This window comes from Pseudorasbora parva, chromosome 15, assembly GCF_024679245.1.
Source record: "Pseudorasbora parva isolate DD20220531a chromosome 15, ASM2467924v1, whole genome shotgun sequence".
Lineage (NCBI taxonomy): Eukaryota > Metazoa > Chordata > Actinopteri > Cypriniformes > Gobionidae > Pseudorasbora > Pseudorasbora parva.
Window position 1 is genome coordinate 24,957,172 of NC_090186.1, and position 144,179 is coordinate 25,101,350.

Consider the following 144,179-nt stretch of genomic DNA (forward strand, 5'->3'; position numbering starts at 1 on the left):
AAAACCGAGCGCCTGGTGGCGTATCGTGTGGGCAGAGCTAAAGAATGACGAGTGCGCACAAAGTGGTGACGTCCTCAAGCGTGGAGAAACCCATGGCTATCAATCAGATTCAGCTAATACAGATATGATCCAGAATTAGATTTCGGAGGCTGCAATAAATTGAACAGAAGAAGCAGTAACAGCAGGACGTCCGTCTCTGTGGTATGTACTGTATTTAGTGGCCTGTCAACATTTGCGTGTGTTTACTCGCAGTTTATGAGCACATGATTCGACTTCTGGACTATTGTATGCGACTAAACCTTAGCAGTAGCAAGCAAAACGGTTTTGCACGTCAGACAAGTGTAACGTTATACATAGAACAACAATGGAGTAACCGTTAGCGCATTTGAATGACGAAGCACGCGATCATGTCGTTTACTGATGTTTACTCATGCGACGATAGCTAACAGCATAGACATTTGAGTAGGGTTGGGCATCGTTTTGATTTGAACGATTCTGATTCCGATTCTCACTTTCGATTCTCGATTCTGATTCTTTGAGGGATTGAGTCAAAACATGTCACATCGATATTAAATGCTATTTTCAATACCACGGGGGAAAAACGCTGCATATACTGTGGGTAAATGTGTTGCAATAGCTTACACACAGCACAAGTAAGCTTGATTTCCAATGGTTAATTGAATTAAAAAAGACGACTACATAGTAATAAATAAGAACAAATAAACATTTTACAAAAAATAGCACAAATAAATATAATAGAATAAAAGATATAAATTAAACAGACTGCTTTATTTTTTCAGGTAGGTCTAACATTCAGGTAAGAAACTGAATGAAAAAACGCAAAGTGGCTAATTAAATTTAAAATAACATTGGATAATGTTTTTTGCAAAAAATTAAATAGTTTAATATAAAACCATTAAAGTTACACGAGTTGATCAGTCAAGAGCAGTGTGATTTTGTCTTTTTGTAGTTTAACTTTGAATAACTGCTGTCCTCTTAAGAACTGCCGCACTTATGGATCCTGAACACTGTTCCTGTTACTCATTCTTCATTTCTTCCTGAATTGTTTACGACTGTGTTTACATTAATACTCTTCAAAATGTGAGAATTTGTTTGAGTGTATTTGACCAATAATAAGCTGGAAAAAGAAGCAAATATTTGCACTTGTATGTCAGAGGGGGCTTTAGTACGGTTTGTGTGTGTGCGCTTCAGATGTGAGTGCGAAATCTGTGGGGATTCGTAGAATTATGTGCAATCCCGTGTTAAATTTAGACCTATCTCTCACACACTAACACTTACATGCTGTCGTAAGGAAAAGTCCAGCAGAACGAGCGTCTGTCGTGTTCAGAGGGTTAACCGGGCTGAATGAAAATATGCGGCTGGGATCGATACTGTAGAAACTGAGCAGGCTAGATATTTCAGTATTGATATTTTTGACAACACTAGTTGCAATGTGCCGACCCAAGCTTTTTAAAAGTGAAATAAATCCACACTTCGGAGCCGCTTACGGGGCTTTAATGGCTAAAAGAACAAGCGGGCCTGAAGCACCGGAAATCAGGTGGCCATGGAAACCAAAACTTGCATGTTTGGAACCGATGATCGGAACTGAAAACTAATTTTCTGAACGATTCCAATGGAATCGTTATTTTTAAAACGGTTCCAAGTTAGAACCGGTTCTCGATGCCCAACCATACATTTGAAGCAGTTTTACTCACCGCCTGCTTCCAAAGCAGGGCTGAACCTTTATCGCTGGGACTGCTCCGTCAAAAACACACTTCTTTAGTATGATTTGGTGAAGTCCTGTGACAGCAGTGACCGTGGAGATCCACTTTGCGACGTGACTGAAGCGATTTTGTGAAGCTTCCCGTCATTTCTGCGTTCAAATCGGTTCAAATGCAGCGCTGCCTTCCCGGAATGCTGTGCTGAAGTCGCTTGATGTCACCCATAGGAATGAAGTGGAGCGCTGCGCGGACTATAACGACATAAGTGTTCATGGACGAGTGGATCTGCAGCTGAGTGTTTATGGGCGTGCATTTCCTCTCTCGCTCTAGTCACGCGCGCACGCACCCTACCGGGAGAAGAGCCTGTAAGGCCCATACAAGGACCTTCTGCTCTATTGACGTCAAGCCGACCCATACTCGAAAAAAACTCTCCGAAACTTGTGAGAAACCGGAAGGAGTATTTTTAACACAGAAATACTCCATCAAACGTCCAACATTAGTTTTTGAAACTTTGTCTATGTTTTGGATGGGATTCCAAGTCTTTAACAGTGTAAAAAGCTCAGTATGCATTAAACAGCATTTCACCTCCCCTTTAATGAGCTTAAGCTTCCCTGTCAGTTCAATTCACATGAGAGAGTGAGGGAGAAGTGGCAACTGGAAAGATTTTCTCGATTACAGGGCTCGTAAACGTCTTTATCAAACACAATGATTTATTTTTCATCCACCCGCGATTGATTGGACTATTAATTTTATATTACATATAGCCCGCAAGAACGGACGAACCGCGCACGCACTTACACGTGTGCTGCCCTTCAGATGTCAACTTGAGAGAGAGAGAATAGCAGAAAAAGAACAGAATATAAAGAGATTCATCATCCTGCTGGGTAGACATGTGCCGATTTTCGATAATGCAATTTATTGCAATAATGAATATGCACAATATTGTTATCGTGGGGACTTTAAAATATCGTAAATAATAATTTATTAACAATTTATAATTTTTTTATAATGCACTCAAGAATACTTTGCCCATCAACCATATAAATGCTCAACACCGCTGTATTCTGCGTCAAAGGGACACGCGCTCCGATATAAACAAGCCCAACGTGCGTTTGCACATGACTGAACCGGTGAAGGAGACATGCTGCTGAAGTGCCGCTCAGTGACAGCAGAGGGCGCTGATGAACTGTAGAATGCTGCTGTTACCCTGGAAACCGGCAAACAAACTAAAAACGCATGTAGTTTTTAAAACAGCCATTCGTTTTTGTAATCTCAATGTTGTTCATCACAGCACCAAATACTTAATTCTTAAAGACTTAATAGCCTATTTATTTTCAAATTTAAACATTTTTATGTTTTAATCTGGACTACAACATACCCTAATAATTAGAACTGTTCTAATTATTTGTTATTGTTCAGTAAAACTTTGAGACATACGACTTCATTAGTTAACATGTTAATTCATTATTACCAAACTCACAATGAAAAATAATTATAAAGAATTAATCATTCTATGTTAATTTCTTAGTTACTTTTTAATAACATTAAAATCAAAATCAAAATAACTTTTTTAATGGACCTAAGTTAATACTAACAATGATCAGTATTTCTAAAATAACATTACCAAAAACATTATACTTTCTGTAACAAATGTAGCTATTGCTCAATCTTAGTTAATGCATTACCTAATGAGACCTTATTGTAATTTGTAAGCCTACCTGTTGTTCTTTATAGCATAATTATTTTGCACTTTAATCTGTTTGAAAATTGTACTTTTACAGCTCAGAAAAAAATCAAGTGACCACATAACATTGATTTCTCAATAAGGGGTCTCTTAATTTTTTTTTCCAGAGCTGTATATATTTTTGGTGCATTATTGTATTTAAACATTCAGTTATTTTTGTTCTTTCAAAAATAGTTCTTAAAGCTGTTATGCTATGGCAACACTTTTTTTTGCAACTTATTTTGATATCGTGATTATATCGTGATAAAACTTCATCAATTAATCGCAACATGAAAAATTGATATCGGCACACGCCTACTGCCGGGCTTTGCGAGCCCTGGCCCATATGTGTCCGAGTCCAGAGTACTAAAAGTATGTTTCTGTTAGACATGTACACATAATCAAAACGATCTATAACAATGCAATACTATTACATATAAAACACGTTTTACTCGCATAAGTGTGTTGCACCATTCAACAATGCTGACTCTTCCATGGATCCTATTGTCTTCACCCACTTTGGTTGTCTCCGTAGTTGTGCTTATTGTCTTTGAGCTGCCTTTGACTCTGTGTGCCACTCAAGCGCCAGCCTCTCATCCACCGCTGTTGCCATGGCAAGCAGACCACAGTGGCCAGTCTAACCATAGGTACCCAATTCAAATCATGTCTTGCTGCTTTAAAGCTGGGAGACTTTATAGAGACTAGGTCAAATTCCAAGTTATTCATTTTGCCTTCCTCTAAAGAAGCTTTATAAAGCAAATTTTAATGTTCAAAGATCAGTCATTATAACCTTTTTCTCAAGATGTAACACTTGTTTGATGTCATACGCATAAGCCATATGGACTAGGGCTGCACGATTCTTGCTAAAATGTGAAAATCACTATTTTTCTCCATGGGAATTGAGATCACGGTTCTCTGACACGGTTCTCTTTTTTTTCAACCAAAATGTATTGCACTCAAGTACAATAAAACAAAACTCGACATTCAGTATAATAAAGTGCAGGAGTAACAAAAAAATGTCTATCTTTTCTTTAGTTTAGACCCCTTATAATAATAATAATTTCAAAGCTTTATGTTGTTGAACATAAGAGAACATTAAAATATACAAAAATAAATTAAAATGACTAAATAGAACCTGTGCTTTTTGCTCCAATTGGCACATAACCTTAAAGGTTCTGGGACAAGAACACTAACCTATCAACATTTTGAGCAGTCAGGGAGGTACGCTGGTATGTTATGATGTTCCGCCTGTGCTAAAAACCCTTTCTGATGGGGACTTTTAGCAGTGATACAAAGGTATTTCCTTGCCAGCATAGACAGTATTGGATATTGTCCCTTTTGTTTTTTCCACTAGACTATGGGGTCTTCTTCACTGGCAGTTGGTGCGTTTACATGCACATTTAAGCCGATTATGCCTAATGAGACGACAATGAACATGGTCATGTAAACACGGTAACCCGTTTTCTTTTATCGGAGTACGGTCATAAACGGCGTAAGCATAAACCGGTTGGAACAGGTAGTTTTTTGCCTCTTACCCTGATTTCGCGCTGCATGTAAACGCATTAACCTGCTTTACGTCGGCTTATTCAAGTGTTATGGGTGACAAAAACGGAAACTTCGAGCAGATTTAAATGCATCCAGATGGAGCGAGCTAGCGGTTTGCATGAAATAAGGACATATATCACAAACGCAGACTCTTTAAAGACCCATAAAATTGTAAAGATGTGTTCAAGCAGCAGAAGTAGAAGAGGTTCAGTCAGAACGCTGTAACGGCTTATGAGGAATAATATGAGCTGTAAATCTCCCGCTGACACGGTGCACGCTTTAACATCACAACTGACGTAACATTTGAAAAACTCTGTCAGATAGGGACATAATTATTTTTGACATCACTACAAGGAAATAAATTAATAAAGTCATGTAAACGCGGTATACTTGCATTGTCAGTTTACTGGTTTTCATGTAAACGGGAAACTGTACGAACTGTCAGACTGTACGAGCATGATCGCCACTGTAAGCCATGTCACACTAAGATCTCACTTGTCATTAATGTCAGAATGTTCGATAGCCAAGGCGTGCTAAAGACGGATCACGCAAGAAAACTCGTCCAGAATTTTATATCAATGAATGACGCGTTCGGTGACGGTGAGCAGCATTAGGCTACACGCAGGACTGAAATGGTGGCTACAAAGAAATGTCTAGCTTTCGTCTTGGTCATAAGTTGTCTTGAAAAACCGAGATATTTGACTGTCGTTGTAGGAGAAGTCACACTGCAGGACTGTGCGGCAAATCTTCTGACACTGCCAGAATTTCGTATGAGGTAAAATGTGATTGCAGTGGTCATTAATCGGCTGCCGGTGAACATGTCAAACTAACAATCAAAGCTAACTCGTAATGTATTTTGTGTTGACGTTTGAGGTGTTTGTATTAGTGGTGTTAACTTGCGGTGTTGCGACGATGCAAAAGCAGTGTTTGCAAATTATAACTCTGCGCATCGTCTTCAGATTTAAACCCGAAAAAGCTCCACACGGTGGAATGTACTCCTTTTTTCTGTACTAATGTTGTTGTTACATCCTCACTCTCACCATCGCCACCGGGATGTTCCACACTGGGGTTCATTTTTACCTCTTGCCGCTATCTGACTCCATTTAGGTCTGCCGCCTTGTTACATGTCAGTAACAGCGGAACGTGGCCAATGAGGGTGTTATTCTGTGAGTGTGACAAGCTCTGGTGTGACCAATAACGCACGAACGCAGCACGATCTGAGGGAAATGCACGTAAGTGAATCGCCAACATTAAGAAATTAGATCGTATTTATGTTTGAATCGAGATCGTGATTTTTTTTGATTTTTTTCTCGATTAATCGTGCAGCCCTAATATTGACAATCCATTCTTCTACTTAATATTCTAATTGGTTTTGTTTTTGCGTAGTGGTGGTTTGCTCACTCGCATTTCATTCTGTTGCTGTTGAGAGCCCACAGACCCTCAGTGACTGCGTATGTGTGCTCCTGCTGGAATTCAGCTGTGAAATCTGCAAGAATACAAAATGTCCCTTTTGAAGCCTTGTGACTGCTTTGTGGGAAAGGCACCTATAGGGCTGAGCAGGAATCTAGCCCCAAGTGCTCTGCTAGCGTGGATGGTTATATAACTGCTAGCCCCAGCATGACACACTTAAGCGCTGCAGTCCATGCATGCATGCGCACACGCTCAGGCTGTTTCTGGGCATTAAAAGTGTTTAATCAAACTTGTTTTGACACAAATGGTGCAAGTTGTAATTTCAATTAAATATTTTCTTCCTTGCCTTTCCCTTCATGCTTCATTTACCGACTGGTAGCTGTATCTATTACCCTAAATTAAGACTTCAGACTGCACATTTATCTACATGATTGGGTGGAGACTACGCAATATAATGCATTGCATCCGTCTCACTTCTGAACACGAGGCTCTTCTTGGCTCTTCCAGCTTCCTGTGCACCCTGCGGTAGAGAAGAGCAGTCAGTGACCAGACCTGCGGGGGATGTCTGCCTTCGTTCAGAGTGATGGATGTAGGGAGGGGGCGCCTACACCACAGAGCGCAGAGGTGGATAGACAGTCTCTCACATTTACAGCCCGTTCCACTCAAACTCTAGCTCTCTAGATCCGAGGCAGCTATCTGACAGCAGTTATGGTCGGGATTCAAATAATGTGCCCACAAGCCACATTTCGCTCTTGTTTGTGCATAAATGTATGGCCTAAACAAATTATGGCTTGGAATAGTGGCTTTTAGTGTGAAATTGCATGTTTTAAATTACCTGAAAAATTGCTATACTTCAGCTATTTACAGTCCCTCCAGTTTTTTGCGATTCTTCGATCACTGAATACAACGCAAAATCAGCAAAATGGCTGAGGATTTCAGCGCTCTTGAGTATACAGATCTGTTGTACATAGGCTTCATGCCCTTGAACAATCAAAGTCAAATACATCCATGATTATGCCTAAATGTCTGTCTTGGTGTCTTGAGTGAATAGGTTTGGGACGTGTGACGATGTTGTGTCTATGTATTACTGTATTAAAGTGAAAGCAACCTAATATAGCCTATAGGCTACCCATCACATAACCACTGGAAAAAACATATTTATTTTTTACAAATTTAAAACAATGTTATTAAAGCTCATTGTACACCACTGGGCTAGCCTTTTTTGTAAGATACCAAAATAAACAAGATTTGTGCATTTTGTTTGTTCTATTGTTGTGTATGACTATTGTGCATCTAACATAATATATTATGGTAAATGTGGTATCCAAAAAATGTTTTTAAACATCGTAAAAAAATTCTCAAATTTCTGAAAATTGTTATCAGAAAATTCTGTCATTTAATCGCAAAAATCTCTTAAAGAGTTAGTTCCCCCAAAAATGAAACTGTTGCCATTAATTACTCCCCTTCACGTAGTCCCAAACGTGTAAGACCTTTGTTTATCTTCAGTACACAAATGAAGATATTTTGGATGAAATCTGAGAGCTCTCAGGCCCCTCCATAGACAGCTATTTAATTAACACTTTCTAGGCTCAGAAAGGTAGGGAAAACATTGTGACAAATGTCCATGTGACTCCAGTGGTTCAACCTTAAAGGGATAGGTCACCCAAAAATTATAATTAATTTTATGAAGCAACGAGTATACTTTTTGTGTGCAATAAAACAAACAAAAAAATAATGACTTCATTCAACAATTTCTTCTAGGCCGTGTCAGACTGTTACGCTGTTGCCCTAGTGTAAACACTTACTAGTTCTACGGCAGAATGACTAGTGCATATGAATATGCGTCGTAGGGCTCACGTGGAGGGTGTCGTCCTATGGTAAGCCGGCATTCTGGGGGGTATTTCAGAAAGCATATTATGTGACATACCTAGGTATCTTTAAGGGTAAGCAGATAACGTCAACTTTTGGTTCCAAAAACAGGTAACTCAGGGTATGCAAGTAGCCATAGCAACTTGAAAGCAGCTCATTATCCAGGGTTAGTTTGCTTAAGTTAATATAACTTACATTTGATATGAAGTTACATAATATACACTATTTTATATACATGCGTGCATGCATACATGCAAACATAAATGAGCGTGTTTTTCGACCCAACATACCTTGAGTAAGCAAGGTTTGGGTTAATCAACTGGGAGTTCATGGTAAATGTGATGGTAAGTTAACCTTGCTTTCTGGCATACCCCCTGGAAGTGCTGCACTGTTTACACTGTGTCAAAAGCAAAGAGTCTGACACAGGCTAGAAGAAATTGTTGAAACAAATCGTTATTATTGTTTTTCTTTTTTACATACAAAGTATAGTCTTCCCTTCATAAAGTTAAGGTTGAACCACTGGAGTCACATGGCCGATTTTAACAATGTTTTTACTGCCTTTTTCAGCCTTGAAAGTGTTAATTAAATGGCTGTCTATGGAGGGGTCAGAGAGCACTCAGATCTTATCAAAAATATCTTCATTTGTGTTGTAAAGATGAATGACGGTCTTGCATGTTTGGAACAAAATGAGAGCAAGTAATGACCAAATTTTAAATTTTGAATAAACTAACCCTTTAAAAATCAGTTCCATAGATAACATTTAAAATGCACAAAATATTGTTTATTGGGAGTTTTGGACAAAAGGTTTTTATATTATTAAAATGTTTCGGACACTTGGAGAGAGAGAATTTTTTTTAAAGAATTATTCACTCAAAGGTTCTTTAGTAGCACAAAAAAATGCCTCTTATATGGTGTCGCTTTGAGAAACCCGTTTTGGAACATTTATTTTTAAAACCGTACTAGACTTGAAGGAGGTATTAGCTTGCAAGTATCTCTCGCAGGGTAGAAGGCTTTGGAGAGCTGCAGCAGTAAGCATTGCGCTCCTGTGCTGCGTATCCTCCTCCGCTGTGTGAAGGGAGCGCTAATGAAGCATGAGCTTATTCTCAAGTGTGCTGCAGTCGCAGACAGGAGGAGCTTCAGCTAATGCATCCACCTCTCAGGAAAGAGCAGGAGGAGAAAGAGCTGTGTCAGGTCAAAGCTTTGTTATTAGTCATGTATCAGATAACAGTCAAATTTCAAGATGGAAGTGTCCGTCAAGAACAGAGTTCATGGCGCTGTTACATTCACAGTTGGTTTATTCCATGCAAAATTATGAACTGGAGCCAACCACAAAATGGACTCTGCTGGAAACAGTAGAACATGGTGGCATTTTTGTAAAGGTTCTAGATCAAATGTATTTGACAAAGATTTCAAAACTTTAAAATGTTTTATGGAGTTTTTGTCTATAAAAGTATTATTAGGGCTGCCCCAACTAAAGATTTGTCTTGTCAACTAGTAGTCATTCATTTAAACCAGTATTCGAGTAGTCACACATTTTATGATACTAATTTAATTACTTGGGTAATTTGGAGTCAATATTGGCTGCAAAGAGGAAGGTAATGACGTTATGTTAAACATGTCACGCAATAAGCAATGTACTCATTTAGCTTCTGCATGCCAATTCATGTGGAGGTTTTTTTTTCTGTAACTAACCGACTAACTTTTATTCCTCACAGCTCCACTTTCATTCATTCTTGTCAAAAAATTAAATATACTATTAACCGACTACCGTTAAAGGTCTATTCAATGTGCAAGGAAAATATTTGCTATGTTATGTTGTACTTCAAGCTTCATCCAATAATATATTTTGCAAGAGCACATCAGAGGGATGTTATGTAGCATTATGTATGTATCCACAATAAATAGGGGGGAAAACATTTTCAAAGCAAATGGGTCAAGTTCTTAAAGAACTCATGTGGATTAAGAAAGTGGTGTAATCAAGTAAAAATAAGTAATATTTATAAATAATTGTCATGTGCCATTATGCATTTTTTGACCACTAAAAGGTAGGTCAGCTAACAAAATATTCTTGTCCAATTTTTTTTTTTAACTTTCGTTTCTATTTCCGACTGTAGGTACATGTTGGGCAGGGGGGTGAAACGTAAACTGAGCTCATGTGAGGACCCTGCCCAGGACTTGCCATATCCTCAGCAGAGGCAGCTGGTGCTGGACTTGTGTCTGGACAAGCTACAAAGCTGCCAGCGGCGAGCTGAACCCAGCCTGCACCGCTCGGTCCTACTGGCCAACACCCTCCGCCAGATTCAGCAGGAGATGAGACAGGAGGGGGAAACCTGTTTGCCACCAGCCCTGCTCGGCCCCTCGCTCCCTCATGCCCCAACCCCACGCCACTTCCCCGACCTACCACCCGTGCCCTTAGATTGTCCTCAACCTCTAACCGGAACACTGTCCCCTTCGTTTCCCCTAGCAATGGCTGAGGATGAGGAGATCCAGTTGGGCGGTGCAGAAAATGAGACCCTTTTGCCATCCTTCGCTGGTGAGGTCGAGACAAGGTCGTCGGATTTGCTCTTTGGCTCATTCGAGATCACAAATTCCACCAGCTACTTGACAGACTTGGCACTAGACGACATATTTGAAGACATCGACACGTCAATGTACGACTCCTCTGAGATCTCTGTTCTGGCGTTTCCTGCACAGAGAAGCGGTGGGGTGGACGATGGCCTCAAGAGCCTTTCCAGCTGCACCTCCAACAGCAGTCTGCAGCTATGTCTCTCAGACCTCAACGACCTGGACCACATCATGGAGATCCTGGTGCGCTCCTGAACCACAGCTCGCACCACAGTGTCCTCATTCAGCCATCCCGATGTTTTCTATGGAAAATGAATACAGTGCGTTTTCTTTTCTTTTTTTTAAACAAACAAATATTTTATCTATTTTTATACAAAGGACTGCTATATTTATATATAATAAAAGGAAACTGCCTGACACACACTCACTGTAGGATAAATGCACATTTTAAGACTTTTCACATGGATGAGCTTACGCTGCCATCCTTCATATTTAAACAAACTAAGATATGAATATGCAGGGACTTCGGAAACAAATACAAAGTATTACCATTGACACTTATTTATTGAATAGTGATTTTAAGAGGAGGAGATGGAAGAAAAGTGAATTATAATGGACTAGCTACTTTTTTCCCCTTTTTTTGTGATCGCCACTGTTTTTGGAAGCATTACATTTACTGTCAGTAATTACAATTATCAGATCATGTCATGCACATGCAGCACTCACACTACCTCTCAAGATACCAAGAGCTCTTTCTCTATACAAAGACTGTCATTGTTACAACTGTATTTGAATGGTTTCTCTCCAATAACTTTTAAAGAACTGCTGATTGTTTTATATATGGATCTGTGTTCACAGGAAAGCCTCTCCTCAAATGTTAGGATTCAGTCCAAAGCTATAGCTGTTGAAGAAATGCTTGTCTCAATCTTTCTATTCAGAACCTTTTTTCCGAACCGGTTCTGACTTTTGGTTTCAGAATGAGCTGTTGCTTGTGTAAAAAGTGATATATATTTTCGAATCACTTGGAATTTAATGCTATTTCTACTTTTCACATACATGATTGTCAGACACATGGCCACCGTTGAAACCCTCGTATGAACATAGTGCCTACAATGGAGAATGAAGACTGCCGACGATGAACTGCACACTGTGGACCCACACATAGACTTGCCTGAGTTTCTTGCTCTACCCCTACGAACTTCCCAACATGGGTTGTTTGCCGCTTTTTTTTGAGCATTTAGCATGACCCTCTGTCCTCTAAAGAAGCCATTACCCGAATGTGGGTCCACATCTCCATACTGTTCTTCATTGTGATCTACACTGCAAAAAGCTGATCGTGGATATCTGTGGATGTCTCTTGTGCTGTGGTCTTGAAGACCGTTTCTGAATGTCCAAGCTTACTTGCGAGAAACAGAGATCAATCCGAACTGATGTCTCACCTGCTTACTTTATTTCTCTCACCACAAGTTTTAGGCCTGTTTGAGCTCATCCACAGTTATTAGTTAGACTAGAGCAAAAACACTTATTTTTGTGCTACATCAACATCCACTAAACATCAAGTTGCTGCAATCGAATGCGAAGAGCCACGAGCTGCAGTCTGCGTTAAGACAGGGCAGAAACAAGGGGGAGGGGAAGAACTAGAGAGAGGTTAAGGGGGAGGGGGTAGTTAAAGCAAACAGCTCCTGTCACGTGGAGAGCTGTGCTAGTGGTAAATGCTACATTGAGAGTTTGACAACAGCTGGTATGTGTACACTCGCATTGGTGCGCTCTCAATAAGCCCCGCCCCCAGCGAGGCCTCAAGGGGCTCCGGTCTCCTCCCAGCCAATCGTTTTTATTCAGGGGAGGAGCTTTATTCTTTATGTGGAATAGAATAACAAGTAGAAGCAGTTCACTTTGGTTGGAATGTGTTCCCTTGACTATGGATGGCTCTCTTAAAGCATTACTGGCTTTTGAGACATTTTACAGTCTTAATTTGGCTTAAATTTAGGCATTCCAACTAAATACATGATATTCATATAATAATAAACTAATTACTGAGTTCAAGGTGGCAGCAGAGAAGGGCTTCTTGGTTTTCGGTTAAAACAGGCTTGCTCATTGTCCTCTAAACTCGGGCTTGCAAACACCCCAGCCTGCCTTCCCCTTCACAACACACATGCAACCGCTGCAGAGAATACCCGACACTCACAAAGTTTACACTCAGATTTTTAGTAAACATGCTCGTTAGATGGCAACCTAAACCAGAGAGATTATGATGTGACCATTGGTGTTACATTAGCGACCTGTTTTTAATGTTGAGAGCTGTGGATCGAATGAGTGCGTAGCTTTTTAAGCTTTGTAAGCTTGATCAGTTTGTTTCTTTCTCTTTTTATTTGTGTTGTTTGTGTATATATATTTGTATTTATACATTTTCTTGTGTTTTGAATTTTTGTTTGTTGACAAGATCATGAGATAATATATTGCTTTTATTTAAGAGTGAATATGATCAGTAGACTTCGGTCTTTAGGAGGGTTTATTTGTTTTTTGAAGCGTGATTTGTACTTCACCTCCTCTTCTTAGTAATAATTAACATGTACATATATGATGCAGAATTATGAAGAGATGTTTATCATTGAAATATTTGTAAAGGTTTCGATCTGTGCTGACTCTGAACTGAATAATGATGGGATCTTCTTTGCTGTGTGTTCAATTCCCTTTGGACCAGGCAGTTTAGGCAGCTTTTTAACTGTTTTTATGCTAAAGTGTTTAAGTTAATCGAGGACGGCTTTCAGTTGTTGGCCTCATTTAAATGTAATGTCTCCTGCTGCTTAAATTTCAGTCTCTTGAAGGACATTGGTTGAGCCCCGGGAGCATCTGGTTTTAAGCTAATGTTCATTATGGTTTAGTCACAGCATGTATTGCAGTAATGCACAGAGCAGCAGTGAAAACTGGTTTACGCTGTGTTTTAAACTTGTGAATGGCTTACTCAAATAATGGACGGTACGTTTAATGTACCGGTTGCACAGAATACAAAAAGCAGCAAGAGTTTGTATTGTCTTTGTCCTTCTCAAATTTGCTTGGTTGTGGGGCACAAAACAGCAAGAATAGCCAGCTTTAAACATCACCTCATCTTGTTAATTTGGCCATTTATTTTTAAGCATAACTTTAAAAAAAAAAAATATCCTAATGAAATTGTAATATCAGAAACCTCAAAATGTCACTTTGTCCTAAGTGCAATATGAGTATAAAGCGCTGTTTTGCCTTGCTAATGATAATGTAGTGAGTCTACATTTTGAATGAATACATGGCTATATTATTGTTTTTCTTTAAAACAATGACTATACTCCCTGCAATTTATTCTTCCCCCAGAAACTGTCCTTTGATCTGTTGCTTTATCTGTTTTGACCACAAATTGTATGAGGTCTGTAAATAATAAAGCATTTTCTTTTGCAGTCATATTCTATGCAATACATTGTAGCAGGTCAGTATGTAAAATAAAAAATGGAAATGGAAACGTGTTTTGTGTATTTATCCAATGAACACATCCAAAACGATGTAGTGATTAAAAAAAAAACAACAATGTGGAGTAAACAATTAAAAACTTTAAAAGCATGTGCGTATGAATGGAATATTGAATGTAATATAAAAGGTACCACTTTAGTCTCATATGATAAAGAAGCTGAGGAATTTTGCACCATGATGCATTTTATAGATAGAAATGAATTAAAAACATTTGAACTGAAACTCTTAAGATGGTTTTCTGGAGGCCATCAGAATGAAAGATGCACAGATGCATTAATAATGCAACAACATGAAGAAATCTTCTGTTGGTCCAATAGAAAACCTTAACCATCGTTCTCTTATTTAATTTCTCCTTTAAACGGATGGCTAATTAAAAGTGTTTAAGCATTTCAAATGGTGGAGGGTGGTGTTTTTTATTTAAAGAAATTACAAAGGATTGGGGGTAGGGTTAGGGGGCTGTTATTTAAAGAAATTGCATATAAAGGATTAAAATGGATTCAATTGAACAAAGAAGAAATAAGAATGGTATATAACTAATTATAGTTGTGAAGTAATCCATTTAAACTGTACAAATAATATTTTATTTAAAAAATATGAACACATTCTTGTTAATATGTAATGTCAAAAGTTTTAAGATTTTTTTTTTGTCTCATGCTGATTTCAAAACACTTCTTCCTGAAACTTCTGAGCTTTATGAATCAGCGAATCGATTCATGATTCAGAACGCATGTCAAACCGGCAAACTGCTCAAATAATCATGTGAATTTGGCGATCCAAACCGCTGATTGGATACAATGATTCATAACGCTCCGAAGCTTTACTAAGCGGTGTTTTGAAATTGGCCATCACTATTAGTTGTTATTTATTTATTTTTTGCACACAAAAACTATTCTCTTCATAAAATTATTGTAGAACCACTGTAGTGAGATGGACTTTGTAACAATGTCTTTAGTTTCTTTTATGGGTCTTGAGAGAGGTTATTACATTGTGGCCAATGGAGGCCTTTCTGAGCCATTGGATTTTAACAAAAATATGTTCATTTGTGTTCGAAGATGAACAAAGGTTTTACGAGTGTCGATTGTCAAACGACATGAGGGTAATTAATTAATGACAGAATTTTCCTTTTTGGGTGAACTAACCCTTTAAATGTTTAGCTACCTATTTCTTACCACACACACTCTCAGTGTAAAAACTAAAAGCTTCACGTTGGAATTCACACTCATCTTTAGTGAATAATAAGTTAATAATAAATAATTTCCAATTATTGGAGGGGATTTGTCCCCCTATATGCCTATGACCCTGAAACACACAACTGTCTGGTTGTGAATGGTACAGAGACGCACCCTGCTGCACTCCACCTGGGATATCACTGCAGTTAGCTATGCTTGATAGCAACTGCCAGAAGAACAAAGTCAGCAAAAGGGGAAGACAAATCAGACTGAAAAAGGAAAACACCAATGTGGCTCTCCAAGTCATCCTTGCTGTGGCATGGTGACAGGACCGTGTATCTAAGATAAAAGTTATGTACATCTGACCATATTCTTCCTGGATTACATAGATTCTTGTATAATGCTGACTTTCCAAAAAAAAAAAAAAAAATAAGAATTTGTAATTTTTAATAATTATATCAGTTTTAACAATTATATTAACATGATTCATATACAAACTGTGTCAAGACCAAATTTATTGATGTATTAATTTTACATTTACTACACAATGCTTCATACAAAGCAGAGCTACTGAACACTGTTCAGCTAATCTGGTCAAGTGCAGGAGATGCTTACCTGTCAGTTTCCTCTGAATAATTCATTTGATTTCATATGTTGGCTTTTTACCTCCAGAAGGTTCGAAAGGAATCAAGGATATTCGTCTTCTGTTATATTCTTGTTCTTTTAATTTGCTCAATACATTTCCTGCCAAGAAAATACTTTAAAATATAGCAAATGCTTAAACAACATACACTATATTGCCAAAAATATTGGGACACCCCTCAAAATCATTGAATTCAGGTGTTCCAGTCACTTCCATGGCCATAAGTATATAAAATCAAGCACCTAGGCATGTAGACTGCTTCTACAATTTTTTTTTGAAAAAATGGGTCGCTCTCAGGAGCATGAATTCAAGCATGATAGTGTGATAGGTTGTCAATTTTGCAATAAGTCCATTCATGAAATTTCCTCACTACTAAATATTCCACAATCAACTATTAGTGGTATTATAACTAAAGTGGACAGTTTGGAACAACAGCAACTCAGCCACAAAGTGGTAGGCCACGTAAAATCACAGAGTGGGGTCAGTGCATGCTGAGGTGCACAGTGTGCAGAACTTTCGCCAACTTTCTTTCTGTCAATAGCTACAGACCTCCAAACTTCATATGGCATTCAGATTAGCTCAAAACAGGTGTGTAATGGGTTTCCATGGCTGTGCAGCTGCATCCAAGCCTTATATCACCAAGTGCAATGCAAAGAGCTGGATGCAGTAGAGTAAAGCACATCACCACCAGACTCTAGGGCAGAGGAGACTTGTTCTGAGATCTGCCAGCAGAACGGTACCTAACTCCATTGTGCGATGTGTAAAGTTTGGTGGAGGGGGATTATGGTTTGGGGTTGTTTTTTAGGATTTGGACTTGCCCCCTAAGTTCCAGTGAAAGGAACTCTTAATGCTTCACCAAGGCATTTTCATGGCCCCTTCCTGCTCCAAAATGACTGCTTAGTGCTCACCAGTGCACAAAGCAAGATCGATAAAGACATGGATGAGCATGTTTGGTATGGAGGAACTTGACTGGCCTGCACAGAGTCCTGTCCTCAACCCGATAGAACACCTTTGGGATGAATTAGAGTGCACACAGAAAAATAGGGTATCAAAATTGTATCTTTAGGGGTACAACAGCTTGTCGCTGGGGCAGTACCCTTAAAAGGACATCTTTGTACCTTTTTTACTCCTTAAAGGTGCATATTAGTACCTTTGAGTACAAATGCGTACCTTAAGGTACTACTGTGAACCTTTTTGTGGTAAAAATGGTACAAAGATGTCCTTTTAAGGGTACTGCCCCAGCGACAAGCTGTTGTACCCCTAAAGATACAATTTTGACACCCTATTTTTCTGTGTGTGGAGACTGCGAGCCATGCCTTCTCGTCCAGCATCAACTATTTGATTACTATACCATTACCATTACTATAGACACACTCCTAAACCCAGTGTAAGGGAAAGTTACTTTGAACAGTAACGCATTACAATATTGCGTTACTCCCTTTAAAATTAACTAATTGAGTTACTTAGTTACTTTTTAGAAAAGTAATGCGTTATATTACTTTTGCGATACTTTTTCTCACCTTTGATTTTTATAACAAAAAATTTATATTTTTGTGCAAATGAAAGACTTCTTCACACCAAAATTAAAATAATACACTTGAGGCTGAAGTAAAAATGCAAATTCACGCATGTACAGTAGAGGGCGCCGCTCAAACAAACCTTTCAGTTGTGCTGCCATTCTGGATAATGGAAGAATAGGACGCAGGAGAAAAAAGTTTAACACTCTTACTTCACCAATAAAACACATCGCAAGTTAGCAGCAAAACATTGGTCAATAAAGGTAGATTAAATGCATAAAAATATTTTGTTTTATTTAATATTTAATTTTTAAATATTAGGTTTACAGAGTATTGATTTTGCATTTGACTGATTTGATTCATTTTAAAGCTTAATCTTTTTTGTGATTTATTGTGTACTGCAAGTGAGACAAATAAATGCTCACATTTTTTCTAGAACAACAATAACCTGTTCTCTCTCTCTCTCTCACACACACACACACACACACACACACACACACACACACACATGCACGCACACACGCACGCACACACATAACAATTTGCACTTGCTCTCGATTTTTCTCAACGAGAGAAGAGAGCTGTCAGTGAAATGTGAAACAGTAACTCAGATATTTTGTTGTAAATTTTAAAAGTAATGCGTTACTTTACTAGTTACTTGAAAAAGTAATCTGATTACGTAACTCAAGTTACTTGTAATGCTTTACCTCCAACACTGCCTAAATCTTGTGGAAACCAGTTGAAACTGTTATAGCTGCAAAGGGTGGGCCAACTCCATATTAAACACTAGGAATAGGATAGAAGTTGTAAAAAATTTGAGCCTGCCAAAAAGGTTAAAAAAAATATCGAAACACAACGTCCAGTTTTAAAACGGTTTTCACAGGATGAATTTTGAGTGTTTTTGAATGATAATTTATGGGGATTACTAATACTAATGTGACAGGGCTTTCTGAACTAATGGGGGGAAAAAATCTGATATGATAAACTGATAGAATTTTTAATTCTGTTCATTTTTGTGGAAAGGCTATTTACATCAAAATATGATCAGGCAGATGAGAAACATAAGGAAAACCTCAAAACTAATTTAATTTAGATCTTACTGACAGTTGGAGTGAGTGTGAATGCCAATAACTGTAGAATCATTGCACTTTCTATCACAAAAGCATGTCTTATTTAAGCGAGAAAGAAGATCAGACTAATAATCAAAGATTTGTAGTGTTCTTTACTTGAGCTCCACCTGCTGGACACAGTACAGTACTAAAGGGTAAAAAATAATTGCAGTATCATATACTATGCTCTTCCCACTCATCTAATATTTACATTCGTTTTGGGATAATCTAATAAAATAAATAATCTAATAAAAAAAAGGAGTCATTTTATTGTTGGTTTACATATAGAGTTTCAGGTGTTTCAAAGGGACTTTCCTTCCCTTAGGAAATCTTACCATAGTTTTTGCATATAGCAACAGGTTTAAATGTCATATTTGCCATAGGTAAAATCATTGACAGCTCTTCATTACACTGATCAGCTTGTACCATGTTGCTTTACAAGCTACTTATGATATACAGCCTAATTTGGAAATTAGAACTGGTGCATTTAGTAAAAATCTCTTTCTTTCACTCTCCTAAATACTGTTTAGAGTACTTAGTAAAATTGTGTAAGATTGTTTAGAATTGTCAATTCATTTCATTGTTTGATATGAAAGCTTTTTTTTTCTTCTTTTTTTAAATGTAAGATTTAATGTCATTTAGACGAGCTACATTTAGATTTTTCTCACAAATTTTCTCATCTTGCGTCCCTTGTAAAAAAAGAAAACTTATTTCAGAAATAATAGGTCTGCTTTTAAAGAAAATCCTTTTCTAACACTTAAGTGCATGTTATTTAAAATTGAATGAAAATGTATTCTAGTTTAAATTTATATCAAATGCAATTACTTTTTGTCCCACATGTACTTAAATCTTATTATCTTAAATAATATTATTTCTGTTGTCTGTTGAAATTTGTTTAAAATGCACCGGCGACTGCATTTAACTAAAATATATGTTATATTTTCCTCAGGTCTTTACACTGGCTTCAAGTTACATCTAGGATCGATTTTAAAGTTCTACTACTTGTTTATAAATCACTCAATGACCTAGGACCTCAATACATCGCAGATATGCTGATTAAATACAAACCTAACAGATCACTCAGATCAGCAGGATCAAGTCAGTTAGAAATACCAAGAGTTCACTCAAAGCAAGGAGAGTCTGCCTTTAGCTATTATGCCAGCCGTAGTTGGAACCGGCTTCCTGAACAGATCAGATGTGCTCCAACAGTAGCCACATTCAAATCCAGACTCAAAACACATCTGTTTAGCTGTGCAGTTACTGAATGAGCACTGAGCCACTGTACGTCCGACTGATTGCACCTTATCTATGCATCATTTTTTTAAATATTTGTTTTATAACTGTTTTAGTTTACCTGTCCTTTTCTTTGGTTATCATAATTTTATTATTTTTAATTCTCTTTACATTGTATTCTTTTTCCTATGCATTTTTTAGCCCTATTTTAATTCCTTTCTATGTAAAGCACTTTGAATTGCCATTGTGTATGAAATGTGCTATATAAATAAACTTGCCTTGCCTGCCTTGCCTTGCCTATTGAAACTTGTAAATATAAATGTATTAATTTTATATGTAAATATTAAATGTATTTTTATATGTACATATTCATTTTAAATGTAAAATACAGTTACAGTATCAATTTCCTTACTATAGTCATAAGATCAAAATAAGTGTAGGCTACTTCTATACCGCTCGAAAAAAAGGTTACTTAAACATGATTCAAAAAGCACTTTAAAGTTAAAAAATATTTATTTTACATTATTAAAAGAGCACTTTCTTACCTAAGCATTTAAACTAATTTTTCATTAAAGTAGCTACCTTAAGTGAATATTTTTTTTCATTTCTATTATATTATCAGCATTGCAGGGGTGGTAAGTAGTCAAATAAAAATACTTTAATACTTTACTGTATTAAAAGTATATGAAGTATGAAGTATTTTTTTCAGGGATCTGTACTTTACTTGAGTATATTTTATTTGCATCTACTTTTACTCTTACTCCACTACAATATTAAAGGCAAAGTTTACTTTTTTACTCCAATACATTTCCCCATGCCCGTATTTATGCCAAGTATTTATTACACTTGCTTTCCAAACCAGTCTGGTCGGTCATGGATGATCCAGTCGGGTATAAACTTGGAGAAGCTGACAAGTCAGGTTTGCCACACTAATGTTAGCTCAGTGCTTCCCAAACTTTTTTTTTGTTTTTTTTTTTGTTTTTTTTCGGAACACTATTTAAACACCGGTAACACTTTACAATACAGGTGTACTAATATTCATTAATTCATGCCTAACTAATGCACAGATAGTTGATGTATTACTAATTAAGAACTAAACCATTTATTAATGATTTACTGCATCAGCAACTACTGAACGTTCTATGTGATAAATAGATTAAGTAATATATGAATTGCTATTAATAAAATATGACATCAATAATTCCATAATAACACATTACATTAACTAATAATGTAAATTCATGTATTCAAAGCCATGCATTCCAACTCTCAGTTGTGTTTAATTAATCATTAATCATAACAATTTGCAAATTATATTATGAATTTACTTGTTGAGGCACATGACTATTAACTAATTGTTACGTAATATGTTATTGTGGTTATTGCTTTATTATGGCTTTTGAATTAATTTTGAATTAGTTAATAGTATATCTTGCTCATCATCTGTTTGATGGAGCTATGTACAGTCTATGTATGGAACGGAACTATTTTAAGTTGAACCCCTATACTGCCTTAAGGTGCTTCATTGTCTCTTATTAATTGCAAATCTAACAAATTCTTAGTTGCAGTATCTAATCTTATCATTTTGTGCAATTAAAGAATTGCATACCAGCCCCAAAATAATTTATCTGCTTAATTATTGATATTTACAGTTAATTTGAATATTTACTTTTTACTTTCGGTACTTGAGTACGTTTTAAATCTGATACTTTTGTACTTTTACTTAAGTGATGTTTGAATGGAGGACTTTCTACTTTTACTGGAGTATTTTTTATTTATTCAGGTATATATACTTTCACTCGAGTATAACTTTTGACTAGCCTATTTTTACCACCTCTGCAGCATTGTTATATTGTATTATTAGCTAGGCTAATGGACATCCAGGTGGCTACAGTTCTTTTTTATTATTATTATTCAGCACAGGAGGTCCAGTTAAGAGATGAGATATTTAGGAAGGGTGAGATTTAGAAGGTTGTGCTGAGGTAATGAGGATCAATTGCCAAGACGGTTTCTCGGTTCTAGAGGAAGCTTCTTCACCCAGTTCCGGTTCTGGTACTTTCTAAGGGTCTTAATAAAGGTCTTGGGGGACAGCTGGCGACTAGTTAAGCTGGCAACTTACCTTTCGACTACTCCTTACTTACATTTTTTTAAAATCTTTTTTCTTCCGTAAATCCGTGCCTCCTTAGGATTTCCCACTCTTAACCGTTTTGTTTTGTGTAGCCTACTTAATTGTTCCGTCCTTCACTGATCCTGAATAATGTCATGAATATTTAAACCCTTATTGACGCAGCAAATCAGCTGAGCTCCTGCTGCATACGTTTATGCACGAATTTACATGTGTCAATCTGAGTTTCTAACCGCATCCGCAGTTTATCGGAACATCTCAGTTCTATTAAATCATCTAATTCCGTCATGGCCAAATGGGGAGAGGGAGACCCGCGCTGGATTGTGGAAGAAAGAGCAGATGCGACAAATGTCAATAACTGGCATTGGTAGGTAGCACGTGCATGTCCTCCAGTTGGTCTAAGTTTTGTTGCTCTTTTCAATACAGCATGGTTATGACATGCCTCTAATGCTATAAGACTGCTATGACGTGGCTTAATACAGGAAATTCCATTGAATTTCATATTAATCTAGATTTTAAGTTAATATGCATAAAATGTAGGCTATAGCGGGAAGTATGTAACTTCTGTTATTGATTACAGATTCAACACTGTCAATCTCCGGACAGAAAATGTATAAAGTCGAGAAAAAATCGAGTAGCCTGTTGCATGTCACATCATTGATATTTATTATGTCTATATCTAATTTCTAATAGATTTCACAGAGACCTTAGGTTAGTTTTTCCAGTGTTTTTAGAAGCCTCTGGAATGTCCTGTAGTCGAATGTGAGGGGTTGGCACTTGGCATGAGCTATTTTTGGAAGTACAAGAATGTGAGACAGAATTAGACAGGGTGTTCTGATGAAAAGCAAATGGAGTAAGACTTTTGAACTGTCCCACTTGAAATGTATTAGTATTAGATATTATATTATTCAATGTATATATTAGTTACTTGGTGTGTCTTTTTATCTTGCATCTTTAGCCCTATGATTATTCAGGTAGGTTAAGGATATAGTCACATCTAGCCTAATCCATACTCACCCGCCTGCAGATTCTTCGAGAATGATGTTGAGTTAACTTCTGTGTGGTTGTTCTTTTTGTGGTTGTGGCTCAGTTTGTAGTTATAAGTAAAGTCCCACAGGAGGAAATTGTAACAATAAAACACTTTTTTTTTTTTGTTGATTACAATACAAAACAGTTTTTTTAAAAAAAAAATTATAAATAAAACCTAAGAGCTCTATCAAACTTTAAACAGCAATATTGGAGATGTTGTTAAGTGTCCCTCGATTAGGTGTCTAGGTTCACACTTTAATGCAGGCCACATCTAAGCAGTGCATTACTCCTCAGTGTTTTATATGTCTTTTTGGGGTATTCCAATTCAGTATGACTTATGTCCAATAGTCACATGTCCTTCCTCCTTCTCCTACGCTAGTTGTCTTTTTTCATATTGTACAGTCTCAGAAAAAAAGGTACAGTGCTGTACCCGAAGGTACAAAAGTAAAAAGGTACATATTTGTGGTAAATGATACATAGTAGTACATTTTTGGTTTTGTACCTTAGGGCACCGCCCCAGTGACATCAATGCACTTTTTATTTTGACAGTGTAGCATCTGACCAATCAGACACACAATTATTAATTATTTTTAATGAAGGATCCAACAGACCATAACAAGTAAATGTCCAAGTAGGCCCAAGCAGGCGCCGAGATGTCTGCTCTTCACTGATCATTATCAGTTTTTATTCCCCCTAGCTGAAAGTGGTCCATCAGCTATTGGACCTCAGAGACATTCCAGATGTGGGATTCCACTTCATTTACTCATTGGAAAGACACATAAGGCCCATAAAAAAAGGATTTTCTCCATTAATAAATAGGCAGACCTTCTGTGAATGAACATGCATATCTCCAAGATATTGTGTATATGGATATTACTGTCTTGAATAGTGTCTTTTGTGATGTATACAATTTTTATGCATACTTTATGACAGAACCACAATTACTGTAACCTCATCTATACCATTTTTAGGATCTATGAATTTGTATTTAGATTATCTAAATGATTGTGCCTTTTATATGTTGATACCCATTTACTCAATCCAGTTACATATGCAAAATAACATGCTAGAAGAAAAAGGATTGTAAACTTTCCCTCCAAAAGTTTAAGTTCCTATATTGGCTCACTGGCCCCAATAGATCCACAGAAGTTAAAGGCCACTTTCCCAGTCCCCCTTTTTCTCTTCTCTCCTCTTCTGTGCGGCTTCTGGTTGCTGTTCATGAAAGGACTGGAAACTTCCAGTCCAACCATGAGGTTGCAGGCTTGCAGGCCTCAACTACAGCCAGCTATGTTTTAACTTTCCACCCAGGAGTAACAGTCAGACTAATATCGCAAGTTTTTTATTCTTTCATTCAAACTGGAATAAGAATTGCAACTTCACCACGATTGAACTGTTGACCCATTGAGACTTTCTTCTTAGACAACACCTAGATGCCTGTTCAATGGCTAAGGCATTGCAAGTATTGTACATTTAAATAACTAAACAGATGTTTTTAGTATAAGCTGTTTGTTAACAACTTGTTAGCAAGGTGCTTTAAACTAAGAAACTGATGGTTCGGTTCGGTTAAATGATTTTCCACAGCTTCAATCCCCTTTTCTGTTTCCGGCTTCATTCACTTTCACTTTCCATTTTCCCCGTGTGTGTGTGTGTGTGTTTGCTTGTGTGTGTGTGTTTAGATTAGTTATGTGTTTGTGATTTAGTTAAACATTTTGTGCACATTTCACACAAGTTTTGACTCTGGTCCCTGCCTTTAAAGGAACTGTATGTAAGAAATGTATTTCAATTAATCATAAAATGGCCCTCATATGTCACTAGACAATAAGAAATCATGTTCATTTCAAATACTTATATCACTGACAACAGAAGTCCGGCCAGGATATTGTCATTTAAAAGTTGCTGTTGCAGCCCTCAACTGATGTTGATGTTGACGTGTTGTGTTTTGGCCTGAAGCTCCACACTCCAACTATCTACAATCATGAAGTCAGTAGTGTTTCGACATCCGGGTTGCCAGATCTACTCTAGTTACCTCAGCTGCAGCTACAAACGTTCCTGCTGGATCCTGCAGCCTATCTGGCAACCTCAAGTCAGGGGGGAGGGGGGATAGGGATTGAAGTACCAGTTTTGGCCACAATCTTATACACTTCCTTTAAATCAATTTCCCTTTAATGATGTAATCACAGCTACATGCTAAAAAAGAAAAAGAAAAAAAGAGTTATTTTTATGCGGCAACATTAAATATTCTTTCTGAGAGTTGACAGACAATCAATACCGACTGAGTGTTCACTGGACAAACAGATTAATTGGTTGTAATATTAATTAAGCTACATCAAGTTAATTCAATTATCTGATACAAATAGTTATAATTTATTATAACAAGTACTCACTTATTCATATTTCTCCTTCTTTACTGCAGTCTTCATCAATCTTATTGATTGTGGTTTTAAGTAACACCTTCTTTTCACCCCTGTGTGGCCTCTTGTTAACTTTTGTGGTTAGTTAAGTTCATGAATGTACTTTTCACACCTTTCATCCTGTTCTACTTCATAAACAAAAGAAGTCAAGTACATTTTGTTTATACTCTGCATGAAATATAATTTTAAGTATTGCAGGTACTTTCCAAACATATGGCATTCAAGCATCTTTATATTCTAGGATCTATAGCATTAACTTAAAAAATTGAAAGAAGTAAATAGCAATAGCAATATTAAAACCATATATACAAATAAACACATATAACACACACGCAAACGCGTGTGTGTGTGTGTCTGCGTGCGTGTGTGCGTGCGTGTGTGTGTGTATGGTCCAGGTAAACCCGTTATGAGGACAATTATTAGAATAACTGAAATCCTTATTCGTGTGGCAACATTTTTTGGTCCCTGTGAGGAAAACAGCCTATAAATCAGACTAAATTATATATATTTTTAAAATGTAGGCATACAGATTTTTTTCTGTGATGGGTAGGTTTAGGGTTAGGGTTATGGGATAGAATATACTGTAGTTTGTACAGTATAAAAATTGTATTGTCTATGGAAAGTCCCCATAAAACATGAAATCACAACATGTGTGTGTTTGTGTGTGTGTGCCCGATGTATGCCACACATCCCATTGTAAAGATACTTAAAAATACTTAAATCTGTCAGTCTGATTAACTTCCCAAAATGTTTATAATTATTTGATTTTCTAACAGGACAGAGAGAGATGTTTCAAGCTGGTCTCAAGATGTAATAAATAGCCTCCTTCTTGGGATTCGTGTAGAGGGTGAAGAAGGCTCATGCGAAATCACAGATGTAAGCAATATAGATGGCGAGGCCTCCATCAACAACCGCAAAGGGAAGCTCATCTTCTTCTATGAGTGGATTGTTAAAGCCTCATGGACAGGTGAGTGAAAGTTCTGTTTGCATACACAACATAATATTTGAGTGCAATGGTAAATCCTCAAGATCTGTTTGCTTCACTTTAGGAACAAATAAAATTGGAATCAAATATAAAGGCACTGTGGAAATACCAAATCTCTCTGATGAAAATGACATGGATGACTTAGATGTAAGTGAACCTCTCTCCCAATAAAAGGTTCTTTCTATACAAGAGAATGCTGCATGACAATCTTCCTTGTATTTGTTTGTACAGATCTGTGTTACACTGTGTAAAGACCAGCCAAGCACACCGCTGACTGATCTCATGAGGAGGGAGGGAGTCAAGAAAATCAGAATGCAACTGGGGAACTATGTAAAACATCTAAAAACAGGTGATGGACCTAAAACATAATTTATTAGTTATATCTGCTTTGTTTTATTTTGAATAGCTAGTCATGTTTTCGTGACTTGTTTTTACAGAGTTCTCTCAGGGTATGATTTTACCAACAGACAATGCCCTCAACAAACAGAATCAGGGGCCACAAGCCAAGGTCAAACTGGACAAAACTCAAGTAAGTTTTCATAAACATTTCTGCTAACAAAAATATATGCTAGATATATAGTCATCCATCCTCTTTATTTCTGTCTGAAATGGGTGTCTCTCACGTACTGTGTAAAGCAGCACAAAACGTATGCTGTGTATTCATAGAGTATACCATTATATATGTATTTCTTTTGGTTAATGTTCCAGTTATTTATTTATTTTTGTGCTTATTATTTGAATCTGATGATATGTGTGCACCTCAATGTTTAAGCTCTGTTTATGTATTATTGATTCCTCAACCCAACAGATTGAGACCTCCACTACAGGAAACTCTTCCAACTCTGGAGTGAAAATTCCAACAGTGTCTTTCAGTCTGAAAGACACATTCCTTACCTCACCAGAAGAGTTGTACAGGGTTTTCCTAAACCAAGGGGTCAGAATCAGAATCTCCTATTGTCCTGTTAGTCTATACAAATGCATAGATTATTTGATGTTGGAACTCACTTGCTCCTTGTCCTCTCATGGTGTAGATGGTACAGGCATTTACACACCTTGCTGCTTTGGTGGAGGGGTGCTCAGGTGGCAAATTCCGACTACTGGAAGGAAATGTTCACGGACAATTTGCAGAACTGGTAAGAATAATTATTTCATGATTTTAAAATGTTAAATAAATTAATTTAAATAATATGGTGAGAATTTCATTTCTCTAATAAAGCATCATTTTTAAAATGTGTTTTTAAAATGATGCCCTTTCCCTTTAGATTCCGGACCAGAAAATTGTCATGAGATGGAGGTTTTCAAGTTGGCCAGCTGGTATTTATTTCTTTGTTTATTTCTTTATGTATTTATTTTATTATTATATTTTAATAGGCCTATATTAATGTAGTTGTATAATATATTTGATGAATCCACATATCACTTTTAATATTAGTAATAATAATATATTTTTCTAAATAATTTGTTTTGTATAATATATTAAGGCATATCATTGAAGTCTGAGAAATGTGTTGCTCATTGTGGATTGTTTGTAGCCAGTGTTCATCACTATTGTTGGGTCTGTTTGCTTTAATCAGAATTATGATTTATTTTTTTAAATCAACTTTCAGGACATGCAGCCACTGTCATTTTAAACTTTGTGAATCGAGGCAGTGAGACAGAGCTGATTTTGGAGGCCAGAGGAGTTCCCAGCAATGAGGAGGAAAGGATGAGAGAGGGCTGGCAGAGATACTACTTTGATGCCATTAAACAGACGTTTGGATATGGAGCACGACTCTGCTAAGCTACAGCTCAGGTTCCACAGACAAGGCTTAGATCGGACCTTAGTTCAATTAAGACATTTAAGTAGCTTTTATAAACATGCACTTGATTAAAAACATTACTGGTGGTATGCATCTTGAGACAAAACAATGTCAGTGACATATTTTTAAGATACCGTATGTCAGTGCAAGTTACTTTCCGTTAAAACAGCTCAAACATACATTTAAGTTTGGGACTAGCTTAAACCTTGTCTGTGAAACAGGGGGTTGGGTTAAAGAAATGATATCTGTGTAGTGTGAATATGAAACACTGTGTATATCCTGCCTGCACCATTTAGTTGGATGTCCACAAACACCTGTGCCTTCTCAGTGAAAAAATAGTTGCCTAGATTCTTTTTGCATTTGTTATTGCATTGCATTAGAGTTTATATCATGTTTGAATGTTATGTCTGGGAATTCCAGATAAAGTGTTTTATAATTTAAATTATGTTTGCCTGTGATGAAGTGAAAGTCTAATTAATTGAGTGATATGTCTTTAAATACAGGTCCTTCTAAAAAAATTAGCATATTGTGATAAAGTTCATTATTTTCCATAATGTAATAATAAAAAATAAACTTTCATATATTTTAGATTCATTGCACTCCAACTGAAATATTTCAGGTCTTTTATTGTTTTAATACTGATGATTTCAGTCTCAGAAAATTAGCATATCATGAAAAGGTTCTCTAAACGAGCTATTAACCTAATCATCTGAATCAACTAATTAACTCTAAACACCTGCAAACGATTCCTGAGGCTTTTAAAAACTCCTAGCCTGGTTCATTACTCAAAACCGCCATCATGGGTAAGACTGCCGACCTGACTGCTGTCCAGAAGGCCATCATTGACACCCTCAAGCGGTTCGAACTATACCGTGGCCTTTGGGGGAGCCCACTTTTCGGGGGGTGTGGGTGTGTGGGGGGGGGGGGGGTGCGCGTGGAAGAGAGGACGTGTATATTCCTTCACACACAGACAAACGGGTCAATCTATTGCTTAATGCATTGCGGAGACTCTTAATATACAATTTACAATTATTGAAGAACATCTTTGATTTTAATGAAGGAAGAAAAAAACCAAGAATTGATAGGTCAAAAAGCCCACAAATAGTCTATAAACAAAGCATCCGGCTGTCTTTGAGTTCACATGAACGGTTGAAGTTACTCGTCAGGCTACAGAAGAAAACCATAATTCCTCCATTTAACTAACGCTAGTCTTACTAGGACATTGATAGTCGCGCAGACCTATATCAACCCAGCCGCTACACATAATTGGGGATAACATGCCTTATCGCAGAATCGACCACAGAGGCTTGAGGTCAGCCTCTTTTTCTGTTCTTCCAGAAATCCAAGATCAAGAAGTGGATATTCGTTTTTGTTTTTTCTGCGAATCTTTGCGTTGACATGCACTTAACATGAGTGGAATTAGCACCGCAGTGCCACCACACCTTGATGGTCATGACAAGAACAGCATGCATAGTTATCTTTATTGAAGTCAATTAGATTTAAATTGCCGTCATGCATGAATTAATTATATATTTTTAGAAATTTTACATATAATAATCCACGATGATCACATTACAGAAAACTGAAATTGCACCTCAAAATAACACTGTGTCAATATTTTTGAGACCCCCCAAAATTTCACAAATCACGTTTTCAGGGGAGCCCATGTCTTATTTAGGGGAGCCGAGCTCCCCCTAGCTCCCCCGTAGTTCGCACCCTGCACAGAAAGAAATTTCTGAAGAGTAGGCTGTTCCCAGAGTGCTGTATCAAGGCACCTCAGTGGGAAGTCTGTGGGAAGGAAAAAGTGTGGCAAAAAACGCTGCACAACGAGAAGAGGTGACCGGACCCTGAGGAAGATTGTGGAGAAGGACTGATTCCAGACCTTGGGGGACCTGCGGAAGCAGTGGACTGAGTCTGGAGTAGAAACATCCAGAGCCACCGTGCACAGGCGTGTGCAGGAAATGGGTTAAGGGTGCCGCATTCCCCAGGTCAAGCCACTTTGAGCTACAGAGAAGCAGCACTGGACTGTTGCTCAGTGGTCCAAAGTACTTTTTTCGGATGAAAGCAAATTTTGCATGTCATTCGGAAATCAAGGTGCCATAGTCTGGAGGAAGACTGGGGAGAAGGAAATGCCAAAATGCCTGAAGTCCAGTGTCAAGTACCCACAGTCAGTGATGGTCTGGGGTGCCATGTCAGCTGCTGGTGTTGGTCCACTGTATTTTATCAAGGGCAGGGTCAATGCAGCTAGCTATCAGGAGATTTTGGAGCACTTCATGCTTCCATCTGCTGAAAAGCTTTATGGAGATGAAGATTTGGTTTTTCAACACGACCTGGCACCTGCTCACAGTGCCAAAACCACTGGTAAATGGTTTGCTGACCATAGTATTACTGTGCTCAATTGGCCTGCCAACTCTCCTGACCTGAACCCCATAAAGAATCTGTGGGATATTGTGAAAAGAAAGTTGAGAGACGCAAGACCCAACACTCTGGATGAGCTTAAGGCCGCTATCGAAGCATCCTGGGCCTCCATAACACCTCAGCAGTGCCTCAGGCTGATCGCCTCCATGCCATGCAGCATTGAAGCAGTCATTTCTGCAAAAGGATTCCCGACCAAGTATTGAGTGCATAACTAAACATAATTATTTGAAGATTGACTTTTTTTGTATTAAAAACTTCTTTTATTGGTCGGATGAAATATGCAAAAAAAAAAATTGAGATTGGAATTTTGGGGTTTCATGAGCTGTATGCCAAAATCATCAGTATTAAAACAATAAAAGACCTGAAATATTTCAGTTGGTGTGCAATGAATCTAAAATATATGAAAGTTTAATTTTTTCATTACATTATGGAAAATTATGAACTTTATCACAATATGCTAATTTTTTGAGAAGGACCTGTATGTTGTCAGATTTTGTGGAAACTGTTGTAATAAAACAGGAAGTTCACAAATAAGAGCCTTTAAACCTGTTTATTACTAGAAACATTACTTACTATAGAATATTTGTAGACTATATTTATTTCAAAAATGTATAGTGGTAAAAATTATTTTATATATCCAATAATGTTTACTTCACACGCGGCTGAGAGAGTCAGCTGTTCACAGGCGTTCCCACATCCTGCAAACTGTCGTGTACACTTCTGCACCATTCACGTATCTCAGCAGCCATAATACTCTTGTGTGTGCACAACTGATTGGCCAACTGACTCTTGAAGCGCAACGATTGGCTATCACCAACGGTCCGGTATTCTGATTGGTGAAACCGCAGCGGATTAGGAAATAGGGGGTCGATCAGTGAACAGAAATATGCTGAAACACGAGAAACCCTAAAGACGGCTGAACTGTTACGGTCTTGTGTTGTTGAATTTAATAGACATTGCAGTTGCCTTGGAAACATTATTCCGGAAATCGTCCTGGAAATAATTGAATGGTCCGCAACCGCCACAGCATTAGTCTCTGGGAAGTGCTGTTTGTTTAGCTCTGCTAGCTGTGTTGATAAGGCTGTCACTGAGTTAGTTACATTGAGCTGCTAGCTGCAAATGCGTTGGTTATTGTGTTCATGTTAAATTTCTGCGAATGGATTGCTTTGCTATAATCCATTTTGGCTTTTGGGAAAAGTTTCTGGTTGATTGGCTTGCTGGTCAAGGTCTAACGTTATAGCTCGTGGGTTATGCAGTCAGGTGCAGTTCACTGACAGATTTATATAGCTAGATGGCTAGTTAGGATAACATAGCTGATGTGCTGATTTAGTTATTTAAGTCAGATTTTTAATCTTTCACTGCGTTTTGCACACACTCATGTAACATGAATCCCATCAAGAAATCTTGTCTGGTCCTTATTGTGGCTTTAGCTGTGACTCTGGATGTGACAGCTGGTGGTGAGTAAAATACCAGACACTTCTTAAACCATTTGATGCTTGGTCTTGTATTAGACAAAAATGACATTTTTATTTGGATTTTAAACTGAAGTCTAAAGGTATTTAATAATTCAAATATATTAACCAATATTGTATGTAAAATTGCAGAAGTACTTCCGGATGATGAAGGAGATGCGCAGATCAGTGCACCTCAGGTAATACAGCATTAAAACATAACAACTTGATTTATTTCATAAAACATGAGTCATTATATACACACAATTAATTTGTGTGTGTGTGTGTGTGTATGTATGTAAGATTTTACATCATCTAAAAGCTGAATAAATAAGCTTTCCATTGATGTATGGTTTGTTAGGATCGGATAATATTTGGCCGAGATGCAACTATTTGAAAATCTGGAATCTGAGGGTGCAAAAAATCTAAATATTGAGACAGTCACCTTTAACGTTGTCTAAATGAAGTCCTTAGCAAGGCTTATTACTAATAATAATAACTTTGATATATTTACAATAGGACATTTACAAATTATTGTCATGGAACATGATCTTTACTTAATATCCTAATGATTTATGGCATTAAAGAAAAATGTCTAATTTTGACCCATACTGTGTGTGGGTGTGGGTGTGTGTGTGAGTGTGTGAACAATGCAAGGTTAGGGCCCGAGCACCGATGGTGTGAGGACCCTATTGCAATTGCTATGTTTATTATCTTTGGATCTCATTGCATCAATGGTTTTGTCCAAATCAGAGCACAGATGATAATGATGGCTCCAGAATTTTAGTGGGACATGCATATGTTCCTAAAGATGCCCATCCTGACAGCAGCACAACAGACACTGGTGTGGAACGCGAGATTGAGGGGATTGAAAAGGAAGACCTTCCAAGTCAGCCTCCTCCACCAGAGGAACGTCAAAAAGAAGGTGAGCCGGAGCCAGATGGGGTCTGCAGGTGCTTCCTGATTAAGATCTCGGTAGTTAGATTTGTCTGAACATTTAGAATAATCTGCCTCTCTCTACTTTGCAGCCATTATGTTGCTCTCACTATGTAGGTTTTGATACTATTTGTGTCTCATGTAGCTTAAGTTTAGGTTTTCACTGCACAAAATCCTAATTTTCTGTTCACTGCTTGCAGCTTGCAGTGTCTGTTGAGAAAAGAAACGTACTCACCCATGCGTTCACCTGTGTGTAGTTGGTTTCCTGTGAAAGTGTCTGGTTGTGCTATTTTCTAATTGTTGTTTATCTTGTGACAGTTCCGGTGGTGAATGGTGGAACGGCCTCTGGAGAGCCCTGCGTCTTTCCTTTTCTTTTCCAAGGGAAAGAGTTCTCGGAGTGCACTACTGAAGGCAGAGGAGATGGGAGACTGTGGTGTGCAACAACGTACGACTACAGCACTGATAAAAGATGGGGCTTCTGTGAAAGTGAGAGTACTACTCGTACTCTTTTGCATAATTAGCTTTGATATAAGAAGAAATGCTGGCCTTTATAAATCAAGTCTTGATACCAATTGCATGTGTGCTGTGTCTATTCATCCTCACAGCGGAGGAGCAGGCAGAGCAGAGGAGGTTGGTGGAAGAGGCTGAGGAACAGTACCAGGCCACACTTAGGATGATTAATGGCACCAACCGGAGGAGCCAGAAGAAAGAGTGAGTTCTGTGCTATGTGTTATTTTTAGGTCCTCAAGCTACACTTTCTATAAAAAAAACTGTACTAAAACTGTGCTTGTAGCTTGTATAGTACCCTCAAAGATGCACCTTTGTACCTTACCTACCCCTAAAGGATGCATATTTGTATCTTCATGCACAATGTTTGCAAAAAAAAAATCCTGAATAGCGTAGAATAGTTTTGATTTCTCAGTTGAGCCTCTTTCACACTGCACGTTGGACCCACAATATTCCCGGAACATTGCATGTGTGAAAGCAACCACGTCCCGGCATTGATTACCGAATTCGACCGGCGTCGGGGACCTAGTAATATTGCGGGATTCGACCTGGGACGAGCGCTGTGTGAACAAAAGCTGAAACTAATGCCGCAACGTGTACGTAGTTATCGTGCGACTCCTAGAGCTTGTTTTTTCAATAATACAACCCTGCAGTGCCAGAAGAGCTAGTCGGTGTTTTAAACGCAGAGAGTGTTTGTATACAAAAGAAACTAAAATTAAACAAGACCGTTGTGTGTGAAAGTGCACATATTACGGTATTTCGCTGGCAGTGTGAATGGGCCAAATCTAGCGGCCCGGGAACAAATGCCGGGTCGCATTATCCGTGTATTTGCCAGAAACGCAGTGTGAAAGGGGCTCTAGTGTCAAAAGTATCCAATGTATTTATCTGTTAATACATTTTTTTAATTTAATTTTTTAATGAAATTAATTATTTTATCCAGCAAGGATGCAATAAATTGATCAAAAGTGATGGTAAAAAATGTTTGTAAAAAAAATCAATTTTAAATAAATGCTGTTCTTATGAACATTTTATTCATCAAAGAATCCTGAAAAAAAAATCATGGTTTCCATAAAACTATTAAGCAGCACAACTGTTTTCTACAGTGGCTGAAAGAGCTCAACACTACTGCAGAAAACATGCGCAAATATAAAAAAACACAATTCAGGAAATGTCTGCCTCTGTTTGATAAATGCTCACAACACCCAAATACTGAAACGTGCTGCAAACACTCGCAACGCACATACGATCAAGTTCATGATCAATGTTAAAAAAAAAAAAAAAAAAAAAATCACTTTTCAGGTCATCGACAACTCCACTTACAAGTAGGCTTTGAACAATAAGCATGTCCCAGCCAGGTTTGTCACTTGTTTGGCTCCCCTTGAAACATTGTGGTCTGTGCTTTTACAGTGCGTTTCTGTATTTGGTTGTGTTTTGAGCATTTGCAGCACGTGTTGTCAAATTGATGATGTTTTCTTAAATTGCTGTTGGTGTTTCTATTTGCATGTGTTTTCTTTAGTCCCTCAGCCACCGTAGTTTTCAACAATAACAAATAATAACAAATGTTTCTCGAAGCACTGAATTTGAATGATTTGATGTCTGATGGAAAAAGATTCGAATGATTTCTCATGTGACACTGAAGATTAGAGCAACGGCTGCAGAAAATTCCACTTTGCCATCATATAAATAAATTAAAATGTATAAATATTTTAAATTGTTAGAAAATTTCACAATATTACTGTTTGTGTTGTATTCTTCATCAAGGAAATGTAGCGTGCTGATCTCTTTCAAAAACAATTAAAAAAAAATCGTATTTGTATACGCTAGTATATTCATAATTCTATTAATTTGTGTATTACAGTTTATATGAAAAACTCCTAAAAGTTGCAGAGATGGGTCATGCCAAGGCAATGGAGAAGGTGGCATATGCCATGCTATTTGGAGACTACTTACCCCAGAACGTCCCTCAGGCGAAGGACATCTTTGAGAAACTGGCACTGGAGGGCTCCCCTAAAGCCCAGACTGTAATAGCAACTGTTTTTTAACGAAATGTCATCATTCGAAGCTGTTTGTTAAAAATAGCAGCTGTGTACTGGGTTATTTTATCGGTAATGTTCTATTGCATCAGGAAAACTTTATTCCTTTTTACAAAAAATTAAATTTGTGTTTACACAGGCACTTGGTTTCCTATATGCTGCGGGACTAGGAGTGAACTCTAGTCAAGCAAAGGTATCCCCTGATGACATTTATCGAGCACAACATGCTTATATTAAATGTGAATGTTTAATGCAAATACTGTTTTTCACCTAATTGCAGGCATTGGTTTACTACACCTTTGGAGCTTTGGGTGGAAACCTAGTAGCACATATGATTCTGGTAAGAAGATGTTTTCTCTGTTTAAACAATGAAGTATTTTGGTCCAGCCAGGAAACCAGGCTTGATTACTTGCTTATCTTATGTGTCAAGTTTTATTTGACTTTGCTTATATCAAGCTGAGCCTCTGTCTAGACAAGCCTTTGGAACTACTGAAATTCTGACCGCCCCGTTGGCTCAGTTACATGAAACAAAGTTGAAACCTCAGACTTTGGGGCATCATTTATCCATGACTACTTTCTCAATGCATTAGTAGGTTCGTGTTATCCTGTAGTTCATGATAATTTTCATGCTTTCTTTTCAGGGCTACAGATATTGGGGAGGTGTTGGGGTTCCTCAGAGCTGTGAATCTGCTCTCACTCACTACAGACTTGTGGCCAATCATGGTAAATTGGTTACATGTCTGTGCTTTATCAGATGCAATCCTCATACACATCTAAATATATCTAATTTTAACACAACATGATTTAAAAAGTGTTATCTACATCCCTGGTTGTCACATGTAAAGAGGATGTATATATTGATACTTACTATGATCTTGGTCAGGCCATTTAAAAGGTTTAGTGACTTCTTACATAATACATGTGAAATTATTGTTTTCTGAGCAGTGTGAACATAAAACTATAGAAATTCTGTAATGTATGAATATGTAATATTCAATTTACTCATGCTGTAGTGATAGATTTCAATTATAACCTGTAATAACAATTGCTATAATAATAACCACTTAGTTTTCCTCACTTAATTTAGATCAAGTGATGATTAAAGGAACACTCAACCGTTTTTAGAAATAGGGCTTATTCAACTTTTTTTTCAAAAAATGCATTTTTGTCTCAGTGCATGCATTGTTTTAGTTTGGCAGGGTCGCCGCTAGCTTAGCTTAGCATAATGAATGGAATCCAATGTTGCCAGCTAGCATGTCCTGAGTAAAAGTGATCCAAAAAAAACCCCACCTAATCATTTATTTTGGCTTGTGTATTCACAACAAGTACAAATAGGGATACAGATTAAGACAATTTCCTAGGCAGATATTGACTTGGGACTATATTATGTGGAAGTATAGGCGAAGCACCGCTTCCGCGAACATCACTGTTTTCTCCAGTACGACTGTACAGCGAAATCTAATTTTGTTATAATATTATCCTGTTTAACAATGTGAAGCTGCTTTGACACAATCGTAATTGTAAAAGCGCTATATAAATAAAGTTGATTGATTGATTGATTCCTTTAAGTCTTGAAGTATCATAGTAGCTTTTTTTTGTGTGTGTTAGTGGCCAGCGACGTGTCCCTGACAGGGGGCAGTGCAGTACAGCGGATCAGGCTCTTAGATGAAGTGGAAAATCCTGGTTCTAGCAGTGGAATGCTAGAGGAGGATTTGATCCAGTACTACCAGTTCTTGGCTGAGAAAGGAGATGTGCAGGCACAGGTATAGTAAGACCGTGTTGTTTTGTCTGTGGCATTATCTGAAATTGAGAATAGACTGTTACTCCAGCTATTTTATACATGTCATATTTTGGTGTTATAGGGTACATAACACAGTTTCTGCCAATCTCATGTTAATCTTGAGTACCTATAGAGCAGTATTGCATCCTTCATATCTCTGAAGTGTTTTTAGTTTTATCACATTTATAAAAGGCTAAAGACACACACATCCACAGTTGTTTTTGTGAATTATGTTGACATTTCATAGGTGTAATGGTTTTTATACCGTACAAACCATATTTTCTATCCCCCTACACTACCACTACCCCTAAACCTGCCCTGGAAGACGCTTGTCTGGGAGAAGTGCCCATACATGGAATTCTGCCCTTTATGATGTAATACAGGGCCATACTCTAAACAAATTTTTTTCAGAAACTTGTTTGAATCCTGAAGGAGAGTATTTGGCAGAGAAACACTGTCATACGACAATTCACCATGACGTCACAACAGTAATAAACGTTCTTCCGGGTGGCAAAAGCCGAAGCGTTCCTATGGCAACGCTAGTATTCAGACATAGTTAACATGATTATTGAGGGACCGATTAATTAATTCAGGAGATAGCAATACATGAAATGCCTAACCTTGGTCTAGTAGATGTAGTGCTAGTCTAATACCAAAATTTTTAAATGAGCTTCAGCCTACCATTGAGTAGTTATTTTAGTGACTGTTGCTGTTTGAATTACAATATGTTAGGCTATCGTAGATAGTCTATTTCCCTGTTCTCTGCTTTTCAACAAATCCTTTGCACACATTTTTTCTTTATTTTTTGTATCTGAAGCTATAGCAGCAACATTGAAAGTGTCCGGTGTCTGTCTTTAACACGAAACCTTGTGTGATTGCGGCCGGCTCGCGGTGCAGTCATGCTGTTGCCCAGCTGATTTGATGCAATGATCCACTTTAATGACTCGTGGCATCTGCAATATCTCACAAACTCCCGATGTTAAAATGTTATATTTATAATTTTATATGGAACTAATCACTACACCTGTTAGCAGTCATGTAAACATCCATTATTGATATAAAATAGCCGAAATCACATGAACAATCACACAAAAACCTTATTCCATAGTTATCGTGTGTTTATTAGCTTCTAGTTCACGCGTAGAAATTTAGAATAGGCCCGTTCGAGCCAGAATGAGGAAATGTCCGAGACGATAGGAGAGAGGTCTTTAATCTTTCTGATGATACTGAGTTTGTCCAGATAATGTGTGATGAGCAGTGAATGTTGAACAATAGTAATCTGAGGCCGTATGATCTTTGAATCGTAAGGGGTTAAAAGCGATCTAAAGTTTACTAATATTAGTCTCGAAATTCCCCAGCTGAAGATAATTATGCTCTGCTATGGTTTTGTAGATGGACCATTTTGAGAATACTTCTCTGTAGTGCCACTTTTGACGACGTCCACTCGCTTTAGCCTCCTCACCCACAGGTTTTGCTGCATATATTTACTTCTTTCTGAATGAAATCGATAAAATCCTACACCTTTTCCTGTATATCTGATGGCGCAACCCCAAACACAACACGTTTTCGTCATAGTTTCAACTTTAAACAACAGCAATGTTCTTAACTATGTTACTATTTACAGTAGCCGGCTGATCTCTTCAGTTTGTCAGTAGAAGCCGCTCGCGTTCTGCCACCCGGAAGTATCTTGAGGCGATTGTTTACAAACATTCTGAAATGGTCTATACATCCAACTTGTTTTTTAAATGTTTCTAATGTTTAGCATTAAAATTAGTGGTGGGCCGTTATCGGTGTTAACTTGACTCTTATCGGGCGATTAAAACAAATGTATATCGCCGTTAATCCATTCTCAAAGTTGATTTGGGAGCTGGGTCTATACTATGCAAGCTATGATGACTTTTACCTTGATCGTTTAGCCATAGATGTATACCTAGCCGAGTTGCACTGTAGGGAGCGAGAACGAGTCTTCCAACCTGTGTGTATGCCTATTGTGAAATTATAACATCAAATGTGAAGTGCTAACATGGATGCAGCTATGAAGCCGCCGGGTTTACTTCAGGGAAAATTTATTTTAAAGCAGCTTCCCAATGGAAACCTCGAAAAGACTAGGTTTGTTTGCACCTTGTGTAATGCGAAATTAGTTTACTGTAGGAGTTCTTTCAGTCTCGAGGACCACCTCAACACACACTTTTTTGTCATTCCGATTAAAACCATTCCAAATGAAAGAGTCAGTGTACTGTTTACATGAGACATTATCTGAACCGATCTGGGGTTTACATGTGCTGGCTTTCAATCGCAATAATTTTGTGACATACGCACGCAGTTTGTCTGCCACTTCAGAAATATTGACGCTGTCCTCTCAAGCAGCTGGAATGTGTTCACTGCCAAAGCAACTCTCAATGGCCACCAGGACTTCTACGGTTTTATAAAAGCTATTTATTTGTTGTAAAGTGTAATAATCATCTCAGAAATTTTTTTTTCGGTCAGGTGCAGTTGAAGTAATAAGTGCCTTAGACAAAGGCTGTCAAGATGAGAGGGTGTAGCCAGGCTCTGCCTGTCATTATTCCAACATTATCTTCATAGCTTCTTACGAAAATACCCCTTAGAAAGATGTACTTTCCTTTCTTGTCAACATTATAGCCTGGTGTGAGAAATAGAAATGTTTATCCCACCCCTTTCGAACCGATTACAATTTCATTTGGTTTGGGCATTTTTATCCCGATTGAGGTTTTTTACTGTTTATATGGAGCATTTCATTCGGATTGGACTTTTAAACCATTTACAGTTCTCCATGTAAACACACCTATTTTTTGGAGTAGCACACACATTCTGAATGCCTTTGGCAGAAATCAAATGAAGCAATTTAATCTAGATTAATTCCAAGATTACAGTGAGATTAATCAGGATTAAAAAATGAATCTATGCCCACCACTAATTAAAATCCAACTCTGTAACATTGTAAATAAATCAGAATGCATGTAATAGCATTGTTAATTGTTTTATCTGAGTGCACATTTTATTTTTTATTTTTATTCCTTTGACATTTTTTGCTCAATTCAAAATGATAATATCTTCTGACATGTTTACTGGTGCGAGGGCAGACAACCGGTCACTCACATGAGAACACAGCAATAATAAACCACAACAATCCAATCAACTCCAGTGGACGAAATTAAGTCCTGTCCTACGTTATTTTTTATTTTATTTTTTTCTCATTCTAGAAGCCGCTTCACTCGTGTATATACATCACAGTTAGGGAAGAAATGACAAACGCAACTTCTGTTTCATGTCATCTTCAATTGCATTTTGATCTACCTGTATTTAGGATGATTACCCTCACATTTAAATTTGTCATCTAGGTGGGTCTGGGCCAGTTACACTTACATGGAGGACGAGGTGTAGAACAAAATCATCAGGTAATTTCTGTTCAGGCATCATTTTAATAATTTCCTTAAATTATAGGATATGAGGATTTTATACCTTCATTTTGTCATTTATTTTTTAGCGAGCATATGAGTACTTTAACCAAGCAGCAAATGCAGGGAACACGCATGCAATGGCATTCCTTGGAAAGGTATTGACTCCTAACGAGTCCTTTTTATACATTTTGTAGTTTTCTTGGACCGTAATGAAATGTTATTCTTCTCCTGTTGCTTAATCTTTCAACCTTCATGTGTTCTCAGATGTACTCTGAAGGCAGCGAGTATGTGCCTCAGAACAATGAGACAGCCCTTCATTATTTCAAAAAGGCTGCAGACTTGGTGAGAATTTTACAGCCATCAAAATTTAGAAATGGTTTGTCTTCAGTGTTCTCCTCTAATCCTTAATTTTGCTTTTCATTTTAGGGTAACCCAGTTGGCCAGAGTGGCCTTGGTATGGCTTATCTGTATGGAAGGGGCGTTCCTGTGGTGAGTTTTCTGGATGAGCCAAACTAACTTCATTAAATTGACCTTTTCAGTTATAGTTTCTTCTCGGTCCTGCAGAACTATGACCTGGCACTGAAGTATTTTCAGAAAGCTGCAGAGCAAGGCTGGGTGGATGGACAACTACAGCTTGGAACCATGTACTACAGTAAGTGCGTACTGGAAAGACCGAGAGATTATATGCAAATTGTGACTGTTTTTCTCACTTCTGTTTCTTTACATTTCCTGCTGTTACTGCAAGAGGAAAAATGAGCAGTAATTTATTATAAATGGAAACATTTACTGGCCATAGTTATATAAGGCATATAAGGCCATAAAATGTATGCCCCTTAGGGTTCCACTAACTTCAAACACTCAAACATGGTTTTACATTCATGTTCACATTACCTTCATCACAAATGTTACATTTTTATGTAAATATTGTGATTTAATAATATTGTGTCTGGTAAAATTGATTTGATTTAATATTGTTGTTATATCATAAAATTCCTTCAGGTATTCTAAAATTCTGAGAATTTAAAATTTATTGTTACACGTGTACAATAAAATAAAATAAGCCATGGAAATGTACATTTTTCCATGGTTTGCTCTGGTATAAAATCTTGCTTTAGGACCTGAACATAAACCTATTTGTTTGTTTTTTTTCTCTTATATTTCTACCCCAGTTCCACCACTTCAATTGTGATTTTTATCTTTTTTTTCTTTCTTTTTTTAAATCTTAAATTGCAGTAGACACTTTTGGTTTGGTTGCCTAGGTGATTGTTGCCATGACAAACTCCCACCTGCATTCTGCTTTGACATGATCTTGACAAATATTGAGGACTGAGAAGTGTCTTAGTCATTTCAGCTGGTGGGTGTTTGAAGAGTGTGAAAAGTGCATTTGTAACTCTCTCTTTCTTCATATAGATGGCATCGGGGTAAAACGTGATTATAAGCAGGCCCTTAAATTCTTTAACCTGGCATCTCAAGCGGGTCACATCCTGGCCTTCTATAATCTAGCCCAGATGCATGCCACAGGGACTGGGGTCATGCGCTCTTGCCACACTGCAGTGGAGGTGAGGCATTATTATTTAATGATGCATATCCATGTTAAAAAAAGAAGCTTTTCTGATAGTCAAGATAATCTATGTGTATTTGTGAGAACAGCTCTTCAAGAATGTGTGTGAGCGCGGCCGCTGGTCTGAGAGACTCATGGCGGCATATGGAAGTTTTAAGGAGGGAGATTTGGACTCTTCTCTTGTACAGTATCTACTGCTGGCCGAACAAGGCTATGAGGTTGCCCAGAGCAATGTGGCCTTCATCCTCGATCAAAGTGAGTTAGTGCTCTACCACCAGAGGGCTCCATAACCCCCAACACCTACATGCATGTTAATTATGGTTCTGAGAAAGCAAACCTGGATTTCTCTGACCCTTTAAATCTGTCCTTAATTTTTTACATCAGCCAGCATCTGCATCATCTGAATGTTGTTTTTAAACCGTATATTTATTGCAAAAATATGAAAGAAGATTGAGTTTGCTAGATAATTTACAAATTTCTTAACATATAGCTGATTAAATATAATTTTAATATATTAATAAAAAAATTGCCTGGCAATCTCTAAATTTCCACCAAAAAAAAGTTGCACAAAAAAATTGTAATCAAGAATGACTGGGGGGAAAGTCCATATGTCTAAATATGTAGGATTGCACAAAGAAGGTCACAGAATCTTTCGTGAAGGTAAAGCAGTCTGCACAGAGCCTGAGAGGGCACTTATGTAGATCCTTCATCCTTTCCTTTCATGTTTACGGTCTCTTGGTAAATTAAAACCCAGCTAAATTAAGCCACTATACATTTGTAAAGGTAAATCTGACTCTGTCTGTGTATGTGTCTTTCAGAGGGATCTGAGATCTTCAATGAGAATGAAACATACCCACGGGCTTTGCTCCACTGGACCAGAGCAGCCGCTCAAGGTTAGACTGTTCTCTTCAACTTATATAGTCACTCTAACAAAATGCCAAAGTGCTTTGATGGCCTTACAACCATTATAGTGAGACAAATATAACCACATATTACACGGCTCTCTCAGATACTTGATTCTGATTTGTCATTTGCAACATTCTGTGGTCAGATATTTCGGTATAATTAATGCTAAACTGTATTTGACCATAGCAAACAGTCTTTTGCACTGATAGGTTTGCATATCCATATTACTCTGCATTTATTTGCTAAACATCCACGTGATAAAATGGATTATTTATAGTCAGACAGTCATTATCACTAAATAAACCCCTTCAGGCTCATACAGGATTCCTCTGCTTCTGTTTTTATAACATCATTTTAATTTCAATGAGGCTGTTGAACATCCAGGACGTCTGTAACATTAGCTGTTTTGTCACAGGATACACAGTGGCCAGAATCAAGCTGGGTGACTATCATTTCTATGGGTTTGGCACTGATGTGGACTATGAGACCGCTGTCATTCATTATCGTCTGGCCTCTGAGCAACAGCATAGTGCACAGGCCATGTTCAATCTGGGATATATGCATGAGAAGGGCCTCGGTATCAAACAGGTGAAAAAAAAAGTTACATTATTATAAACAATGTATTGAATTGATATTGCGGATTACCATGAATATAGTCATTGCTGATTATATGGCATCATAAATAAATCAAACAGGTGAAATTTACTTATAACAATGTAGAATACTTTTGAAAAGTTTGGGGTTGGTAAGAATTTGTAGTTTTTGAAAATAAATTTCTTATGCTCACCAAGGCTGTATTTTATTTTATTAAAATCCAGTAAAAAAAAAAAACATAATGTGACAATAATACAGTTTTGTTTAAATACCGTTTTGTAGTTTTACATATTTCAAAGTGTACTTTTTCTGTATTTTCAGCATTATTACTTCAGTGTAACCTTATAATAATCCTTGAGAAATCATTCTAATATGCTGATTTGATACTCATAAAACATTTCTTATCCATGTTGAGAACAGTTGTGCTGCTTAATCATTTTGTAGAAACCATGATAACTTTACCCCTGAATTGTTCGCTGAATAGAAATAAAAAAAATAGCATTATTTGAAATGGAAATCTTTTGTAATATTATAAATGTCTTGTGAGTTTATAATAAATCCTTGTTGAATAAAATTATTAATTTCTTTCCCCCCAAAAAAACCTTACTGACACTGTAGTGCATACAATTAAAAGTGCACTAATGTTTTTTTGGTTGTTCCTCCACAGGACATTCATCTGGCTAAACGTTTCTATGACATGGCTGCAGAGGCCAGTCCTGATGCCCAAGTTCCTGTGTTCCTAGCCCTGTGCAAGCTGGGTCTCATTTATGCACTACAGTACCTGCAGGATCTCAATGTAAGTCAAATCTGTCCCTGAGGATCCACCTCAAAGTGATGGTTAACCCAAAAATGTAAATTACCCCATGATTTACTCATCCTCAATCCATTTTAGGTGTCTTTGACCATCTTCTTTAAGACAAATACAACCAAGATAACATTAAACAAAGTTCCTGGTTCTTCCAAGCTTTATAAGGACAGTGAATGGCAGCCCAAAATCTGAAGCCCAAAAAAAGTGTATCCATCCATTTATACAAGTAATCCACACAGCCATGGGGGTTAACCCCTAGAAGTCTGCACAGTTTTGGGTCCCTTTAGAAGGAGCTAAGAACAGGACAAAGGAAATAATTTTTGTTATAGTTTTAGAATATAGTTAACAAAGACATATTTAATTATCAAAAGATTAGACGACTATTTTTAATGTTTTGAGAGAAGTCTCATGCTAAAAAAACATTTAAAACAACATAATGCAATGCAATTATGATTTCAAAGAGTATAGGGGGAATTCAGGTTGTTTGGGATACTTTTCCCCCAGTTATTTCAATTGCAAACATTTTCTTGATTTTGTGAACTATCCAATACACACAATACTCAAATATAAAAACGAGCTTCGGTTCATTTATGAGACGTGCTGTGCAATGTCATGATTAAAGGCTACTATCTGCTATATTTGCTTCTTATGTATTAAATCCAGCCAATTGGTTTATGAAACTTAAAATTAAGGTAGGCCTACAATTTATACAAAAAGCAATTCACTTCAAAGATGGTTATTTTATAACTCGTACTGGTCACTTTGCACAATCAACATAAATTAAATTTAAAAAAAAATAACTTTAGGCTATAATATTTAAACATCAATATGAAAAAAAAGTGTTTTAATGGCTACAACAATACAACAAGCCTATTGAACGCACACACAAAACGTTTGACTGGTATTTATAGCATCCGAACAGAAATTTGCATACAAAAGCTTTATTGATGTGACACTAGGCTGTTTTACAATAAACAATTCATAATCTGTCCAAAACCAAAGAAATCTGGTTTAAACGGTCTTACATCTGACATTTTAGGCTGCAGCAGGATTCATATTTAAACAGTCTTTTTGCGGTTTAATATTCACAAACACTAACAGAATAAACTTACCTCAATCCTCAGCCAGATCAGTTACTGAAAAACAGCTTTACTTCTGAGGTAAATGATTCCAGGGTTATTCCTCAAAGCATCTTAAAACGATTTAAAGTACATGCACAAATCTTGATGTGTTTATTCAAGTTGATGTGGACGTTGACTCTTTAAACATGTCTCTGTTTCTGACAAGCAGACTTCTGAAGACTATCTGAATGAACTACATGAGAGAGAGACTAGATTGCGCATCATGTTTGTTTTCTTTATTTAGCCAAAAGCACATTTTGTTTACACAAATAAAAGTAGATGCATAATAAATTATAATGATGTTTAACAGTTGCCTGAATGCTAAAAATCGACAGTTATTTGATTCTCTTCGACACTGATAAGAAAGACCTCTAGGGGTTAATAAAGGCCTTCTGTGAATCGATGTGTTTTTGTAGGAAAAATATCTATATTTAACAAGTTATAAAGTAATTTTTTGCTTCAGGAGGACCATTTTCCACTTGCACTTTCTGTGTAAGTTGAATAAAGAAGGTGGACCGCCGAAAGCTAGACATTTTAATTTAGAAAGTTTTAAATATGGATATTTTTCTTACAAACCAACACCCCCCACCCCCCGATGTGAACTATTTTATAATGGATGAATGCACAATGGCTTCAAATTTGTGGGTTGCATAGAAGACCCTGGAATTTTTTTAAATATACCGTAACTCAGATTGTATTTGTCTGAATGAAGAGGGTGATTTATTAAATGTATGGGATAATTTCCATTGTTGGGTGAACTATCCCTTTAAATCTGATATGTCTCAAGTCAAGGAATAACCAATAATCAATGCTTCTCCTTTTTTTCCTTCAGCTTAAGGAGCTTCTATCTCAGGTGGACCTTGACCAGTTATTGGGTCCAGAGTGGGATCTTTACCTCATGACTGTCATTGCTCTGCTCTTGGGCACAGTGATTGCATATCGGCAGAGACAACACCAAGCCGTACCCAGAGCCCCTCCAGCACCCCCTAGACCTCCAGCTCAGCCGGAGCAGCCTGCCGGAGAGCCTGAGGAACAATGAGAGAGCAGGGATCAGGATCGAGGTGAACGAATGGGACTAGGGTCACGGGAGAGCGAATTGAGCCCCATTGGTGTCTCTCTCCCCACGACAGCCGCTGACATCTACACCCTGCTGTGGTCTTTAATTCTGTAAACCCCCAAAGAGCCTTCAGGACTCTGGTTGCCTTGTCCAGTCCATCTTGAGTCTTTTTTTACTGTGGCTTGGGAAAAACTAGATGAACTTCTACGATATCTTAAAGGTGTGCCTCAGGGTTTTGCCAGGTAAAATAACATTTGTGCAAATCAACGCTCACTATGTGGGGGAAAAAAGTATATTGCTGAATGAACTATGATAGTTGTTTCTGAATTTTGATTGCCACTGTGCTAAAAGTCAAGGATCGAAACCTTTTTTGTGTAACCCATTATTTTTTTTTTTTTTTTTTTTTTTTTAATTTAGTATTAAGTTTGGCACAATTTTGGACTCCGACACCATGCCTCATTGGGCTGCAGAGTGTGAGGAGGGCGTGCTCGGAATTTGATATGTAAAAATTCATACTCTAAGCATGTGTTCCTTTTGCTTGCTTGCAGATATATATTTTTTTTATTTGTTCACATCCAGAAATTATATAATTTATATAATAAGTATTTGGACAAAAGTTGTTTTCACCAGCACCTAGATGTAGATTTCGCTTGATTAAAAAATGCACAGTTGCAGATGAATAAACTACATAGTAAGTAATTTAAGGTTAGAAGTGTGTCAAAAGGCTTTTAATTGCCATAAATGCTCACCCTGCCAAATGTTGAATCATTAAGACGGCCCTTGACCTCATTTTGTTGTTTCAAAAGTGTGTCTGTAGTATATTTATGGTAAAGATTCAGTGCAATTTTGGCTGGTGTCCAGTATGTTTTAGATGTAACCTCATTCTTCAGCAGTCATTCAACCTTTTCCAAAAATAGGATATAAGTTACACTGCATGTATGAAAAGCATTTTAATTGTTGAATAGGTTTCTATTTGGCTATAATGCTCCGTTTTTGGGATTACAAGACTCCTTTTTTCCTTTTCTCTCAGATCAAACCATCGAATGCTTTCAAAGCTATTTTTGATGATTATCATATAAGGTCTGTTATTCTGTAACATCGGCTTCCTGAAGCTGATTCATTTGCTTCAGTATGTGGCTTTGTGTGCTGAATCTTAGTTTTAGGTTCTTTTTTCAGAGAAATATTTTTTCAGATAATTTAAATTGTGAGCATGTCTAGAATATTTGATCGTTTGGCGATGGAAAGTGTCTGTCATTTCAGGTAATATAGCAATACCACAACGTTTGGTGTAAAAAAACAAAAACAAACCAATTGTAATGTAAGCATACTTATGTGAATAGAATGTAAAGGATTGTTTTTCATGCAAGGATGCACCGGAGCACTACTGTTTTTTGTGGAGTTCTCAATTCAGCAATGGTTTAAAACTATAAAAATCATATAACAGATTCTTCTATAGAAAAAAAGCCGCTCATAATACTGAGATGACAACGGATGATTCTAAAAAAAGCAAATGTTCAACTGGCAATGTTTCTAAATAACTAATAAAAATCTATGGGTTCACAGCGACTGTACTTTTCCTGTCTTATCAAATACTATTCAGTCCAAACAAACATCCATTGTGCACAACATCAAACACCACCATATTTTTTTATCTCTGAAAGGATTCCTGGTCCTGATCTGCATTGCGCTGCAGGTCTGTTTCTCCCAGGCCCCAGTGCGACACAGTTTCTAGTAAAGCTCTCTAAAGTTGTGAATGGTCACCAGTCCCCTGGCAGTTGCATGTGCGTCTGGATCATGCTTTATGTCGGTGGGCCTGAACTTCGTCACTCAGCTGTTTTGGGTGGGGGAGATAAAGGGGCAGTGATATAATGGCCCCGTTCTCTCTGCACGCACATCCATTGTGCTAACCAGCTTGGAAACGCTCCACCATGGAGTGGCTTTTCATTGCCGTGGCAACCTGCTTGCTAGCCCTCTGCCCTGTCAAAGGTAAGTGCTGGAAGCATCCAGAGCTGGGAAGATAAGCTGGAGCACAGGGCCCATGATACATGTGAGATTGACCTAGGATGACAGGACTCCAAGTTGGTGGAGCGAAATGTTTGTGAACCTGTGTTCAAGGCCTTTATGCTTGTTCTGTACCAATGGAGGCCGATCTGTATCATATTTTGTTAAAGCTCGAGTGCTCATGGATCGTAATGTTTATCTCAAGGTGATGAGTGGAGGCTGGAGTATGAAGAAGGACTCAGTCACTACAGCGAGGAGGCGCTTAAAAGGGTATGTTTGTGTATTTGTGATGGGATTTTTTGCTTTGTCATATGGTTGAGGAGGTTTTTCAGTCACACAAGGCCATAAATACAATTGTATCTTTGATAAATCATAATGTAAACATCATTTCAGTTATCCAGGTGGTCTATGGTGTGGTCCTTGGCCTGAATGATGTTTTGGTTGTGATGTCACAAAGTGCCTGTTTAGCATGTTATTTTGTTTCAGGAGTTTCCTGAGAAGACCAGGCCAATCAGTTTCAAACATCCACTGTTCACGTGTCCTGATATGAGCCCCTCCTCTTCTGTGCCAACCTCAGGTAGGCTGGTCTAGGGTCTGTGTTTTAGACTCTTTTTTTTTTTTTTTTTCCTCATTGTGACAACATTTGCCAATTATGAATACAGACCACTGTCAGTACGTCAGTACGATCAAGCCTGATTATACAAGCCACCAATGCTGAGCACAGGACAAATTATTAATTTTTCACTTTTTTATTTTATTTTATTTTTTAAACCTCAACACTGATGTTTATCATTGATTTTGAACGTTGGCTCTTGTTGTACCACAGACAATTGTGTTGGTACCTGATCTTATGATTCACTGTATCTCTTGTAGTTGAGCTGGTGAGGCCAGCAGATATTAAAGTGATCGCAGCCCTTGGAGATTCACTGACAGTGAGTGTGATATATTTACTCTGTCCTTTTTTTAGTTTAGTGGACTAGTTAGCTGACAACAGAATTAATTCTACTCTATTTTACTCATGATCATTGAGGTTCACACAAACATTTAAATTGACCTTTAATCACCCTAAAGTTTTGAATGATTTTTATTTTTTTTCAATGCAGTGATATAATGGAGAATGTCTGTAACCATACAGTTGATGTACCCCTTTGACTTCCATAGTATTTTTTTCCTACTATATAAGTCAATGCACTGTAACAAATTATATTAAAAATTAGTTACCTGGTTGCCTAAAAATTGAGTTCATTTAAATAAAAATTAATTAATTTAATAATTAAAATATTTAATATTAAGTTAATACAATGAACATTTTTGAGATTGACAACCTTTATTCAAATGTTGTTAAACGAGTTTGTAAGCATTTTAGGTAATTGTGTGTGTTTTATTTGTTAAGATGCAGTGAAACATGCCAAATTGTGCTATTTGCATGATTTATCTTTTTTTTTTTAATTATTATTGTGGTTCAGATACAATACTTTTTTGAGTTTATATTTATTAATATTAAATTTGAAGGCAACCAGGTAACTTACTTTTTAAAGTTAAACCAACAATATTTTTTTACAGTGTAGAATCCATCAACTGTTAAGTTCCTCATATTCTTCAAAATACCTTCTTTTGTGTTCAGCAGAAGAAAGAAATTCATACAGGACAACTGAGTGTGAACATGAATATGTCCTATTCATACAGGACATACCTAAGTGAATTATTTATTTCGGGGTGACTATAGCTTTAAGCTGTACAAATACATAAATAGTCATTGATGCAGTGCTAATAAGGGTTATACTAATACTATAAGGGTTTAGGGAAAAAACAATAATGATTTCTAATACTATGTGTCTCGCTTGTAGACAGCCATTGGTGCAAATGCAACCACAGTTCTTGGCATTCCTATTGAATTTCGTCATGTGTCTTGGAGGTAAATGTATTACTACTTATACTAATATAAAATGCTTTTTTCTTTTCTTTTTTCTGAAAACTACTTTTAGAATTAAAACGACTTTATATCCAGTATGTCCATATTTCTCATACTTTGTGAAGTTCTATTAACTTGGCCACAATTTTTTCCCTGAAAATGTGTAATTGTATTGTAATTGTTATATGTAATTATTCCATATTTTAAAAGCATTGGCGGCTATGGATCCTTTCAAGATGTCATTACACTGGCAAGTATGTCCTTTTGCCTTAATATCAGTCATATGAAAAGTGTAAATTGGTGAATTGAACTGATTTGGTAACCTGGGCTCTTCTGTGCTTTTGATTTAGACATCATTCGACTCTTCAACCCCCATTTAGTGGGACCTGCCCCGACCAAGACGGTCCATGGTACCCCAGCTCCCCTCTGCGAGACTGGTTTTAACCTGGCTGTAACCGGACACAACACCTTGTAAATGCTAGTACATCCCTAGTCATTCTTCATAAATGGTTGTTAAAGAACAAACACTTGAAAATATGCTGATTAACTGTATTTTGCAACCTTTAATTTTGCTAATGTGGTATTGTATAAGTTGATGATATGAATTTTGTTTTCTTCCCAGTAACCTTCCAGAACAAGTCAGACATTTGATTGATACATTGAAAACATATGAGGTAAAAGCATTATTTGCTGTTTCCAAAACTGTATGTATTGTTTTTGCATCTCTTGCTTATTATAAATACCGAGGGTGAAATCTTGGCATTATTGTGATTCCATCTTTTGCTACAGGCTATTAACTTTGATGAAGACTGGAAACTGTTGACCATTCTAATTGGGATGAATGACATCTGTGATTACTGCAAAGACAAGGCATTGCTTACAAAGCTGTTTCTTTGGCAAACTACAGACAGAAGATTCTTCTACAGTATTGACAGATTTTGTTCACAATGTCAAAGCGGGAACTAGAGGAGGTTTAAAACAAATGTTAAATTGATTGTGAACACATTATAGAGATGACCGTCAACAGCTTGTTTAATCTTTCTCTTGAGCAATTTCGCCTTGAAATGTGTTTTGATCTTAGAAACAGCAATTAGTAAATGTGACCTTTAAAGAGTCTGTATTCTTTATTCAGACATATTGTCCTTTAGGAGTGTCTTTTATAGCGCCTCTAAATATATGTCCTCTATTTATGCACACAGTCCCTGTTTTCGGTGGAGAACTTTGTCCATTACATGACTGTGTCCTTGGAAATGCTGATGAATGAGGTAATGAGAATTTTTTTTAATTATTTTTTTTTTTTATTATTTTATTTTTACATCAAATGCTTGGGTTTTTCTAAGAAGTCTTATGCTCACCAAGGCAGCATTTATAATACAAATACAGTTAAAAACAGCTATTTTAAATACAATAACCTTCCCAAAATATTACTGTTTTAAATTTTTATATATTTAAAATGTTCTTTATTCCTGCTATGACAACTGAATTTTCAGTATGATCAGAAACAGTCAGATCAGTTTTCTTATGATCAATATTGAAAACTGTTTATAAAATTGTGGAAACAGAATGTTTTCATTGATTAATATAAAGTTTAAAAGAACAGTGTTTATTTCAAATAGAAATCTGAAATATGACTTTACAGATTTTATTTGATCAACTTAATTCATTAAAACAATTTTCTATCAAATTACCTTTGCAGGTTCCTCGAATGATTGTGAACGTGGTCCAGATACTGCCAATGGAGACCCTGAGGGAAGTACAGAAACCCACCCCAGGATGTCTGCTCCAGAGGTACAGGAAAAAAAATAAAAAATAAAAACTTAGCTAGGAGAAAATGTGATGTCATGGATGCTAATTGTGCATGAAAATAAATACAAAATGCATATTATGAATATAAATACATATGAAATTATTTTAAAATCAAAAAATCTTTTTGAATGTTTTTGTGGTTGTTTGTTCAGGGTGGAATATCATCAAAAATGTATTTATTTTACTAATTCCAATCAAAAAGTGAAACTTGTATATTATATTCATTTATTACACACAGACTGATATATTTAAAAATATATATTTTAATTTTGATGATTTATTTCAATTGTTTTATTTATTTTAATATTGATGATTATAACTGACAACTAAGAAAATCCCAAATTCAGTATCTCAGAAAATTGTAATGTTACTTAAGACCAATACAAATAAATAATTTTTTGAAATCTTTCCCAACTGAAAAGTATGGACATGAAAAGTATGAGCATGTACCGCTCTCAATGCTTAGGTGGGCCTCCTTTTGCCTGAATTACTGCAGCAATGCAGCGTGGCATGGAGTTGATCAGTCTGTGGCACCACTCAGGTGTTATAAAAGCCCAGGTTGCTCTGATAGTGACCTTCAGCTCTTCTGCATTGTTGGGTCTGGCATATTGCATCTTCCTCTTCACAATACCCCATAGATTTTCTATGGGGTTAAAGTCAGGCGAGTTTGCTGACCAATTAAGAGCAGGGATACCATGGTCCTTAAACATGGTACTGGTTGCTTTGACACTGTGTGCAGGTGCCAAGTCCTGTTGGAAAATGAAAACTGCATCTCCATAAAATTGGTCACCAACAGGAAGCATGAAGTGCTTTAAAACATCCTGGTATATGGCTGAACCTTGGACCTCAGAAAACTCAGTGGACCAACACCAGCAGATGACATGGCATCCTAAACCATCACTGAATGTGGAAACTTTACACTGGACCTCAAGAAACGTGGATTGTGTGCCTCTCCTCTCCTCTCTTCCTCTTCCTTCCCAGGGACTCTGGGACCCTGATTTCCAAAGGAAATGCCAAATTTACTTTCATCAGAGAACATAACTTTGGACCACTCAGCAGTCCTTTTTATCTTTAGCCCAGGCGAGAGGCTTCTGATGCTGTCTGTTGTTCAAGAGTGGCTTGACACAAGGAATGCGACAGCTGAAACCCATGTCTTGCATATGTCTGTGCGTAGTGGTTCTTGAAGCATTGACTCAAGCTGCAATCTACTCTTTGTAAATCTCCTCCACATTTTTGAATGGGTTTTGTTTCACAATCCTCTCCAAGGTGTGGTTATCCCTATTGCTTGTACACTTTTTTACCATATCTTTTCCTTCCCTTCGCCTCTCTATTAAAGAGCTTGGTCACAGTTCTGTGAACAGCCAGCCTCTTTTGCAATGACCTTTTGTGTCTTGACCTCCTTGTGCAAGGTGTCAATGGTTACCTTTTGTACAACTGTCAAGTCAGCAGTCTTCACCATGATTGTTAAGCCTACAGATCTAGACTGAGAGACCATTTAAAGGCCTTTGCAGGTGTTTTGAGTTAATTAGCTGATTAGAGTGTGGCACCAGATGTCTTCAATATTGAACTATTCACAATATTCTAATATTCTAATTTTCTGAAATACTGAATTTGGATTTTCGTTAGTTGTCAGTTATAATCATCAAAAATAAAAGAAATAAACATGTGAAATGTATCAGTCTGTGAATGAACATAATATACAAGTTTTACTTATTTGAATGGAATTGGTGAAATAAATCAACTTTTTGATGATAGTATTCTAATTATATCACCAGCACCTGTATGTCTTCTATGTTCTTTTAGTGCTACATGTTCATTTCTCTCATATTCAATGCTCTGATCTCTCCAGGTCATTCTGCTCCTGTCTGGTGAAGCCAGCTGCTGGATCTGCTGATCTAAAGGAGCTGGTTGGAGTCAACTTAGAATTCCAGGTGGATTTGTTTTTTCAGTTATCTATACATACATATACATACATACATACATACATAAATACATACATACATACATACATACATATATATTAGTGGGTATGAAATGTATTCAAACCCCCTTAAATTTTTCACTTTGTTATATTGCAGCCATTTGCTAAAATCATTTAGGTTCCTTTTTTGTCATTAATGTACATACAGCTCCCCATATTGACAGAAAAACACAGAATTGTTGACATTATTGCAGATTTATTAAAAAATAAAAACTGAAATATCACAATGTCCTAAGTATTCAGACCCTTTGCCGTGACACTCATATATTTAACTCAAGTGTTGTCCATTTCTTCTGATCATCCTTGAGATGGTTCTACACCTTCATTTGAGTCCAGCTGTGTTAGATTATACTGATTGGACTTGATTAGGAAAGCCACACACCTGTCTATATAAGACCTTACAGCTCACAGTGCATGTCAGAGCAAATGAGAATCAGGAGGTCAAAGGAACTGCCTGAAGAGCTCAGAGACAGAATTGTGGCAAGACACAGATCTGGCCATGGTTAAAAAAAAATTCTGCTGCACTTAAGGTTCCTAAGAGCACAGTGACCTCCATAATCCTTAAATGGCAGATGTTTGGGATGACCAGAACCCTTCTTAGAGCTGGCTCTCCGGGCAAACTGAGTTATCGGGGGAGAAGAGCCTTGGTGAGAGAGGTAAAGAAGAACTTAAAGATCACTGTGGCTGAGCTCCAGGGATATAGTCGGGAGATGGGAGAAAGTTGTAGTAAGTCAATCATCACTGCAGCCCTCCACCAGTCAGGCTTTATGGCAGAGTGGCCTGACGGAAGCCTCTCCTCAGTGCAAGACACATGAAAGTTTGCTAAAAAAACAACTGAAGGACTCCCAAGATGGTGAGAAATAAGATTCTCTGGTCTAATGAGACCAAGAGAGAACTTTTTGGCCTTAATTCTAAGCGGTATGTTTGGAGAAAAATATCACCTGTCCAATACAGTCCCAACAGTGAAGCATGGTGGTGGCAGCATCATGCTGTGGGGGTGTTTTTCAGCTGCAGGGACAGGACAACTGATTGCAATCGAGGGAAAGATGAATGCGGCCAAGTACAGGGATATCCTGGACGAAAACCTACTCCAGAATGCTCTATAACTCAGACTGGGCCGAAGGTTCACCTTCTAAAGAGACAATTACCCTAAGCACACAGCTAAAATAACGAAGGAGTGGCTTCAGAACAACTCTGTGACTGTTCTTGAATGGCCCAGCCAGAGCCCTGGCTTAAACCCAATTGAACATCTCTGGAGAGACCTGAAATTGTCTGTCAACCAGCGTTTACCATCCAACCTGACAGAATTGGAGAGGCTCTGCAAGGATGAATAGCAGAGGATCCCCAAATCCAGGTGTGGAAAACTTGCTGCACCTCTCCACCTATCACTGGTGTGTGATGAGCACACTGGCGCCGTACTGTGGCTGCCGTCGCATCATCCAAGTGGATGCTGGTGGCTGAGGAGAGACCCCCGAGTGTAAAGTGCTTTGGGTGTTTCAGTAGTACATATGAAAGCACTATATAAATGCTTCATCCCTCCCTCCCTCCCTCCCTCCCTCCCTCCCTAGAATCCACCTGTGTGTAATTAAGTCTCCGTATAAATGCACCTGCACTTTGATAGTCTCAGAGGTCTGTTTAAAGTGCAGGGAGCATCATGAAGAACAAGGAACACACCAGGCAGGTCCGAGATACTGTTGTGGAGAAGTTTAAAGCCGGATTTGGATACAAAAAGATTTCCCAAGCGTTAAACATCCCAAGGAGCACTGTGCAAGCGATAATATTGAAATGGAAGGAGTATCAGACCACTGCAAATCTACCAAGACCTGGCCATCCCTCTAAACTTTCAGCTCATACAAGGAGAAGACTGATCAGAGATGCAGCCAAGAGGCCCATGATCACTCTGGATGAACTGCAGAGATCTACAGCTGAGGTGGGAGACTCTGTCCATGGGACAACAATCAGTCGTATACTGCACAAATCTGGCCTTTATGGAAGAGTGGCAAAAAGAAAGCCATTTCTTAAAGATATCCATAAAAAGTGTCGTTTAAAGTTTGCCACAAGCCACCTGGGAGACACACCAAACATGTGGAAGAAAGTTCTCTGGTCAGATGAAACCAAAATCGAACTTTTTGGCAACAATGCAAAACGTTAAGTTTGGTGTAAAAGCAACAGCTCATCAACCTGAACACACCATCCCCACTGTCAAACATGGTGGTGTCAGCATCATGGTTTGGGCCTGCTTTTCTTCAGCAGGAACAGGGAAGATGGTTAAAATTGATGGTAAGATGGATGGAGCCAAATACAGGACTGTTCTGGAAGAAAACCTGATGCAGTCTACAAAAGACCTGAGACTGGGACGGAGATTTGTCTTCCAACGAGACAATGATCCAAAACATAAAGCAAACATGTTCCAATTCATGATTGTTCCCAGTTGTTGTTGATTCTTTACAAAAAATTACAGTTTTATATCATTATGTTTGAAGCCTGAAATGTGGCAAAAGGTCGCAGAGTTCAAGGGGGCCGAATACTTTCGCAAGGCACTATATATATATATATATATATATATATATATATATATATATATATATATATATATATATATATATATATATATATATATATATATATATATATATATATATATATATATATATATATATATATATATATATATATATATAATGTATATGTATGAATAAATAAATATATAGTGGACTGGGTACAGAAAGTATTTGGAGTTGCACTGTAACAAAGCCAACCTAAAATAGTGTAACTGCCTTGCCACACAGTTTAGCACTATATATATATATACAGTCTTGTTCAAAATAATAGCAGTACAATGTGACTAACCAGAATAATCAAGGTTTTTAGTATATTTTTTATTGCTACGTGGCAAACAAGTTACCAGTAGGTTCAGTAGATTCTCAGAAAACAAATGAGACCCAGCATTCATGATATGCACGCTCTTAAGGCTGTGCAATTGGGCAATTAGTTGAATTAGTTGAAAGGGGTGTGTTCAAAAAAATAGCAGTGTGGCATTCAATCACTGAGGTCATCAATTTTGTGAAGAAACAGGTGTGAATCAGGTGGCCCCTATTTAAGGATGAAGCCAACACTTGTTGAACATGCATTTGAAAGCTGAGGAAAATGGGTCGTTCAAGACATTGTTCAGAAGAACAGCGTACTTTGATTAAAAAGTTGATTAGAGAGGGGAAAACCTATAAAGAGGTGCCAAAAATGATAGGCTGTTCAGCTAAAATGATCTCCAATGCCTTAAAATGGAGAGCAAAACCAGAGAGACGTGGAAGAAAACGGAAGACATCCATCAAAATGGATAGAAGAATAACCAGAATGGCAAAGGCTCAGCCAATGATCACCTCCAGGATGATCAAAGACAGTCTGGAGTTACCTGTAAGTACTGTGACAGTTAGAAGACGTCTGTGTGAAGCTAATCTATTTTCAAGAATCCCCCGTAAAGTCCCTCTGTTAAAAAAAAAGGCATGTGCAGAAGAGATTACAATTTGCCAAAGAACACATCAACTGGCCTAAAGAGAAATGGAGGAACATTTTGTGGACTGATGAGAGTAAAATTGTTCTTTTTGGGTCCAAGGGCTACAGGCAGTTTGTGAGACGACCCCCAAACTCTGAATTCAAGCCACAGTACACAGTGAAGACAGTGAAGCATGGAGGTGCAAGCATCATGATATGGGCATGTTTCTCCTACTATGGTGTTGGGCCTATTTATCGCATACCAGGGATCATGGATCAGTTTGCATATGTTAAAATACTTGAAGAGGTCATGTTGCCCTATGCTGAAGAGGACATGCCCTTGAAACGGTTGTTTCAACAAGACAATGACCCAAAACACACTAGTAAACGGGCAAAGTCTTGGTTCCAAACCAACAAAATTAATGTTATGGAGTGGCCAGCCCAATCTCCAGACCTTAATCCAATTGAGAACTTGTGGGGTGATATCAAAAATGCTGTTTCTGAAGCAAAACCAAGAAATGTGAATGAATTGTGGAATGTTGTTAAAGAATCATGGAGTGGAATAACAGCTGAGAGGTGCCACAAGTTGGTTGACTCCATGCCACACAGATGTCAAGCAGTTTTAAAAAACTGTGGTCATACAACTAAATATTAGTTTAGTGATTCACAGGATTGCTAAATCCCAGGAAAAAAAAATGTTTGTACAAAATAGTTTTGAGTTTGTACAGTCAAAGGTAGACACTGCTATTTTTTTGAACACACCCCTTTCAACTAATTGCCCAATTGCACAGCCTTAAGAGCGTGCATATCATGAATGCTGGGTCTTGTTTGTTTTCTGAGAATCTACTGAACCTACTGGTAACTTGTTTGCCACGTAGCAATAAAAGATATACTAAAAACCTTGATTATTCTGGTTAGTCACATTGTACTGCTATTATTTTGAACAAGACTGTATATATATATAATATTATTATATATATATATATATATATATATATATATATATATATATATATATATATATATATATATATATATATATATATATATACATATACATACAGGGAGTGTATACATACAGGGAGTTTTGAGGATTAATTTTATTATTGAACAACAACCATATTCTCAATGAACACAAAAAAACTCATTAATATCAAAGCTGAATATTTTTGGAAGTTTTAGTTTTAGCTATTTTAGGGGGATATCTGTGTGTGCAGGTGACTATTACTGTGCATAATTATTAGGCAACTTAACAAAAAACAAATTTATATCCATTTCAATTATATTGGTTTCACTGGTAAAAATAAATAACATCTCAACATTCACAAATATACATTTCTGACATTCAAAAACCAAACAAAAACAAATCAGTGACCAATATAGCCACCTTTCTTTGCAAGGACACTCAAAAGCCTGCCATCCATGGATTCTGTCAGTGTTTTGATCTGTTCACCATCAACATTGCGTGCAGCAGCAACCACAGCCTCCCAGACACTGTTCAGAGAGGTGTACTGTTTTCCCTCCTTGTAAATCGCACATTTGATGATGGACCACAGGTTCTCAATGAGGTTCAGATCAGGTGAACAAGGAGGCCATATCATTAGATTTTCTTCTTTTATACCCTTTCTTGCCAGCCACGCTGTGGAGTACTTGGACGAGTGTGATGGAGCATTGTCCTGCATGAAAATCATGTTTTTCTTGAAGGATGCAGACTTCTTCCTGTACCACTGCTTGAAGAAGGTGTCTTCCAGAAACTGGCAGTAGTACTGGGAGTTAAGCTTGACTCCATCCTCAACCCAAAAAGGCCCCACAAGCTCATCTTTGATGATACCAGCCCAAACCAGTACTCCACCTCCACCTTGTTGGCGTCTGAGTCGGACTGGAGCTCTCTGCCCTTTACCAATCCAGCCACGGGCCCATCCATCTGGCCCATCAAGACTCACTCTCATTTCATCAGTCCATAAAACCTTAGAAAAATCTTGAGATATTTCTTGGCCCAGTCTTGACATTTCAGCTTGTGTGTCTTGTTCAGTGGTGGTCGACTTTCTGCCTTTCTTACCTTGGCCATGTCTCTGAGTATTGCACACCTTGTGCTTTTGGGCACTCCAGTGATGTTGCAGCTCTGAAATATGGCCAAATTGGTGGCAAGTGGCATCTTGGCAGCTGCACGCTTAACTTTTTTCTCAGTTCACGGGCAGTTATTTTGCGCCTTGGTTTTTCCACACGCTTCTTGCGACCCTGTTGACTATTTTGAATGAAACGCTTGATTGTTCGATGATCACGCTTCAGAAGCTTGGCTATTTTAAGACTGCTGCACCCCCCTGCAATATATCTCACTATTTTTGACTTTTCTGAGCCTGTCAAGTCCTTCTTTTGACCCATTTTGCCAAAGGAAAGGAAGTTGCCTAATAATTATGCACACCTGATATAGGGTGTTGATGTCATTAGACCACACCCCTTCTCAGAGATGCACATCGCCTAATATGCTTAATTGGTAGTAGGCTTTCCAGCCTAAACAGCTTGGAGTAAGACAACATGCATAACGAGGATGATGTGGTCAAAATACTCATTTGCCTAATAATTCTGCACTCCCTGTGTATGTATGTGTGTGTATGTGTGTGTGTATATATATATATATATATATATATATATATATATATATATATATATATATATATATATATATATATATATATATATATATATATATATATATATATATATATATATATATATATATATATATATATATATATATATATATATATATATATATATATAGTGCTAAACTGTGTGGGAAAGGCAGTTACACTAGGTTGACTAGGTTTAGGTTGGCTTTGTTACAGTGCAACTATACATTTAAGTACCAAGTATTCTAAGTATGTGTACTTACTATATTATTACAGTACATGTATGTAACACTGTAAAATACATTACCCAAAATGTATTTTGTCTCAGAAAGCACTGGAGCAGCTCTTGCACAGTGACCGCTTCTTTAAGAAAGACTTTGCTGTAGTTTTGCAGCCGTTCCTGAAACAGGCAGATCCTCCAAGACTCCCAGTAAGAAGTGATCACTTTTTGTTTTATTATGAATTAAGCTTTGCATTAGGATTAAACGTAAAGGTTTATGTTAAAATATGCATGTTCTGTTCAAGGCTTGTGTTTTATACATTTTTCCCTGATTAGAATGGGAAGATTGACATGAGCTTCTTTACCCCGGACTGTTTCCACTTTACTATGAAAGGTCACGAGGAGCTAGCCAAGGGACTGTGGAACAACATGGTAAGTCTTTTTTTTTTATTCAGAACAAATTCAAAAAGCTCCACTTAATAAAAAAAAATGTAAATATAATGTTGACGTGCACTGCAGTCCCTTTTAGGTATATTACAACCACAAGCTCTGTTATCTCTGTGCCATCATGTAGGCACAGTTTGTCATTCTGAAATTGTTTCTCTCGTTTTTTGTGGCAAGTTTCAACCTGAGGGAGAGAAGTTTATGGTCGAGAGCTTTTCAAACCGTATTGAGCTTGTTTGCCCTCCTTTGGTAAGAAATTATTCTTATAATAATTTTTGGTCACTATAATTGCATGATGTGTTGGATTAATTTGCTAATTTCATTATTAAATCCTTTAATTTTCTTTCATGCTCAATCTGACAAATCCTAGAGTCATCCATACATATACACCAGACCTACTGCTGAGAAGCCAGGTCCATCAGCTGGCATCAGACTAGCCGTTCTCCACCTCATGCTTGCCTTGGCTCTCCTTCCTCTGTGGTTGGCTGTTAATCTGGCCTCCTTGTAGGACATCCATATGGAGTATCGTGGTACATCATGTCTGCCCACCTGATGTTCTACTTGGGCTGGATATCAGTAACAGTCTGTGAACCTTTGCGGATCTATTTTGAGACTTGAGCCACTGCAGGACGATCTATGATACAACTGATAATGGGGGAGTGATATATGAAAAACAAGTTACCAAAACAGAAAATATTAAGACTACAGTCAATATCATATTTAATTGCTCTGTGGAGTTTCTGCAATGGAAATGTTGAAACCTCAGAATAGAACAATATATGCTAATGTGATGACCTTTTCTGATATACCCAACTAAAATAGCACGAGCAGGTGCAAAGCCACATTTAGCCCTGCGTAATGCTACTATAATTAATTTAGGTATGAAAGGTAACAGCTAATTCTGGGTGGTCTGAATAAAAACGGCCAGAGGTTACTCTGTAAACTCATTAAGCTTGTGCGGATAAAGGATTTGAATGTTGAGTGAGAACGATTGTTTTGCTTCTGAGAGCATTGTGAAAAGTAAATTGTTTGAGAGCTTCCTAATGGCCACAGTAATAAGATCTTTGTTTTGGATGCTGCAACATGAGAGCTTTCGGTCTTCTCAAATAAAGCTTTCAGGAGCGATACTTACTTCTTTTCCTTCCTTTTTTTTCTTTGAAAGTAAGTTTTTATTTTAAATATGCTTTTCCATACATGCTTAGGGTTCTTCAAGGCTCATTGCATTTTCCATTACCAATCAAATAACCTTTCTTTTATAGTGGTTCTTAGCAGCTCCTAAAGTCCTTTCCTACACAATTTAAAGTATAATAAAAGAATATTATTTAATAAAATACAATTATATGATTTATAGCTAATTAGTTTAAGGAAATATTAATAATTAATTATAACACGTTATAAATATTTGTATCGGTTAATAAAATTAACATATAACATAATTAATATTCAATCAGGAAACCTGTTTTACCTGTAAACACTTAGTATTAATCATCTATCAGCTTAAGGTTATTTTCATGACCATACAAAATTACATTCTTTTTTTTTCTTTTTTTTACTGGGTACAGGATCTGCAGTCTCAGAAGAAAGTCTTGATGGTTGTTGTTCAGTGGTGGTGAAGTTGCAGCAGGTTCTTCTAGGTTGAAGAATGACAAATGTTAGTCTGACTGGTTGAGTTTCCCTCTCTTCTGGATGGGAAGTTACATTATGGTTGGTTATAACTTTGATGACTTTTGATGCCGGTGATTGCGGTTGGACCAGATGTCTCCTGACTTTTCCACACAAACTGCAACCAGAAAAGAGAAGGTCACTGAAATAATGCCCTTTTAACTTTTGCAGAGGTCAGACCTCTTGTTGTTAAGACTCATTTGCATGATCAGAGTTGTGTCCCTCTATAATCTGATTAATATGACAAACCTACTTTGTATTATGAGGAGGTGATGTATTATTTTGGTTACATCTAATAATTCTATCATAAGGCATGCATACAACAGTATGCATTAGAAAAGACATGAGGTTCACCTGGCTAGTGTTAGAAGGGGGAATAAAAATTGGTGATCGGTGGACTTCTCATAGCTTGCTTGGACCTTTGCTTGTTACAGTCCTGAGGGGGACTACAACTCACAAATGGATTATTTATTAAATAAAACAAATAATTGCGTGTCTGATCTGTCCAGCCGCTACGTTGTGGTTTCTTGACATTTATTTTCTTAATAAATATGTTCATGTTATGTCAGTCTGTTTGATTTCGTCTGAAGAATCTGAAAAATGTAATCTGCAAATCTTAGCTGAGTTTACTTAATCAAAAAAGGAAGATAGATATTTTTCTGGGCTGTCATAATGTGCCCATTCTGCATATTCATTTATTCATGCTAATAGTAGTTTGCATATTCATGTAAGTAGTACACTCTGAACCTGGGGCCTGTTGCACAAAACTAGGATAAGGGATTAAACCGGGATATCTTGATCTTGTCATCTGTATGCTAAATTTAGTACACCGCTGTCACGTAAACGTACCCTGAAGGCACACTCACACCAAGAACAATAACGAAAGATAACTTTATGTTAGCGGATAAATTGAGCCAGGATCACCAAGATATCCCGGCTTAATCCTTATCCTAGTTTTGTGCAATAGGCCCCTGAATAAGTTTGCAGAACAAAATAAATAAATAAAAAATGAGGCAATCGGTTACACCAAAAAGCAGAACTTGCAGATTTTTATGTTGTACCAATACTTTTTAATTGCTTTTAACTGTAATTATTTGAGTAAGCTAATTCATACATCTATATGAAAAATATCAACTTATACTGAAAATAACTTATAAATATTTTCAGTAGTGCAAGCTTGGCTAGGTTTAACTAGCTAATTTGATAAACGCTACCTTGTTAATTGATAACACGTTAGCATAGCATGAGAAAACCCCAACACCCAACATAACAGATTCTAAACTAACATATGAAAAGATTAAACACTAAATCTCCACCGTAACACCAAAATCATATAATACTTATTTTTAGCATCCCTTTTGAATGTATGGTAAAGCATGCTGGGAAATAGAAATCCCAGCCAAGTATTAGTTCAGTTTGTCTAAACAGAATTTTGTCTAACCCACTTTCAAGGCTGTCAGTCTTAAGCAGCCTTACTTTTTCAATAAATGCTCAGATTTGCAGATATTTTATTTTTTTTCCACATATTTTGTATTATTTATATGATAATTGATTGTGGCTACATTTAGTAATTTTAATATAAAAAAAAAAATCAAATGCATTATTTAAGAAGACCAATATTTAATTTGGGACTTATCTGGTGCATGTACTCTATTGACATCTAATGCATTATTCGCTTGCTCGATATCAATAATCAACTTATCAAGTCTCAGAAAATGAGAAAAGGCTGATGGGGATTGTCTTCTCAGAAGTAAAGTATATTAGGAATTGCATGTATTTATTTATTACAAATACACTTAAAATAAATTAATAATTGGTAATAAAAAAATGGACTCAAGAATGAAAGCAAGCATTTATTTAAACAAAATGTTTTATGACTTTCACAATACTGGGTTTTGTTAGATGAGTGAAACATGATGGGCATTTCTCAGAAAGTAGTTAACCTCTGATTATGTTATAGATAATCTGTATGAAATGAAACAACAAGACAATATAATCCACATTAGTTTCTACATTAAAAACAAAAAACAAATATTCTGTCCGTATAGCTAAGAAACTGCACTGCACAGTTTTGAATATTTCTACATGCAGCAGGGACAAATGTAGAATTTATTTTATTCAACTAAATATACAAATAATTAATTAAGTTTTACTTAATTCTATAAACTATAATACTGAACTGCCAACATTGTCGCTATATGATAAATTAAGCTGATAACATCACTGTTTTCTCCAAAACGACAAATCAAATCAAATTTTGTTGCAATAATGTCTTGTTTAACACTGTGAAGTTGCTTTGAAACAATCGTCATTGTAAAAGCGCTATATAAATAAAGCTGATTGATTGATTGGCTGATTGATTGATTGTCTGTCTATTGATTGATTATGCCTTTTAATATAACTTGATTAAATACTTGGCTTGGAAAAATTATTGGAGAACTCCAATAGTTTACATTGCTACATGTGGTATGTTTTTGTAGGCCATTAGATGCATCACATGCACATACTTGCACTCCAACCGACTGTTCAATTTTCATCCAATTTCAGTGTGTCCAGAACTACCACTGTCCACAAATTGGTGGTCAACATGTCTGCTGCCTAAAATATACACTTTTAAAAATAAAAAAAAGATACAAAAACTCTAAATGGACATTTAACAATTATTGCAAGAACAAAGCATACTTATTTCCATCAAAGTAACCTATGAAAACGTAAAAGGTTAACTGGCATAAAAACAATTAAGCAGAAATGTTTTATCAGATCTGCATGTTAACTGATCCCACATCTAATAATCTGCTTTCTGCTCACATTCACTCTCTTTCATCTCCTCCACTCTCTTTCTAATGCATCTTTACTGTGCTCAATAAATTAGTTTGGTGGGTCATCACATATGGGTCCCCTGAGGTCCATCATTTACTGTGTATGCCAATGTTTAATGCTGTCCCTAATTAAATTACTTTCTGTTTTGAATGGCAGGCACTACTGGCCGACTTAAGTTTCGTATTCTGCACAAAGAGTCAAGCAAAACAATACAGTAGGCTAGCTTTATCTCAGCCTGTTATTCAGCTTGCTTATATTGGGACAACATTAATGCAAGTGGAATTTTATGTTCCTTTATTATTTTACTGTACAATTAATGGAAAACATGATCTCAATGTGATTTTATTTGTTGACATACAGAATGTGACTAATATCAGTTTTGCTAAGCAGATCTGACCCATATGTTTGGGCCTGTCCTAGATTATGACCTTTGAATCAGGCTTTTTTTATTTTTATGAATATATATATATATATATATATATATATATATATATATATATATATATATATATATATATATATATATATATATATATATATATATATATATATATATTAAATAATACATTTATTTATTTTTTATTATTATTAACAGAAATAATGCTTTGCTTTGATATGCCTGGACTTTTAGGAGTGGGTGATGTGATAATTGAAAGAAAATCAAGAGCACCTAATTAGACTTACTATATCTGAATGATTCTATTTGATATGTTCTGCCTGTCTGCCTGCCAATCTATCTATCTATCTATCTATCTATCTATCTATCTATCTATCTATCTATCTATCTATCTATCTATCTATCTATCTATCTATCTATCTATCTATCTATCTATCTATCTATCTATCTATCTATCTATCTATCTATCTATCTATCTATCTCTGTCTGTCTGTCTGTCTGTCTGTCTGTCTGTCTGTCTGTCTGTCTGTCTGTCTGTCTGTCTGTCATCATCTATGCTTGCATGCACACAGTTTAGTAAAGCCATATTATTATTATTAACTTTTTTCTTTATCATTATCTGGCTAATGCGTGCACATGCATGCATATATTAAAGCAAAATTGTTAGCCTATTATTAACTTTTTTTTCTTCATTTTATAGATGGTGAACGAAGCAGCTGTATATTATACTGATGTCATTTCCTCTTCATCAAGTCTTCTATATAAAGGCTGCATCGCTGCGGTTGTGATAGTGACACCGAGGCATTGTGATCTGTGGATCCAGCGAAACAAAATAAGAGCAGACGCTTTATGCGCATAATGCATCCATAAATCAGCGAGTGTTTTCATTCACTCTGAGGAAAGAAAAGTCCTAACGTTGATTCGCTATTCTCTGCCACGACGGTTCGTCCCTTTAAGCAGACCGGTTGCCTGCACTTCACATTAAGAAAATGATCGCACGAGGATGCGCTGGTCTGGTGGTGCTGGTGAATTTCGGTAAGTGTGCAATATGTACAAATGTTGACGTAACGTATTAAGTTTAAGTCGTCGGAATACTTAGTCTTATTTTGGATGATGTGCTGATTCTGTATATTTTATGTGAGCTGTTCCATGTCTCTGTCAGCACCAAGGACAGCGGAAACAACACTTGTGAGGAACGCAGATGGGCTTTTCACACTTGACATTTGTACGCGTATTTGTAGTTAATCATGTTCCATGCTGATGCTTTATAGTGTTAGTACTTTATTCTGGGTTCGTAATTTATCTTCTTCAAAATCGTAAACACAGGGTTAACGTTTGCATAAGGTCAGCAACATTAATTGGACCAATATAAGCAGCCAGTTTAATAGCCGCTTGTTTATCTTTATAAATGTCCCCACGCAGGTCCATTCTGGTTGATTTCTAAAACATACAGCAAAAAATAATACGACATTTAGACATTTTTAACGGTTTTACTTCAGATTACACGCACCGCGTGAAAGTTTCTGCCACTGTACAAAGAACATGAATATTTAATGAGATAAGAACCGAGGCAGTTTATAATTGGTTGTAAACGACTCGCCTTAAACGAGCCTTTTAAAAGACGTTAAGTAAACCCAGGTTTAAGTCTATGCTAATTGGTTATATCATTTTGTATAGCATTAAGGTTTTGTTGATTTCTCTACTTCTAGTTTTCTCGGTGCCTGTCTCCCCAGGTCACATGGATGATAAGGATGTAAAGGTACGAATTTATAAAACATTGTTTTCTGTTTCAACACTGTATGATTTGAATGTGGCATCCTTTTGAGAAACAGGAACATAAGGATGTACAGAATGGCAGCAGCAATAGTCCATGTTGTCAGGAAGTGTGGAGGAAAGCAGCATAAGTGACTCAACAACATGACTTCAGCCTAGTGACAGCTGGTGCCATGTGTGCTTACTCAGAGGAGGCTGCACACTATATGACTGCAAACCGTGCTTTTAAGCTAGGATGAACTGAAATTAAACTTAAATTGAAGTTGGACTCCATTAATTTAACTTAAATTAGATTGTCAAATGCCTCTTGTCCTGAAAAACACCTCAAGAGAGGGTCACTAGTTTTGAAAAGCCTGTTTTGATAGAGGTCACTAGAAAATCTGGCATTTTTTGGGGGAAAGATATTGCCAATGTCAAGTTGCAAACAGATGCTGTTCTCCTCAGTAAAATGATAACGCCATTTCAGCAACACTTTGGCCTTACTGACGGAGGTCTGCTGTTTTTCCCTGACAGCAGAGAAATGTTTGACTGTGGGGGAATGTGGAGCCAAACAAAATCACAGAGACCAGTGAAAGCACTGAGGAGGAAATGACATTGATTGAAAGTGAAATGTAAGACAGTAAGGATGGTTAGATATGGGCGGCTTTGAGATATTATTGGCATGCTGCTGATACTGTGTGTCCTGTGTCACATTGATCTCATGAATCTGTAGAGTTTATATATAGCCAGACACACTGATACTACCATTCAAGTGAAGGTAAAGATTTACATTGTTACAAAAAAAATATGCTTCACTATATAAACTGTTCCTTTGAGCTTTCTATTAGAGAATCACTACATGAACAGAGACAGCAGTTTTACATTTTAATGTATTCTGTTTTTACATCTAAAAATGTCAATTTACAATCTGAAAAAAATATCATGCTGTTTCCTATGCCGACATTCTCTGTCTTTATATAGGTGATGAAGTGTATTGTGGAAGTAATTGCGGATGCTCTGTCCAAGCCTCATCCCATCCCAGTGTCCCAGGACTGCCTTGAAACCCTCAGCTCTGGTGAATGCCTGCAATAGTGACACCTGGATTACTATTTCCATATATTTAGCTGCACTTTGGTGCATCTTTTCCCTATCATCTGCAGTGACCTTCCCGATATCAATATATGCTTGTAATATCATTGCTGCTGTGACTGCATGTTTCCTAATGTTAATGGCGCAAAGAAATTAATGACTTTAGCAGTCTGTGTGAAGCTTTGCCATACACTGTTTAGTCACATTGCAGGGTCTTTAATAGTAGAAAAATCAATCATTCTATTCACAAGGCAGGTATTGTTACTGAGATAACGCTTACAACAGTGAAATCAAACACTGTGAGAGGCTTACAGGATGAGTCTAGGACAAAGAAACAGTGAAGGACAGAGATTAACAGAACGAGAGAGGTGAGGACAGATAGGAGAATTAAAAAAAAAAATGCTGTAAAAATGTAAGTTTTATAAAAGGTGCACTTTGTAAATTGTAGCGGCATCTAGCAGTGAGGTTTCGAATTGCAACCGCCCACCACTCACCGCTCCCTTTCGAAGCACATAGAGAAGCTACGGTGGTGACACAGGACAAAGATGTCGTCGCTTGAGGCAGCAGAGAGAAGCAAAGATACAGTAGGGCAATTTGTCCATTTAGGGCTACTTCAGAAACATGGCGGCGCAAAATAGCGACTTCACTGTAAGGGGACCCACGGTGTATGGAGATAGAAATAGTTCGTTCTAAGGTAATAAAAACAACTGTTCATTATGTAAGGTCTTTATCCACCACTGACAAAGTTATGTATATTATGTTGCATTTCTGTCAATAGATCCTCATAAATACAAATCAATCACCTTTATTTATAAGCAGTTTTACAAGTTCAATTGTGTCAAAGCAGCTTCACAGTGTTAAACAGGAAGATAATGCAACATAATTTGATTTGGCTGTACAGTCGCTCTAGAAAAAGCGGTGATGTTATCAAGCTAATTTCAATTATCATTTCACAAGTTCACACTTACAAATGATTCAGATAGAATAAATGGTATGCGTATTTGGCGTGCTGTGGAGAGGGCTCTGGGCTCGGTATTTGGCCCGAACCCAGAGTACTCCCCCTGTACCCTGTATCTCTGGTAAGGAAATTATTTAGGTGAGGGTGAGGAAGACGGAGTGGTGGAGGGATCCTGAAAATCTGTCAAAGAACATTGGTGAGTTGACTGGGTATTTATGTGATCCTCCACTTGAGCTGATTGGTAGACATGTTGATTACTGATTACTGACAGCTGGTTGGAAAGACATCATGAGTGGATAGATCATTTGAACGGGTTTCTCCCAAACTTCTTTTTTAATGAAATGTCATATACACTCTAAAAAATTCTGAGTAAAATAATCCAATGATGGGTCAAATATGGACTAACCCAGCAGTTGGGTTGTTTTAACCTAGCGATTGGGTTGTCTTAAGCAAATATTTAACCCAACCACAGGGTTAAAACAACCCAATTGCTGGGTTAGTCCATATTTGACCCAACATTGGGTTCAAACAACCCAGCATTTTTTAGAGTGTAGTGTCAATGCGGGCAGATCTGTGAAATAGTTGGAATTTAGGTGTCCCCAATTGAGCAAACCAAACTACTACACACTGCACCTTTAACAGAAAACGATGTAAAATGTATACTAAAAAAGCATAGTTAATTGTAATTAACCTTAACAAACACAAGTCAAGTCAACTTTATTTATATAGCGCGTTTACAATGACAATTGTTTCAAAGCAGCTTCACAGTTGCAACAAAGAATTTTAAACAGGAAAATATTGCAACAAAATTTGAGTCGGCTGTACAGTCCTTTTGGAGAAAAAGGTGATGATATCAGCTTATTTCATTTGAATTTATCATATAGTGGCAATGTGGGTGTCACGCCCTCACAATCATCAGTCACTGCCACGCCCACTGGTTCCCCATCACCATCATTCTGAACACCATCACCAGTCACCACTATATCAACCCGGCTCACCTTCACTCCCATTGTCTGGTCTTGCACCGATCCCACCATTGAGTACCGGTCCTTCCAAGAAGCCCTAATCTGTACCCATCTTCGTCTTCATAGTCATCTCCGTCTTCACCACCATCATCGTCTGAGTGTCACCCACCTTCTAAGTATCACCTGTGTTCGAAACCTCTGTTAAAAAAACCTTGCACTTGCACTAATCCCTCTGTGTCCTCGTCCGTGTCTGACAGAATTCACGAAATACCTCATTCATGTAATTTTGGAAGACGGAGGGTGAGTTGGACAGCCCATACAGCATCACCCGATATTCATATTGACCTGAGGGAGTGATGAAGGCTGTCTTCCACTCGTCTCCCTTGCGAATGCGAATGAGGTTGTAGGCACTTCTGAGATCGAGCTGGAGAAGATGGTGGCACCACGGGGCTGTTCTAGCATGGATGGGACCAGAGGAAGAGGATAACTACACTTGACAGTCTGAGAATTAAGGTGACGGTAGTCGATACATGGCCGCAAGCCTCCATCCTTCTTGGCCACGAAGAAAAAGCTTGAAGCGGCAGGGTTGATGGACGGATGAACCCTTTTTGTAGCGCTTCGTGCATGTACTTCTCCATGGCCTTCTGTTCTGGGATGGACAGAGGATAGATGCGGCCCTTAGGTAGAGTAGCCCCAGGCAGGAGGTCGATGGCGCAGTCCCATGGCCGATGGGGTGGTAGTTTGGTAGCCAACCCCTTACTGAAGACATCCTGGAATGCCCGGTAAGCTGGGGGAAATGGCCACGTTGACTTGAGTTTCGGGACTCTCTACTGAGGTGGACTGGACAGGTAATGATGGAGGAACTGACGATGATGATGGACCTTTTTGGTGAGGACGATGAATACAACGATCAAAGCAGTTCTCACCCCATTGCAGGATCTCTCTGGTGGACCAGTGGATATGCGGCTGGTGCAAGTTGAGCCAGGGGCATGGCAGGATGATGTCCGCGGTTGACTCCTCCAGCACCATGAACGTGATGATTTCCTCGTACAGATGACCAACGCGTAGTGTAAGTGTGGGGGAGAAATGGCAGACACGACCTTGGCCCAGCGGTTTTCCCTGAATGGTGGTGATTCTGAGGTCGATGGGACAACGTTGACGTTGGGCAGTTAACTTTTCAAGGGTTTGCTGACTGATGAAGTTTCTCGCCGACCCGGAGTCGATGAGGGCTTGTGCTGCAAACAGAATTACAAATGAATATTGCCGTCTTAGTAAGGTTTGCCGTTAAAGGAGGTAACTGGATGGTACTCACCGCTGGCCGGGTAGGTCGCACGGGGCAGGTCGTCATGCCATGTCCATCTCCCCCACAATACAGGCACAGATGTAATGAGATCCTGCGTTGGCGTTCGGTGGTGGTTAGATGGTAGTCGATCTGCATGGGTTCAGGTGCAGTCTTCATAACGGCTGTGCCCACTGAAGGGCTCAGCCTGAGAGTAATGAGATTATAAACGCCACCCGGCCTCTCTTACTGTGGGACAGCGTTGATACTTAGAAGGTGGGTGACACTCAGACGACGGACGATGAAGGTGAAGACGATGATGGTGGTGAAGACGGAGATGACGACGACGACGCCGACGACGACGAAGACGAAGACGAAGATGGATGAGGGCTTCTTGGAAGGACCGGTAGTTAATGGTGGGATCGGTGCAAGACCATGGGAGTGAAGGTGAGCCGGGTTGATATAGTGGTGACTGGTGATGGTGCCCAGGTGTTCAGAACGATGGTGATGGGGAACGAGTGGCCGTGGCAGTGACTGATGATTGTAAGGGCGTGACAGTGGGCAGATCAGTGATACAGTTAATTTAGTAAATAATTTTATTTGGATATTTAGTTGAAAACTAAAAAATGTTAATTTCCCTAACTGAGCAAGCCAAGCCCCTGTGGAAACACAGTAAACAAATATTATAAGATATAATTTTACTGAAAATGTATTGATTTTAGAGGTAAAACAAATCTTATAATTTAAAACTTTGACCTAATTGTTTATTTAACAAGTACATGATTTCTACTGTTACAATTATAATAAAAATATATGTTTAAATAATATAACTATAAAATAAGAATTACTTTACTATTCATAGAAAAATGGGCATTCCCAAGGTTCAAATAAATTAGTGTATTAAAATTGTATTATTGAAAGACATCCAGTAGTAACTTTAAAAATGCCATCCTCTAATGCTTGTCCATTTGACGTCAACTCTGTACTTTTGTACTGTAATAGTCTGTCAGCTACCATTACTGTAACAGATTGTTAATAAGTTGTGCAGAGAAATAAGACAAGACAAAGAAAGTGAAACGAGAGAAAGTGAATAGCATTGCCACAGAGTGAGCAGCCGACTCTGCACTCTTTGGGGGTCAGCAGAAAGGGAAAAGCTTGACTCAACGTTAATTCAACGAAAATCTCTCCTCTCCCCCTCTATTGCTTTCACGTTTTCTCTCTTCTGTCTCAGCGGGCCTGATGATTAATAGTGCTGCTCAGGAGAAGGCAGTACATTTCATGGCAATTAACACAAATAATGTAAAAATAAAGTAAAGTGCTGACTGCTAAAAATATATGAGCCGTGTGTGAGGTGTTCTGTGTATTTTGCAGATGACAGGCTTGTGAGCATCCTGCGCCACCGAAACTTTCTCAGAGAGATGCAAGATATCGCTGTGGAAGGTAAGAGGCAGATTGGGACAGCATGAACTAACTCCGTTACCTATAGAGAAATGCTAATGGCCGCGGAATGACAGTCGGGTGCTAATGGCTTTTTTTGGCAGCATTAGGTAATTTGAAATGTAGAGTGGATAATTGTATAACATTGCAGATGAACTCTGAAAGAGAATCCATAGATTCTGTTTTATTGCCAAGAAACTGCTATGTCTACTTGTGACCGTGGTCTGTGTCTCCACCAAACTGTTTCTCAGGAGCCAGTGAAAGAGCACAGAAACACCCAGGAGAGGCACATGATCATGTGACCAGCCTCCCTAAAGACATGAAGAAAATCGCAGGTGAGATTAATCCACTTCGTAATTGCCATAATGACTCATAGAAGTCTGTTGTAAATCAGGTTTTTTTTTTTTTTAGTTTTTTTTTTACAACCCCATTTCCTGAAAAGTTGGGAAACTTTTAAAAATGCAAATAAATCAATAATTTGTGATTTGTTCATTCTCTTGAACCTTTAATTAACCGACAAAAGTACAAATAAAAGATTTCAATGTTTTGTACTGACCAACTTAATTGTATTAATTGTACATCAGTCAACTGTCTGATTCTCCTTTTCGTGATGGGCCATACATTTTTAATTAGAGACATATCTGGACAGCAGGCTGACAGTCAAGCACATCCGCTCTACAGTGTAAAGTGTTTAGAAACCACTGTTTTAGCACATGCAGAATGAGGCCTGGCATTGTCTTGCTGCTCAGGAAAGGTGCAATCTCTGTACAATCCCAAAATACGCCTCCACATCAATGATACTGTCACACACATGCAAGTCACCCATACCGTTTGCACTGCTGCACCCCCATACCCCATGCACCTGTCACTAATGAAAGCCTGGATAGTCCCTTTCGTCTTTGGGACTGAGAACCCGACTTCATCTGACCGTAGCGCACATTTCCACGGTGTTTTGGATCTGAGATGAGCTCGGGCTCAGAGAACTCGGCAGCATCTCTGCACTGAATAGATGTATCGCTTTGTAGCTTTTTTTCCTAACGTAAGAGATTCATATTGCTTTACTTGATGCAGTGGCAGTCTGTGTTAAGTGACAACGGTTTTCCAAAGTACTCCCAATGTTTCTCATGCAATGTCATCTGAGGGCTAAAAGGTCACGACCTAAATTATTTGCAACCTTGTACTGAGAAATGTGAAAACATGAAATATGTCATGACTCATCTTCACTTAGATAGAGCCTTTAGGAGATGCCCTTAAACATATATAATACAGGTAATAGGTGAGGGGAAGCCCTGTATTATCTATTATCTCCTGCTTATTGTGGACTGTTTAAAAAACATTATTTTATAATCTTTTCACTTTTTTTTGAGCATGTTGAAGCCATCAGGATCAAATTTTGTTTATGCTTACAAAATACAATTCATTCGGCCAGTGCAATCATTGGAAATATTTTTTTTGTACCTTTTTCTGTTAAATTAACTAATATGCTTTTTTATTGCATTTTACAAAATGTCTTATGTTTATATATGCACAATTATACAGTACAATTTTTTTTGCATTCAAGAGAGAAAATATTGAGATTTTTCTTTTTAAATCTTAAAATAAATTTAATCAAAGAAAACAGCCAGTTTAAAATAATACTTTGATTTTGCATTGCTTTTTACATTTTTCAAAAGACAGACTGTGTTCTGATCTATAGTGCTGCGCTTAGTAGAATCAGGGCAGAGGGCACATCTGTCTCTTTTAGTGGGCATTGTTTCTTACTAGTGCAAATGCACACCATGCTACAGTGGGTACTGAGCTTAACAAATTCTTATGCCCACCCCCATGGACTTTGGTCTTGGATATGTAAGCGCTGAAGTCTGTGGGCACAAGTGGGGGCTAAATATAATTCTCATTCTGTTAGAATTAGGTAAACACTTTTTTTTCATCTATGCCTTAATTTTTGAATCTATCTATCTATCTATCTATCTATCTATCTATCTATCTATCTATCTATCTATCTATCTATCTATCTATCTATCTATCTATCTATCTATCTATCTATCTATCTATCTATCTATCTATCTATCTATCTATCTATCTATCTATCTATCTATCTATCTATCTATCTATCTATCTATCTATCTATCTATCTATCTATCTATCTAAAGCAAGTATAAAAAATAGCTGCAAGCAATGATGATGGACCCAAGCCCCAGTGCCACCAACAATTAGGTGGCTTTAGGGCAACTGTGCATGACGGCCAATATGCATTTGAAATGGGTGAATGTACAAGGATTATGTCATTTGAATATGCCACATTTACTGCAGCAGCTGGTGCATCGCGCTAGGATGTGAGCCCGCCCTCAGGTGTTGCTGGCTGAGAACAATAGCAGGAACCCAATAGCAGGCATGTCAGCATTAAATCCAGTTATATGTTCCCACCTTGGGAACCCGTTCACCTCCATCTGACAACAGGCTGACTGTTACGGCAGCTGAGAAACAAAGCTTGTTTCCTCAGGGAGGCCTAGTAAGTGCTAGGCACTTACTACAGAGGTGCTCACCCTCAGGGAGGCCTGGTGAGGCCTACTGCGTGATAACAGTCAAAGCTAGTTGTTGAAGTAGCTGGAACCCGGGACTCGTTCCCTCAGGGAGGCTTGGAGGAGCCTACTACCTGGTAGCAGACCATGCTAGCTGCCCGAGCATCCCAACTCAGGGGCTCGTTTCCAGGGAGGTCTGGCGGGGCCTACTGCCTGATAGCAGAACATGCTAGCCGTCCAGTAACTGATGCCCAGGAACACCCCCTCAGGGGAAACCAGGAGAGGCCTGCTACCCTCTGGTGAAGCCTACTACCCAGCAGCGATCCTACAGGGAGGAGACCCTGGGCTGACAGTAGCTTGACTGCTGGCTGACAAAGAACTGGATATTCAGTAACCACCTGGGGACTCATCCCCAGGGAGGCCATAAAGGGCCTACTAGTTGACGAGGTTTCTGCTACAGCCGACATCATTAGGGAGAACCCTCCCTGGCACACATGGGCCACGAAGTCGGGTATCTCTGCAAGGGGGCCTTTTGAGGCCTACTACCTGCCCTGGAGTCAACTGCCCAGACTGCCCAAGCCCGGACTGGCCTTCATGAGCCCCTCCTGGGGCCGGTCCATCCCAGAGGCCCACAGAGTCCTCTGTGTGACGGCGCAGTCTCATCGGCAGTGCCTACAAGTATGGACCTTAAACACATTGCGAATAGCAGTGTACTCAGCCAAAAAATGCCTTGAACCCTCAGAAGCGAGGGGAGAACAACTTACGTCATCCTGCCTTCAGGGTGGCCGTCCACTTATCCAGGGCCTGCCATCCGTGCGAGGGCATCAGCCATGACAATGCTTCGGCTTCAGGGAAACATCCGACCAAACCCTCACGGATCAGAAGGTTGCGAAGTACAGCTCAACCTGAGCCCTAAAAGGTGGAGCAGAAGACACAGAGCAACTTTTCCAGGATAAGGCCAGGGTCTATCCATTCCAAAGTCGCTATCCATTCTGCTTCACACCAAACTGCATTATCAACAACCCCCAAACGCAGAGAAAGGGGCAGGCCTTGGCCGGACGACTCTCAACTGAGAGGAGGCTGAGTAGGGATGCGAGACCCTGCAAATACACAGAAAGGGGCTTGAGGCGAATTGCCTCTGCAAGACACCACCGTCATCCCAACAATAGCCTAGGCCAACTTGATGCAGCGCCCTGGTGAGGGCCAGCCTGCAACATAGATCTTTATTACTCTTGTGTAGTCGACGTGCCATCCTAAATAAACCCGTCTCTTGCATGATACGCAGAAATTTTGATTATTCCACCGACCCTGACTGAGTCTGGTTTCTCCCAAGGTTTATTTTTGTCCATCATGTCCTGATGGAGTTTTGGTTCCTTGCCACTGTCGCCTTTGGCTTAGCTTGCTCAGTTGGGGACACTAAAATTATGATCCAAGTTATTTAACTAAATATACAAATAAAATTAATTAATAAAATTAAACTTATTTAATTCTATAAACTATAATACTGATCTGCCAACAATGTCGCTATATGATAAATTAAAATAAGCTGATAACATCACTGTTTTCTCCAGAACGACTGTACAGCCAAATACATTTTTGTTTCAATATTGTCCTTTGTAACAAATGGGTTAGTTCACCATTAGTAACACATTAACTCATGATTATCTGTGCATTAGTTAAGCATGAATTAATGCATATTAGTGCACCCGTATTGTAAAGTGATACCGATTTATCTATCCCTGTTTAAAAATAAGATTATGCTTTGCCTCTTTTGGGCTTATGACCTAATAGAATAAAACACATATTTCTTTAAATGTATTTATTCTGATTAAAATTATACACAAATAAGCACTTAACTTAAACATTTACCATCCTACAGATGATCAGTCAATGTTGGTTGCCATGGAGAAAACAACAGAAGATGCAGAGAAGAGAGACGCAGGAGAAGAGAGCTCCTGGGAGAGTAAAGAGACAGAGCAGGAGTCTAAAAAACGAAACCAGATTGCTGAGGAAGAGGAGCATAAAGAAGATGAGACTCCTAGCAATCACATCTCCAACTCTCTAAACACAGAAAAGAAAAGAGAGTCACAGGAGGAGGCCACAATACGTGATGAGGAGAAACGGGAGGAGAAAAAAAACTCCAGCTTGGAAAAGGATGAGAAAAATGATCCGGTTCACCATAAAGAGGGTAATGATGAATGTGATACACGGGATGCCATATGTGCTACTTTTTGAGTGTATATTTGTGTTTAGAACAGCATTTATTATGATATGATATAACAAGCAGCAATCTGACTGTAGATTGGGTGCGAGGACACATGGGGCCAGTGCTCTCAAAGTCAGGGCCCTCCTGCTGAGAAGCTTATGATGGCTCAATACCTGGAGACAAGCCACTGCAGATGTACAATTGATAGATGAACAGTGCTTGAATATCTCCCATCAATACTGCCACAATGTAAAATACAAAACAAACAGAAAAATGTCATCTGTTCCAGGCTCCTCCGTGGAGCAACAGGAAACTCTGACGCTCTATACTTCTAGATTCTATTCTAGATTCTACTTCTTAGATCCTTATTTAATTCTTACTCACACTCTCAATTCAATTTGCTTTCTGATTCTAATTTGATTCGATTCAAATCATTTCCGGTGATATTTCAGCTATTTCATGTACACTTTGCTTGAATATTTTTTTTTAAAATACGTTGTTTATACCATAAATAACACACCAGTAACTGATTTTTTTTAAATATTAATTTAAATATGAATGTTTTTGATTCACTACAAAGAAGCACTTTATGAAAGTCTTTTGTTCTTTGGCTAGACATCATTGGTCACGCTGTATGTTTTTGATTTGCTAAAAAGAGCTCTTCAGAACCCTTTGTTCAGACATTGGGGGCATTAAATATTTGTTTTGTATTGCGATTAACTCAATAGAAACAGCTTTTTTAATTATTATTTTGTCTTTTTGTCATAATCAATATTCATGGCTACAGGTAAAACTATTTCTGTTCCCAAAAATAAGAAAAAAGCATTTTTTTTGTTTCATAAAATGTAAAATATAATAAATAATTGTAAATAATGAGTTACATCATAAAATACACACGGTACATTGTTCTCTTTTGATTTTATTTATTTTTTCTCCAGTATGTAACTTTTTTTGTTAAAATTTGACATCTATATAATGAGCGAGCGAGTACATCACGGATCCATCTTTCAAAACATATTTTTATCTTATTCTGAATCACTATGGTATGCCTATATTAAGTGTTTATATCTGAACTATTTTAGACCTGAGGGGACGACAACTGCTGCAGAGTTGCTCATTACCTGTGTGACTGCTCACATACCTTTTTCTTTTTTTCTCATAAATGGAGAGAAGTACAGTGGGTATGGAAAGTATTCAGACCCCTTTACATTTTCACTCTTTGTTATATTGCAACCATTTGCTAAAATCATTTAAGATCATTTTTGACAGAAAAGCAGAATTGTTGACATTTTTTGCAGATTTATTAAAAAAGAAAAACTGAAATATCACATGGTCCTAAGTATTCAGATCCTGTGCTGTGACACTCATATATGTAACTCAAGTGTTGTCCATTTCTTCTGATCATCTTTGAGATGGTTCTACACCTTCATTTGAGTTCAGCTGTGTTTGATTATACTGATTGGACTTGATTAGGAAAGCCACACACCTGTCTATATAAGACCTTACAGCTCACAGTGCATGTCAGAGCAAATGAGAATCATGAGGCCAAAGGAACTGCCTGAAGAGCTCAGAGACAGAATTGTGGCAAGGCACAGATCTGGCCAAGGTTACAAAAACATTTCTGCTGCACTTAAGGTTCCTAAAAGCAGAGTGGCCTCCATATTCCTTAAAAGGAAGACATTTGGGATGACCAGAACCCTTAGAGTTGGTCGTCCGGCCAAACTGAGCTATTGGGTGAGAAGAGCCTTGGTGAGAAAGGTAAAGAAGAACCCAAAGATCAAGATCACTGTGGCTGAGCTCCAGAGATGCAGTCGGGAGATGGGAGAAAGTTGTAGAAAGTCAATCATCACTGCAGCCCTCCACCAGTCAGGCTTTATGGCAGAGTGGCCTGACGGAAGCCTCTCCTCAGTGCAAGACACATGAAAGTTTGCTAAAAAAACAACTGAAGGACTCCAAGATGGTGAGGAATAAGACTCTCTGGTCTGATGAGACCAATATAAAACCTTTTTGTCTTAATTCTAAGCGGTATGTGTGGAGAAAAATATCCCCTGTCCAATACAGCCCCAACAGTGAAGCAAGGCGGTGGCAGCATCATGCTGTGGGGGTGTTTTTCAGCTGCAGGGACAGGACGACTGGTTGCAATCGAGGGAAAGATGAATGCGGCCAAGTAAAGGAATATCCTGGACGAAAACCTTCTCCAGAGTGCTCAAGACCTCAGACTGGGCCGAAGGTTCACCTTCCAACAAGACAATGACCCTAAGCACACAGCTAAAATAATGAAGGAGTGGCTTCAGAACAACTCTGTGACTGTTCTTGAATGGCCAAGCCAGAGCCCTGACTTAAACCCAATTGAGTATCTCTGGAGAGACCTGAAAATGGCTGTCCACCAATGTTTACCATCCAACCTGACAGAACTGGAGAGGATCTGCGAGGAGGAATGGCAGAGGATCCCCAAATCCAGGTGTGAAAAATGTGTTGCATCTTTCCCAAAAAGACTCATGGCTGTATTAGATCAAAAGGGTGCTTCTACTAAATACTGAGCAAATGGTCTGAATACTTAGGACCATGCGATAGATCAGTTTTTATTTTTTTAATAAATCTGCAAAAATGTCAACAATTCTGTGTTTTTCTGTCAATATGGGGTGCTGTGTGTACATTAATAAGAAAAAAAATGACCATCAATGAGTTTAGCAAATGGCTGCAATATAACAAAGACTGAAAAATGTAAGGGGGGTCTGAATACTGTAGTTAATTACCTACAATATTCTTTTGCAAGACACATGCAGCAGTGTTTAAAAGTGCCAAAAGTTACATAGGGCCTTACTTTACCCATCTGAGTACATGGTCTGAAGGGTGGTCCAAATATGTAATAACCTGGGTGTTTTAAATAGCATAAATCGTTTCATGTGTTTTCTACTACATATTTCAGTAAACTACATAATTTATGTTATATAAAGGCATACAAGTCTTAACACCAGGGGATCCCTTTAATGAGTCGTGGATGTGTTTTGGTGTAATGTGCATAAATAAACCAATCAGAGTTTTCCCATTCCCTTTTCAAGCCGCTTGCGCCATGGTGGATTCACTATTTAAATGGCGGAATTTGCGAGTGGAAAGAATGAATGCTTCTCCATAGAGGAACCCTTTTATTTTTAATATTTAAAAATGTGCTGCTGTGCGTGTGTGTAATAAGCAGTGTGTAATAAACACGCTTTGTGCACCTGCCTAAAGGCACATATTACTAACGCACCCTTTAAATAATCACACCTCATTTTCAGACCAGCGAACAGATGGGTACCTTTAAAACACAATTGCAACATGAATGACCTCAAATGACCATAATCCATCCATGCTCAAGTGTGTATACAGCTTTAAGCCCAGCAGACTAAACAAATAGCCATAGTGCTCCGATAAAGATTTGTCAATTTGCTTTATATTTGATCAATAGCAACATAATCACTACTCTTGAAAAGTGTGAGAGTGGGTAACGGATGTCCAGGAAGAATTCATATAACAACAGGCACAACCCATTTTGCTGAAGAGGTTTGGAATAACAGCAGGAGATGTGTCTACAACAGGACAAGGTTAAAAAGAGGAGTCAGGAGGGAGGGATGGTAAATGAAGATTGATAGGGGAATTTAACCGTGCTCCATGAACAGGCCAGTGTGACAGCGCCTCCATCTATGAAATGACATCCATGCTGTGCTGTGGCCCGCTGAATCGATTCAATAATGGATGTTGGAGGCTGCCCAAATCAACCAGCCACCTGCAGCTTGTTAAAAGTGGCCCTCGGAGCTCAGAGGAACTTGGTGAAAAATGCCAGACATTTTGGGTGACTGCTTTACTGTATTTGTTAATAGAAACAATGAATTGGGAACCTGTGTACATTAATACAGAAGAATGGCAGGACAAGGGTTTATTTTGGCATCAAGCAGTGAGAAGCAAGTTGGCAAGCGAGAGCACTTCATTTAGAAGAGTGCTGCTTTTGCTGAAGCTGCACTAAAGTTGATGTGTGTGTGTGTGTGTGTGTGTTTGGAACAATGAGAAAGAGTAGAGTGAGCTAAAGGGAGAAGGATAAGATATAGTATAATAATCATAACTTTGTTCTCTTTTTATCTGAAGGGGAAACAGATGATCTCGGAGCAAATCTTGACCTAAAACAATTCATCATGGAGGACAGAGAGGAGCACAAGGAAGCTGAAACAGAGAGAGCACATTCAAAAGAAGAGCAGGAAGAAGAGGACAAGAAGAAGAGAGAGGTTGGAGTGAAGCATTGGAGTCATGTTAACAAACTGTCCCACAAGAGAGTCGAGACCAGCCCAAAACTGGATGAGCACTGGGAAGCGCCACACCACTCTAAGGAGCGAGAAGACCAAGAGGGTGTGCTGTGGAGGAGCCCAGAGGAGCAGGAGCTGCAGCTCATGGCACGACCCGAACCACACGGAAAAAGAGATGAAGAGGGCAGCGGCAACAGGAAGACAGGGGTATGACACCTAGCTGACATTTTCTTAAAGAATCAAAAAAATTGTTTAAATCTTTCTTTTTGTGCAACAAAAAAGAATGTTTACTCTTTAAATAAAAAGTTATTTCACCCATAAATGAAAATTCTATAATTGATTGCTCTACCTTATGTCGTTCCAAACCATAGACCGTAAAAAAATATGGACGACTCGACATCATTCCGTTTCCGCTTGGCTGTTTAAAGCTTTCAGGCAGTCTGCACGGCGCTGACATCTTGGGACCGGAGTTGCGCAGTAGAGTGCAGGAAGTAGAGCAGGAAGTACAGCTGCGATATCAAAAGCCCGCCCACACTCTCGCAGATGCAGAACAATTAATTATGTTGGTGTGAAATAAACAATTATGGAAATGTAGAAATTAAAGCTAAACCTCCAATCTGCTCCCAAAAATCCGAAAAAAGTCCGTTAGTGCCTCAGTGACAACTTCACTCAGAGAAGCCGTCAGTCTCAGCTGTCAATCATGATGTCACACCCCCCGTTTTTAAAGCATCAGATAACTAACTAAAACTAAACTTATTTTAAAAACGAACACTTGAAATAAAATCATTGTGATGATAACTGCCTTCAATGACATAAACTAACTTTGGGGGGAAAATATTTGAAGTGTAATTTTATTGTTTAGTTTGCCTCGTGTCCATTAGAAAACACAGAGGGGCGGCTATACTGGGACCGGTCACCGGGGGGCGATCGAGGCGCGAAAGCTTCAGTATCTGAGAGGGCGACTGCAGGCTTGTTCCAAACCCGCAAGACCTCCGTTCATCTTCAGAACACAAATTAAGATATTCTTGATGAGATCTGAGAGCGCTCTGACCCCTCCATAGACAGCTTAAACACTTTCAAGCCCCAGAAAGCTAGTAAAGACATTGTTAAAATAGTCCATGTAACTCCAGTGGTTCAACCTTATGTTAACCTTAATGGTTCAACAAACTAAATAATGACTTTATTCAACAATTTCTTTTAGCCTGTGTCAGACTCTTACGCTGTTGACCTAGTGTAAAATGTGCAGCACTTCTGAGGTCTACAGCAGAATGTCTTGTGCATATGCATCGTGGTGCTCATATATGAACAGTGTTGGCCAATGTTAAGCTGGCATTCTGGAAGCGCTGCACTGTTTACACTCAAAAAATTCTCCACCAATCAGCTGGTGTGGTGAGCGTTCTGGCGCAATATGGCTGCCGTCGCATCATCCATTTGTTTTTGCACAATTTTTTTTCGTCACTTCATAAAACTAAGCTTGAACCATAAGGGTGATTTTAACAATGTCTTTACTGTCTTTCTGTGCCTTGAAAGTGTTAATTAAATAGCTGTCTGTGGAGGGGTCAGAGCTCTCAGATTTCATCAAAAATATCTTCATTTGTGTACTGAAGATGAATGAAGGTCTTACAGGTTTGTAACAACATGAGGGTGAGTAATCAATGACAGAATTTTCCTTTTTGGGTGAACTAACCCTTTAAAATCCATGGTTCTTAGTGAAAATATTGGTCAAACATATATCTCACTGTGTATTAAATCTCTAATATTGTCAGATTTTGGTGAACTATTCCTAGTTGCTCTGCAAATAAAGTCATTAATACTTTTATTCAGCAAGGTGGCATTACATTTATCGAAAATGACAGTAAAGACATTTACAATGTTATGAAAGATTTTTTTATTGCAAATAAATGCTGTTCTTTTGAACTTAAGCAGCACAGCTTAACATTGATAAGAAATGTTTATTGAGCACCAAATCAGCATTTCAGAATGATTTCTGAAGGATGATATGACACTGAACATTGGAGTAATGATGCTAAAAATTCCCTTCACAGGAAATACATTACATTTAAAAATATATAAAAACAGAAAAGTTGTTTTAAACTGTAATGATATTGCAAAATATTACTGTTTTTACTGTAAAATAAAATGCAGCCTTGGTGAGCATAATAGACAACATTTTGCAGACCCCAAATCTTTTGAACAGTAGTGTTCATAAACCATTTTAAAATTCACAAATGACCTGATTTGTCTCTCCTCTATCATCAGGATGCTGAGATCGAGAGTCTGGCTGCCATCGAGTCTGAACTAGAAAGTGTGGCTCAGAAACTTCATGATCTGAGACGAGTTTGAGCCGCTCGAGCTCTCCTCCTCTTTCCACTCTGCCCTTCATCTCTCCTTCAGTAGAAAGGCATGTTAACTTGAGATGAGGCTCTCACCTTCTTGCTCAGTCCACAGCAGTGTAAGCTCTTATCTCGGCCCTGCAGATTCTCTGCTCATTCCCTCCACGTGTAATATGAAACCTCAAAGCGACTCCTCTGGTGTCAAACATTAGGGTTTTGAGTCAGATCGCTTCACTTCCTTTCCAAGCTTGTCCGCGTTTGCTTTATCGTGCTTGCTTCCTGATTAAATTTGAGCATTGAGTACATAAAATGTAAAATATTTGCTAAAACTACCCAGAATTATTATGATAGGTTGAAATTTTAATATACAGATTGCACCTGATATTATGGAGTCTTGTGATCCATAGGCAATAATGTTTTTATTAGATATGGTGATGACTGTAATTAAATGATTTTTGGGATTCAAGAAAACAAATAAAGATCAAAATGATGTGTTTCAAACTGATTCCATGCAAGTGTGTCTGAACTAAAACTGATGTCAATACAGCAGACAAACAATAAATCAAAGAATTCCCAATGTTTAAGTTTGGTTTTATTGTCCATTTCATTGTTTTATGTTATTTAGGAGGCTCTTTTTCTGTCTCAAAAAGAAAATGAACATATTTACAAAGTATACATCATGTACAAGTACAACACAATGCAATGGGGCATAAAACCCAGCAAGCAATTGAGCGTTTAAAAGACAAACAGCCCTGACGTCTAGGCAAAAACCAGGCAAAATTTGGGCTGTCAGTGGAAATTTTATAGACATCTAACCATATAGCCCAAGGATAGACGTCTTCTAGAACATGAACATGCCAAAGAAATGAAACCAAACACCTTGTAATACCTATTGCCTCTGCTTACATGATTAAATATCGTACATCTCACAAGTTATTTTGGCAAAAGCGTCATGTAACCAAATTCAAAGTTCTTTTGGATAAAAGTGGGTTACTCATAATCAGACTATATCGGGTCTATAGTTAACCTACATGGTGAAATGACAGCTATTGCTTGCTGGGAGCACACCATTAAACAGACTTAAATTGTCAAAATAGCACAGTTAACACATTTGGCGATGATTTTGAAGATATTTCACCCAATAATGAACACTGTCGTTAGTAATCAAAGTGCTATATTGAAAAAGTTGCTTTTTTTTTTTGTCCAAACAATGATAGTGTTGTTCAGTGCAAGTTTCACTGATGTTTTGAACCCCATTAAATTTTACTGTGTGAACCAAAATAGTTGATACATTCTACAAAATATGTTTCCTTTGTGTTCCACAAAGGAAAGTCGTACAGGTTTGAAATAACATGATGAAATAATTTTCATTTTTGGGTGAACTCTCCCTAGTATGCAAGTTTGTTTGTTTGCAAACAATGCATAAACCCTATACAATCTCAGAGCACCTGCTTCCGGGCCCTCTAGATGTGAAATGATTAGCCTTAAAAAAAATCTTATCTTCAGTCTTTTTAAAAACAGGCAGAACTTCTGCTGTCTTTTAACAGATTAATGCTTCAGACAGCACTAAATGACTTCAAGCTTTCTTGACGGGCCAGTATTTAACATGCACCCAAGAAGAGAAGCCTTAGTGCCAGCTGGATACTTATTTAAATAGTGCAATGCCATACACCCCAAATCCTGACACTTATTTTCCCTTCAAGTATCTCATTAATAGAATATTAACAATATATTTAATTTCCTCCACAAAGCCCTTTTTGTATGAAAATCATATATTCAGTGCAACATTAATTAAAAAAAAAATCACATACATTTGCCTGCTTTAAACATTAAATAAATGACAAGACAATCAATACACATGTAATCATTTCCAACACAATTCAAATTTGGCACAAAGGACTTTTCTATATACCTACCCTTTGATGAGGGTTCAATTGGTTTATGAACAGTAATGCAATTACTCCGTGTCACTGTGAAGACGTCTCCGCTGCTAAACTGGATCTGCTATGCTGGTGAAAGTTTGGAGCCTTGCAAGCGCCGCCGCAACTCAGTCCTTGATGGGGACCCTTCTTTATCCCCTCGCTGTCCTTCAACCAACTGCTTTCATTTCCCAGCAGGCCACAGTGCATCCCGCAGGCCACAGACGGGCTCTGCGCCATCCCGTTCGCTCTCAGATGACCGCATGCCGCTCCGCTAGATGCCTGACCTTGCAGGACGCTGGTGACATGACTCAACAGGTCATGGAAAAACTCGGGCACTCCCTCGTAACCTGGGTGAAAAATGAAGGTTGTTTCAGATTACAGTAGTTAATGGGTTTGCGAATGGATTGTGAATGCTCTGAGAGGCAGATCAATAAATGGAAGATATCATCTGTTGTCTCACTCCTGTGGTGTCATGGGACTTGTTGGATGTACCGCCGAGAGATTTCAGTGCTACATACATACACAAGATCACCATGGCAACAAGCAGAGGGAAGGCCAGGTGGCTTTTCAATATACTGTAAGCCGACAAACACAGCTGTGCCTGCAGATACTATTAGAGTTCTTAAACAAAGGGCTTTAAATGTACTTTTCACATCCTTTCAAAATGTTCTACACTTTCCTTTGGGACGTTAGCTGAAAAAAGATGTAAAGCTAAAAGTAAAATGCCTTTATAGAGATTAACATTCTTTTTCATTTAGTCACAATATAGTATATACAGGTATATAGGCATAACATTATGTATCCTATTGTGTTGGTCCCCCTTTTGCTGCCAAAACAGCCCTGACCCGTCGAGGCATGGACTCCACTAGACCCCTGAAGATGTGCTGTGGTATCTGGCACCAAGATGTTAGAAGCAGATCCTTTAAGTCCTGTAAGTTGCAAGGTGGGGCCTGCATGGATCGGATTTTTTTGTTCAGCACATCCCACAGATGCTCGATTGGATTGAGATCTGGGGAATTTGGAGGCCAAGCCAAAACCTCAAACTCGTTGTGCTCCTCAAACCATTCCTGAACCATTTTTGCTTTGCAGCAGGGTGCATTATCCTGCTGAAAGAAGTTTTATGAAAAGGTGTACATGGTCGGCAACAATGTTTAGGTAGGTGTCAAAGTAAAATCTACATGGATGGCAGGACCTAATGTTTCCTAGCAGAACATTGCCCAAAGCATCACACTGCCTCCGCCTGCTTACCTTTTTCCTATAGTGCATCCTGGTGCCATGTGCTCCCCAGGTAAGCAAAGAAGGAAAGCTTTCTATCAGAACCAGCATTAACTTCTTGAGCAATTTGAGCTACAGTAGCTTGTCTGTTTGATCACACCACACGGGCCAGCCTTTGCTCCCCACGTGCATCAATGAGGCTTGGCCCATGACCCTGTCCTCACCACTGTTCCTTTCTTGGACCACTTTTGATAGATACTGTCCACTGCAGACCTGGAACACCCCACAAGAGCTGCAGTTTTGGAGATGCTCTCACCCAGTTGTCTAGCCGTGACAATTTGGCCCTTGTCAAACTCGCGCAAATCCTTACGCTTGCCCATTTTTCCTGCTTCTAACACTCAAATCAACTTTGTGGACAAAATGTTCATTTGCAGCCTAATATATCCCATCCACTAAGTGTTATATAAGTGTTATCACTTGTTATAAAATGTCATATGTTATACCTGATTATAGGTGTATATATATATATATAGTTCTATATAGAGAGAGAGCCTATATATATATATATATATATATATATATACACACACATTAACAAGCATGACAAGGCCTCTTTATTATTCCATACTGACACCATGTGGTCTGTTAATGTATTCTAATTTTGAAAGTGGGAATAGAGTTCACTGCATAAAGATAACATATATTACCCATTTCAAAGATTGTGAGGAACTGCACGTACCTGGGAATGCGTTGATATCGATGACGGCGTGCTGCCCAGTCTGGTTGTTGATGATTATGTCAATTCCAAACAGAGAAATGCCGAGAGCCTGTCGTAGCCTTCTGGAAATCTTCTGAATGACATCATTGCGGGGTGCCCCGTACTTGCCCTCCATGTTGTCCCTCTAGAGGAAACCAGAAAAGGGACAAATAGTATGAAATCAATCAACTTTATTTATATAGCGCTTTTACAATCACGATTGTGTCAAAGCAGCTTCACGGTGACAAACAGGATACTATTGCAACAAAATTAGATTTGGCTGTTCAGTCGTACTGGAGAAAACAGTGATGTTATCAGCGCATTTTAATTTATCATATAGCAACAATGTTGGCATATCAGTATTATAGTTTATAGAATTAAATAAAACCTAATTCATAAATTTTATTTGTATAATTAGTTGAATAACTTTTTTTATTTTTTACTTTTTTTATTTTATTAAACTTTTCTTATAAACAGAACACTGTTACATTACATATACATAGAATATTAATCAAAGTAAATAAATGAAAAAACAAAACAACAAAAAAACAACAACAACAACAACAACAACAACAACACACAAAAAAACCACACACAAAAAAAAACACCCAAAGTTAAAGAAAATAGCCCATGACAGCACTTCAAAGAATATATCATATACCAGTACATTATCTGCGTAGTTCAATCATTAACCTTTATTAACTCTATTTCCTTCAAGCAAATATTTTTCAATTAGTGCCCACTTCTGTCGAAAAAAGTCAGATTTTAACTGCAAGTCTGCAGTCATTTTCTCAAATATATATATATATATATATCTGTTTCAGTCTATGTGTCCATTCTGTCACAGTGGGTTCGTGCACCTTCATCCAGTTCACAGTAATTATCTTCCTAGCTGCCATTAACAATATATGCAATACAAATAAGTGGGATTTACTAAACAGATCTGGGGGGAACCCCTCAAGTGTTGAATAACTTTAATCATAATTTTAGTGTCCCCATCTTAGCAAGCCAAGCCAATGCCTGTATACTATATGTTTGTTGAACATATGGTTATTATTCAATACAAATTGCAAAAAAAAATTAACAGGACTGTCTAAATCGAAGTATTTTGCTCAGTGTTTCCCGGTACAAAATGTCTGCAGAAGTTGAAGAGCAGCATAATCTCTCTTGACTTGAAAAGGGGTTAGCTCTTTACTTGACTTACGCAGGTCAGGTGAGACGAGGACTCTGGTTTGGACACATGATGACTGTTGAAAGATATTGCTCTCCTGTCTATAGGATTTAAAAAAACACAAATTGTTCAGTTTTCAAATACAGACTATAAACCTTTTTACACTATTGTTCAAAACTTTGTTTCATTCATCACTTTGTTTCATCTTTGTTTCATATTTTGAAATTAATAATTTTATTCAGCGCGGACACATTGATCAAAAGTGACTGTAAACACATTTACACTGTTACACAATATTTCTGTTTAAAATAATTTCTACTCATCAAATAATCCTGAAAAAAAAACTAAACTAAAAAAAGTATATATAATGGTTTCCATTCTTGAGCACCAAATATGATACTGAAGACTGGAATAATGGCTGCTGAAAATTCAGTTTTGCATCAAATAAATAAATTACATTTATAAAATGAATTTGATTAAATATATTAAAATAGAAACTGCAAAAATATTTCACAATACTACCGTTTTTACTATTCTTTTAGTACTCTTTCAAAGAAATGTAGCTTTAATTACTTTTTCAAAGATATTTTAAAAAATCTGACCCCAACATTCAGCATTCGGTTCTCATCGTTTTTGTTGTTGTCCTCTTAAGCTTTATTTATTCAGTAAATCCCAAATCCCTTATTGTATGTAAAGTGTATGCAACAAAAATGACAAAATCTGGGCAACAGTGATTTTGATTGTCCAACGGGAGTATAATTCACCAAACCTAACTGACATCTGAGAAGAAAAGCTTTGAGTTGCATATTTAGTGAATACCACGTCAAAGACAAAATAAACCACTTTTCTGTAAGAGAGTGAAAGGGTCTAAACATCAGCAACATATGTTGACAGAATGGTCGAGACAGGCTGAGAGGCCTCACCATCACACAGAGATGCTCACGAGTGCCATTAATGTCAGTCTCACTTTGTTTCTGATAAAGCTTCAAACATAAGGTAACCTTATAAAAAGTTCCAGACTAAGTAAGTTTGTTAGCATATAGGCCTGTGTGGGTGGTTAAAACTAGCTGAAAGAGACCCGATGTCTAAATCCCTAGACCCGGCACCTTATAAAGTGTTTTTATTGGCTTTGATGCTTCCCGGTGAACTTGTGTCCCACCTGTGACACACACAAAGTGCAATTTGCAGATTTGTCTTTATTTCCACATGAAAAGTATCAACACAAAGGGCCCTATCATATACCCGGCGCAATGCGACGGCAGGCGCGATGCAAGTGTTTTTTGCTAGTTTCAGCCCGATGCAGTTATCATTTTCATATTCTATGCCAAGTTGTTTAAATAGCAAATGTTTTTGCGCCCATTTGTGCACACATGGGCTTGCTGGTCTGAAAATGAGGTGTGTTCAGGCACATTGTTGGCACATTGCTATTTTGAGGCAACTGAAATAGACTGCTTTTGAACAACTGAAACCTGGTCTAAAGTCAATGGCGCAATATTTTTTTTGTTATTTAAAGCTGCAGTCCGTAACTTTTTGCACTCTAGTGGTTAATAAACAGAACTGCATGCGTCTTGCGGAAGAACATTGCAGCCGGAGCTACTTCTCTCTGTTTATGTCTACGGCGGATCACGCAGGGACTGTGCTCATCTGCAGCGGTACCTACCAGTCTGGTCTGAAATAGTCCCAATATAAATACTTATTATAAGTGTACCATAATAATTCAGGGTAAGACAAAAACACGGTTTAGAAAATGGATTCATGTTGTACATTCTCATTATATAATTTTTGTAAACATAAAAAAAGTTACGGACAGCAGCTTTAAAGTGCGCGTCACAAATCAAGCCTCTGTGGCTCCCTCCAATCGCCACCAGAGGGCACTCCCACCCTAGTACTAATCCTCACTTTGGACTTCATTACCCACAATCCTTTGCCCTGATCATCAGTCAATTATTATTTACACCTGTGTGCCATTAGCCTCATCACCTCAGTCTATGGGTGCTTCCCAATTCTTATTTGTGCATCCTCGTTTCCTTTCCTATGCTGTGTTCCAGTTTGTTTCTAATATGCCCTTCACTCGCGAACTTCCCTCCGTCTTGTTCACTCGGATGTGCGTCATTACTTACGTTGCATGAGTGTCCACTACTGGCCGAAACTTTGCAATGAACTGAACTGGAACGCCCTAACCCCTTGATCACTTGTAATCCACTATGGAGTTGATTTATTATTTCTTTACGAAATTGTTTAATGCAACATTCTATATGTATATGTATTTGGGTTATTTTAAATATTTTTTTAAATATAAAAAAATATCATAGAGTTGTTTTTTGTGGGGTAAATTAAACGTGATATGCGGTGACGTCACAATTGCGTTGCATTGTGGTATATGAAGCTGCCTGAACATATATATACATGTACATATGAAGTAAACTTCCCTTGTCCATTTCACGAAGTGGAACACTTCTAACACTAAATCTGACAAATGGCGGCGGGGATTCCCCAAGAGGAAGGGCTTAGGGAAGTTTGCAAGTGCGTGTCTAATAGACACTGCACTGTGTTCACACCGCAGGCAAAAGTGATCAAAATCCAAATCAGATTTTTTTGGGGGGGTCAAGTGACCAGGTCAGACTTCTTCAGAGGTAGTGTAAACACTCAAATCTAGCCCAGATCTGCTTTTTCCAATGCGGCTGCAGTGTGAACAACCAAGGCGGATTTGATGCGACTTTTACGTCAATCTATGTCGACATTTGTCACAATTATGCGCCGGCGAGTTAGCCCTAGACACAACAGACACAGACAGTAACATTAAAAGCGAGTCAATGGAGGGAGAGAGAGGTGTTAGCCATAATCAGTATATGGGGAGATACTTCAATTCAAACTAAACTAGAAGGATCCTACCGTAACCGCTCCGTTTCTTGGAAAAAAAGCACACAAAATGAAAGAACGGGGACACAGAAAAACGTGGCTTCAGTGCCAAAGGAAGGAGACAAAAGGCCAAAATAACCAATTTTGCTCTCTTTCTTTTCATTCTTCTCCTCTTCAGCACCTGCTCATTACTGTTATGGCTTCCATTACACAAACATTTTTAAATTAAAGCAAAAATGCTTACTTCCTCCATAACCTCCCGAACTTTAGTGCAACATCATGCTGTGTCTAATGCCATTGATATTGTTCTTTTGCACTTGCGGGTTAGTTTGAAACCTCAAACAGTTCACACTGGAATCAGATATAGGCCACATTTTAAAAGGTAATGTGAACAGCCAAACAAAAAAAATCGGATCTGAGCAAAAAATCAGAATTGAGCATTAAGACTTGCAGTGTGAACATAGTGGAGTGGAACACAGCACTGGCCTTTCCCCGCGCCTTAGCTCCACCCCTTCAGGATGCGAGGGAAGGACGCGAGGAAAAGACGTGAGGATGGAGGAATTGAATCAAGTGAAATTATATAACCTCACTCCCTTAAACGTCACTTTAAAGCGGCGTAGAATAAGGATGACTCTGCACCACTGGATTTAGTTAACATAAGAGATAGAGTTTCTTGAACATAGAGATAACTATTTATATTGTAAGCTTGAACTTCCACAAAATACCACATTTGTCCATATTTTAATTAATATCACCAGTTATTATTAACAACAAATTCCAGTTATTAACTGGAATTCATTTGTTGTATGGTATTTGTTTCTATTTGTTTCTCTATTTGTTTATTTCATTTTCTTGTGCTTTGATATAGTTCTGCAACTGTCAGGTATTTTTTAACGAACATTTGTGTCTTGTACATGTAAACATTATGATAATAATAATAAGAATGAATAAACTGTGGCACGATGTGAAGGGGGAGGATAATTAATGCTTGCATGAAGTTTAGTCGATAAAACACTTCCGCAAAGGATACACCTGTGTATCCTCGCTCATGACTCCTCAGGAAGCCTCCTCACTCCTCGATCCTCGCGGTGCAGTTTGAGAATTGAGATGTTCTATCGCTAGCTGAGCTCCATCGGTTTCAGGGTCATAGGCTAGAGGACGGAGGAGCAAAGAAACGAGGAGGGATATTGAGAGCCCTCTATAAACCATTTTCACTTTGCCATTCACTGCGAATTCTTGTTAAGTGTATCACTGCAATTCTGAGCCTTCTCTTATGTTTTTTGTCTCTTGGTTTTGGATCACCTGCCTGTTTCTGGACTACTCTCTTGCCTGCTTTCCCTGCCCTGTTGTGTTTGTTAGTTTGTTTGTTTGTTTGTTTGTTTGTTTGGACTGCCTGCATGTATTTTGACCTTGCCTGTACTCTGGACTTCGATTGTAGATCATTGTCTTAATAAAATTGCATTTCGATCCCCAATCTGTTGCCTTACCGTTACAGCGCGTTAGTAATATTTGCCTATAGGCACAACACTCATACACTGCTTATTACACACACAGGGACGTGCAGCAGCACAGAAACATTTTTAAATATTAAAAATAAAAGGATTGCTCTCTGAAGAAGTGCTTGAAGAATGGTTGTCTTTCTTCCCCATGACACATAAATATATTTTCGGTCTTTTCTCAGTCTAGAAAACACCAAATTCAAAAAATAATTTCACATTTCTACTACATTATTGACCCAGTTTAAAAACAGATTCATCTTCCCAGCGCTGAAGTACCCTTTTAAGTTTGGGACTACTTTAAACCTTGTCTGTGAAACCGGGGGCATGTATTTCTGTGATGTTAAATCTGACAATAATGTAAAAATGTGTACCTTGAATGTAATGTAAGTCGCTTTGGATAAAATATCAATCTGAATTTTCAGCATCATTACTCGAGTCGTCAGTGTCGAAGTAAAATACATCAAATACTTTGAATCGCCCATCATAGGGATGTCGGTGCGACTCAACTGACCTGTGGGTCCAGAGGGGAAATTCCTAATCGAGGGCCGCTGCACCACACTGTAGGCCTCTCCCACTACAAACACCTTGTACAGCACAGCATTATGGTTGATGAAGCTCTGGAGGACACATGGGGGCTTGATGTCTTTCAGATCTTCCTCACTGAATATGATGGCCATCTATTGAGCAGAAACCAAATCAACAACACAATGCAGAGCAGGTTGGTTATAAATGAACATGATCTTGAAATGAAAGAAGCAAACAGGAAAAGTCCAATGTATGTACTTTCACAACACTAAACCTGCCACACCAAAACCCCCTCAATCCATGTATGTTCCTTTTATCTGCTTTAGCTAAGTAAACCTATGCGCTCAGTCATAAAATGCATGACCATCTACCTGCTTAAACAAACACAGTCATTCAGCAGTCAATGGTGACACATTAATCTAGTACACCCCTCACTGTCAACACCGTAAAACAGAGTTACTAGTGTCTTCAAGCAGTATTCTGAAGGAATGCCAGTGATCGGAGACTTTGCCTGTACATTAGTCACTGTGAATTAAAGATATGGTCACCATAGCAACAGAAGCTGCACCCCTGTTAATCATCCACTGGGACAGCAGGGTTAGTGTAATGAGAGCTATGGTGATGATACTTTCTTTAGAAGGGGATATCTGAAAATCACACTTCACCTAGTGAAAAATAAATATTCCAAAACATATTTGAAATACATTTATTTAATGCTAAGTATACTACAAGTACATTTACATATGTATGTACTTCATATAAATAACTTGCAATGGTACTTTTGGTATACTAAATTGGTATGCTTATAATCTGCTAAATGGCCCAACTAAAGATATACTGAAGTATATTTGATTGTGTTATAATGGAACAAGTATACTTTGAATACATTTTCAATATCCTGCATTTAAAGACTGATATTATACAGTGATCATACTATCCTTACTAATAGTGATGTTAAAATACTTTTAAGCTTAATATTAAGAAATGTAGCCTGACAAGCCAGACCCACATCAAGATGTTTGGTCTGGAAACTCACCATTGACAGGGCTCAATCCGAGGGGCGGGATAAACGGTTGTCTTTCAAACTCCCTCAGCACGCAAATGGATAGCGCTACCACCAACCAGAGCAACGAAGGTGAAGCAGAGCTCATTGATAGATTAAACTTTCGTTGTATCCGGTCGGCAAAACACATCTTCCCTTCTTAAAGCTACACTGTGTAACTTTTTTTGTTTATTCTTAGCTAAAATCACTTAGTTCTTTCGAAAATATATGTGCTCATTAATGTATATTTACTTATTTCAAGTAATAATGTATTCTCGTAATTTTATAATAAACCATTGAAAATACATATGGGTGAGGGTTCGGATAGCGGTCGCCATGTTGCTCCTCCATCTTGAAAGTACATTTGCCAAAGAGGGACATACCCGTAAATTCAAGCTTCGCTTTTCGCGTTTTTACACTCAATGGCACTGTGTCGAATCTCAAATATGAAGAGGAGGATTGCTTGAGGCTGCTATATGTAGATGGAGGATCACTCTTAAGCCCCTTTCACACTGCACGTCGGACCCGCAATATTCCCGGAATATTGCCGAGTCGCCTTCTGTGTGAAAGCAACCACATCCCGGAATTGATTACCGAATTCGACCCAGGTCGGGGACCTAGTAACATTGCAGGATATGTATCAGAGTCGCCAAGGAAGCGGAAAAGAGAATTAAGACGGCAAGGCAACAGGCAAATCAACAAGACAAAAGTATTTATTGGAGTGGCCTTTCCAAGATGGAAAGAGCTCATGAGGAGCAACGATTTTAAAAAGAACGCCGACGTTGCCTGCTTTCTTCTCGACAGGTAATATTAATTCAGCCTATTTGTGTATATTGGAAGTTTTATTGTTGCTTGGCTAATTATATCATGATGTGCTGTGCATAACACTAGAACGACGTCTAGAATAGTTTTCCTCGCGTCAATGATGAAAAAGTATTGTTTACCTTATAACATAAATCCGTGTTCTATGACGGATAACATGAGATTAATATTTTAATTGCATTATAATTTGTTTGCCTTACACTAGTGATGTCGTACAATATACAGAATACCGATAGCACTGATAAAAGTTACTTTACTAAGATTAGCTTGCATTCGTCTGGAAACCTGATAGCTGATATTAGCAATGAAATGGTAAAAATAACGAAAACATAAAACTATTATTCATTTTACATAGATTAATTTGATCATAGATAATTTGGTAAATTAAATAAGTGCAAATTAAAATAGTTTTCAAAAGTAACCTCATCACTTGAAGCAACACTCAAGAGGTCGAACTGGAAGCCATGACTAAATCGGCCACCGTAGGAGTTGAAACGAAATCAAAATTGAGAGGAACAGAAACTATTATTCACTGGATGGTCATATACCTTTTCACCACTAGATGGGGGAAAATATCACACAGTGTAGCTTTAAGAAGGACTTCAGTGCCGTTCTTTGTTCTTTTCTCAGAGAAAAGCTTAACTCCAAGTCTTTCAGAGTCGCGGTCAAAGCTGATTCGAAAGACCGCCGTTCGCCAGTCTCTGTGTTTACTAGAAGCATGCAAGTCCAACCCTGTCGTCATTATGTTAAGCCCCGCCCACCGACTCTATACACGATGTGATTGGCCTGACCAGAGTTTGGGTTTTACAGCTCAGAAGGTATTGAGAGTTGCTAGATGACACTCGCGGCAGATTAGATTTCCTGCCGCTAGGGTGCGTCTAGATTTCTAGGCTATAAGAAATGTGCATTGTGCAATAAAGAATAAAGTTAAATTATAATATTTACATCAGTAAGTCCCAAGCGGTATGTCAGTAAATGTTTAAATTGACTTTTACTATACTTAGTATGAATGTATTTTAAATATATATATATATATATATATATATATATATATATATATATATATATATATATATATATATATATATATATATATATATTTATATATATATTTATTTATTTATTTTTCACTAGGGTCCTAAGGAGGGAATGTGACCGTTGAGATACAAACAAATACATTTTAAAAAGTATCAAAAATAGGACTTTCTTCAGCGCTCTAACTTCACTAAATTATAAATTCTGCGTCAAAAGTTGTGATACTCAAGCCCAAAATTAATCATTTTAATGAGACACCATTCAATGTTAGAAATTAATGATTAACTAACCCCATGTAGCACCTCTTATGTAAAAGATCTGAATAACACTGTTGTCTACAGTACTTATCTGTAACTTGTTACGTAAGAGATATGAAAAATAGAGCAGGTTACAGAAGAGTAAAGTCTGGGGTGTGTGTCCTCTTACCTCATGGGAGTTAATGCCATGAGCTACCTGGGTTTTGCAGACTGCAATCAAACAGAAATAGTGTGAAAATGTGTGTCGCTCCAGTACACATGAGCAAAAATATAGGAAACAGCTCATTTGAAGTCAAATGGACTGTTGAGAGAAAACCCAGTTCAGAACGAGATGCATATGTAAATTGTCATGAAGATTAGTGCTGATTTGAAATTACAAACTTACTGAAAGGAAATGTGATTCCATGTTTGTGGAGTTGCTCCAGAGTCTCAGTGCCACATTCATTCTTGAGACCCATGAATGGAGGTGAGCAGATTCGGTCATCTACAGAAAACAAACATTAAAAATTCATTTCATACATACAACCACTTAATAGAGAAAAAACTCATTTATATAAAGAAATTCTGATTAAGCTGTTTAGCATAAACTTTATATAAAAAATAATAATACATAATAAAATAATAATATATATTTTCAATACCTTTACAGGTAACACTTATGAATAATGGTCATTAGATAACATTACCGTAGTTAACTACTTTAGTTAACATGGACTAATAATGAACTGCACTTATAAAGCCTTTATTTATCTTTGTTAATGTTAATTTCAACTTTTACTAATACATTATTAAAATCTTGTTAACATTAGTAATGCACCGTGAACTAACAAACAAACAATGAACAGCTGTATTTTAATGAACTAACATTAACAAAGATGAACAAATACAGTAACAAATGTACTGCTCATGGTTAGCTAATGTTAGTTAATACATTAACTAATGCTACTAATGACCATTATTCTAAAGTGTTACCCAATTACATTTTATCACTATTATTTGCAATATTTTTTAAACAAACTTTCCCTGTTTAATATTTGAAAAACCTATTTAGGACAAATCAAAGTTAACAATATCAGATAATTTGACATGACAAGGTTACTAAAGGAAGTTCACCCCAAAATGACCCCATGATTTATGAAAATGACTTCCCCTTAAGTCATCCTAGGTGTCTATTACTATCTTCTTTCAGACAACTACAATGAGAGTTATTAAAAAAAATGTCCTGGCTCTTCCAATTTTATAATGGCAGTGAATGGCCGCCCAAAATTTGAAGCCCAAAAAGTGCACCCATCTCTCATAAACGTACTCCATACGGCTTCTGGAGGTTAATAAAGGCCTTCTGAAGCTAATCGATGGGTTTAGATTACTTTTATAATGGATGGATGTACTTTTTGAGCTTAACATTTTTGGCTGCCATTCATTGGCATTGTAAAGCTTTAATTAGCAGGACTTTTTTTTATATAACTCTAGTCTGAAAGAAGAATGACATATACACCTAGGATGGGTTGAGGAGGGGGAGTAAATCATGGGATCATTTTCATCTTTGGGTAAAATATCCCTTTAAATTTCACATTGTGTGTCTCTCCAAAAACGTATAACATTTATAAATGTATAATGAATGATTTATGATATTTGTAAAAAAAAAAAAAAAAAAAAAAAAACTTTGTACCATGGAAACATATTTAAACACTTTTATGAAAATCTAAAAACTGAAAAGTATTACTAGGATTAAGTTAGAAACTATGTTTTAAAATATATAAAGACATAAAAATTTGAAACACAAAGATTTAAACACAGAAAGTGTGTTGTCAATGTCAAGAAATCTCCTTTATGGGCCTGATCATGTTTGGCCCACTCTGATTCTGTCTGATTTTGTTTGTAAAGGTCTGGCAGAAATACAAGGTGGTGTATTAAATCCCCAGTTGTTTTTCCCAATGTGTTTTGATTTCATCTCACTTTCTCTAACAGGCCAGGCGACAACATCTTGACAAGATTAACCAGCACGCCCTGAGCATAAATCACTGTAGACACTAAGTTTGTATGGGGATCTTAATGATGTGTAGCCTACACACATTTTAAGTGATGACGACGCTTTCTACAGGATAATATTACAACTGAATCCATGGAAACATTGCAAACTAAACCGCTGAGGTATCTGTGAATTTTCAGCCTTCTTTTGATCTGCAACCATTAATTAAATCGTATAAACAGCTTCTTTTCCAAGAGTGAAAGTGCAGTCTATTTATAGCCCCTCAAAAAACAATCCTTTTCTGTCGAGTGTCTAAATGCAGCGCAGCGATATTAAGCATCACATTTCACATTAGACAAGGAACTTGAATCCATTTGATCAACCAGGCAGTAACCTTTAAAAGCAGCCACAAATGCTGAACACAGCAATGTGGTATGTGACAATTATACATGAGATAAACTAAAGTGAACTCGTGATATGAGTATGAATTTTTGGGGATATGGTTTGATTATGATTCATTTTAAGCCACATGTTTAAGTTAACTGACTCAATATTAACTCAAAATAGTGTTGAGCTTTACTGAAAATCCAATGACTAAGAACATAAATGTAAGTCACGTACTTGTTTTAGATTCAAACATTACCGCGATAGCTTGTTGTCATCTAATCATATGGACTAGCGTTCCATTAGCTCATGGAAAAATGTGTCTAATTTAACAAAGTCAGTGATTGATGGCAATTGCTGATAGAACCAAACATGCATGTATTGGGCAATTTAGTTATTTCAAAAGGAATCTTGTGTAATACAGAGGGTATATGAGCTGTTATCTTTCTTTTCCCAGAGTTCCTTGCAGTGTTGTTTCATAAGCTAATAGCCATAGAGGCAGTTGCCTGGTGAATGGGCCCGAGAAAATAGCCACTCCCTTTGTATCCTAAACAGAGTCGTCTCTTTCTTAGAGACAGGGGAAGCACCAAGGCGGATGGTTAACTTCACACTAACATTCAGCTGACACTCCTCTACCCACACGTCTCTCGAGAGAACATTGATGATATGGTTTCGATTGGACAACATCGGCTTCTCTGACCTAAATACAAGAGATTTTTCCCTGAACAATTGTGGAAGCTATTTAAATATCATTATCAGGGTTTAATCAAACTTGTGGAGTTTATGCAGCTTGATTGTGGCTGTCATTATAGGAAAAGGGACAAGCCAAATAATATATTCTATAATTCATGGTCATTGTAATTTATTAACTGTCTGACCCAGATATTATAATGAAAATAAAAAAAGACTAAATTTTCATTAGAGATATTCATTAAAATTTTGTTTTAATAAATACTTTTATTTAGTAAGGATGTATATTAAATTGATCAAAAGTGACACAAAAATTTTTTTCACATAAATGCTGTACGTAGGTTTGAACTTTCTATTAATCAAGCAATCCTGATTTTTTCTTCCACGTTTTTTTACAAAAATTCTGCTTTTCCATCATAGGTATAAATTAAATTTTAAAGCATATTAAAATATAAACAGTTATTAAGTTGACAGTAACCATTTATGAAATAATATTTCATAATATTACTATTTTACTGTATTTTTGATCAAATAAATGCAAGTTTAGTCATAAAAGACCTCTTACATACTCCAATGTTTGAACAGTAGTATATTTTTGTAAATACATACACTGCTGTTCAAAAGTTTTCAATCTGTAAAATTTGTATTGTTATTAGAAAAAGTCTCTTGTGCTCACCAGGGCTGCATTTACTTTATTAAAATAAAAAATAAACAAAAAAGTTTTATTGTGAAATATTATTAACATGTAAAATAACATGTTTTCTATTTTAATATATTTTAAAATGTCATTTATTTCTGTGATGCAAAGCTGATGTCATGATTTGCTGCTCAAGAAATATTTATGATTATTATCAATGTTGAAAAACAGGTGTGTAGCCCCCCGATTCTTTGATGAATAGAAAGTTCAAAAGAACAGCATTTATTTTAAATAGGACATTTTGTAACATTACAAATGTCTTCACTTTTGATCAATTTAATGCATCCTTGATGAATAAATCTACTATTTTCTATTTTAATATATTTTAAAATGTAATTTATTTTAGTGATGTAAAAGCTGAATTTTCCGCATCACTACATCAGTATCACATGATCCTTCAGAAATCATTCTAATATGAGGATTTGTTGCTCAAGAAACATTTATAATTATTATCAATGTTGAATATGTTGTATGTGGGGGGGGGAGAAGATCTTAAAGAAATCAGATATTTTACATTTTAATAATATTAAAATGAATCATTTTTTGTATTTTTTAATCAAATAAATGAACACGTGGTGAGCATTAGAGACTTCTTCTAAAAACATCACAATCTTAACGATGAAAAACTTTTGAACGGCAGTGTGTGTGTGTAAATGTTTAGGCTGAATATTTGAATGAATACAGATTGTGATAGAATTCCTTAGGCACTACGCCATTCTCATAGCTGGTGATTCTGTTGGCTTGTAGTGAGCCGACGGGCCTCCTGTTCTTTCTGTGGACGGTGAATGCAGCGTGCAAGCAGCACAAAGAATGAACGACTCAGCAGCTTTAGGACATAAGCCCTCCATAAGCCTCACACTTCCCCTATGCAAAGGCAAAAACCTGCCCTCCCCGTGATGGTTCACCCCTGAAGAACAAAGGAGGATCTAAAGGCCTGGCTTATAGAACCCTTTAAAAACATTTAGAATTAGTGGAAAGGCTGTCACTGATCTAGTCCATATCCAGCTTATTCCTGCCCACTTAAATGGAAAGAGCATGTTTAACTGATATGTAAAGTGACCAATCACAATTTGTACTCTCTTTACATACCGTTTGTGGGCAGGCTTATCTGAAATAGTGGACACCACTGTGAATGGATTGCCCATCTTTAATAATTGTATTTAGCACAGCTGTACTTTGCGTGATTACATCACATTAGGCTTGCTGCGATAATCAGTGTTGTCGGTGTTACTGGTGTTTAGACACAACACCGGTTTACGTCACTTGCCCACCATGGCACCGCCCCTACCGTCGTTTTGATTTTTTTATAGTAATAAAATGATTTAGCTCTACAATTAAAAACCGAATGTGTCTGCTTAATACAGCATGAGCTGGACAAGAGTAGCAGCGCAGATCAGAAGCAGGAGACAGATTTAATTCCTCCTAAATGGCGAACGGGTGCTAATTCTAAACCGAAAGTAAAATACGATACAATTTTATTCTTATGCTGAAGCCGTATTCAGTTCATGCCTATGGAAGCTTAACTCTCATAATGAATTGAAAACACTCACACTGCTCCTCATCACGAATGCCCGAGCGGTCGTGCGCATTATACTTCCGGTTCGAATTAGCAACCTAAAAGCCCCTGCTGGTGATATCGGTATTACCGATGTTGTCACACGTCGATTAACCGGCGGGAACATTTTTCACCGTCACATCCCTACATCACATACATGTATTTTTGTGCATCTGTGCTGTAGACAGACCTTGCATGTCGTCTTCAATTTTATGGATTAGCTTGTATGACTTGCATCGGTCCAGCAGGGTACGAATGGCTGGAAGAGGGTCCAGAATCACGGTTTCAGGGTGAGCATCTATGTAGTCCTGGACAAATACATATAGAAATTCATATAAATGATTGAAGCATGACAGATTTATGGCTACTTGAGTTGATTTGGTTAGTTACCTGAACACCCTGAACAAGTAGCACAGATTCTGCGACATTCTGGTCAGCATCAACAATGTGGTCAGTCAGCTTGTGTATGATGACATCAAAGGGTCCCTGCTTCTCAATTGGCTGGTTCAGATCCAGCTAGACAGGGAGAACAGGGTTAAAGAGCTCAGTAAACAAAAAAGGCATTTCTTAGCAATTACCCTCTGGAAGAATTTGTAGGTCAATATATAGGCAGGCGTGTTTCTTGTATTTTACTAAGTATTATTTGTAAGAAAACTAGTATGATAATAAGCAGTCAGCTGAACATGTTGAAAGCATTCCTGCATTTTGAAAAATTCCAGTTTTTCCACAAAAACTTGTGTTTGCTCGAGGGGGGTGGGGGGGGAGGTGACGAAATGCCCATGTATTTGTTCTTCACGTCATGTATGATGTGATGCTAATGTGAGGTGTGAGGTGTGAGGGAGTGCTGTCACGCAACTGCTAAACTAAAGTCAATTCTAGAGTGACAGCCAAACCAGATTGTGGATTGTTTCCTGTTTATAAGACACAGCCCCTATATGTACATAGATGTGACTCTCAGATACAAGGAAACGGAAAATAATTTACCAAACTCTGACTGACTTTAGAAAGCTAAATTCACAATAATTCAGATTAATAAATAAGATAGTAATAGTACAAGAACAATCTACAATTCCGGTGTATGACAGACAGTACAAAGTGTTCTGTAGGCTTTACATGTCGCCAACATTGAGAATGGCTGCTTGGGGCACAAAGCACATGTGGTCCCTTTGGGTTTAACCTTTGGGGATGAGAAAATATTTATTTTGGATCAGACCACAACTGTTCTCATCAGACGTCAGAGGCATTCGTACATGACCTAGGCAGTTAAAAGGGGATTTGGGCATTCCTAAGTGCACTTTTATTTAAAATACTTAGACCTAGTCCAGATTTGCTCTTTCAAAGGCTGCACCAAATAAAGAACTCTGGGCTGCGCGGCCCCCCAGAAACAGAGACATCGGTAATCCTAAGGGGCTTATTCTCTAAATGTCTCTGTTTCAGATGACAATGTCTGGAAACATTATATTGTGACAATTTGTGAAAACAGTTTGAAGAATGAAGAAGATGACACAGAAAGTGACACACAGATTCCACACATTACAAAATTCAGAAAGAAGACCCCTCTACTTCCTTTTTGTAATGGATACTCAGCTGATACACACATCATCAAGCATGAGACAGCCATGCCTTACATCACATTAATGTTGTCTTAGCATTTAAAAGTAGCTTTTCAAACAGGCAAAAAGCTATTGCTTGTTGGAAATATTGAAGACTTATTTGCTTTGCTGTTATCATTCTTCTATTTCCACTCCCCATTTAACAGACTTCTTCCTGAAAAACTAAATATATAACTGGCTGTTAACTTCTGTTAAACAGTGAGGGGCACGCCAACATTACACCAAGTTAAGTATAAACCAAGGAGGTGACGACAAACAAAAAGTCCTAAGAAATGTCAGTTTCTTTCAAAATTGATTTCTGAGTGGCTAAAATAATTACGAGTCCCAGGCCACAATACACAAGTAAAAAGGGAGTAAAAAAGAAAATGTTATAAATATATATAAATATAAATATATACATTTAAATATATAATATGCATATATACAGCCATTTTAAGTTTTGGGGTCAGTAAGATTTTTTTAAAAGAAATTAATACTTTTGTTTATAAGCATTATATTGATCAAAAATGACAGTAAATACATTTATAATATTACTAAATATTTATTTTTCAAATAAACAATGTTCTTTTAAACAAACCAAATCAGTCTATTAGAACAATTCCTGATGGGCCCTGTGAAAATAAATATATTAAAATAGAAAACTTATATTAAATGTAATATTTAACAATATTATGTATTTTGATTAAATAAATGCGGCCTTGGTTATAAGATATTTCGTTCAAAACATTAAAAAACTCCACATGTTTGATCAAATATAAAAATAATCAAAAATGTTACATTTATAATTGTAATAAGAATATGTTGTCACTCTCCTGACCCTCAGCTATTATATTTTTAAAACGAGTGTGGGTATATGTTCTTCTGTAATTATCTTATCTCTGTGGTGACATGTTATAACTGCAGTTGTTTAACTATATATTATGAACCTATAAAATAGTTTAATAAACAAAGTAGGACAGGCTTACAAGAGAAGGCAGAAATTCATTTGAGATATTCAAATAATTTCAAATAAGTGATGATATGAAGTGATCTCCCCATGACCGCTTTTAGTGACTTAATGATCACATTATCTTAATCAAATTAATGACACTCCCCCTGTTTAAAATGATTAACCCATGGACTGATATTGCTAGATTAAGTACTTTAGAGACCATATCAAATCTATGACTGGGTGCAGCTGGGTAGCCTATTGTATGTAAAGAGGTTAAAGTCCATTCTTTGCTCTCTTTGGTATCCACGCCCTACATGCTGTATAGCAAACAGTTTTTTTATGCATCCTGAGAGTGGAGAAAAGCCCTCAGGTTTTCACTCATCCTGACAGCTTCACTGACAAGGGTCTGACTCTAGTAAAGGACCAAAATGAAGGAACAAGAACCTTGGTTTAGTCTACCAGCCTTCACATGCAAGTCCCAAAATAAAACAAGGTGACTAATGCACTTTCAATGGCAAAACAATGTTTGTCCATAAACATCCTTTTTTTCGAACCAATGATATGCCTTGAGTTCTATGCTTGCAAGCAAATCTACACCTAATTTTCACTTCAAACAACTTAGTTTGTTATAAGAGGCCCTTACGTATCTCAGGGCCACCACAATATAAACATGGTTGACAAGGGCATGTTCTACTGGAATGCGCAAATACTGTCTTCATGTGTCGGCTAAAAACAGTACAACAAAGAGCCAGTCATTTACTCCAAAATAAAGCATTAGATTCCGAGGGGTCGAAAAGTCTGAGACCACTAGTGAAAATGTTTTTATTTAGCATTTTTCTAATTTAAAGGGTTAGTTCACCCAAAAATGAAAAGTCATTAATTACTTACCCCAATGGCATTCGACACCTGTAAGACCTCCGTTCATCTTTGGAACACAAATGAAGATATTTTTGTAGAAATCTGATGGTTCAGAAAGGCCTCAATGTCCACAATGTCATTTCCTCTCTCAAGACCCATAAAAGGCATTAAAGACATTGTTACAATGCCCATCACGCTATAGTGGTTCTACAATAATTTTATGAAGTGACGAGAATAGTTTTTTGTGTAAAAAATCATGAATCAATACGCTGATTCATAACAGTTCGAAGTTTTGTTTTGAATTCGGCCCATCACTATATAAGTCGTTATTTAGTTTTTTTAATGCACAATAACTATTCTCATCGCTTCATAAACTTATTGTAGAGCCAATGTAGTGAGATGGGCTTTGTAGTGACGTCTTTAGTGCCATTAATGGGTCTTGAGAGAGGAAATGACATTGGTGTCAGTGAAGGTCTTTCTGAGCCATCAGATTTTAACAAAAATATCTTCATTTGTGTTCTGAAGATGAACGGAGGTCTTATGGGTGTCGAACGACATGAGGGTAAGTAATTGATGACAGAAATTTCATTTTTGGGTACAAAAAATTATTAATAAAATATTTTTTTAAAACTTTTGAATACAATTCACATTTGAACATATCCTAAATGTCTCCTTTAAACACGAAGGTTTAAATAGGTTTTTAAATCCCAAATTTAGACAAAAAATACAATACTCTAGTAGCTGACAAAGCCAGTTGTTCTTTACTAGAACTACATTTACATTGTCGTTGTTATCAAAAAGGACGGACGGGGTTTTGCCTACTCTCCAAAAAACTCTCCTCAGTCTTCACTGACCTTTTGGTACGCTAGATTAAGCAAGGACAGATGCCAGACTTAAGGACCTCTGTGTACTCTGCTATCCTGCACTAATGTCCTCAACACGTCCTTATAGAATTACTAACTGATACGCGAAAAAATAACATACAATATAATCTATTAAGGCAATGCTCCAACTTAGACTGATCAGCCTGATACAAACTATTAGCCAAGAAAAGGCAAATCAGTGCAATTTCCATGCAATTGTATAAAGGCAAACTTAAGTTTCTGTTATGTTAGGCTATATTAGGCCCTGGCTGAGAACCGTTTGACGCACACACAAAAAAGACTCTATAAGCTGTTTTTACTGGCATTTATTCAATGGCACAGATAAGAAAAAGAGCCAGAAAAAAATTTCATGCGATAAAAGTATGGGCATTAATAATATGGCATTGTTATTATGAAAAAAAGTAGAATTCCTACGGCATATAAAGGAGACTAAATATTTGTCTAGTAATGCAATGCACGTAACAGCAATAGCATGTAACACTCTGATGGTGATATTTTCAAATGAAGCTACCCCAGGCAAAACAGCTTCGTTTTCATTCAATGAAAGGCACGTTTGTAAGGTTTAGAATAGAAGCTGACAACATATTTTGGCACCGACCTCACATTAATGGACAGGCTTTTTGTGTCATGGAAAAGCTATATAAAAGAAAGAAAAATGTCAAAAGGGCCCCTCACCTGGATCATCTCTATGCCTTGTTTCCTGGGGGGAAAAAATAGGAACAAACAATGAATATTTTATATTGTTGACTTGCATAATAAACCACATTTATTGAATTTGGAATAATGAGAACTTCACAATGAGACAAATTATTAGGAAGCCGACACTAAACAAGACAAATTCAAGACAAACTCAACAATAAACAAATCTTTAGCTTTGGACAGCTGTTTCTCACACAAATAGGACCTTTCCATAAAACATGAAAGCATGACAAACAAATACGCACACACATACTTAAAATTAATTTCCAGACAACACATATAACGAACAATGTGTTTGACTGATCAGTTCTTGAGTTTTTAGAATTTCTGTATTTTTGCAAATTCATGAGTTAAAAAGACCCTAAAAATAACAATAAGCGCACATTGTTTTCAACAGCTGACAAACCTAATAAATGACACACTATGAAGCAGTTTATCAGAAGTGCCGAGTCAGTAGTTTGTTTCTAAATCCTCAGAACTAGGTGCAAACATCTTAGTCTGTCTAAAGAAGTCCCAAGACAAATACGCCAGTCAGAAATAATAACAAATCACTGAACAAGTTGCACAAGCTTATGTAAAATCCCACTGCAAACCGGTTATCTGTAGGCTAAAACATACTCATGAAAGAAAGATCACGTTACAAAAACTCAAGAATGCATAACGTTCACTCAGAAATGTCATGTAGCCTATGGCACAATACGCCATCTATACAGATACACATCTAAGGCATGTCCAGTGCCTCCCTTAGCAAACAGAACATTACAGCCATATTGATGACAATGCAGTGTGAAATTGAATAACCTAGGTAACACATGATTTAGCTTTGAATCAGTAAAGTAACAGGTACAATCTTGCTGAGACTCTTAGGAATGAATGGACTCTACACAGATATGCAAGCAATGTTACATCTAAGTCTGTGGAATTGAAGACTGCCCGACTACCTGGTGCTTATCCGGGTAACCGATGAACTTTGTTCAGGCTTTTGTCTTTTTATGACCAACAACACCACAGACGATTTTATGGCCATCTAATTATGAGAATCCCAGGACAGTGGTATAAGTTAGTTTTTAAAAAAAATAAGCAATCTCGCAAAAATCAGGAGCAGGGACTCCCTCGAATAGCAAATGACTGATAGATTGACCAAGTTTACTAAGGGTATCCATGTTTTTATGATTGAAAATGTCATATGATGTGTGCAGTGTGGTACATTTCAAATCTATACTGACTTCCGTTGAAGTAGTGGTTACTGGGGGAGGGTGGAGGATTTCAGGAAGAGAGTTACATTTACATTTTTTTGAGGGAAGATTGTTCACTGAAGGGAAAACTTGAATAGAGATGACAGTGAGCCATAGTGAAGAAACAGCTTTATATGTCATGAGTTTGTATTACATTTACTGATACAGTAAAGTGACAGACTGTGCTGGTGACTGATGAGGCAAACGGACATGAGGAGTTGAGATGAGTCATGTTTCCTATATCCTAACATTTTTTCTATAAGCCCCACTTACTTGTTTGAATTCTCTATAACTAAATGTGTAAGTCATACATACTGTATAAACTCTATACACTTATGTTAAATAAATATCTTAGCTTGATAATAAAAAGGCAGCAGTTTTAACATGTATTCTTTAAAACTAACCAGTATATATTTTATATTATTAGCATTATTATTATTTTGTATTAGTTGTCTTGTAAGCGATCCAAAAAGTTACTCTTTTTTAATCATAGGCTAGCAACTATTTATTAGATACTAGTCATCACAACGGTATCAAATAACCATTCCATTATTACTTACAACTTTTTGTGTTTAAGAGATAAGAGATTCAATTGTCAGGGGTCCAAAAGTCTGAGACCACTAGTGAAAATGTTTTTATTTATTTTTATTTAACACTTTTTAATATAATTCACAGTTGAACATATCTTTAAATATTTCTCCTTCATTTTATGTCTCATTTCAACTATTTAAAAAGTATCCCAATTTTCCTGGCAGCAATGATACAGGTGCAAGTAGCTCTTTATAGGCTAGTATGTATTCAATTGTTACTAGTGGTTTTCTCTTACTAGCAAGAATTCTAATTGAAATATAACAAGTAAAAAAAGCACTTGCAACAAGCGAGATAAGAAACATTACCAGTCAGTCACATTTAGGATAGATTGTAGGCTAACTCATAAGGAAATAGCTGCTACTAGCACCACGTGAATAGTTAAAAAGTAAATATGTGCCAGCAAAAATGAAACGCACATTATTCCGAAGTGAATAGTAGCTATTATTAAACTCACTAAGGTTGGTGATATTTAAAAAGCCTGGTCACTTCTGCATAACTTACTCCTCTTTTTTTGCTAGCTGGGTAGGCTAGTTTGAACGATTATAAGACTTGCCATATGCATTTTGTACAGACTGGCGCTGAGATGCGCTTTTACACACCTGCACAAATCCACAAAGGTCTGGAAACTGAGTTTTTTAATCTTCTTCTCGCTGAGCCAGTATCCAACTCTCTTTCCTTTCACGAACGTCTGCATCTCTGGAGAGAGAGAGAGATGTCATGTCAGTCCATATGCAGTGTTTTAATAAAGAAATCGACCAGCAGGTGTTTAAGTATTATGATCTATAAGAAAAGCAGGAAAAGTTTGGTGGTTCATGTAAAAAAACACCGAAAATTTCCTTACGAATGGAACCTACCTGACAGAATCAATGTGCTGATTTAATGCGCTCTGATCAGTTACGGGTCTCGTTAGACTGTCGTCAATAGTCCATCCAGAATGGCTAGTGTCCTCCAGAATGCCTGTCCCTCAGTCTAAATAGTTGTTCAATTTTATGACAACTTCGTCACATTATTTATATGACAGCAAGACGTATCGACATAACAAACACATTATGACACATCACAGAATAAACCGGCGCGTGTCCCTTTTCTGACTTAATATGTGGAAACCTTATATCCAAATGGTCAGTCCATTACTTAGCCATGCTCTCGATTAGCGATGCAATGTTGATTGGCCATTTGGACAGCAACGAAACTTGTTTGCTCAGACACACCCTCCTTCAGAGGCGGGCTCACAGTATCATATTGTTCAGGGTGAAACTTGTGCTTCAGGAGGGATTCATTCATGTTGGTTGTAGCCTACCAAAGTTCAAATTTCTCACAATAAGAAATGAGAAGGAAATATAAAAATAGTGTCTTGGCTGGCTAGACAGAGAAGTGTTGTAACCACAGTGATTTTAACGGTTGGAGTTGAAGTAATTTCTGCAATTTTCAATAATATAAAATATATTTTGTGATATAATACATATAATAAAGTGGGTGGGAAAATGACTTTGTTAGCTTTGTCGACATTCCCACCTTCACTGTTGCCGAGTCATTCTATATTATTTCAGCAAAGTCAGGAAATCAGTATTATTTTTTGGTCAATAAAGGTGGCTGAATTATGCCCTTAATGCCCTAATTATCTGGCAAGCTTAAACTCTAATGATTTTTATTGTTTTTTTTTGTTTGTTTTTTGGTTAATGAAAATTACCATTTGATTCATTGTTGTGTCAACTGTTACAGACAAATGCTGTCAAAAATCCACTGTATGCTGAATATAGTATTATTCACCATCCTTAGTAAGATTTCCATCTCCAGAGATATCCCTGTCTATTTTTTCTGATGGGTTAGTTCACATTTAAAAGATTTATGACATAAAAATCACACAACTCAGTTGACACACAAATTAACACAGTTGACACATGAGTACTGTTGTCAGGACACGAAGGAAAAGATAAAAAACTCTTTCAAATGATAACTTTCTTTTTATTAAACAAATATAAGTACAAGTAATTAATACAATTTTATTGAATTGTCAACCATGTGAATGAACCTCTTGATGGGTAACACAGTTGACAAGTAAGACAGTTGACATTTCGGCAATTTTAGGGTCTTGTGCAAACTGCTGGCTTTGGACTAGTTAGTAGGTAGTGGACCTACATTAACTTATATTCTTTCTCTACATTTATAAATAAAACATGTAAGACAAGTTCACCGCCAGAACGTGTTGATAACACAGTTGATGGTCAATTAATCTACTCTATGTCCAGACAATATATAGCTCATACATCAGCAAATTATAATTTACCACACTGTCTTCAAATTTACCTCCAAAAAAGGATTGACATCAGGTGATGTTGGACATGTGACTCTGAGACAAACCATTGCTGATTCATAGGGGGGACACACAAAATAAATGTAGATTCTTGAGCAAAATATTTTTCAAAAACACTTTTCTCTTAAATTAGCGATTATTTTGGACAAATATATATAAGAAATATGCATTTTAGAGCTAATCTAAAGATCAAAACCTCACATTAACAAAACGGACAGTATGCAATGAAAGATAGGATTTTTGTATTAAATTAATAAGAAATGTCCTCTTATATAAAAGCAATCATTGCTTGAAGTGAAAAGTTAATTAAACATTTGTAAAATTGATAATTGTGTCCACGGACATGACATGTACCCCTAATTATAGAATGACTCTGGCAAATGTTTAATTGCTACTGAAAACGGGGAAAATGTTAGTCACAGCAGAGACACCATCATGTTTAGGGCCTAAAACTGATTATTTTCTATAGTGTTTAAATAATATACCCCCATTAGCTCATTTATAGGCTTACAATTCTGAATGCATATTAGCAAGTCTCAAATGTAGCTACAGTAGCCTAAAGTTGTGCCATCTTTAAGATTAGGGAACATGTTAGATCCAATTTGTGGATGTTTTAAACTAAATTTAAAAAATAAAATAAGATGACCTGCTGATTCAAATTATACCAGTTTTACACAGATCAACTCAAACTGTAAGCAAAAAATAAAATAAAAAATACAATCATTACATATATGACAGAGAGCCTATGGGGGGCAGTAGAGTCTTGAATAATATAGCCGCCCAAGATTCACGAGAACTTCCCGGATGTTTGCAATTCCAGGAAGTGAGTCTTATGACAACAACCCTGTGACAGCGTTGTGTGTCTTGGCTTGAGAAACATATTGCCAAGAAAACCGCGCAAAATGGATTGATCGTGTGATCACAGTAAGTAACTCAGTGGAATTCATGTGTTTAGTTAATATGATGGGGGCGTATTGCTATATAATGACACAACGGTGCTAGTCAACAGCTTTGAGAAATCTCCAGATGGTGTGTGTGTGTGTGTGTGTGTGTGTGTGAGAGAGAGAGCTTTCTTGTGTTTGAAAGACTTTGTTTGTTTTTTCAATATTATATTTAATATTTAGATTTTTAATGTGTTTACAACGTTAAAGAAGCTAACGTTAATTGTACTGGAAATGTTTTGAAAGAGACATTTTAGTCGAGTATTTATAGTATATGTTTTATATTGAATAATTTAATAACAAATTTGATTTTGTTAATGATGGCTCACAGTTTAAGTTGAGCAGCTTTCATTTATTTCCTGAAACTAGTAATCACACAATTGATCACATGATTTCATCAACCATAGTGTTTGGTTTCTTGTCAGCAGTTGCACTGAATGCATTCTGACTTTGTTTTTCCAGAGAAGAGCATGGAGAATGATGAATTTCCGCCAGCGGATGGGGTGGATAGGTGTCGGACTGTACTTGTTGGCCAGTGTCGCGGCAGTGTATTATATATTTGAGATCAGCCAAACATACAACCGACTTGCACTGGCACAAGTAGAACAGGCTTCTGGAGCGCAGACAAAATGGTTGGGAGATGCTTCTTCGTCTTCCCCTTCTTTAACCTCATGGACAGTGACTCTGAAAACAAGACTTCTCCTCCTGCCTTTCTGGGTGTGGGCCACCATTTTCCTCATACCCTACCTCCAGGTGTTTCTCTTTCTCTACTCCTGCACAAGGGCAGACCCCAAGACTGTAGGATACTGTATTCTGCCCATCTGCCTTGCTGTTCTCTGCAACCGTCACCAAACCTTCGCCAAGGCGTCCAATCAGATCAGCAGGCTGCAGCTGATTGACACTTGAAGTGATTGTTAGAGATGCGGCATCAGATATTGGTGCTATACAGTTGGGTGAAACAATAGTACATTCATAAATAAGATTAAGACTTGGCCCTGACTTTTTTGTTGTAGGAATTAAATAGGGACGGTGCCTGGGATTCTTTTTTTTTTCTCTCTTTTGAGTTTAACTACTGTTTGTCACCTGCAGTTTTTATTGTGCATTTTTTTAGCAAAAAAACTGGACTATAGGTGAGCTAGGTTTCATACTCTTTCAAACTGAATGGAAAAATTGGTCTGCATTTTAATCAAAAGTTGTTTCCATGTCATATTTTTAGAAGCTTTGTCTTGATTTAACTGAAGTGAAAAAATGAAATGAAATTTGATATATGAAATCTAAGTAGCCTAAATGGAGGCAGTTAAGCCATAGTCCAATATGTGGAGAATGTTGATGGGCTGCATGAACTACTTGAATTACACTTCTAATGATGAGTAGATGTCCTAAAAATCATGATGAATAAAGATTTGTCAGTGCAGACAAGTGTAAATGTTTCCCTCGTATGAGGCCAATGGATTTTTACTGTCACTTTAATGCTCCAGCTGTTTGTACTCAACTCCAGTGGACATTGTATTAGACGAAAATAAGAAAACCACTGACAGTGGTGTTTCCAATTGTTTTTAAGTGTCCATTTTTTCATGTTTTGAATATAAAATGCACTGAAGGAGAGAACAATGAAAGAAGTTGTAATAAGAAAACTTTTGTATTAAAAAATCAAGTGCATTTTAATAGCAGTATTTTATGTTCAAGTATGATTTCTTGTCAACTCTAGGGACACTGAAAGGGAGCACTTTCCTTTTATTTACTAATTTGTGTTTATTTGACAAATACTAATTATGTATCATAGTGATAATCAATTGTCCTCAGAGTAAAGACATCTCTTCATAATCATATCTTGTGGAATAGTGCACTCAATCTCGTCTTATTGTTGAGAGATATCAGCATCATTTTACAGCGTGGATAATCTTATCTTGCATAAGAAATGCAAAGGTTATTTGGACATGCTAGGTGTGGTAGGTTGTAATGAGTCTGGCTCAAGACTAATCTAACTATGGGTCTCGATGTTATATGAGCCTGTGCCACAGACCCAAGCGTTTCAATCTTTAAAATCACTTCTTTTGTGTTACAATGCCTTTGGATGTGGATGGTTTTATTAATTTGTTGAAATGCTTAAAAAAAAAAAGGCAAATTGTCTAAAAGGGCTTGACTGTGAATTTATAATGTTTAATCGGTACATGTTAATAATTTTCCATTACAATCTTAATACACTGTGGTTTGAAAGAACTCTGGATTCTGACAAAAATCAATAAAGAAATTTAATGTGTATTGCATATTCTTTTGAAACCGTTACATTGACATTTTATTGTGTAACGGTTTATTATTAACTGTCAGCTGAAGAAACGTATATAGTGATAGCCAATGCCAATTTGTACAGTTTTACAGGAAACATGTAATGATACAATTTTCGCTTTGCTCTGTTATGTTAAGTTATCAAAAATAGCATAACATTTTTTAATTACTTATTAACAATCAAAGGAAACAAAATAAGGCAAAATCCCAAAACTCTTACAGCTTTTTAAGCAATAAAGGCTATAACAGAAGAATGAGAGTTCTGAAGATCACGGCCGTACGGTCTTTATCCGTTTGTTTGGAGGTTCTAACTTTGACTTTTTGGTGGGAGTTTCTGTGATAATGTCCTCTTCGTCACTCTCCTCTTCCTCGTCATCTATAACATGGGTTCAAAAAGAGACAAATAATTACTTTTTTAACACAATGTGCAATTTCAAATGTTTGAGCTTCCGAATGATGCCTAGTTTATGATGATTATTGAAATATGCGATAGGGAAAAAAGGCAATAAATAAAAAATGTGCAGAGTGTCTTGCTACCGAGACACTGGTAGTTAAATGTCCTAATTGAAATAAGAATAATAAATTAATAAAGTAGGGGTGACCGGGTACAACCTAACGCAGGGTTAAATGATAAAACAGTGTATTTACTAGTTGTCATATCAACACTATATCGAGAAAGAATGGCACCAACATTTAAAAAAAAAAAAAATCTTTGGAAGATATCACTTAACATTTATTTGACCATAGGAAAAGTACATTTAGTACGTTAATTTTTCATCTTTTTTTGTTTATTTTAAAATCGACAAATCTGATATTACTTTAATCTTATATCTGTTATTTAACAGTTGAGATAGTTTTAATGCTGATCTAATCAGCAGAAGACACGAGCCGCGGTTTAAATCCCAGTTGCACAGGCATTACAACATCCCTCTATTGGAACTGCTATTGTATTCTATACTTTTATGAATACTATTGAAAAAACACGAGAAAGAGGTGAATAAAGACTGAGAGTCAATGTTAAGAAATTATTCATTATTATTGTTTTGAACTATGCTGTATAGCTGTGTTTTGCAAAATCAAAAATGTGTTTATTTTTAATTATTAATAAATGCCATTATTTCAAATGAAAAAGTTAATAATTGTATTTTATTGACACAATATTTTTGGATTTTGTTTTGTATATATATATCAGATAAAATTTTAAGCTGTCATATGCTCATGTTAGTTACAATGTGCCCCAAACATGTGCATGTACAAAACCTATGGGTCATGATGTCACATTTCACTTCCATTCCATTGTGTTTACACAAACTGAAAGTCAAAAAGTGACTTTAGTTTGTGCCTCGCGCTCTCCTTTTATCCTAAAGTAGCCTAACTGTTATCCAGTTGGGTCACATGCCGTGCAATCTTTACACATAGGTTTTTAGCATCTTTATTAATGTTGGTTATTTAAAAAAATCTGTTGTTAGATGTTTTCTCATAAACGGCCCAGTCTTCATTTTAGCATCTTACCATCCAGAACCCCTATGCTGTTGTCCGTTGAGCCCTTTTCCTGTTCAACAAGAGTCGTCAAGACTACTGATATATCGGCATTTATTTTTTTGACGCCAGTTATCAGTGATTTCAAATCCCCCTCTACTTGTACTGTGAACTGGTTTGTCTGTCCATCTCTGTATTTCAGCTCTCCGTTCAGCTCGCACGCTGCCATATTGAACATGCACACTGTAACTCGGTTGCCAGATCTCACAATAAATATATGCATCCTGGACTATAAACTTGTTTGGCGGTTATTTCTGAATTATTGAAGAAACGAAACGCTTAATTTAATTGATAAACATAGGAGACATGAAAATGGAGTGAAATATGATAAAATAGGCTAAATTGCAACAGCAACAAAATAGCCTATTATCTCCAATTACACCCTTTACAAAACTTGTTACACCCACTGCCCCCAATTGCCATTTTTATTAAAGCTCGATTGAAAACTTATTTGTTCTCTGTGGCTCTAGATTGTTAAAATTGTGGACGTTTCCTTCAATGTTGTTTTCTGTTTGCCTTTGTTTTTGCTTCATGTCCTTTCTGCTTTTACTGATCTTTGTCTTTATGTTTAATATTTTGTCGACTTTTTTATGTAGTGGAAAGGGCTTTATAAATAAATCAGGCTTGATACTTTAATGTGCACGCTCAAAAAAGATTTAAGATGTATTTCCTAGTTTAGATGGCCAAGTGTATAGGCATGTGAAATATTTTAGTTCCAACTATATATAATACAATAGTGAAATTAACAATAAAAATTTAAGTCTAACTTAAAGATGCATGTTTTTAAGTATCCTGAACATATTTGTAATACTTTGGTCAGTTTTGCACAATTTATGTTGTTTCATTTACATTTACATTTATGGATTTATGCATTTAGCAGACACTTTTATCCAAAGCGACTTACAACTCAGGAGAACAGGAAGCAATCCATCAAGAAGAGGCAAAGAAACACAAAAAGTGCCCCAAATACCAAGATTTGTATACCGCTCAGAGTAGCCAGAAAAACCAGAAAAGGGAAGAAGAAAGGAGAAATAGAGGAGGAAAAAAAATAGAGGAAAAAAATCGTACTTTTTTTTTTAAATATAAGATTAAGTGCTCATGGAAGATATTATTTTTTATATTATTTTATAAAAAATAAATAAAATGATATCAAATTATATATTATTTATTTGAATAAATTAAAAGAGCTATTTCATGTTTATCCTTGAATCATTAACTAGTCGAGGTTGGGGGTTAGAATTTAGAAAGTAAATAGTAATAAGTAATGAAATACTTTTAGGAGAGAGTAACAGTAGCCTAATCACACTAGTTTAGATGTAATTAGTAACTAGTAATTCATTACTTTTTTAGAGTAACTTACCCAACATTGATTGGGGTAACCTACAGATCTGATGTCAGGTGGAAGCATATTCCACAATCTTGGGTCAGCAACAGAAAATGCAGATCCCCTTTAGTTTTCAGGCGAGTTTCAGGAATTCAAGGAAACCATTGAGATTGCAGCTGGATGGATCAGAAATGATCTTTCGAATTTTAAGAATAAAAACTTAGCACAATTAAAACTTGACTGTATTTTAGACATAGCCTCCAAAAATCACATACAAATTTGTAGCCTATAAGAGACCTAAACATATACAAAAAAATATAATTCTTATTTAACCGTTAAGCTTAAGTTTGTTTTAATTGCATTTGTCTTTTTTTGTTTGGCCACTTGTAGTTGTTACTTTAAAAAAAATCCATAATAATAATAAATAAAAAAAACTAGCCTTTAAGAGACGTATTAAAAGGGGACATGGCAACACTAAGCTACCCTTTGAACCCTGACCCATCGAATTGGATTAAAAACGTAATTTATTTTCTGTTTTTTACAGAACCAGTATGGGCATGCTGTTTTAATAGACGCTAGTAAGGGGAATAAAATCATAATGTCATAATAAATTATGTTTATAACCCCCACATCTCCCGCCAAAACATCATGAATTTGCATAAACCGGAAGCAGCATTGGTTTTGTTATTGTCACAATTAATCACGAGAAATTATTCTGGTAATGTCAAACTACATGACACGTTCACGCACATTTCCCTTTGTTATATTACTGTGGTGGACTCTCTGTCGCGACTAAAACGTAATTTCGTTAATAGGTAGCTTAGTTCCAGGATAGTTCGTGTCTCGTTTCGTGCCCTGGAACAGGAACTGGAAATAGTTTTTTTGCGTTCGTCTCTTCAAGGATGGCGGCAAATGATGGAGAGGAGGAGGCTACTGTATCTCTGGTGGACGTTTTAGAGGAGGATGAAGAACTGGAGAACGAAGCCTCCGCTGTGCTTGGAGGGAGTGATTCAGAGAAATGCTCGTATCCAGAGGTTTGATTATATAAACACAGCCCTGCCGTATAATATTTTTTTAGCATGCTGATTATAACTTGACACTGCCACATCTAACTTAGGCGATTAACGTTATTCCCATAAGGTGTTTGTTGCATCGTTTTGTTTGGTGTTAGAATAACACCTTATGTAACGCGTCGATGCAGCGTCTATTTTGGAAATAAACCTTATTGCATGAACACAGCTCTAGAAAAAAATGAAGAGAAAATTTAACATTGATTTCTCAATGTTAAGGGGTCTCCTCGTTTTTTTCCAGAGCTGTATCAGGAACAAGAATCATTTTAAGTACAGTTAAGCATCTAACAGTAGTTGTCAGCAGATGCTTTACATTTACATTCACGTTCTGAGGATGAAAATAAGCTCCATGTCCTAAAACAAGATGGATTTTCTTTTTGTCCTAACAGGGATATGTGAAGCGTCAGGCTCTGTATGCCTGCAACACCTGTACACCAAAGGGAGGAGAGCCAGCTGGCATCTGTCTGGCATGTTCCTACAAGTGCCATGAAGGCCATGACCTTTTTGAGCTGTATACCAAGAGGTGAATATTGCCAAAATCTCTTAAATTAACCAACTGTGATTTTTGATGGTACTCTAACCCATTTAAACAAAGCTAAAATGCTTAATTTGATTTTTTTATTGTTGTCATTATTATTTGTCACTGGCAGCATTATAGGCAATGTGAATATAACTAGACCTGTCACAAGAACACATTTTATTTTATTGTTTTGGTGGTCAGCAAGAAATTAAAATGGACAATTTGTTTTTATACAATGTGGCAGTATTTGTTTTGAATGACTTATCAATGTGCACATCATCATTATTCTATTTTTATTCATATGCCCTTGTACCATCATTTTCAACACTCTCAAATTAATCTAATATGATAAAACAAGCGTACGCTTGACCGGAAAAAGCGGAAGTGGTGACTGTGGCATAATAAAAGTTCTGCTGCTCTCCAGTCGTGTGTCGTGCTCATCTCTCAATAGCGATTGCCCCAGCGGCCACATTGCGATCCCACAGCATTAGGTCCTGCTCTGCTTCATGCTAGAGTAACGTTAATAATCTCAAACTTGAACATGATTTCTGCACATTCCCATCCCGATTCTTTTCCACCGACTGTGAGGTGAAGATGACATCACACATGAACCCGCACTCAATCTCGCCGTCATCAATTTACGCCTTTGTTTTGACTAGTCAGCCTCTAGCAGCGAAAAACTACATTGTGCCTTTAATCAAATGAACTTCCCTTCCCCCTTGCACATCTATTCATTTGAATGGCACAAGGGTGGCACAACCACCTTCATTTTACTGGCACAACCTGTCATTCACATGAGATCACAGCAATCATTTCCTGATGGACAAAATCAAGCCCTGCCCTACATTTTTTTTTCTTTCTTGAGAAAATGTATCACTCAGATATCACAATAAGGAAGAAAATATTATAACATTACATTTTTTGCTAAATTTAAATGGATAGTTCACCCGAAAATGTGATGTTTATCTGCTTACCCCACGGGCATCCAAGATGTAGGTGTATTTGTTTCTTCAGTAGAACACAAATTAAGATTTTTAACTCCAACCGCTGCTCGTATAATGCATGTCAACGGGGTCGTTCTAATTCTAATTAGACCCCATTGACATGCTTTATACGAGCAACAGATAAACATCAAATTTTCATTTTTGGTTGAACTATCCCTTTAATCCAAGGAAAATTCCAGATTGAGAAGAATGTAAGTTTTTAAGTTTGGATTTAATTGTGCATAGACTTTCATTTAAATCATAAATCATTCATTATTTAAACATTATTGATATTACAGGAATTTTCGATGTGATTGTGGAAATGACAAGTTTGGGGAAATGGAGTGCAAACTATTTGCGGTAAGTTATGTTATACCATTAGTTTGAGTTTGTGTCTTTCAGTTTTTAAATGTAGTGATGGTGATTATTTAAGATTTTCTTTTATGCAGGATAAAGAGAAAGTGAATTCAGGGAACAAATACAGCCACAATTTTTTTGGCTTGTATTGCACATGTGACCGACCCTACCCAGATCCAGAAGACGAGGTAATGTGCATTTAAGTTAGAGTTGCATTCTATAATGTTTTTTCTATCACCTATAAATTTGCTGTCTTATCATATAATGTATTGCAGGGGTTGGCAAGTATATTTGGCCATGGGCCAATAAATTTGCCACTAGATGGCGTTCCAGAATATTATCAATAATTATAGTCAATAATATAATAAATAAATTGATGAAAAATACAACTAGAATTGCCTGACATGCTGTTACAGTGTCTTTTGTAACTGTCTGGTAGTGAACTGTTACTCTGCTGTTAAAATAGCTGTTAAAAATTGCATAAAAGAATAAAGCAGTAGTGACACTTAACCTGGTACCTTCATTCACCAACTTGCAACACAGACCACATGCTAAAACACATGTGGTAGAAGCAGAATGGATACAAATAACAAACAAATAATAAAAGAGGACTTGATTAAGCCAATTAATGGCATGTTGGAGTCATCCTCTTAATTTTTTATTTTATTTCCTCTTTCCATATTGTGAATAATAAATGTGTATTTGAATTAGCTTGTTACACAATGGAGCATAACTTGTAATAATTATTTGACGTAGGCTACTGTTACACTGAAAATTATTCCTTGGCATCATCACGTACTAAACTGCATTCTTTAATTGTTTGTGTGGCGGTACTGCCTGCAAGTAATGTTAACATTTAAGCTAGCATATGGAAGTAAAACTGTGCCACTGGATTTTGAATTCTAATTTTTAGCACTGAATTTTTTTACATCGAATTTTTAACACTGAATTTTATTTTGCATCTAAATCAGACTTTGAATTTTAAAAGCCATCGAATTTCTAGCTCTGTTTTTTTTTTGACTATGACATTTTTTCAATGTTTTAAAAAAATTCAGTGTAAAAAGAAATTCAACGTCTCAAAAAATTCAGTGTAAAAAAATTCAACGTCTCAAAAGATTCAGTGTAAAATAATTCAACGTCTCAAAAAATTCAGTGTAAAATAATTCAACGTCTCAAAAAATTCAGTGTAAAAATATTCAGAGTCAACATCCGGGTAACCAAGGAGAAGCAATCGATCCCTGTATCAAATCATCCAACATCCAGCCAATCATTTACGCTCCATTGGTCATGAGTAAACTCACTGAAGCGCCATCGTGTGTGTTCTGAGCCATGCTGCTGAGCTCTGGAGCTCACCTGAAGTGAACTTCCCCGCCAGTGCCGTTTCTAGTCATAGGCAAACTAGGCGGTCGCCTAGGGCGCCAACAGCTGGGGGGCGTCAATGAGCCCCCGCCCCAACAAGATTTTTTAGTTATTTCATATATATTTTATTATTAATATTTCGTACTTTTTCTATTTCAAGGCATTATGATTAGTTGCGATTATTGGAGTGAAGTCGCCATGGTGATAGTGGAGCTGCTGTAATGAAATGAGATCATGTAGAGGGCGGCAGGGAACGTCGTCATCCGTGGCATTGTAACGCTTGTGTCCGAGTGAAAAATGCGGATAGCTCACTTAATGTAACTGTAGTGGATGCAAACACGGAGGCGATTAACATCAAACAGATCGCACTTTATTCCCCGCTGAACTCTCATCACAAACTCCCTTTCCATCCACAGCATTACTTAATAAAACAAAATAACTGTTAGCAACAGAAAACAGAAAATAATCCCCACACATGGGAGCTCAAGACTCAGTGCGCACATTCACAAAATGCAGACTTCGTTTGCAGGGAGCGCTCGCAACTCTTAAAGGGGCCACACTATATTTCTACTCGTTACAGCGTGCTTTAGTTTCATCATCATGAAAAGGTCAAAGCCATCAGGGGCTCAGTATCGTAAAAAAGAAAGCGAAATATACAGGTATAGCCTACTTATTGGTTACTTGTTCTCTACTAAGCTGGTCCCTCTATCATAATGTTGAGCAAAACATTACACTGAATATTAGTACTGGACGGACCACACGCCATGCTCATTTCAGGTGCAGAACATTATAGCAGTTAATTTGAATAATTTTTTTTTTACATCAGAGATAGCTGTTTAGTGTAAATTGATCAAGTAGGCTAATACTGTCATAACCATGGGCGTCACTAGGCCCTTTTTTATGAACTTATGCATCAGCCCCCCCTAAAAAAATATGTGATTAACCTTTAAAACATGAAACTGGCGCAAGGCTTCGGCTACTGCTTCGTCCCGTCTTTTAGTCTTTGATTCACTGTGTTCTTCAATCCGCAGCGGCGCCGAGTGACATGGTTTTCAAGCTATTGTTATCTAATTTTTTGGCCTTCAGAACATCTTAAAATACACATATGTAGATCATAGAAATCAAATTTTTCTCGGGGGAGCATGCCCCCGAACCCCCCAACATCTGTGATCTCAGAGATAATAAACCTAGCTACATTATTCGATTAATGCATGTACAATATGCCCATGAAATAAGGAAGTCATATTTACTTAATAAGTTGAAGTAAAAAAAAAAAAAAGGGGTGGGGGTGGGGGGGGTGGGGGTGCAACATATGAATCTCGCCTAGGGTGCCAGAAAGGCTAGAAACGGCCCTGTTCCCCGCCTTCCTGTTTCAGCATCACATGACCAATGGAGCGTAAATGATTGGCTGGATGTTGGATGATTTGATACAGGGATCGATTGCTTCTCCTTGGTTACCCGGATGTTGACTCTGAATATTTTTACACTGAATTTTTTGAGACGTTGAATTATTTTACACTGAATCTTTTGAGACGTTGAATTTTTTTACACTGAATTTTTTGAGACGTTGAATTTCTTTTTACACTGAATTTTTTTAAAACATTGAAAAAATGTCATAGTCAAAAAAAAACAGAGCTAGAAATTCGATGGCTTTTAAAATTCAAAGTCTGATTTAGATGCAAAATAAAATTCAGTGTTAAAAATTCGATGTAAAAAAATTCAGTGCTAAAAATTAGAATTCAAAATCCAGTGGCACAGTTTTACTTCCATACTAGCACTATTCAAGAGTCTAAAGAGGAAAGTCGACAGCGAAAATAGGGCAACTGTGCATCCATTCTGCCTGGTTTTGTGAATGCAAAGCCGGTGTGTCTAATCTGCAATGAAGTTGTGGCTGTTTGTTAAGAATTTAATATCATACGGCACCACACGAAACGAAGCATATAGCACCTATTTTTGCTGGTTGTCTTGTGAGTATTTATTTCTGAATTTGAGTTGTTATTGTTCATGTGTTGGTGCTGAGGCTCTGCAATGTAAGCAAACGTTTCATTGGTCCACTGTTCGTTTTATCATACCACACACTTCATGATGGCTATTTTAGAGGCGTGTCTAGTGATCTATTCAACAGACTTTTGAATATCTTTCAGAACTTCTTAAATTAAAAGCTCTCAATTCATCCCAAAATAAAACAATGCTGCAAAGGTAAAATCACTAGAGACAAACTGATTATGAAATGATAATTTCTTTCATTTGCACCGACCGCTCGAAGCGCTACTCGAACTCAGGTCTTTCCATGTGGGAGTCTGACACTCTAACAATGAGGCTAAACCCGAATACTTTTGATAAGGCGCTACTAGATGGTCTCTTGACCTGAGAGGTGTTTACCTGTACAGCTCTCATTAGTTTGCCTCTGTTACCCTATCATGACATTAACTTCAGAACCAGCCGATATCAAAACAATCTGGCTTTGGGCACGGGCCAGATATTATCGGTGGCAGGCCAATATATATATATATATATATATATATATATATGTATATATATATATATATATATATATATATATATATATATATATATATATATATATATATATATATATATATATGTGTGTGTATATATATATATATATATATATATATATATATATATATATATATATATATATATATATATAATATATATATATAAATGCATAATTGTAACAATGCAATAAGTTGGATGTCTGACAGGACTATGTTGGAGGATTTGGTGCACAACAGATTCTGAGCGTCATTAGCCCTATTTGGATGGTAATTGTTCCTTGTTGGGTCATAAGGTGTGTTCATCATTTACAGGGGCTAGTCTGTGATTTTTATTGCCCGTCCGAAACAGAATGTCAGTGTTTTTCTCCCACCACCCGCTTAAGAATCTCCGGCTGAATTACCTACTGTTTTTTTGACAAACACCAAGGTCGTGTGGTACTTTAATGGCCGACTGAATCCACATCTCTGAGTTTTCAAGAAGTCGCTTCAAAATGAACTGTTTATATCCTTTTTGACCCCTGCGGCGCACCGTATTGTTGTGCTTTGCTGTAATTTGTATGCATTTTAAAGATCTGTAGTTTACACTTTTATTACTGAAATGCTGGAAAGTATTTACAAGAATAAGCTTTCATCGCCACTCAAAAGAGAAGAAAAACACGTAAACATTTCAAATGAGCCGTTACTACAGCAGTAATTAACGTTCCATAGCTTCCTTTTGCAGCATTGTATTACATTTCTGCTCATTTCCACATTTTTAAAATGACATCTTCCTATTTTTAAACAGGAGATTTAAGTAGTTAAATAATTAATAATTTTCTATTATTAAATTAAATATGATTTTTTTCTTATTATTCCAAGCATATGACATTTTTACAGCAGACAATAATTCGACTGATCTCGTGAGCAGCACTTTCCCAGGTGCGCAGGATCACAAAACTCGCTCCTCCACTGTGAATAAATCACCATCCGAATGCACAAATTTTATCACTGAGGTGGGATGCAAATTTTTATTTTTACGGATGGCCACATGAGAAACAATTACCGTTGGAGTAGGGCTATTGACAAATATCTTATTTTGTAAAAAGTGTGGGCAGTACCACTGCTTCCTATAGCAAAAGTGAAAAGTGAGTGCATATTCAAAAGTGATAGTGGCTCCCTGATACCAAGAAGCTAACTTTATTTAAGATTATTTATTAACTTTATGCAAGCGCAATTAATTTCTTTCAGCGAGAAAGTTTAATTTATGTAACTTAAATAGCCTTGCAGCTATATCTACTTGCAGATGCCTGAAATTTATAGGCCTATACACAGAGTTTGTGATCTCGTGAAAACAAGCCCCAGGTACTGGTTTTGTATATATAGTATTTGTATTTTTTCTCTCACTGTGACATCCCTAGTTTAGAGTGCTTTTATTACTAAATGAGTTTCTCTCTCTCCAGGTTTCAGATGAGATGATCCAGTGTATCGTGTGTGAGGACTGGCTCCATGGTCGGGTTAGTTTCTAATCAGATTGCAGGACCTTGTGTGTGTGTGTGTGTGTGTGTGTGTGTGTGTGTGTGTGGATAAGGAACATAACTTATTCTGGTGAAATCAAAGAAATCAAATGTCTGAGAACATCTATGCGTGTTTCTTTTAGCATTTAGGCTGTGTAGTGCCAGACTGTGTGGAGCTACAAGAGATGATCTGCGAGTCGTGCATGAATAAAACACCTTTCCTTTGGAACTATGCTGCAAATATTGCAGGTAATATTATACCTTTTTCTGCTTCTTTTTTTGCATTTACAGATATTTGGTAAGGGTGGGAAAAACCATTTGCATATGAATCGCTATTCTATCTTTTACCAATTTGCATCGATTCACAAATTTCAAATATTGATTTTCTGAAGTTTTACACCTCTTTAACTTCGCAGTACTAAAAGTTATTGACACATTAGTGTATTATTAATTGCAATAAGCTACAAAACTCTGCTTGTGTAACAGTATATTAGATCCGTGCATTTATTCTTAAATTGACTTTAATGTTAATAAAAAATCACTCACTGCTTTTGATCTTTTACTATGAATCAATTTATATTTAATTTATACAGTGAAGACTAGTGTTGTATTTTTTTTGTACATTTGCTTCAATTTCTATAGTATTTATTTATAGTATTACTACATGTTAAATAAAATTAGGCTACTGTACCTGATTTTTTATTTTTATTTGTCCTAATTGTTTGTCATTTGCTTCTTTGTTCCTATTCTTAATATAAATAAAATATGATTGCCTGCCTTGTCATGTGTGTAAGGATTGCAGTCAGCTTAATAATAATATTGGGTTGACTAAAATGGGAAGGAAAAACTAAATACATTGCAAGGTTCACATTTAATTCAGTGGGATTTGTGTCTTTAAGACACATTAAACTGTCTACCACAGTAAAATAAGAAAAGAACACAAAACGGTCAACTAGAATCAAATCTATATATTGAATCGAAATTTGATTCAGAATCGGGAAATGATTTTTAATCAAACCGTGACCAAGTATCGATTTGAATCAAATTGTGAGGTACCAAAATATTCCCACCCCTAATATTTAGTATGACTGCAAAGTTTTATTTAAGAAGGGAAATAATCTAAATGTACACTACCATTTTTTTTAAATTAATACTTTTATTCAGCAAAGACATGTTAAATTGATATTAAAAAATGTTCATATTAAACACAATTTATAATGTCACAAAGAATTTCTATTTCAAATAAATTATTTTTTAACTTTCTACTCATCAAAAAATCCTGAACAAAATGTATCAGTTACCACAAAAATATGAGCAGCACAACTGTATTCAACGTGGATGATGATAATCAGCATATTAGAATGATTTCTGAACGTAAGAAAAGATCATATGACACTGAAGACTGGAGTAATGATGCTGAAAATTCAGCTTGGCCATCACATGAATAAATGACATTTTTAAACTATATAAAAATAGAAAATAATAGTATTTCACAATATTTTTTTACTTTTTTGAATCAAATAAATGTAGCATAGATGAGCATCATAGACTTTCAAAAATATTAACAAATAGTATCAACCCCAAACTTTTGAACGGTTGTGTACATTGAGATATTTGTCAATTGACATCTTTTACTAAACCTTTATACATTTGTGAAGGCTTATTATGTCTTGTTTGCATCAGTTTCACCCATAACAAAAGTAAGCCCATGCAAAGGAGAAGGGGACGTGAAGGTGGAGGTAGAAAACGATGAAGAGAAGATAACAAATGAGAACCTGAAGAGCCCTGTAGATGAGAAGGTACTGTGCTGTATAATGTCTTGTCTCTGAGTAGGAGGCTGATTGATGAAATGGCAACTTTATCAATTATTACTGTTCAGACTTGAATCTCCTTTAAACAGATATGCAATGAACAAGTGTTTTAATACAAGAAGCACTAAAGATTTAAAGCTGTTTTAGAGACAGGTTTGCCTTTGTTTCACCAGTCTCACCACAAGATGGCGGTAGTAAGATGATGCTTATCAGAAAGAGTGCTTTCACTGGGGAATTAATGCATCTCATGCGTCATCTGTCTCAAGCCAGAGTTTAAAGGAATCAAGCTAAATTGAATTTACACCATATTGTTTTGTTGCTGTTAGAAATGCCATCTCGGCTCTATGGTTTGAGGAATATAATCAGCTCTATGATTTGAGGAATATTACATTATTTTAACAATCTACACAGCAAAAGAAGAATAAGTAGAGAATCAGTGATTAAGATTTGATGACCTTCTCTCTGCTGACAGGTGCAGGTCAACGGGACATCCGGCTGTAAGAGGAAACACCAGGAAGAAGCTGAAGGTTCCTCAGAGGAGGGCTCGTGCTCCGGTTGCAGGCTGAGAGAGATGAAGGCTTCGGGGAGGAGCCTGACTCTGCAGGGTGCTGTGTTCTGGCCGTCTGCCTGGCGCACCAAACTCTGCACCTGCACCGACTGCAAGGTACAGCTCAAACACACCAATTACAGAGGACATTTACTTATAATCTCTGCTTTACTCTTAGTTAACAGATGCGGTTCTGTAACAGTGCAATTGCAATTGGATTATAAATTGTATGAATAATTATTGTAATGACAACTTTATCTCCCTCTCAAATGTAAAATATGGGTTTTTATTTATTCAATTAGAAAATTGGTCAAAAATACCAGTAAAGCTACAAACAATTTTATACTGTTGCAAAGGATTTCTTGCAAATATGCTGTTCTTTTGAACATTATTCATCAATATTTCAGGAAAAAATGTTATATCATTGTGTCAACACAAATATTAAGCGACGCAACTGTTTTCAACATTGATAATGATAAGAAATGTTTCTTGAGGAGTCAGCATATTAAAATGATTTCTGAAGGATCATGTGAGACTGAAGACTGGAGTAATGATGCTGGCAATTCAGCTTTATCATCACAGGAATAATTACATTTTAAAATATATTACAAAAAGACAGTGATATTTCACTGCATATACACCAATCAGGCATAACTAGTGAGTGGTATATTTTTAGACAGCAAATTAACATTTTGTCCTCAAAGTTGATGTGTTAGAAGCAGGAAAAATGGTCAAGTGTAAGTGTTTGAGTGAGTTTGACAAGGGCTAAATTGTGATGGCTAGACGACTGGGTGAGAGCATCTCCAAAACTGCAGCTATTGTGGGGTGTTCCAGGTCTGCAGTGGTCAGTATCTATTAAAAGTGGTCCAAGAAAGGAACAGTGGTGAGGACAGGGTCATGGGCGGCAAAAGGCTGTATATTGCACGTGGAGAGCGAAGGCTGGCCCGTGTGGTCCGATCAAAAAGGCAAGGTACTATAGTTCATATTGCTCAGTTAATGCTGGTTCTGATAGAAAGGTTTACACAGTACATCTCAGTTTTTATGAGTATGGGGCTGCATAGCCGCAAACTAGTCACTGTGTCCATGCTGACTCTACCGAAAGCACCAACAGTGGGCACGTTAGCATCCGAACTGGACCACAGAGCAATGAAAGAAGGTGGCCTGGTCTGATGAATCACGTTTTCTTTTACATCACATCGATGGATGGGTGTGTCTGCGCGTCACTTTCATGGGGAACACATGGCACCAGGATGTACTATGAGACAAAGGCAAGCCAGTGGAGGCAGTGTGATGCTTTGGGCAATGTTCTGCTGGGAAACCTTGGGTCCTGCCATCCATGTGGATGCTACTTTGACACCTACCACCTACCTAAACATTGTTGCAGCGACCATGTACACCCTTTCATGGAAACTGTATTCCCTCCCTGGTGGCTGTGGTCTCTTTCAGCAGGATAATGGGCCTTGACACAAATCAAAAATGATTTAGGAATGGTTTGGGGAGCATAGTTAGGAGTGTGAGGTCATGTGTGGTGTTGGGAGAATGAGGATGATCTTATTTGTTTCCTGGTCTCATGTTAATTGGTTTGTTTGCTTAGATCCTCTATGCAGACACAGGAGTGTCCTTCCTCACGGATGAGACGGACACCGTCCTGGCATATGAGAACAAGGGAAAGTCCACAGAGCAGGCTGAACAAGCTGGTGGAGCCGAGGGTCGTGACCCCTTGATGTCGGCCTTAAACAACCTTAATCGGGTTCAGCAGCTGGAGATCATCCATGGTTAGTAGGATTCAGTTGGACTAGCACCTTTATCTGTGTGTAAGCAAAATTTATGATGTGAGATTTAAAACTGAACTACTAACAATTTACCACCAATCCAACTGTGACGTTCACATTACATTTTTCATTAGAGTATAATGACATGAAGACAGAACTGAAGGACTATCTGCAGAGATTTGCAGCAGAAGGAAAGGTAGGCTTCCAATATATTTTAAATATATATATTTGTTTGTTATTGAACTGAAGATAAGTTTGTACAGTGTTAAATTTCTCCTCTCCTTCCTCGTTCAGGTGGTGACACCTGAGGACATCCGTCACTTTTTTGAACAGCAGCAAAGCCGCAAGAGACGAAGAGCCGACGCAGGCCAGTACTACTGCAGTTAAACAGTCCTTCACCCTGACATTTCAAGCATACTAGCTACATCCAACCTTTATTTTATTTTATTTTTTCTCCAGTCTTTTTCCACGGCCATTCCTAGTTTTAGAAAATAAATATGCAGTACAAATTCAGGCCCTCATAAGCTTGTATGATTTTTGACCTTGTATAGTGATGTATGACAGGTTCTCAGATGATTTTCCCAAAGATGTAGCTTCAATTCTTTTCTTGTAACCCTGCCGTTCCAAATAGGAGTTGAATTTGCAATGGCGTTCAGCTCAACATGTCACAATTGGCTCTCAATATGCGTAATGGAAAGATAAAAAAAATTGATTTATGGTTAGGCACTTCTATAATGTCATAAAACAGCAATTGCAGTCAATCCTCAGGAGCCACAATCACATGACTGCAGCCAGTATTAATTCTGTTCAGATGAGATTGCAAATATTCACATTCATGTATGTCAGGGTAAATAATGCCACAGCCCATTGGAAAATTCTGTTTAGGAAACAAACCTCTTTCAGGTTCTTCAGTTCAGTCACATCTGTGATCTAGTAACCCTTTTTATTTGATCTAGTTTTAACCTGTTTTATGTGTAGATTCTGTTACTTTTTAATGTCCTACCTTTGAGAAATAAACATGGTAATGCATTTGGGCCCTGTGATGTATGTCTCAGTTTATCCTAGGAATTCTCCATTAGGGTGAAATTGCCTCCATTTGCACAAAAATGAGATTTAGATGAACAAGTCAGTAATGCCTCTAGGATTTCTTCAATGATAAATGGGACATTTTGTTAATGACTAATCAAGCTTTACACACTATTTAAAGGGGTAAAGCTAATCAAGGCCACTAGATTTAAAAACGTTTAGCTATGTTTGAAGACATTTTTTGTTGTGCACGAAAACATTGGGCCAGAAACGGGTGTGTTTGCACATAAAGGGGTAACACTTTATAATAAGGTACCATTAGTTAACATTAACTAACAATAAAAATGACCTCTAAGGTATTTATTAATCTTCATATTTATTTAAACATTTACTAATCAATTATTAAAATCAAATCTTGCATCTTTTAATATTTAATGGACTTGAGCTAACCTGAAGTAAACAATGAACAGTTGTATTTTTATCTTCTTAAAGTCAGATTGAAATCAAAATGGACAATTGTTTCTTGCTTTTTTTTTTATACATTTTTTTTAAAAATGGAATATTGACATATTTGTTATTAATGATTATCTGTGCAATTTCTTTTTTAAATTCATACGCCCTCATACGACAACAATCCAAACAATTACCAATAGAAAAAATACGACAACAGACATAGTGCAAGCGTTTTGACCTGCGAGTGGCGTTACACTTTCTGCACAAGTTGAATACGAAAGAATATTTTACTTTATAAAATTTTAAATTAGATATGTCAAATTCAATTCACTTCAGAAGGCTTTTATTAACCCCCTGTAGTACATTTATGAGGATAGATGCATTTATTTATTTTTTGATTCAAACATAACGGAGCTTGTCACTGCCATCATAAAAGCTTGGATGCATCAGAATATTTATTAATATAACTCCGATTGTGTTCATCAGAATGAAGAAAGTCATACACTTAGGATATACACACACCAGTATTTATTTTTTATATATATCTTGCCCCCGCATTTGAAAAACGCTGTTACTGTATCGTGAGGGAACGAGTGCCTGCAGCTATAGTAATTTTCATAAATGGGGCCAAACAATGTCCATATAAGGGCTTTTCATAGAAGCGACCTCACATCCTCACTTTTCTAGCGGCTTTGCTTCAAGTAACGCAATACGATTAATTCTTAAAACATTCCAGTAAACAGGCCTAGACTACGCATGATCATGTATCAGATCTCTAGTACTCTGAAATAATTAAAACATCTAAATCAATTTTATATATAGCTTAATTACCTCCAGGAGTATGTGATTTAGCAAATGTGTGGCTCCAGTTGGTTCCGTTTAATCGTTAATTTCAATATGAGTTGTCTTATGATTTCTGCATGAAAATGTATGCACAATGTATGGTTAGTGACCGAGACCCGGTGTTTCCTCCTCCCGTTTCCCACTAATGGCAAGGTGTTACTCGCTGCTCATCTGGCAGTTTGAGTGAAGAAACCAACACCACACACAAACATTATAACTCAAAACTATTTATTTCCAAGACATTAGTCACCTAATTGCAGAGTAAAGTTCATAACTACACAGGCCAAAGAAAAGAATAGAAAAATAGACACTTTCCACAACTCCACAAAAGAATGCTTTTTTTGTATGTGTGTGTGTGTGTATATATATATATACACACACAAATATATGTACACACACACTCTCAAATAGATATCGCATGTTTTATATATATTTATAAAAAACTTTACATTTTACATACAACAAAACACCATATTTCTGAGGCCTGTGATCAAAGGTACCAAAAATCTTGAAAAATATTTTTTTAAGGAAAAAAAAAAACAGACAAAAACATTATGCACACTAAGCGTTGGCTACAGTATTACAAAGAGACGGTTTAACAGAGGTTTGTAGAAAGGGCTTGCATAAGACAAAAGGGGTGTGGAGGAAGCCCAGCCTCAGGCAGGGAAGGCACTAAATCGTCTCCATAAGAGAGATAGCACAAGAGAGAACCTGGAGATCTTGACTCGTAAGTCTTCAAACACGACTTCCCTTGCCCCTCGCACATCCAAAACGCAAACCTTCGGTTCAGTTCAGCCTTGCGGCACTTTGGAGATAAATAACGCAACGCCATGCAAATATACTAAAAGGATTAGGAATGAATGTTTAAGAAAAAATGACTCAGCTGTGAATCTAGAACTGAATAAACAGACGTTTCAGTCAAAAATAAATCAATAGAGCCAACAGAGGGCACTACTCCACAACGACTGTTCAATTTAGTGCAATGGGTACCTTCATCCGTTCTAGCTTTCATTCTTGGTTTAAGAGGATGTCAAGTATGCTGACCAAATTCATCCCTCCACAATGAACCCAAGTTTTAAACAATGACAATTTGACGTCAAACATCATGCTAGTTTGACTTCTACAAGACAGACTAAACAATGATTCAAGCTTCTCATCTGGGAGCTCAAATGCATTTCTAATTCATTCTCTAACAGTCTCTCAGGCAAGCAACCCACAAACCAGACTAAACCCAAATAACAATAAATAGCATTTGTGATAGAAATGTATTAATTATGAGGTCAGTGTGCATCTCAAACACCAAATAATACCTTCAACTGTGTGCATTGACTTCTGCAGCAATCAGAACCCACCCTCAAAATGATCTGATTGGTGTTTTAAAACATGAAATAAATGACTTCTTAGCAGTTAAAATGGCCTGAGTATAGCAGAGGCGAAGGTGATCCAAGGAGTTTTCCTAACCTCCCCCTTAAGATTAAGGCATGGCTGGGTCTATATGGGATTAAATCGCTGGAAACGGCATTGATGTCAAAAAATAATGTTCTCCCCTGGCAGGAAAACCTCTGAGTAGCAGCAGTAGGCCTAAATATCCATCTGTCGATTTTGGGTCATGGTTACACAGCGAGCGCGATTCACTAGAATGACATGACAGACCTTAGATCTCCTCTCGGCTGCCTCCAAGGGAAGTGCTGATGCCAATTACTCAATGGTAACAGTTACCTGAAAAATAGCAAACTGGAAATGCAGGAAATAAAAAAAGAAAACATGGGAAATGTCATACAGAGAGGTCTTTGCTCATCAGACCATAGATGACCCAATTCAAAATGGCATTGGTACAAAGGGATGGACCCACAGCTCAAAAACACTGAGTTACAAACTAGAAACACTGAGAATTTAAATGACTGCACTTTTGACGAGAGCATCAAAAGGAGAACATGCAAGTTTCCGGTAAAACAATACGCATGCCAGGTAGATCAAGTCGTTTTTGTCATGATGACATGAAGCCTGGGGGATCGGCAAGGTGAAATGAAGTTTCTGTGAAACAAATCTAGGGTAAATCATTTATTTATTCAGAATAAAATTGGCTAATAAATAGGTTTACTCTGCCTCTTCTTGCGGCAGAACGAGGTCAGGGAAGGTTGACTTAAGTAGGCTGTGACGCAACACATTTTGAGAGGACCATCAATAGCTTCCTGAAAGCTGAAACTAATGTATTATCAAGTTTGCTCATATGCCAAAGGAAAGGTTTAACCACGTGCATCAGGGACTGAAGATTTTCGCCGGTTTCGATAAGCCTGGCCTAAAGAGAACTGCGCCCTTGACATTAAGAGGAGACAAGCAGCCTCCTACCAATCTCAGTCCATTTCAGATGACTTCAACTCTCTGAGGAGATCACTTGTACCCCAGCCAGGGTCTATGCTGGACCTATTTTTGGATCTGACCCTCTGAGGTTTTGCGGGATGGCAAACTGGAGCACTCCCACTCAGGGTTCATGACTCTTTCAGGCTTGACTCAGAGGTGGGCTGCAGTAGGAGTCCTGAAGGACCCATTTGTTGCACTGCAACTGCATCAGCCGGCTAACATTTCTGAACAGCAACTAAGAGTAGATGAAGAATAAAACAAGCTTATTGCCATAACATCTGTGATAACTGTAGATTGAGATCGTTATCATGTAAGATGGCACAGTCCTTACTTTCTGAACAAAAGTAAAAAATGAGCCATTATATTGAATCTAATAAAACAGCAAGTGTAAGGAAAAGAGGAGAGGAACCCCACAGAAATAAATTTGATTTTCTGACTGTTGGTTCTGGTACCTCAATGATAAATGTTCAAGGTGAGGCTTAAGAGGTCTGAAGAATAAGATGAAAAGAAAGAGTATAAAGAAAGAAAATCGAATGGACTATAGTACATGTTTAAGAGAAGCTGGTCAGAGGTAGAAAGTCTCTCTGGCACAGAAGACCTTGTGTGATTTAAGATGGAAAACTGCGTTACTCAAGGTGAGGTCATAAGGCTGTAACTGCAGAAACAGCAGTACAAACCTTACATCAACTCTTAAGGCTATCTTTATAGGTCAAAGAACCTGGGGAGGGATCAGTAAAATCAATCAATAATAAATGTTCCTTCTATGGTCACAATCAAAGAGTGTGTAACTACCTTGAATCGCAAGCCAACGCTTCTGTCAGAAAACCTGGCAAATAAAATGCCTTTGAGATTCAACAAGCAACACAAACATCCTCCCCAACCCATCTTTGGTCTAACTGTGGGTTCTTAACAGTAAAAAAAGAAAAAAAATCTGATCGACCATCCAACCAAAAGTCAAGCCTTTTACTAGAGTATAAAATGTCTGAGCACTTTTATCTGACAAGAAATAAATTACATTCTCAGTATTTCTCAGGACGCTTGTGCTTTCAACCAACAAAACAGTTCTTGTGCTCCAATGAAAGCACTCAAAAAGTGAAGAATGTGGGATGGATACGACTGAGGATTGTTTAGATATTCAACAGAGGTCCCACCTGGTCTAATGCAACCAGAGATGCTTACATAATAATATTTGAGAGTATGTGAAATTACAGTACCATTACTTGTGGGGAAAGGCTATTATTGATTATCTTAAAGGGATAGTTCACTCAAAAATGTTGTTCCAAACCTGTACGACTTTCTTGCTTTCTCCAGAACAAAAAAGGTATTTTGAAGAATGTCTCCAGTAATTTGTGTTCTACAGGAAGACAGACAGACAGACATGTTTGGAACAACATGAGGTTGAGTAAATGGTGACAATTTACATTTTTGGGTGAACTAACCTGCATATTTATGTGTCAGTATGATATTCTGAGAACTATTCTAATTGTAAGGAGAAGAGAGCAAAATGAGGATTTAAAATGAAAAGGCTGCCTATTGCACAGTTTTTATAGAATACAGGTATTTCAGATGTTTAAAAAAAAACCTTAAATAAGTCACTTTTATAGATAGGGTGTGCAGCAGTGTGTGAGATATTGTTTCTTAAAGTGTTGACTAACCAATCAAAAGTAAAACACCTAAATCTTTGTGTCCATGACACTTTTCCAAGATTTCTCTTTTTTTTTTTTTTTTGCAAAGACTGTTCATGACATCATAATTGTTGGTCATCTGCTGACTAGCATAGAAAAGCTAATGAACTTCCACCCATGTCCCACCAAACAAGAGGACTGAGGATCCGGCGTGAGGTTGGTTTGATTGAGATTCCTGAACATTTCTGGAGGACGAGGCTGATAATGATCAACCCACATTTGCCATCTCTCAGGAATCTCAGCAAAGGCAGCCTTGGAAAGAGAATCTGAATGTAAAAGAGGGTGCCAAATTTTAGTTTCAGAAGACAGATAGTTTTTAAAGTTAAATACACTGGAATGAATCTGCAGATCTGCGTTGTGAAACACAGTAAAACAAAGCCCCGTTCACATTTAATGGTACATCTGTGCCATTGTTATGCCTGATAAGTTGCCTCATAGGAGACAGGGGATTTCATTTGTTTTCCCTTTTATGTTCCATCTCGGCTCTTAAATTGCACAGGCTAATGTAAAAGCCGGCAAATGCAGCGGATTATACAAGCTATTACTGCCACTCTGCCCTCAAAAGAAGGAGCCGTTTTTCAAGGACTAGACAAAGTAATGTGTTTGCAGCTTATTGCCTTCATATTTTTTAAGTTTACTCCTAAAGAACAACATCTGTGCATCTAGATAAATATATAGTTTCTCCAGTCATCCTAGTATGTTCAGGGAAATTAAAATAAAAGAAAAATACAGTGATGCATGTACATTACATTAATATGTAGCATGTGTGGAAAATATGAGAACCAGAATATCCAGGGTGCCAATGGGAACTTTCACTTTCATTCTCTTTTCAGGGTGCCCACAACCAAACCAAGCTCTTCGCGCTCTATACTAGGTTTCAAACCCATCTGGAGCAGATAAAGTGACATCTCCCTTTAGCATCTCCCATCAGAAAACCAGCCACTCACGTAGCTTATGGGCGTTTATCACTTCAAGTTACTGTCGGCCCTCGAAAGATTACAAAGTGCAGGACTGCTGGTGCCTCACCTGTTTGCTTATACTTAGCATTTAAATCAGTCCTCAGTCTCTTTTTAATCAGGGGTCAGAGAGCAGACTTCCTGTAGGGGTAGTCGGGTTTGTTGGGTGACCTGCGGTCTCGGGCCCCCAACCCTCCCTCGTCCCCAGTCCCTACATTTGCCCCTAAGCCCAGCCCAATTCCCTCTGGAGCAGGCCGGCGGCCTGTGGGCCATTCCTCATACTGTTCTGTGGAGGGGCCGAGCCCACAGGTGAGGTCAGTCTCATTTATGGGCCGTGACCTCTGCACGGCTTGCGTAACACTCCCTTGCGAGACGATCGCCAAGTCTAGTCTCTGTGGAGGCTGTTCCAGCACATCCAGGCGGAGGGATTCTGAAGCCTCTGAGTAGGATGGAGGCGGCTGCGCCCCTCCTCCTGCCTGACGGCTATGGATGTAGAGGTCTGGTCCACAGTAGGGAGGCACGTGACGGCCTGGGAACTCATAGAGATCTGGAAAGTCAGGCGGCGGACCCTCCGGCTTGGGTTCGGCTGCATGCCGTTTGCGGGAGGAGTGCGGGTGACGGCTAGAGTAGCTGTGGGACATGGGAGGAGCTGTAGAAAGGTGAGGGTGGGCGTTGTGACTCTCCACCTCCATAGAGACTTCTGGAAGTCGCCGTTCCTTCAGGCTCATTGCCGAAACGCCCATGGCGATGTCTGGCATGAACTCATTGATGACCGGCTCCATGTTCTGCTAGAATAAGATAAAATACAACTGTTATCTCTAGGGAAGCATGATATACCAGTACCATATTGGTTATAATTCATTAATATTTAATAATAATAAGAATAGCATTTGATTTGATTTAATTGGTATCAGTCAATATTGAATATATATATATATATATATATATATATATATATATATATATATATATATATATATATATATATATATATATATATATATATATATATATATATATATATATATACACATACACACACACACACACACATATACACACACATACATATATAAACATACACACAGTGAACAAAAGTATATTTCAAAAATAAATATATAAAAATAATATACTGGTATTAATCACCATTTGCTTGTCAGGATGAAGACTCCTTCCCCCCTGTGCATTAGTACAGTCTGGGGGCAAGGGCTTGGCTCCTGGTGGGTAGACTGGGCTGCCCATTTTAGAAGAGGGCTGCCTATGAAGGAGTGCATGATTGCAGGGGTAGGAGAAAGATCTGGAGGGAGGTTGGCTGGGGACTCGTGGTCTCCAACCTGCTTTAAACTGCTGCTGGCTATGGCCCGGGGTGGTCGGTGGATGGTAGGGTGGAGGAGGTGGGGGCAGAGGTGGGTGGAAGCCCACTAAAGCCTCCAGGTCACTGAACATGCTCTCCACAGCTGGTGTACTGTTGACCCGGCAGCGACCGGACTGGCGCAAGGACAGGACGGGACTCTCGTCTCCAAAACGCTCCTCAGGAAAGAATTTGTGCGGATTCTAAAACACAGCACACATCAATGTAAGGGCATGTTTGGGCTAGACAAGCTTCAAAACTGAGATTTAATAGGCTGTCTGGTATGCTGAAGTAGTTTTAACTCCAAATTTCCCAGCGTAGGTTCACTGGTCACTTAATGGTGAGAATAACAAGACATCACAGCAGTTCAAGGGCTCAGAGACTCAAGAGCAAAATAACTGGAGAAACATGCTAGTCAAAGTAACATGGAGTGATGCAGAACACACCAAGGCCTGAAAAATACTCTACGCAAGTACGTGAATACAGTATTCTTTAAAAAATGTTTACTTTACGCAGGGATGCATTTTGGATGAATTTGAGATTGATATGTGAAAGATCAAGTGACACTGAAGACTGGAGTAATGGCTGCTGTAAAATAAGCTTTACCATTCAGATTACATTTTAAAATATATATATATATAAAAGTATTTTATATAATAAAAAGTATTGATATTTCAAAATATTAGTATTGTGACATTTATGTAGATGTTTGCAATGTAGTACAGAAGACTGTAGAACTAAATTCTCTTTAAAAAAATGTGTTTTACTTGAACAAAATTAGTGTAAGTGCCTGCAATCCCTAGAAAACAAAATTGTATTCATCAGAGCCTGGGGTACAACTAACTGACATACTGACAGAGCGAGATTCACAGTAGCCATAGCAACTTGTCAGCCTCCACGCAAACAGGATGTGCTGGGTTACCTGTAGGAGTTCTGCAGCCCCATCAGGTAGGCCAAACTCTCGGAGCACACAGATCTGCAGCTCGTAGCTGACTGTGGCGCCCTCGCCACAGTTCAAAGCATACGCTCGCTGCACCTGATCTGTGTGACGCAGCTCCTGCAGCCGACGGATCATTTCCTTCACTACTGCCAGCCTGGGCACTGAAAGAGGGTGAGAAAAGGAAAACACATGACTTAAGCTAGAATAAATGTGTAAATACAGATGAATACGTGCATCAATTAATAATATTACATATCAGGTAATAAACAGAGATTTATACAAGATGGATGTATTATGATAACACAAGATTTTTGTTTTTTAAATTGGTGTTGAATTTTGTTTTATATAACACCCACAGCATCACAAAGCTTGCCAACATACAAAGCCAATGTTCCCACTCACTATATACAGTGGGTATGGAAAGTATTCAGACCCCCTTACATTTTTCACTCTGTTATAGTGAAGCTATTTGGTAAAATCATTTAAGTTCTGTTTTTCTAATTAATGTACAGAGCACCCCATACTGACAGAAAAACAGAATTGTCAACATTTTTGCAGATTAATTAAAAAAGAAAACCTGAAACATCACAAGGTCCTTAGTATTCAGACTCTTTGCTGTGATACATATTTAACTCAGCTGCTGTCCGTTTCTTCTGATCATCCTTGAGATGTTCTACACCTTCATTTGAGTCCAGCTGTGTTTGATTATACTGATTGGACTTGATTAGGAAAGCCACACACCTGTCTATATAAGACCTTACAGCTCACAGTGCATGTCAGAGCAAATGAGTCATGAGGTCAAAGGAACTGCCTGAAGAGCTCAGAGACAGAATTGTGGCAAGGCACAGATCTGGCCATGGTTACAAAAAAAAATTCTGCTGCACTTAAGGTTCCTAAGAGCACAGTGGCCTCCATAATCCTTAAATAGAAGACGTTTGGGATGACCAGAACCCTTCTTAGAGCTGGCCGTCCGGCCAAACTGAGCTATTGGGTGAGAAGAGCCTTGGTTTGAAAGTAAAGAAGAACCCAAAGATCACTGTGGCTGAGCTCCAGAGATGCAGTCGGGAGATGGGAGAAAGTTGTAGAAAGTCAATCAGAACTGCAGCCCTCCACCAGTCAGGCTTTATGGCAGAGTGGCCCAAAGGATGCCTCTCCTCAGTGCAACACACATGAAAGCCTACATGGAGTTTGCTAAAAAAAAAAAACACCTGAAGGACTCCAAGACAGTGAGAAATAAGATTCTCTGGTCTAATGAGACCAAGATATAACTTTTTGACCTTAATTCTAAACGGTATGTCTGGAGAAAACCAGGCACTGCTCATCACCTGTCCAATACAGTCCCAACAGTGAAGCATGGTGGCAGCATCATGCTGTGGGGGTGTTTTTCAGCTGCAGGGACAGGACAACTGATTGCAATCGAGGGAAAGATGAATGCGGCCAAGTACAGGGATATCCTGGATGAAACCTTCTCCAGAGTGCTCAAGACCTCAGACTGGGCCGAAGGTTCACCTTCCAACAAGACACTGGCCCTAAGCACACAGCTAAAATAATGAAGGAGTGGCTTCAGAACAACTCTGTGACTGTTCTTGAATGGCCCAGCCAGAGCCCTGGCTTAAACCCAATTGAGTATCTCTGGAGAGACCTGAAAATGGCTGTCCACCAATGTTTACCATCCAACCTGACAGAACTGGAGAGGATCTGCGAGGAGGAATGGCAGAGGATCCCCAAATCCAGGTGTGGAAAACATGTTGCATCTTTCCCAAAAAGACTCATGGCTGTATTAGATCAAAAGGGTGCTTCTACTAAATACTAAGCAAATGGTCTGAATACTTAGGACCATGTGATATTTCAGTTTTTCTTTTTTAATAAATCTGCAAAAATGTCAACAATTCTGCGTTTCTCTGTCAATATTTGGGGTGCTGTGTGTATATTAACGAAAAAAACAAAGGTGTCATGAACTGGCTTTTTTTTATACTGTTGTCTGAGGTCAATGAATGACATTCATGTGGTTTTTTTAAATTCAAAAACATCATAACTAATAAGTAATAGGCTATTTTCTACACTGGTTTTGAGGCTGTCTTCTGAAGTGCTGGTTTTGATGGGCATGCCACAATGGAGACTTGGAAGTAAACGCCCATGGCTAGCATTGGATAAGATTTGCATATTTAATAAGCTTCAGGTCTCCTGTCAGTTCAGTTCACATGAGGGAGGGATTGTTTTGAAAGCGGCAACTGCAAAGATTCTTTCGACCACAGGGCTCGTAAACACAATTATTTATTTCTCATTCACCCGCGATTGATTGAAATAGTATTACAGAGCCTGCACAATCGGTCAATATAAGCGCAAACCACGCGCACACAGACACACGTGCGCAACCAGATCAAGAAAGAATTTCTTCCGACGTCATACGTTTTGTTAGCCCACCTGGAAAACACACAGCCCTACTACATATAAAAAAGACGTTTTACTCACTTAAGTTTGTTGCACCATTCCTGTCGGATCCAATATAGAAGGCACAACATTATGTCTGCAAATCCAGCACTTGAGGCTTGTTTACAAATGATTCCGCAGTGAAATTAAGTACAAACGATCCCCCCCACGTAAGCTGGAACGTGTAAAGTATCATACATTCCTAATATTATGATCTGAAGGAAGCTTATGCAGCGACTGTGTTCTTCCACAATATCTTGCTATCTTCTTCCACATTGTTATTGCTGCTGACTAGTGATCCGAAGAGCTCCATGAGTCGGTGGGCGGGGCTACTGAATTACATGCGCTGTAGAGGTGTGTTTTGTCACGTGATGACGTAAGGATGAATAAACACGATCGTTTTCTAGGCCTGGTGTCTATAAAAGCTTTTCTTTGACTAAAAAGTACGTTTTCAGCTCTGAAACTTACAGAATAATCTTATATTACCATGACCTTTTATAGATCAAAAGCTCAAGGGAAAGTTGATTTCTCATATCATCTCCCCTTTAAAGGATTTTAGCAAATGGCTACAATAAAACAGAAAAATGTAAGGGGGTCTGAATACTTTCCGTACTCAATGTATATATAAAGATATTTAAAAACACTGAATTGCTTCTTGAAAAGAAATCGTAAAATTAACTTGAGAAAACAATGTCTCATGGTTTGATTTATGGGAGTCACAACCACATCTAGATAATGACAATATATTTGGCCTCTGTGAAATATCTCTAAAATTATTCGGTTGTGGTGTTTGTGGATTGATCAAGTACAAGTAAGTATTATACACAGATATACAGTGCACATAATGATGGGACTGAAATTGTAGATTGGCTAGAACAATGCATTATTACAAAGAATGAATGAGCGCTTAACCCACCTGGTATCTCATTAGCAACAACAGACGGCGGAGCTGTCTGGCTGCCAGCCA

The 144,179-nt window shown here is 37.5% G+C and overlaps 10 protein-coding genes across 14 annotated transcripts in view; 8 read left to right on the forward strand and 2 right to left on the reverse strand.

Annotated features, from left to right (window-relative positions):
- si:dkey-177p2.6 (uncharacterized protein LOC568712 homolog) overlaps positions 1 to 14,323 on the forward strand; it is a 17,227-nt gene extending 2,904 nt beyond the window's left edge. Inside the window, exons 2-4 of one of the 4 annotated variants that reach the window (XM_067417437.1) lie at positions 6,097 to 6,221; positions 6,907 to 7,023; positions 10,383 to 14,323. In XM_067417437.1, the coding sequence (XP_067273538.1) occupies positions 6,983 to 7,023; positions 10,383 to 11,088 (747 nt within the window). In that variant the 5' untranslated portion in view covers positions 6,097 to 6,221; positions 6,907 to 6,982 and the 3' untranslated portion in view covers positions 11,089 to 14,323. The remainder of the gene's footprint in view (positions 1 to 6,096; positions 6,222 to 6,906; positions 7,024 to 10,382) is intronic. The other 3 variants (XM_067417440.1, XM_067417438.1, XM_067417436.1) reach the window with 3 other exon arrangements.
- Positions 14,324 to 22,152: 7,829 nt separating this feature from the next.
- ahsa1a (AHA1, activator of heat shock protein ATPase homolog 1a) lies at positions 22,153 to 28,872 on the forward strand. The gene is made up of 9 exons (XM_067418577.1): positions 22,153 to 22,494; positions 26,344 to 26,534; positions 26,617 to 26,699; positions 26,784 to 26,901; positions 26,990 to 27,081; positions 27,361 to 27,486; positions 27,584 to 27,685; positions 27,815 to 27,866; positions 28,160 to 28,872. Exons 1-9 carry the CDS (start codon positions 22,415 to 22,417, stop codon positions 28,330 to 28,332), a joined length of 1,017 nt encoding a protein of 338 aa, XP_067274678.1. The 5' UTR covers positions 22,153 to 22,414; the 3' UTR covers positions 28,333 to 28,872.
- A 2,744-nt stretch (positions 28,873 to 31,616) lies between these two features.
- sel1l (SEL1L adaptor subunit of SYVN1 ubiquitin ligase) lies at positions 31,617 to 48,508 on the forward strand. The gene is made up of 21 exons (XM_067417441.1): positions 31,617 to 32,226; positions 32,374 to 32,420; positions 32,974 to 33,145; positions 33,475 to 33,642; positions 33,762 to 33,867; positions 35,522 to 35,684; positions 35,836 to 35,889; positions 35,977 to 36,036; positions 36,338 to 36,419; positions 37,305 to 37,459; positions 40,836 to 40,892; positions 40,982 to 41,050; positions 41,160 to 41,237; positions 41,322 to 41,384; positions 41,460 to 41,547; positions 42,306 to 42,454; positions 42,546 to 42,711; positions 43,275 to 43,349; positions 43,778 to 43,950; positions 44,624 to 44,752; positions 46,718 to 48,508. Exons 1-21 carry the CDS (start codon positions 32,154 to 32,156, stop codon positions 46,922 to 46,924), a joined length of 2,334 nt encoding a protein of 777 aa, XP_067273542.1. The 5' UTR covers positions 31,617 to 32,153; the 3' UTR covers positions 46,925 to 48,508.
- A 295-nt stretch (positions 48,509 to 48,803) lies between these two features.
- On the forward strand, positions 48,804 to 51,821 carry LOC137041801 (phospholipase B1, membrane-associated-like). Its single transcript, XM_067418470.1, has 9 exons — positions 48,804 to 48,928; positions 49,149 to 49,213; positions 49,430 to 49,520; positions 49,817 to 49,875; positions 50,791 to 50,858; positions 51,066 to 51,109; positions 51,206 to 51,326; positions 51,478 to 51,529; positions 51,645 to 51,821. Exons 1-9 carry the CDS (start codon positions 48,871 to 48,873, stop codon positions 51,819 to 51,821), a joined length of 735 nt encoding a protein of 244 aa, XP_067274571.1. The 5' UTR covers positions 48,804 to 48,870.
- A 225-nt stretch (positions 51,822 to 52,046) lies between these two features.
- On the forward strand, positions 52,047 to 62,646 carry LOC137041910 (phospholipase B1, membrane-associated-like). Its single transcript, XM_067418578.1, has 7 exons — positions 52,047 to 52,120; positions 52,552 to 52,643; positions 54,511 to 54,592; positions 61,090 to 61,191; positions 61,318 to 61,413; positions 61,603 to 61,674; positions 61,796 to 62,646. Exons 1-7 carry the CDS (start codon positions 52,088 to 52,090, stop codon positions 61,931 to 61,933), a joined length of 615 nt encoding a protein of 204 aa, XP_067274679.1. The 5' UTR covers positions 52,047 to 52,087; the 3' UTR covers positions 61,934 to 62,646.
- A 4,422-nt stretch (positions 62,647 to 67,068) lies between these two features.
- chga (chromogranin A) lies at positions 67,069 to 85,703 on the forward strand. The gene is made up of 8 exons (XM_067417460.1): positions 67,069 to 67,339; positions 68,014 to 68,063; positions 69,038 to 69,131; positions 73,719 to 73,787; positions 74,036 to 74,119; positions 78,183 to 78,491; positions 82,632 to 82,993; positions 85,046 to 85,703. Exons 1-8 carry the CDS (start codon positions 67,294 to 67,296, stop codon positions 85,127 to 85,129), a joined length of 1,098 nt encoding a protein of 365 aa, XP_067273561.1. The 5' UTR covers positions 67,069 to 67,293; the 3' UTR covers positions 85,130 to 85,703.
- A 627-nt stretch (positions 85,704 to 86,330) lies between these two features.
- itpk1a (inositol-tetrakisphosphate 1-kinase a) lies at positions 86,331 to 111,497 on the reverse strand. The gene is made up of 11 exons (XM_067417458.1): positions 111,184 to 111,497; positions 110,929 to 111,025; positions 108,480 to 108,504; positions 103,909 to 104,034; positions 103,709 to 103,826; positions 98,609 to 98,707; positions 98,393 to 98,433; positions 95,054 to 95,219; positions 90,218 to 90,285; positions 88,996 to 89,158; positions 86,331 to 87,388 (listed from the first exon to the last, which is right to left on the reverse strand). Exons 2-11 carry the CDS (start codon positions 111,021 to 111,023, stop codon positions 87,087 to 87,089), a joined length of 1,203 nt encoding a protein of 400 aa, XP_067273559.1. The 5' UTR covers positions 111,024 to 111,025; positions 111,184 to 111,497; the 3' UTR covers positions 86,331 to 87,086.
- A 1,931-nt stretch (positions 111,498 to 113,428) lies between these two features.
- On the forward strand, positions 113,429 to 115,844 carry tmem251 (transmembrane protein 251). The gene is made up of 2 exons (XM_067417442.1): positions 113,429 to 113,567; positions 114,047 to 115,844. Exon 2 carries the CDS (start codon positions 114,062 to 114,064, stop codon positions 114,488 to 114,490), a length of 429 nt encoding a protein of 142 aa, XP_067273543.1. The 5' UTR covers positions 113,429 to 113,567; positions 114,047 to 114,061; the 3' UTR covers positions 114,491 to 115,844.
- Positions 115,845 to 119,406: 3,562 nt separating this feature from the next.
- Positions 119,407 to 132,201, forward strand: ubr7 (ubiquitin protein ligase E3 component n-recognin 7). The gene is made up of 11 exons (XM_067417443.1): positions 119,407 to 119,767; positions 120,193 to 120,326; positions 121,606 to 121,666; positions 121,756 to 121,851; positions 126,984 to 127,037; positions 127,181 to 127,286; positions 128,721 to 128,836; positions 129,321 to 129,512; positions 130,990 to 131,170; positions 131,302 to 131,363; positions 131,462 to 132,201. The coding sequence occupies exons 1-11, from the start codon at positions 119,636 to 119,638 to the stop codon at positions 131,552 to 131,554; spliced, it is 1,227 nt and encodes a 408-aa protein (XP_067273544.1). The 5' UTR covers positions 119,407 to 119,635; the 3' UTR covers positions 131,555 to 132,201.
- Positions 132,202 to 137,478: 5,277 nt separating this feature from the next.
- btbd7 (BTB (POZ) domain containing 7) overlaps positions 137,479 to 144,179 on the reverse strand; it is a 102,438-nt gene continuing 95,737 nt past the window's right edge. The window contains exons 8-11 of one of the 2 annotated variants that reach the window (XM_067417445.1): positions 144,129 to 144,179; positions 140,765 to 140,943; positions 139,638 to 140,045; positions 137,479 to 139,276 (exon numbers count right to left, since the gene is read on the reverse strand). The exon at positions 144,129 to 144,179 is cut by the window's right edge and continues 139 nt beyond it. In XM_067417445.1, the coding sequence (XP_067273546.1) occupies positions 138,617 to 139,276; positions 139,638 to 140,045; positions 140,765 to 140,943; positions 144,129 to 144,179 (1,298 nt within the window). In that variant the 3' untranslated portion in view covers positions 137,479 to 138,616. Of the gene's footprint in view, positions 139,280 to 139,637; positions 140,046 to 140,764; positions 140,944 to 144,128 lie in introns of both variants that reach the window. The other variant, XM_067417444.1, reaches the window with a different exon arrangement.

Coding starts and splice junctions, on each gene's coding strand:
- ahsa1a (XM_067418577.1), top strand. CDS start 22,415: ATGGCCAAATGGGGAGAGGGAGACCCGCGCTGGATTGTGGAAGAAAGA. Junction 26,700..26,783: donor ATGACATGGATGACTTAGAT/GTAAGTGAACCT, acceptor TTGTTTGTACAG/ATCTGTGTTACACTGTGTAA. Junction 26,902..26,989: donor TGTAAAACATCTAAAAACAG/GTGATGGACCTA, acceptor TTGTTTTTACAG/AGTTCTCTCAGGGTATGATT.
- sel1l (XM_067417441.1), top strand. CDS start 32,154: ATGAATCCCATCAAGAAATCTTGTCTGGTCCTTATTGTGGCTTTAGCT. Junction 41,051..41,159: donor CAATGGCATTCCTTGGAAAG/GTATTGACTCCT, acceptor ATGTGTTCTCAG/ATGTACTCTGAAGGCAGCGA. Junction 42,455..42,545: donor CTTGCCACACTGCAGTGGAG/GTGAGGCATTAT, acceptor TTGTGAGAACAG/CTCTTCAAGAATGTGTGTGA.
- LOC137041801 (XM_067418470.1), top strand. CDS start 48,871: ATGGAGTGGCTTTTCATTGCCGTGGCAACCTGCTTGCTAGCCCTCTGC. Junction 49,521..49,816: donor CTCTTCTGTGCCAACCTCAG/GTAGGCTGGTCT, acceptor TATCTCTTGTAG/TTGAGCTGGTGAGGCCAGCA. Junction 51,110..51,205: donor AGATGTCATTACACTGGCAA/GTATGTCCTTTT, acceptor CTTTTGATTTAG/ACATCATTCGACTCTTCAAC.
- LOC137041910 (XM_067418578.1), top strand. CDS start 52,088: ATGACTGTGTCCTTGGAAATGCTGATGAATGAG. Junction 54,593..61,089: donor GAGTCAACTTAGAATTCCAG/GTGGATTTGTTT, acceptor ATTTTGTCTCAG/AAAGCACTGGAGCAGCTCTT. Junction 61,675..61,795: donor AGCTTGTTTGCCCTCCTTTG/GTAAGAAATTAT, acceptor GACAAATCCTAG/AGTCATCCATACATATACAC.
- chga (XM_067417460.1), top strand. CDS start 67,294: ATGATCGCACGAGGATGCGCTGGTCTGGTGGTGCTGGTGAATTTCG. Junction 67,340..68,013: donor GGTGGTGCTGGTGAATTTCG/GTAAGTGTGCAA, acceptor CTCTACTTCTAG/TTTTCTCGGTGCCTGTCTCC. Junction 78,492..82,631: donor TCCGGTTCACCATAAAGAGG/GTAATGATGAAT, acceptor TTTTATCTGAAG/GGGAAACAGATGATCTCGGA.
- itpk1a (XM_067417458.1), bottom strand. CDS start 111,023: ATGCAGACGTTCGTGAAAGGAAAGAGAGTTGGATACTGGCTCAGCGAG. Junction 104,035..108,479: donor AAGGCATAGAGATGATCCAG/GTGAGGGGCCCT, acceptor CTCCCTGTCTAG/CTGGATCTGAACCAGCCAAT. Junction 87,389..88,995: donor CGATATCAACGCATTCCCAG/GTACGTGCAGTT, acceptor TTTTTCACCCAG/GTTACGAGGGAGTGCCCGAG.
- tmem251 (XM_067417442.1), top strand. CDS start 114,062: ATGATGAATTTCCGCCAGCGGATGGGGTGGATAGGTGTCGGACTGTAC.
- ubr7 (XM_067417443.1), top strand. CDS start 119,636: ATGGCGGCAAATGATGGAGAGGAGGAGGCTACTGTATCTCTGGTGGAC. Junction 121,667..121,755: donor TGGAGTGCAAACTATTTGCG/GTAAGTTATGTT, acceptor TCTTTTATGCAG/GATAAAGAGAAAGTGAATTC. Junction 121,852..126,983: donor ACCCAGATCCAGAAGACGAG/GTAATGTGCATT, acceptor CTCTCTCTCCAG/GTTTCAGATGAGATGATCCA.